Source organism: Sceloporus occidentalis, unplaced genomic scaffold, assembly GCF_023333645.1.
Source record: "Sceloporus occidentalis isolate IW3139 unplaced genomic scaffold, rSceOcc1.0.p SCAF_66, whole genome shotgun sequence".
Classification (NCBI taxonomy): domain Eukaryota; kingdom Metazoa; phylum Chordata; class Lepidosauria; order Squamata; family Phrynosomatidae; genus Sceloporus; species Sceloporus occidentalis.
The window spans coordinates 147,624-279,898 of NW_028317046.1; the positions used below are offsets into that span (position 1 = coordinate 147,624).

The 132,275-nt window shown below is 39.6% G+C and overlaps 1 protein-coding gene across 1 annotated transcript; it reads left to right on the forward strand.

Annotated features, from left to right (window-relative positions):
* The first annotated feature begins 6,133 nt into the window (after positions 1-6,133).
* On the forward strand, positions 6,134-117,677 carry LOC149286793 (pleckstrin homology domain-containing family G member 5-like). Its single transcript, XM_089493630.1, has 21 exons — positions 6,134-6,266; positions 12,668-12,744; positions 69,616-69,745; positions 74,883-74,985; positions 78,592-78,652; positions 85,431-85,522; positions 87,347-87,483; positions 91,015-91,178; positions 110,786-110,968; positions 112,444-112,617; positions 112,997-113,092; positions 113,217-113,267; positions 113,458-113,607; positions 113,879-113,989; positions 114,250-114,399; positions 114,507-114,644; positions 114,766-114,885; positions 115,359-115,491; positions 115,771-115,886; positions 116,359-116,507; positions 116,624-117,677. Exons 1-21 carry the CDS (start codon positions 6,134-6,136, stop codon positions 117,675-117,677), a joined length of 3,522 nt encoding a protein of 1,173 aa, XP_089349756.1.
* The last annotated feature ends 14,598 nt before the right edge of the window (positions 117,678-132,275 follow it).

A 132,275-nucleotide genomic window follows, 5' to 3' on the forward strand; every position in this document is an offset into this window, starting at 1 on the left:
TGAGCTGAGACGGCCTGGAGGTTATGGAGAACAATAGGAGACCCAGTAACCTGGTACTGGCTTTTATTATAACTCATTGAAAGAATACAAAGTAACAGAAATGATGTCTTTTAAGAAACATAATGTATCACTATAGCTGAGATCTGGAGAGGAATTTGATCCGGATATCTTGAGTATCCAATCATCTAGGTGGACACTTTGGATTGCAGAAGGGTAGATGATCACCTCCGCCACGTCTTGGTGTGGATCGCCTCCTAGTAGCTGATGCAAGATAGGTAAGTTTCTCATCAATGCTTTATCATTCTATGAAATCAGCAATAAATTATAAAAATCAAGTCTTTAAATGATTCACAGGCAGAGAAAATATCTGATCAGTCTACGGCGCTCTTTCTACAATAATTTTAGTGACAATTTTATTATTATTTTATTTCTTTTGCAGCAAATGTTCAGGTTTTGTTTTAAAATCTAATTCTAGCTTTACGGCAGACCCCATATACCCCCCTTATTGCAGCAAATTTCCACAAGGGTACCAGCGGTCCGTGTGCCTAAACATCCTCCTTTCTTCTGTTGTTTTAAATGATGCATACATGCGTATCCAATGTTAAACATTATTCTGTAACATTTGTTATCTGTCGTAATCTGAATCACATTTGCCCGGAAGGAAAATCTGTTACAACCAAATCTGACACTTGGATCCAGATTGATTGGATGTCTCTTCTGTTGGTCCTGTCCAAGAAAAATATAACCCTTTACGATTCAGCTTCCTTTATTATATAAATATCTATACATTTAATAAGATTATCTGTATATGTATGCCTGCAATGTGCCGGCCTTACTATGTTTCTATTTCGTATTCAGATGTTCAAATAGTTTCAAGCCAACTCTTCTTCCTCCCCATGATCAGAGACTTAGAGTCTCAAGATTAAGCGCTGTCTCCTTGAATCTCAAGGCAGGGGAGCAGTGTTTGGACTGCTAACTGGGGTTCGTCTCTAATAACTTTTTGGGGGAAATACATGTTAAAGGGACAGGTTAGGATCCCTGATGACATCACTATAGAAGAATGCAGATTAAAGTACTCTGCGTACAACCCTAACCCTCTGCGAATGCATTCTTCTTCTAAGCTAAAGCACTTACCTGACCCAAAAGAGACTGCCCTGCTGTAGCAGCTGCCCTGCTCCTCTATAGCCCGACTGTTCTATCGGCTTGAAGCAGCCAATCAGTGGCAGGAAAGTGTTCGCATTGAAATGAATGGCAGCACTTTCCGCACACGCTCCCAAGGGTCGGAACAGCATTCCCAGAGCCAGCGCTGGAGGCAAGTATAGCTAAGCGGATACACTGCAATACATTCAGCTTGGGGGAGGGGAACGCCTATGGGGGATCCTTCAGAAACCCCCGGTGCGCTTCCAAAATAGACCACACGGAATTTTTTTTATAGACATAATTACCCTTTTCGAGCGTTTTTCACAATAATAAAGATACCGCTGAATTCCCCTTATTACAAAGTAAGTATGTTATTATACACATACGACACGCAGGGAAAAGAAAACCCGACAGCCGCTCTTGTGCAAATAATTCATCTATCCCTGAAAAATGAGGAAAAATGAGGGTAAATGTGCGCAGGCTATTTTTCTCTAAAATATTCGCTGTTTATTATATGATATTTCTAAAGTTGTATTTGGATATAATAATTCAGCGAAGCGAGCAGACATTTGATCTCGAAGCCAAAGCCAGAATCTGTCTTCTCTCCTGTTTCTTAAGAAAAGAGAGCCGGGGGTTTCTTCTCCTCTGTAACGCCGCTGATAATATTCATTCTTGTCACGCAAATCTTCATAGTCTTGGCTGGCACAACAAGCTAGGAAGTCGTTTCTTTTCGCCAACTGGGATCTGATAATCCCATGAATTACTACCAGCTCGGCTGTTTAATTTTACTAATGCCAAGGGATGAGTAACATATTCCTGTATAGTTTCCCTTTTGAGTTCCAGAAGAATTAAAGGTGCATAATTTACTTTTACTGAGTGGGGGGTAGATAAGTGGAAGAGCCTCCTAGCAGAAGTGGTAGAGGTTAATACAGCAAGGGGATTTAAACATGCATGGGATAGACATATGGCTCCTGAATCTAAGACGAGATCAACGACTGAGTCCTTACAGCAGGAGGAATGAACAGACCAGACGGGCCGAATAAGGGCTAATCTCCCCTATTCTAGCTCGAATCTGCGGAATCTACCTGCACGCGTCTCTAGCCTAAGAGCCTGCAAGGTGTCTGGGTGATAATCCGGCTACTCGCTTCCTTCAGATCTTGTGTCATGTCTGATGTCAACAAATTGCTTCCTTTTATATGATGATGCAATGTTTCTGTGCTCGGTGATGTCAGCGAGGTAACACGGCCAGAAAACTCTATTCCAGATCAAACACTTGCAGACATCTGAGAGCTTCTTTCACGTTAGAGAACAATTGTTGCGACATTTTCGAAGTGTCAGCTAACGCTGTGAATCTTTTTCCCCCCTTTCATCTATGTTTCCGCACAATGTTATTACTGTGATAGATTCATCCTCCGCCGACCACAGAGCTTCATATTCAGGAAACATAGGAACCCTTTTTTTTTGCAGCGTCTGGTAATCTGCACATTTTCTTTCGTCTGCATTTACTTTTTGAATTGGTGATTTCCTGTGGGTTTTTCTCTTCTAAGACGCAACGCTGGACAGATTCGAGGGATTCAACGAACCAAACCAAAGTGTTACAGACTTTATGCAAGAATTCAGACAGCTGTTTGTGAACTGGCCGGTTCAATGAAGGGTATTGTTCATACGGTAAAGTGGTGCGGTTGTATACTAGTTTTTGTGGTTATGGGTGCGTTGGCTGGCCGGCATGTGATTCTTTAGCTGTTGATGGATTTTAAGTTTCGTGATAGATTGGGTCAGCCTTTAGCAGAATGAGGACATTGAGAGCTGTGGTCTTTGTAACCTCTAACATATCTGTCTCAGTAGAGCAATACATAAATGTTATTATTGGCCAGATTAAGGCATTTTGGGCTCTGGAGCAGTTAGACAAGAAAGGGCCCCTTTTGCTCCACCACCTGAGAGGTACTTACCACATCCACTTCTTGGCACCCAGACATCCTTCATGGCCGGTTCTTCGTGCTCCCTGATGTCATTTTCAGGCTTGTAGCTCCCTCACTGACACTGTGCACCGGAGATTGACGTCATTTTCGGGCTTGTAGCTCCCTCACTGACACTGTGCACCGGAGATTGACGTCATTTTCGGGTTTGTAGCTCCCTCACTGACACTGTGCACCGGAGATTGACGTCATTTTCGGGCTTGTAGCTCCCTCACTGACACTGTGCACCGGAGATTGACGTCATTTTCGGGCTTGTAGCTCCCTCACTGACACTGTGCACCGGAGATTGATGTCATTTTCAGGTCTGTAGCTCCCTCACTGACACTGTGCACTGGAGATTGATGTCATTCTCAGGGTTGTAGCTTCCTCACTGACACTGTGCACCGGGGATCGATGCAATTTTCAGGCTTGTAGCACCCTCACTGACACTGTACACCGGAGATTGACGTCATTTTCAGGCTTGTAGCTCCCTCGCTGACACTGTGCACCGGGAAGCGTTATCATTTGCATCAACGCCAATGCTGGGGTCCTGGAGCAATTGCTATATGTCCTTCACATGTGGCCTTGTTCCTCACCACTATTTTATTGATGTACTATAAATACATGATACACAGGAGTCCCAAAAATCTATAAATTGTTTAGTCGAGGTTATGAATTCCAAGTCTCGAGTTACCACAATACACTCAATACATTTGTAGGAAACCAATCCTGTTTTCTTAGACTCTATACCCCTTTATATATAGACTTATTATTATGTTATCTAAAGGAAAAATAACCATATTTCTATAGTCCAAAAAAAACAAAAAAATCCAAAAATGTATTAGAGATCTACATGCCCCCCCCCCTCACCTTTGGCCTAAGCTTAAATTTATCTGTGCTTTTTGGGGGGCTTAAACTTGGTTCTGGCTCAGCTTGTCCCCCGTATCTTCCATCTTATCCTCCTTTAATGACATTCCTAAAAACTCTTTCCAAAGCTCGACTTGGAGAGTTCTATTTTTATTTTTATCTTACATATTTCTCATTGTATTTAATGGAAAATAAATGGAAAATTTTCACTACGCTGACTAAACTATGCCCTTCTCACGCGCAGTCCAACATATCAGGCTACACCCTCGATAAAAGAAATTTAAAGTGTTTCACATTTTTTTTTGTGATTTATTTCCTAGACAAAAATAATAAGTGTGTCTGCTTTAATTCTGTTACATTCTTGCGGAACCAATGATAATTCAAACAAATCTCGCTGTAAAAGATATCAGCATTTTTTCCAACCTGCGGAAAATGATTGATTATATTTTTCTTTAAAAAAAAAAATTGTTCTTTTGTGCCAGGAATTGTTTCTCTAACGGACAATCGGAAAATGCAAAGACGTCTATATAAAGAGCGTCAAGACAGGTCTAGGAATTATTATGTGATTCTTCCATAAAACTCACCCCTGTCAGTTCTAATCATGAAACTTTTACTTACCAAGTCTTAGAAAAACACAGAATGGTTTGGGTTTGTTGGAACCCCATAGTTCGTAGTTCTCTGCCCGAAGAAGGACAACATTTCTTAAAAAAACATTTTATTTTTGTTAAACTGTGGTTGTGGCTCATTGCAGAAGCTTTCCGACTGTGCCTCTTGCTGACTTTCAGCTTTACCTTCTTAACTTTGGAGTCGCAAAGCGCTCTATTAACTGCTTGCTTAGGTGGCATGTCCCTAACTCATATATATTCTTGAAGGAAGCCATCTTTCATGTTCTTAGGTGGCGCATCCCTAACTCATCATATACGTTCCTGAAGGAAGCCATCGTTGATGTTCTTAGGTGGCGCATCCCTAACTCATCATATACATTCTTGAAGGAAGCCATCATTGATGTTTTTAGGTGGCATATCCCTATACATTCTTGAAGGAAGCCATCGTTGATGTTCTTAGGTGGTGCATCCCTAACTCATCATATACATTATGAAGGAAGCCATCTCTGATGTTTTTAGGTGGCGCGTCCCTAACTCATCATATACATTCCTGAAGGAAGCCATCGTTGATGTTCTTAGGTGGCATTTCTCTAACCCATCATATCCATTCTTGAAGGAAAAGTTTTTTGTTTAAAAAATATAATTTTTTCACCAAAAATTTGATTCATGTTACATTTCCATTTTTCAACTTTCGAATATCTCTCTCATGTGGCATACTCTGCTAAAAACTTGGACTAGATCTGATTTTTTTTGGGGGGGGGGGGTTAGGTTCTGCGAATGTTTCACTCAGCAGTCATTGAGGCACTTTCTCCTTTCATCAATTTTCTTTTCTCATTCTGTTTTCGGTCTGCCCTGAATCTCTATAGCATGATCTACTTTTTTTTTTAGCTATACTGAAAGAGTCCAACATGACCCTCGGGCTTCTCAGAGACCGGCCCTTGCCCTTGTACTTCAAGCCTGCACTTAATAAAACTGTGATTTCATTTAGAACATTCTAGATTTATATTAATTAGATTTACAGTATTCTGCATCTCTACCTCCATATTTAATGGCTTCCTTAAGGTAGGACAACTGCCTACTACTAGAGTATTTCTTTTCATTTCCCGTCTACATGGGACAAAGCTGCGTGGGAAATAATTATGCTTTGCTTGTTGATTATGCTAATCTTAAATGTCATATTTCTTCTGATGAATTTCATTGTAGCAAATGAAAAATAAAATTTTGAAACCGTCTGTAGGAGGCTAAAGAAAGGTCCTTTGTCTGGCCTAGCGCTGAATCCATTGGTCGATCTATGACGGTACCCAAGAGCCGTAGCAGGGTTCTGTCTCCTTCGCAAATGAATTCATTATATGTTAAGAATCCAGAGATTGTTTCTTTGAGAGGAAACACTGACCACCAGATTTTAACCCTCAAGGATCATACAACGAAAATGCTTCAACCAATTGTCTTGAAAAATGTTGAAAATCGGGCCGATATTTTTTTGAAGACCAAGTAAAACTCTCTCTACAACAGAGCATTTGATTTCGTTTTTTAACTTTGGGATTTTGTTGAGTATTTATCCTAAAAATGTTTCTGTATTGGAAGAAACGGGGAGCGTACGAGTTGGAAACAGTCCCGGCGTCTCTGACGGAAATGGGATACGGTGCTGTGGAGAGGTTCTCTTGGAGCTCGTCTCTGGATATCATTGAAGATCTTGCTGGTAGGTCACATGAAGTCCAAGACTGAAAGGGATTAAGAGTACATGGGGTGTTATTGAACAATGTAGAAATGCTTGGTATCATTAACTCACGGACATGTAGACATTTAACCATTGTCTAATCAGAATACAGACCTGACCTGGTCCCAGATATATATATATATATATATATACATGTATATTACAATCATACTTTATACGTATACTCTGAGCAGCCATTTTTACTTCCTGATCTCAGGATCTGCGTTGTTTCTCCCCGTTATATCTCTCTCCTGCCGTAAGGTTTCTGATTGTTGTTGCGCGTTATCAATTCACGCCTTATTGATGCACAAAAGTCTTCTTCTTACAATACCTGGCTAATCAATACTGATCCTCCCCAGACGTGTATGACCGTACGCCATTGTTTCTAAAGATAATTAAGCTTTGTGTTTATTGGCTGAAAAATTTAATTAAATAAGCAATCATATTTTTTTTTCCAATAGTAATTAATGCGATGGTTTAAACATGTATGGGATAGACATACGGCTCCTGAATCTGAGACGAGACCAACGACTGATTAAGGATTGAGTCTTTACAGCAGAAAAAATGTGCAGACTAGACGGGCCAAATGGGTCTAATTCTATGTTTTCTGGTAAAAGAAAAAAAAATATTTATTTCATCCTCCATGCGCCCTGTCGGGGTACGAAGCCCACCCTTGTTTTATGTAACCCTAAGTTTACAGAATGGAGGACCAAGGTTTGACTTGCTTAGATACCAGGATTGCTGAAGCACATTATTATACCGATCATCGGGAATAATTTGTATAAATGCTCCTTTAACTATATTCCACTCTCAGAAAGCAACCTTTCAGCAAAACTCTTTTAAAAAAAAAAATAAAAAAATTGCAGCAAGACATTTTTACAAATTTGGAATTTTACAGACATTTACAATTCGCTGTTTTGCGGACCATGGTAAAGTACCCCTCGTTGCGCTGCGATGCAACCAAATGATTTATGCTTTAGTAAATGTCCTTTTCTCACGTGCTGTTTTTCCTTCTGCCTCCAGACTATTTCATTGTCCTTCCTATTCTTAATCTAATGAAAGATTATCTTGTTTTTACTCGAAGTATTATTCGTAAAAGGGCAACAAAAATGATAATTTGTACAGTCTGGCCAATGAAATGTAGTTGCTGGGCTGTGAGCCCTCTTTGTCTCGTAACGTTTTACACTGGGGCATTGTCTGCTTTGTAGAACGACTGTAGGCAGAGAGACCCCCTCAATATGCACATAATTCAAAACCAAAAGAGATAATTTTACTTAGGCCTATTCATCATCGAATTCCATAACTTTAAGTCTCGAAGAGAGAGATCGAGGCAGCCACGGACACGTTTCCATTGGAACGTTTATATTTTTTTCGATACAATCACATAAACAATAAAAATCAAGCCGTCGATGGAAAAGCTTTGGTGGAACCAACGAGGTGCCTTGATGCTGCCTCAACAGATGCGACAAAACATTTGTCCACGAATGTGGCTTTAGAAACACACAATTTGATGGCAATTTGACCCTTTTGGCCCATCTAGTCTGTCTGTTTCTTGCTGTAAAGACTTTAATCAGTCCTTTGTATTGTCTTAGATTTAGGAGCCGTATGCCTGCCCCCTGCATGTTTAAATTCCCTTGCGGTATTAACCTCTACCACTTTTGCTGGGATGCTGTTCCACTTTTCTACCCCCCCCCCCTCCACTCAGCATAGTAAATTATGCACCTTTAGTTCCTCTGGAACCCAAAACTGGAGCTATAAATGAATCTCATGCATGTTTAAATTCACTCGTTGTCATACCTGGGAACTTTTGGGCTCTGGCTACCAAGAGCCTATCCTTGCAGGACGCCGCCAGGACTACCCGCTGTCAGTGTGCGTTCCCACTGATATCGTAAGACACCCCCCCATTTTAGGGGTGAAATGGGTGGGGGGTCAGGCGTGTCAGGACCCCTGTCTCGCAAACCAGAATATTCGGGTGTCGATCTGGAGAAGTGGTGCTTCTCCCGAAGTTTCCAGGTATGCTCCTTGTATTATTGATTACATATGTATTGGTCAGACCATTGTCTCCCTATACCATACATAGCCGAGTCAGTATGATTTCTTTAAAGTCACCTTACCGACTGCACCATGCATTATGCATACCTGGCTTAGGCCTTCTGACTTAAGAAACTCGCCAATAGTGGCCCTTCATGGTACATAACGAAGTTTATGAGTTACAACTGAAACTCTCCCACCGACTCCTACTTTAGTGAATAAACCCCATGTTGGTGTACCCAGGATTCCCAGTACTGCTTGAGTTTATGCCCTTAAAATAATGTCTTAGGTCATCTCCCTTATGCTCCTTGGTTTCCAATCCAACCAAGACTTCTGCCTCGATCACCGCGCCGCACATGTGCCTGTTGGATTATCTTTTAATATAAAGGAGAAAATCTTTGTCCGATCGCTTTCAAAGGCTTCTCCATCTCTGGGTATCAAGGGATTCTTCAAGAAATAAAGATTTGATTACCTTTGTTGAAGATCATAAATCCAGAATGGAGAGGTCTGGCGCTGCTAACCGTTGTACTTTGTAGCAGAACAAACTATTTTAAACAAAAGACTTTACAATATGAAATCTTAAGAAACGTTCTAAAGGAATAGAATTCGAAACAATATTACATCTCGTAATTCTCTTTTTTTGTAGCAAATTCCCTTCAGGATCTCAAATAGATTTTCTCTTTTTCTTCATCTTTTCTTTTTTTTTTTATCTGCGTAGCTCCGCATCACTAAAACATCAAAAGATTTATATGGGGATCTTTTTTCATCCCCAGCTCCCTGGGCAAACTCTGTTTGGAATAATTTTGAGATGAAAGCGAACTGGTAAATGAAATTCTTGGTAATTACAATTTCTTTTCTTATCCGGATTTTCTGTCGGGTTACAGGCTGGATGGAGAGGAGAAGTAACTTCAATAGAACTTAATGTTTTCAGCGTATGGTGCTAATTAAACACGGATCCGACACAAGATAACACCATCAATCACCGTTGGGATTTATACAGATGCAGGGTTAAGGAATTAAATCCTTCAGGAAGGTCTCAGCTGCTGCAAAAACATGGAGCACCAGACCTTTTATTTATTATTTATTGGTATCAGATTAAAAAGTATCTTTTCACAAATATTGTTTTATAATATAAGTTTTTTTTTATAATATATATTTTTTCTGGCAGCTGCTTATTAGCCATATGTACGAGTTCTCGCTCTGTTAACTGAGCCCCAATCTATTAGACAAACACCCCGACTCCTTATCATACTGTCTTATGGTAAACAATAGAAGGGCTCAGTCTTAATCACACAGCCTCTGACTAATGACGGTCTATGTAGGAACGGACTTCATTAGCATTACCATCAAGCATCAGCTCAGTGTGGTGTTTGAGCCGGGAAAGTCACTGAAAATATCACATATCTACTTATATTTTATTCTTTTCTAATACCAAAGTATGCAGCCCTCAGATTTTCAACTCACCAGCTTTATTATGAATTATGACCAAACCTGGGAACTCTCGGGGCTGACCCGGAGTCTCCTGCTCCAGCTCTGCTTCCCCAGGTCTCTGGGTCACATATTACTTTTCCATGCTTACTCCCCGCCCACCTTCCCTTCTACACAAGACACAGAGAGCCCCGCCCACATGACAGCTAACCACTCCCCCAAAAGAGGGAGATCTCCAAGTAGCCTGCGCTGAGAAAATCCCAGGTGTGACTATGGCTGGCCATGCCAAAAGCAGCTGAGCCGGTCCTGCATAGTGAATAGTCCAATCAGCAAGAGATCAATGATTTATCACGCATTACATACAATCAGGGGTAAAGTCAACGGGGTTTGCCCCTCGTAACACATAGTACTATAAGGCAAATTCAACTTTAATGCAAGCTCCTACCTCTGTATCAATCTTAATTGTCTGCGGGGGAGGGGTAATGCACAAGAGGCAGGTTTCCATTCCTACCCGATCCTGTAGATACCCATGAACTTGCCCCTATTACCCCACCACTGATCACTGCAACAAGAAAAGGCAACTTGGGCAATTTCAGTCTCCTTCTGGGCCCTCTCGCAGTAGAAGGATTAAAGCTGCTTTATATAAAAAAAATGGGTGATATATCTTTGTTTGATTTTTTAACGTTAACATAAATATCTCAGCTGATCTCTTTAGGATGTTATGTTCAACTTTACCCCATGAATTATTTCTGGCCCTTGTGTTTATGAAGATGGAATAACATACATTAATAATTCCGAGCATACCATAATAACTCACCGCATCTTGTGCGCAGCGTGATGTCATAATTAAAATACTTGTATCAAGCGGTCTGTTTCTCACGTGTCGGGAGTCAATTTATTGCTATTTAACGGTTAGAACTTGCCATTTCTGCTTTGATTTTAATCGTGAGTTTCCGTAAATTATTTTGGTCCAGAGTAAGCTTGAAGTAAATCATAGTATTGTTTCCGCTTACAATTTAGAGTGTTGGAGGTCCTTAAAGAAGCTGAGAAGCTATGTTGGCTTTTTTTTAATGTGTTATTTTTTTTTTTCCCACTGTCTATCAAAGTCGGTAGAAGAATTGTCTCTGAGCTCCAACACTTCAGCTCCATTTTTATTTGGGCACAGAGAGAGAGAGAGAGAGAGAGAGAGATAAACAGATTTGCACTTAGAGAATCTTGAGGCTTTACCGGGAATTCGCATGAGAAATGATTTCAGCTTCACCGTTTCTGTTTTCTCTTCCACTAAAACATTCTAAGCAAGAGGACAGAATAAGGAAAACCCTCTGCTAATCAATGGGTGAGTCAAATGAGCTTTTATTGAAGAATAAATCAATAAAATAAATAGCTGAGAATATAATGTAACAAAGACTGCGATCAGATCATTCAGAGCTGGAGGGATAAGGATCTTACTACATCTGAGCACAGATACCTTAACTAAAATATAATTTATTCACTTAGCTTAACCTCTTATTAAAGAATAGTTTTCCTTATAAAAATATAGGATTATTATAGTATGTCGGCAGCTCCTTGGCAAGTCTTACTTCCGTATTTGACTATGAATCTCTTAGTTTTACTAACTTGTAATATTACCGAAATATTATTCCTTAACATGAAAAATCACATTTATTATAAAGCACTGCACACCCATCACGGGGTTAATCTATAATACTATATATATATATATATATATATATATATATACTGATGTAAATATACTTTTATATTGAATTTTTGTGTTTTATTATTTGTAATAAATATATAAGTGTTATAATATATATAATATATAAGTTATCATATTATATACAAATATAACAATAATTATTATTATTATTATTATTATTATTATACCATCCTATTCCGAAGCGCTGTACAAGCACTGTATAAAATTTACTGAAAATGAGTTTGACATCTTTATGGTATTAAATAAGTTAAATGTATTAGATGGAAATTATAAATTAATAAACACAATCTCTTCCTCTATAGCTACAGAGCTTAGATTCAGCCTTGGTGCGTAGCCAAACATATAAGTGATTTGTGATTAAGACCAAAGAGGCTAGCATTTGAAGTTGTAATACTCTGCATGTCCCTTCATTTTTCATTTTTCTTTTAATGCTGATTTAACTTAACATCGTTATGTTCTGTACATGCTGTACCCTACTCGCCTTTCAATATTTGTACAGATTCAACGTATCCAAGTGTGTTCTTTCATTTTTAGGCATTTTTTCAGTATATAGAAGTTTCTTTTCAGACTTGCAGGATACAAAATATCAGGAAAGACATATTCTGTACAGTTTGGGGGAGAGAAGAGAGGTAATCGGAACATTTTAATAGTTAAAGGGATTTAACAAAGTACAGGACTGGTTTATTTCAAATGAGGAGAAATATTAGAGACCGTACCCCAAAACTAGAGGGTCCGCGACTTAAATGTAAATACGTTTTACTTCACTGAGAAGTGGAAAATAAATTGGATTTTAATACAGTGAGGGAATGTAAGCATGCATGGGATCGGCATACGGCTCCTGAATCAACGACTGATTAAGGTCTAAGTGTTTACAGCAGGACATAATGATACATGTGATATAATTGTCCACAGAGACTTTGGACAGAAATACCCTTTTCTGCAAAAAGTTCTGCATGGCAACAAGTGTTTTTTCCCATTTTCCCAATTTTATTTTCTAAAACATCGGCAAAAGACTTCTCCCACCAGTAATTCTGGGTTCCTTCGCCCTTCTAGGCATGGAGATCGACACACTTTCTCCAGTACCGGTCCAATCCTTTTTAATTATGTCATAATCAAGTAATCAGTATGGCGGCACAGATTCAAAAATGTACAACAGGCTTAAAAATGATAGAAAAGTCATAGGTTTTTCTTTGTCATTCATTAGATGAACAAGCTGTAACAGAAGAGAACGTTCTGGTCTGTGAAAGCTCAGCCTGCCTTGATAAAAGAAGAGCGACGAAGGTAACATATAATCTTAAATATTAATCCGATATATTTCAATATGTATCTCACTGTTAAATTGAGCATGTTGCTGTTTCTGTGTCTCTCCTATTGGTCCATCCCCATTCCGTGTCTGTCCCCATGAACATGTGTTGACCATGTGGTTGCATGGCTTTCGGGTTGAACATACGTTCTGTATCATATGCCACAGGTCAACATGTGGTCACATTTGTTTGGTAAATCCACAGTTTAAACTCCATGGGCCATAAGGTCATCGCTTGGTGGTACTGGTCAAGCATGTCCCTGTGATGTCTGATATTTCTCTCCTGGATTACTTTTTGGAGAACTGGTTTTCCAGATGACTCTTTATAATCGATCTGTAGGCCACAATATCCTCTTCTTATGACCACAAACCTGGTATTCCCACCATTTACCCTTCATCGGCTCGACATCGGCCCCAATCTCTTGGTACCACAAACACATCAAAGTGCTGTCATTCTTCTACATTGCTACTCTACACCAAATAATACTATAGGGTTCTAGAACCCTAAATTCATAACATTTATTCACAATTGAACTTCTATGCCTCTGAAGCCCAGAAGAACCAATGGTTGCCTTATGACATGATAATATCTTCTATGTAAGGATGCCAAAGCTAAATAATGTTGGAAGAGGAGTAATGTATGAGGGACGCTTGCCTGAAGTTTATCTATCAACTTCACTTACTGGTTATATATAATTCATACATGAATCTACCCTTACCCTCTTCTGCTGTGCATGAAGACTATTTAGTTTTCTGTCAACCAAACCATGACTTGTTTCCATTTTCAGATATTTGCTTTTGATGCTTTGTAGCCTACAAGTATAACCCATATTATTGTTTGGGATAAAAAAACCCAAACATGACTTTTGAGCCAGAGCTCAAGGACGTTAAATTTTCTATTTACTTCGGCATAGATAACTCTACATAAACCAGATGCAAAAATCAAGCAAACTGTTTATTTGCATGCGTTATCTCTACTGCCTGTATAGTCAAAATATAATGCACTTAGGCTTAAAGGGACTTTATCATGAAAATCTGGTATTATATCTTGTAATTCTGTACAACATGAAGCCAAAAACATTTTTATTTACAACGTTTTTATTATTTATCTATTTAAAAAGTGTTTTTAACCGCAAAACAATCATAGATTTTTTTTTCTCCAAGTTTCTCCTAGAGAGATACATATTATCTAAAACGCCCGTGTTGGGAAGAACGGGAAAGTGGACGATGAAAGGACAAGGAAGGGTTTTTTGGGGGGGGAAATGTTTACAGTTGAATGTAAACAAAAATGATCAAAATCTGGAGTGTCCAAAAGGCCTCTTCGTGGTTGGGGTTAAAAACAATCATTGTCTTCTCTGGCTAAAACTAAGACTCCAAGTATTGTCTTACTTTATAGAGTTTTTTTTCCACTTTAGTTTTCTGAAGTTTTCCACATTTCAAATTCAGGGTTCTTAATCTCTGTTTTTGCCTTAATCGCCAATCTCTCATTTCCATTCTTTTCACTACAGATTCCTTAAATTCCATCACCAACAACACTCCAACTCTATTTTTTTTTATTTTAGCTCAACTAAATTAATCTATAATCCCCATTTTTCTATATTATAACTCTCTTAACCTGCTGCTTCTCTTCTTCTCCAAAGCTCCTATAACCATAAACTCCTAAAATGCCCAACGGTCATGTCTGAGACCAAATCCGTACCACCCTATTCTTCATCTTCTCTGAAGCTTTTTGCAAATAAACCAACTGAAGAAGGAACCTCTGGGGTCCTCAAAGCATCTTTTTTCTACGTTGGGCCAATAAAACATATTGACTTTTGACTAAAGGAGCCATAAACAGAAAATTGAGCAATTGATGATTAAATAGTTTACTATGGTAGCATATGTTGTGAAATGAAACAGAAACGACTGTTAATTAGTTACCAACAACCTGAGATTGACCAGGACTTTCATGACTACCAGACCCTCCGGATATCTCCTGAAAGTCCCCATCCCCATGGCGCTGAGCGTGTACTCGGTAGGTGGATCATGGTATGGTGGAGGCCTCTGGGGAAGGCATATTGTCTTTGTAGCAGGTTCCTTGCAGTGTAAGTTTTATAATATATGTAAAGTGATGAACTTCGTCAGTAATATGTGACGAGCATTATTAAATACATCAGGAGTATATTTTGTGTATGATTTCCCTTCGAGGCGTAGACCACCTGTTTAAATCCAGGAGGTATTAGATGTGCTTAAATGGGTGTTGGGGTGGAAGGATGTCCTCTAAGCTGAATTTGTATGTTCCCAGGAAATTATTTCGTTAGAATAGGTGCGGAGTTCTACTAGATACCTCAGCTAAAAACACAATGTAAATTTGGAGACAGTGATAAGTTTGATGCAATTTTTGAGGTTGACCTCACATTTTTTACTATTTTAAACCCAGTTTAAAAGAGATTTCATGACCTACGGACAAATCAAAGCTAGATTATGAACATTCTCTGTTTTTCAGCCTGGTGAACATGGTGCGTCAGGGCTTCTTTGTTTAAAATAGAATTTTAGGTGTGGGTCAGGGAGCCCATATATGAGACATTGTGAAATAATGTATGTTAAGTATGCTGAGAACTGCCGCTACATATAGTGACTTTTATTTGCACTTTATGCTGACATGCACTGTCCGCTATGGACGCAGGTGTTTAGTTGAAGTTGATACTTTTTCTTTCAGCCAAAAGAAAGAGTAATACAAAGTCAAATAAGCATTCAAGACCTCAGAGGTCTCTTTCTCTGATCCAGTGATATACTCTAGTTGGCCTAGGCCCTTCTACCTTTAACAATTCAACTACTCAATGGGACAGTTAAAAGAGAGATAACTGATCCCCCCCCCCCCCCAGCCAGACCATTAATCCTATGGAGGGCTGTGCCGAGTCAGCATAGTCCTCTCTTCCTTCTATGCCACACTTCCTTTAAAAGTGGGCTACCGGGATATGATGTCAGAAGTAACGGGGTGTGACAGAGTTAATACGTCACTGCTCTGATGGAATCATTTAAGCAAAGAAAAATATTATCATTATTACATTCTATTTACAAACAAAAGTTAACAAAGTAAACAAAAAGAGGCTGCCTTGAAGATGGCAAGAATAGATTTCTTTAGAGGTTGGCCCTTCTGGAATGACATAATGTCCATATTATATTTTCAGTTCCATTGTGTTAATAGTACAGCTGCTGGCACCGACAGACCTTTCTTTTAACCCATTAAGTGCCGAAAGGGGCAAAGAAAAACTTTGTAGAACAACACGCAGCTGCCCTTTCTTACATACAAAGGGTTAACCCGAACCGAGTGTTGAGTAAGATTTAGACTTAATCTAATTTACCGTTATTGTAAAGCTTCGGGGATTTAGTCTTCGTTATCCTGTAAGGGATCATAGAGCTGTGTAGCATTTGGAATATGGAAGAGGATTCTTTACAACCCATGGGAATCTATACAGGACGAAACCTACATTTTAAAACAGATTGTTCAAAGGTAAGGGCTGAAAATGCAAATGTGTCCCGGAATTCGTATTTAATTACAAATTATTTTTCACAAACTCAAAATGCAAGAAAATGGGGCCTTCATGGATGCCTGAGGGTTATAAAAATGTTCCTCGCTCCTCTTGCATTTTGGAAGGGTTAAACACTATTTTTTAAGATAATATCTTAAAAATTGCTTTTTACAATAAAACGAGTGGGTTATTTCCATTGTAGCTAAATGGTGATTGGCGATTGGTTCATAACCAGATCTTATTCACGGCATTTCTAATTAAAATTAAATTGCTTGTAGGTTCTGCATTTATTTATTTTTTATGAGTTTTACAGAAATATTGGAGCTGAATTTTTGTTTTCCATGTTGGATGCATCCTACGTTTTCCCAAAATGACTTAGAAGTTTGTATTAACTCTTCGTGTAACAGAGAGATAAGTTAACAGAGAGAGAGGCATTTTCTGGCGTTCCAGTTTCTATTGACCACTATTATTCCGAATAAACTCATCTAACCAAGAGAAGGTGCGTTGCAGGGAGCCAAATGCAAAACAGCCTTTCTTTAGATAAAAGCATTGCAAACCCACTGACATCATAAGAGTTAAACGAATGACATCATAAGGATACATAAAATCTCTATTATGTTGGTTCGATTACCCTTGCTGTTAAGTGTATTTGGTGTTTGGTCTTAAACTCATAATTCGTTGGTCTGTATCGTAAAGGGCAACTTCTAGCAAAGTCTTTATAACAAGTATCACGTTAACCATACGTTTTCAAAAATATTTCTTTTTACAAACAATTCTGGTTTTTGCCCCATAATATAATATTTTCAGGCAGCTGCAAATCAGCCATTAGTATGAGTTCTCTCTCTGTTATCTGAGCCCCAGTCTACTAGACAAACACCCCGACTCCTTATCACTTCTGGCTAATGGATGTCTATATATGAACAGACTTCATTAGCATTGCCATAAAGCAACTCAGTGTAGTGTTTGTGTCACAGGACTGATAAAAATGGCAGCCTCCAGCTTGTAGCCACTATTTTCCAATACTGTGTCGTTACTGAGAGTTTTCACTCTCTGGTTACCATGATATCTGTCACGGGGAATGCTTTCAATGTTTTCAGTGTTTCACTCAGTTCTACTTTCTTTAAGCCACACTCAGGACCCCTGAAAATAAGAACACCCCTTGGTGTCCTGTGATAATATCCTTCCTTTAAAAGATACTACTGAGTACGAGAGAGCTAATTTATAGTTTACCTACAAATAATTCTTCAGTCAAGCCAAATTTTGCCTCATTCAATTTTTTACTGGGAACATTTGTTATGTGGCACAAAAGTATGCACTGATATGGTTGTTGCCATAGAAACTAAAAGGCCTTCTATAAGTTTTTTAAAAAATGTTTTTCTTTTATGTAATTAAAACTGTAAAGGAAAGAATAAAACGAATTATTTTGCGTAGCTCCATCAAGTTCAGCTCTGGTGTTGATCCAGAAGAAGGCAAAGAATCCTCATTGAAGGGATTCCCGATTGTGCCTCAAAAAAGAGGAAAAATTCTTTCTTGTCTCAAAGATAACTATGATTTCTCTCTGGATCAACCAACTATAAATAATCCTGCCTTTATAACCCGGGATATCCCTGCAAGGGCAGACTAAGGAGCTTTGGTCCTTGGAGCAACTACACGGGAAAGTCTTCTTCTCAACATTTCCTGCATTTCTTCTTTCTACCTCTTACAGGTTTTTTTTCCTTTTCTTCTATTCTTTTCTCCCACTTTGGCGATTTCTTTGCCCTATCTCTATTTTGCACCTCACTGATGGACATCTCTTACTCACATTTTTCTGCCTGACATTGAACAACTGTTGCTAAATTTATTCCCAATTACAATTATTCCCAAATCCTTTTGATTTAATAATCTCTACATTTCAGGTATAATGTACACATTAATTTCTTTTTATCAAGATGCATAACTTTGCATTTCTCAACGTTAAACCTCACCTGTCACTTGGTCGTCGAGTGTTTTAAAGTGACCAAATCTCTTTGCAAAGAAACAATGTCTAGTTCAGACTATTACCTTACCTCAGTGGACCTAGAATAGTTTTTAGTTTGATGGTAAACACATTAAGGATTTTTTTCATTATTTTAATATGTTTGTGTGTTTTCGGTGCAGTAACAGACTCAAACAGCGAGGCGCCACGTGAAGTGACCCATTCCCTACCCCAATATTTTCTTCCTTTGGTTTAAGTATCTGATTCAAGCACTGACGTTTACTGTGCGCAAATAACCAACCAAACCGCATCATTCAATGGCATTCACTAAAGGGCTCCAGTTGGACTGAAAATAAAACATATTCTAGTAATTCACGTAAGAACGTCTTTATTCAGTTTGAGGTTATTATCCGTTCAATACATAATTGTATAAGAGATCACCATCTGTGATGACGAAGTGCGAAGGATTCTGTATAGTACGTCCTCCTACCTTACATCTGTTCGGAACACTTTGAAGATGAGAATTATAATTGATTCGGTGTCACGGAAATAGCCATTTTGCATGAAAACCAAACTATTTTGCTAAATGCGATGAAACCACGGATTAGTCCATTAAGGAGCAAATGGTGAAGAGCCACGAGCCGCCAGCACTTACAGGGGCCAGAGGGAAGAGAGCGCTACAGACGGTGTTTGATTTTAACAGGTATTAAAAAGTTTTACCCATATAGCTCGATCAGCCAGAGCCCCACCATGTAATACACATTAGAAACCCATACTATGTTAGCTTCCATGCTTTACGTTCTCAGGATCTAAATAACTACTTCTGTCATGAAATGATGTCATGAATTATGAATTATTATTATTACTATTGTTATTATTTATTATCATTATTATTGTTTTATATAGCGCCATCATATTCCCCTTTTGTTACATTGTTACGCTGATTGTTCTCTATTGGATCACGCCACCTTGCTAAAGGTGAATGAGCAGAAGGTAGAGAACTTCAGAACCGGAAATTAATTAGATAATGCTAGTTCTGCTACATTCAGACAAATAGCTCAGGTTCCCTAAACTAAATATATCCATTGATTTAAAAAAAATAATAATAATAATAAAAAATAAATAAATATATATATATATTAAATAAATAACAAATGATTATAGGTAGTTTTAGTAAAATGATTTAGTTAAAATGATAGGTTCCCTTTAAATATTTCTGGAATAAAAACATAGAGCCCGCAGGGTTATGGAAGCCATCCTGACACATCCCGGGCTGCTGTTCAGCTGTGAATGACGGAGATTAGGCTTTGTTTAATTTCAGCTCATTTTCACTTCACGGTCTGCCGGGTTTGATTGGGTTCAACAGAAAGAAATGTTTATACAGTCAGTTTTAAATTAAACACGGAGGGAAAAAAATGGGCGCAAACATCCGAAACACGTTGCAGCTAAAAAGTTAGGGGCATATAGAAATTTAGGAAGATTCTAATGCATAGAAAAGGAAAAAAAACGGTTTTAAAGTGGCTTCAAGACTACTGATTATGGTTATAATGGTTATGGGGTGTAAAACCATAGAACGGAGAATTCTATAATGCCCCCAATATTTACTAAACACGAAAATTCCCATATAAAACCCAGATTTATTTTAAACACAGATTGTTTAAAAAATATATATATATATACCAATCAGCCATAACAGCATGACTGCCGACAGGTGAGGTGAAAACCACTGATAATCTTGTTATCATGGTACCTGTCAGTAAGTGCTATAGATTAGACAGCAAGTGAGCATTTCATCCTCAAAGTCGATGTTAGAAGCAGGAAAAATGGGCAGCGTAAGGATCTGAGCGACTGACGAGGACCAGATTGTGATGGTTAGACGATGGCATCTCCCAAACTGCAGCTCTTGTGGGGTTCCCGGTCTGCAGTGGTCGGTATCTATCACAAGGGGTCCAAGGAAGGAAACCCGGTGAACCAGCGACAGGGTCATGGGCGGCCAAGGCTCACTAATGAACGTGGGGGGGGGTGAAGGCCGGTCCGTGTGATCAAATCCAACAGACGAGCTTCTGGAGCTGAAATCGCTAAAAAAAAGTCAATGTTGGTTCTGATAGAAAGGTTTCAGAACACACAGAGCACCAAAGTTTGTTGTGTATGGGGGGTCAGGGTCCCCATGCTGCCCCCTGTCCACTGCCAAAAGCGTCTACAATGGGCAGGTGAGCTTAACAACTGAACTGCAGAACAATGGAGGAAGGTGGCCGGTCTGATGAATCACGTTTTCTTTTACACCACGTGAATGGCCGGGTGCGTCGCTTACCTGGAGAACACGCGGCACCCGGACGCATCCATGGGGGCCGCACCTCGCAACTTACAGGACTTAAAGGATCTGCTGATAACGTCTCGGTGCAGATACCACAGCACAACTTCAAAGGTTTAGTGGAGTCCATGCCTCCACTGGTCAGGGCTGTTTTGGGGGGCAAAAGGGGGACCTACACATTTTTTTTTTGCTAAACTGTTTATGGGAGGGTACTAAAAATATATCCGTATTTAAGCTAATTTCTCTTAATGAGATGAAGGACTTAAATCTTTGGTAGCAGCTTGTTCAATACCCTTCAATGCGTTGACGGGATTTTGATAAGTGTTGTTCTGGCAGCTTGGCTGAGAACTTGATTAGAATTTACTTTGTTAATTAATCCAATTTTTCTCTTTCTATTGACCTGTGAAGCAGAATGTTGTAGACGCCAGCTCTTAAGTACTACATGGTAGTCACAGTGTGTTTGGTCACCCAACACTTACCATTCAAAGGTGGAATGGGCATTTTTATTACACTGTCCGCCTTTAAAACAGTCTTAATCACTTCTAAGGGTCTAAAATCAACTGTTCTTATTTGTAATCAGTCCGTAAAGATGAACAGAATGTGTGTTTTTTGTTGTTGTTGCTACAGCTTGTGCTGATATTTAATTTAGTGATTAGCAACAGACTTCAATTGTTAGTTGTGGGCAAGACGACAATAAATGTTAAGTCTGCAATAGATTACAAGACTTTAAATAATTAAACGCTGGGGGTTATATGTGCAAACAGCGCTTCTGATGCAGAATGCGAAAAGCAGTCCTGTGTAATAAAATGTATAAGGCCAATACAAACTTCAAATAATTGGATCACATATAAATGTATGCGCGTCAAAAATAGGCAGAGTCACTTAGATGCAAACAAAGGTAAAACATTTAATACGAACAAAAAAATAGAAGAAGAATATAAAAAGTAGATAACAAAAATAATATAAAACAAGTCTTACAAAACCTTGGGGAGGAATTTAGTTCATGACATCTGTCCTATGCATTCCTGAGGATGGAGGCAGGGAGTGTTGGGACGAGAAGAGTCCGTGGATGGCAAGTACATCTCCCCTCTACCTCTCCTCCTATGCTTCTCCAAGGCCTTAACTTATATACACGGTTTGAATAATGATGTCAGTCTTGTCAGTCTATTGGTCTTCACCTAATTGGGTAAACATGCTCACTAAGATCTTTACACGTCGAAACCCTATTTTAGGTGGTGGCTGTACGTATACTGTAATGCCCTTTTAGAGTTACAACTATACCATGCATTAGCAAGCTTCTATCCTATCTATAGAATGCCTGTTCAGCAAATCCTTCATTCCATATTTTAAGGTCAAGGAAACCTTGAAGCCTATCATTGAAACATATTAATATATCTTAATAATCATTTATTTATGAACAATGATTACCTATCTTTGACTATTGCCTATACCAATAATTATATATGGTCCATTTCATATTACTAGGGTTAAAAGAGATGTTAAATGTGTTAGAATCTTTTACATCCTGTCACCCTATCAATCATATATTCCTGTTTATTGGGTCATTTAATTGGATGTAATTGATGAGACAGCTTTAGAGCCTCTCATATCATCACCTAATTTACAGTTAACTATTATGAGATACAATATGAGATATAAAAGACATGAAGAACCTACTAGGTGCAGCTTCCAATCTGAATACTAACTTATGCATGTTTTTTCAGTATAAAGTACCATTATAATCTCTCTAATTACATACATGCTTTTAATTTCTCCTTACACAATACATTAACAGCATATAACTAAATGTACTTGATATTTGTGTTAATATTTGTATTAGTTGTATATCAAAAATTTGGTTTTTATCAGATTTCATCGCACAATTTCTTTTTCTACAATAGACTGGCGATTCCACGTGAGTCCACTAGGTGGCAGTGTACAATGGACACATTTGGGACTGTTGTTAATTGTCTAACAAATATTTACAAGTTCCAATTATTACAAGGCATGTCAATAATACTCAAATACCCTGCAGGGCATGTGGTAGGTAAGTTCTTGCTACAAAGATGGTATGCTTCTCAAGAAGGATTGGGTTTTGAGATTTTTCTTGAACGTTGAGAGTTAGGGTGAATGCTGGAGCTCCGGTGGAAATGAGTCCCAGAGGTACGGGGCAGCATGAGTGAAGGCTTTTTATTGGGAAGAGGAGGAAAGCCTTACCCCACGGGAAGAATGTAAAGATCTAGTAAGGGGGTACTGTTACTACTCCTGAATGGAGGTACCTGGACATGTACTTTCACCCTGTTCCCACCTCCTATTAAGCAGAAGACCCAACATGTCCTTCAAGTCAACGAGCCGGCACTTGGGACTATGCTTATTCTATTTGTTAGGATAACAAGGTTATATGTATAACTTCTGTAAGCTCAACCCTGGAACATTGTTTAACTTCTTAACACTTGTCCTGCTACAATTACTGCCATACGTGCTTGTTATTCCGTGGAAGGGGCGAATAATTGCAGCTTGTACGTTATTTTGTTGGAAACATATTCAGCACGGTGTCTCTTTGGTTAGGTATTAAATGAAAATACATTTCCACATAAAAGTCAGCCTACAAATGCCGTTATTCGGCGGATAGGTATGCGCTCTTGTTCCAAGTATTATGTGTCCTTTTGCAAAGGGCTATTATTCTTTCTATAAATAGAATACGGTAATAATAAATATGGTTTCAATTTGCTTTGAACCATTTTTTTTAGCAGAACGAAAATCTTATTTATATGAAAAGTTATTTGACGTTTAAGGTAGGGTCTAATAATTAAACCAACTTCATTCGTGAGTTGAGGTCTATCGTTTAGGGCATTTACTAAACTGAATAGAAGGGAGGAAATGTTCTGGACGTGTCGGCTGAACCCAACAAGGCTTTCTCAACACTTTGGACCATGATACGTTTATACAGAGCTGCAGGGTTGGATGAAGACTTCATATCAAGTCCATGTGAAGTCAGAGGGAACCCAATGAAGCCGTTGGTACAAAATGAATCCGATGAGCTGTCTTTGGCAAGTTCCGGCTAACTTCAGCCATCGTGTCCCAATTTGACCTTTTTTTTTAGCTACTTAGCCTTAACGTTAGATGTTAGGACTGACTTATGGATTGGGGTGGCAGCTCCTTTGCTGCTTACTTACAGGTGCCATCGCCAGATGTTTGTAGGCTTCTAAGCAGCAAATGAACCCCTTAAGGACAATGGGTTGTCCTTAAACCCCATGCATTGGGAGCCCATACATATACGGGCTTTGTCATGAAAGGGTTAAGAGGTGAAAAGGAACTGACTTGGTTCTAGTCCTGCCTACCCAGACTCTACCCATTGTGGCTGATCTTGCCCCACACACAGGGGTATTAGTGGCCTTTATGCCATTCAGTCTTTAGATTTATGGTTTATCATACCCACTGCCTTAAATGATTGGGGTTGCGAAAATAAATCACGATGATAAGAACAATTATACCACTTCTAATAACTGCAATAAAGGTTAAATGCTGGGGGCCCCATAACCCACACTTTACTAATTTTATGGAATATGGCGAAAACTGAAATAGTTAAACTACATCTTCTTTTTTCCTATCAGTTCTGTGCACGGGATCATCCTTTTATGGAGATTTTTCCACCATTTTCGATACTTTTGCTTCCCTCTTCTTATCGTTCGGCAGACAGCTGGAATTCTCTTGTTTTCCTTGGGGAGGAAATGATAAGTTTCATAAACCAATTATTTGTACTTTTAATATCAAATTATATCTTGTTTATAATTTACAGAAAGAATAAGTCAACATTTCTTAGACTTTTTTTCTTTTGTCGTTAATTCAGCCTTGTTTAAAACAGCTAGGTAAAACTAGCAAGAAAAGAATGATTAAAGAAAACGTAATTCCAAGAGGGTTGTTTGAGTAAAAGGCTTTGGGAAAAATGACTTAAATATCTCCTAAATTATTATTATAAGGAATATATTATTATTATAGCCATAAAGTAACCGGTGTAGTGACATAAATGAAAATTCAATGAAGTGGGGTGGAACATTGTATTATTATTATTGTTATTATTTTTTATTATTATTATTGTATTATTATTATTATTGTTATTATTTTTTATTATTATTATTGTATTATTATTATTATTGTTATTATTATTTTATATTCAATGAAGTGGGGTGGAACATTGTATTATTATTATTATTGTTATTATTTTTTATTATTATTATTTTATTATTATTATTATTATTATTTTATATTCAATGAAGTGGGGGGAAACACTGTAAATGTATTATTATTATTTATTGTTTATATAGCACCATCATATTCCATAGCGCTAATACCCCCAGTTCCCTCTCAACAGTAAGGCGCGCGATTGCCCATCGATGCAGAAAGTGGAACGTCTCCGGTTAACATGCACCTCCATGCTCTCACGTTAATACATACACTGCTCTCACGTTAATTCATACACTGCTCTCACGTTAATTCATACACTGCTCTCACGTTAATTCATACACTGCTCTCACGTTAATACATACACTACTCTCACGTTAATTCATACACTGCTCTCACGTTAATACATACACTGCTCTCACGTTAATTCATACACTGCTCTCACGTTAATACATTCACTGCTCTCACGTTAATTCATACACTGCTCTCACGTTAATTCATACACTGCTCCCCCATTAATACATACACTGCTCTCACATTAATACATACACTGCTCTCACGTTAATACATACACTGCTCTCACGTTAATTCATACACTGCTCCCCCATTAATACATACACTGCTCTCACATTAATACATACACTGCTCTCACGTTAATACATACACTGCTCTCACGTTAATTCATACACTGCTCTCACATTAATTCATACACTGCTCTCACGTTAATTCATACACGGAGTGCCTTTAAATAAATCAGCACCGGTTAACGACTTTGAACCTTTGGAGACTCGCGTGCCGCAACATTAGGCAATAAAACTATAAATAATTCATGCGGTATTATACCAGGACGCAATGCATAGAGATTTCTCCAGTGTTCAAGGATATCTCTATAAAGAGACGGTTGCTTTAGAACTCCAACTCCATGACACTCAGCCAACATCATTGGGAACAATGCTTTACTTAGCTTCTTAGAACATCATGGGAGTTGCAGTTCTATCAGAGCTGGAGGATACTTGGTTGCCGCCGGGACATACAATATTGACGGGTAATGTCCCTCGGACTCCTTGCAAAACAGGGAAAAGGTCGAGAATAGAGAAGCGGTCAAAGAGCGACTATGTTACTGATAACTCGCTTGCTAGCCTTGGTGGTCAGAAGTAAACCCTGAGCCAATACATCAGTTGGCCAGCGGGCCAGGTACAAAATCTGCCTATGCGGCTTTTGAAAACATAAAACAAAACTTGACAATGTATGGTTGGGAGAACCAGTCAAACAGGCAGGAAAGAGTGGTTTGTGCCTTGATGCCCATCTAGTTTGCCCTAAAGACTCTTAATCAGTCCTTGGTTTTGTCTTAGACTGAGGATAGCCATTTGCCCATCCCATATAAACTATATGGCTCTTACTGTATTAGCATCTACCACTTCTGCTGGAAGGCTGTTCCACCTATCCACCACCCTCTCACTAAAGTAAAACTTATTTCTGGTAAAACCTGTAGTTTTAGACTATGTCCTAACATTTCTTATTCTTTGAAGCAAAATTGCCCCTTGCAGGTGTGGAATGAGTCGTCTTGTATTGCCAAGGAAGCCCAAAATTCATTGTGCGCTCCCCGCCATCTTTTTTTTTATTTGACTCTTCTACTGACCCTGTCACCAATGATTTAGATCCATTTCTCATCATTACCAGGTTGTCCCGCTTCTCTGCGACACAGGCCCCCTGCTGCCTTTAAGGGGTTCTCTATCATTTCTGCCCGTTTTTTAATATAATTTAACGCAGTATCTTCGGAAAAAAAACCGTCTAGCGCCAGGAATCCCGATGACATTTCATCCGCTTTGAAGTCGTGCGGCTTTTCTGTTTTCTTTAGTAGGAGCGCTCTCTGCTTGGCGCGTGTTTATCCAGCACCATTTACTGAACAGTAATATTGCTGTTGAGCCGCTGAATATTTTGCCGGCTCCGGCATACTTCTCGTTGTTGGCATTTACACCTCGATAGCTTCATTCCATCTGTCATTCCCTGATTCATAAAGCTGTGCCGGTTACCGGCTTGGCTGTCATCGCCGAGCACTTGCCATTACATTTCGCTGGACTGATTCCACTTTTATACTCGGCTGCATACGTAAGCACCCGTGTCCTAAAACCTTTCAGTGCAAGTGAACTGAGATACAAGGGGTTAATTTTCTATGATTAAAGCCATTCTACAATGTTCTGCTCCCATAGAATTTGGCCCATTTGGCCCTGGCCCATTTTTTTTATGTAGATCTTAATCAGTCTTAGATTCAGGATCCGTATGTCTATCCCATGCATGTCTAAATTCCCTCGCTGTATTAACCTCTACCACTTCTGCTGGGAGGTTGTTCCACTAATCAACCGCCTTCTCTGTAATGTAAAAGATCATGTTAAATCTAAGCCTTTGAGCTCCTAGTTTTAGATTGACATCTAGGTCTAACTCTCTCCTCCTTTGAAATCATTGTGTTCTATACTTTGTTGCACATACTGAAAGTACGAAGTCAAAGAGCAATGTTTTCTATTTCGCCGCCACACATTGAGACAGCCACAGACAGCAAAAGAGATTATGAGATTATCGGAAAACCAGACTTTCTTCTCTAAACAGTCTGTCTACTAAAGAATGACCCGGCTGCATTTTACGCACTTAACTGTTCTGAGTTCATCTATTTCATCACCTCTTGTGTAGAAATGTTATTTAGTGGAGGTAGAAAACTGATTTCATAGAGAAGAAATGGGGCAAGTTGTGAAAAGGATCATCCAACCAAAGTGGATCCAGAGCTTGGCCTTGGAAGGGGGACTCACATACCCAGACACTCACTCTAGCACACACGCACGCACACAGACACTCAACACACATACACACACTAATGTACTCAGACACTCACATTAACACACACATACATAGAGACACTAACACAGCCAGATATTCACACTAACATAACCAGACATTCACATTTACACAACTAGGCACTCACAGTGACACACATGCACACACCAACTCACACACTAACACACCCAGACACACACTAATATACCCAGACACACACTAACATATCCATACACGCTAACACGCCCAGACAAACACGCTGACATAACCAGAGACACACAAACCCAGGAAGGTCCAACCTCAGCGAGGCGGAGATTTCTCGAACGTCATCTCGCCAACTTAACTATGCATTCATTCCGGTCAGTTCAACCCTTCTTCCTGAACATAGTTCATAGTTAACTTGAAATGTTCAACACCCCAGTTAGTGAATTGCGTCCCTTCAGTGCGGATGACAAAGGCTGGTGGCTTCTCTTGCAGTACCAGCATTGAACAGCAGGTGGCAGCGCACAACGGTCATCTCATCAGATGTTTCCCATTTCTGTTCTTGCGAGTTTTCTCCATCAGCTGATGAGTTTACCACCAACAGCCCATGATTGTTTAATAAATCTGTGAATTACTAAAGATAGTATTGAGGGTAAAATTATACTTCAGGACACCCCCAAGAATTTGCCTTTCAGTACTGGTTGCCTGGTGGGCCTTTGGTAGCCAGATTTAAATATATAAACATACTGTATCCGACAGCTGGGATACATGAAGAAGGCTCCTCAGTCCCATCTATGTCTTTTAATACAACACAAGAAGACACAGACAGACAAAAGAACTTATCGGATAACGAGCTCTGGCGTTCTAAATCCTAAATTCTAAATCACAGACATGCTCTGCAAGCGAGGTCACGTTTAATCTTATGCCTAGTTTCAGCCTTCTTACTGGATATCATGTTTATGTTTTAAATTTTAATATTTTAAGGCTTTAAATATTAATATTATTATTAAACATGTGTATAGAGCAATACAGTGAGTCCAAGTACCTTCTTCTTAAAATAATAATAATAATAATAATAAATAATAAAATACTTAAAACAAGTCACAAATTGTATATCGTACGTACTTTGCAAACCAGGGCCGGACTGGGGAGGACTAAGCAGCCTGTTACAAACGACTTCTTCTATAAATAGTATATGAGAAGAAACCGGAATAAGTTTGGAACTCACATGCATTATGAAAAATTGCATCCAGTAAAATAAATAAAATGAATGAATCCCAAATTAGACATGACCAGCCTTTATTCTACGATGAATACTCCACTGGAAATGTGATTATTAAATATTATATGCTAATAAATTGCTGGGATGAAAAAAAACCCTTATAATATATTTCATCTGGATGTTTAAATACACCGGATAAACCGGATGCTCTGTGATGTGTCTTAGTTTGCAGTATAATAATATTACATAGCACTTCAAGCTCTGTGTATTTGCTGAATGGGGGAACTAAATGAAATGCAGCTAAGTAAATACTAAATGTGGCCCAGCATCCATTATTGTTAAGATAAATGCATGCCCTCTGAAAGAAATCTTTCCCGAGCCGTAATGAAAAGAGTCTGTATGTACAGACGAGAGGAGAGCGTTTACATATGACTAGGCAGATTTCATTTGGCTTTGCGTCAAAACAATTAGGAATGAACAGAAGAAGAGCGCATGTGAAAAACAATGATTCCTACCAGGGATGAAGAAACCAGCCACAGTAATTATGTCAGCTGTCTAAGTAATGTTAATAATACAGCGGGTGGACTTTTTGGGCTAATATTATAAACGATAGTGGTTTATATCATCGGTGGAATGAGGACCTCTAGTCTGGAAGGAAGAGGCTTGTGGCCCCAGAGGAAGAAGATTGGGTACCTGGGGTTCCTCTGTGGCTCTAACAGTACCATCACTAAGTTCACGGATGTTGTTTTAAAGCACGACACATCTGGCATTGATCAAGATGCTCTAGATGCAAGAATTGCTGTTGATTCCCTTTGCATAAAACCTTGGTGGATTTGTCAGATGGGCTTAGTAAGGTCCTTCATCAGTAGAAACTCTATCGGCCAACAATGGTAGCTGATCTTGGAGGAAACCAAGTCATTTGCCGAGCTGCTGCTCCATGGTGGTCATCAAGGACCCAACTTGTATGAACCCAGAGGAACGATGAGATCTGTGAGAAAGTTCTTACTCCAAGGTCAGAGCAAAGAAACCAAGTTGCACTTGGGTTGTCCTGAATTATAGAAAAAAACTCTAGGTCTCAGAGGGAAAAGGACCCCTTAAGATATGACTACCCAGCTGGGAAAAGTCATCCGCTATTTATTTAATGTCACAGTGTGCATGTGAAAGCTCTTGACTTAGCAAGCGGGGAATGATGTTTTCATATCAAATCTTACTGCACAGCCACAAAAGGCATCTGCTGGTCTCAAAGGTTTATCCACCGAATAGACTTGGAAAATGATAAAATGGACCATTAAAATATCACAGGCCATAAGGTGATTTATGTTTACTGAGAATATTATATCACTATAAAATGCCTTGGCTCCTTGCTGGTAAGAGCCATAAAAAGCATATTTCCAGAGACCAGGAAATTTTCCTAAAATAAACACCTGGCACTCTACACTTTCACATCTGGTCCTTGATACTTTTAAGAAAACCACAGTTTATAAACTTAAAAAGGAAATATACCCCTGAAGGAAAAATCCACTCTTAAATTGCCCCTACCATGAAGAACATGAACTGTATTCCTCTTTCCCAGTCCATTATCACAAGGTATGAACCTTCCTGCTTCTCAAGGTCAAAGCAAGTTTCAGTCTTCTGTTTCAAATTGCGTGTTGTTGTAAGCAGTGCGTTTTGAGTCTACACCAAAAGCCGAAGTTCAGACCCACAATGGCCATCTGGCACACCAGGTAAATCCCAATCCGATCCTGCCTAGGTTGGAATAAATACTGCGGCTATACTACTTCCATATGGAATATTACTTTGGCGCATTGTAAGAGAAAAGCCTCATGGTAACCTGGTCAATCAGAGAGAACCCTAAATAATGCTAATGAGAATAAGACTAGCCTTGCCTGCAGTGAGTCCTCCCTCAGAAGCCACTCAAGTTACTGTTACAAGGGAAACCAAACCACAATATCAGATCTAACCTACCCATTAATGTTGTCTACTCCCAAAATGCTGGTCAAACGTCTTCTGCACAAGGGTTCTGAACCCCCAAAGTTGTTGTCTCTCTAGGCACAATGAGCGAGGAGTTCTAGTCTAGGAGTGCCTAGACTATGAAAAAAAGTAAAATGCAACAAAAGCGAGCAAAAAAACTCAACCTATGCCTGTATAGGCACGTCTAAAAATAGTTGTCTGCATTGACAAGGTCCAGAGTCACCGATGCGCTGGAAGAATTCTAGGTGGAGGCATGCAGATAAGGACACAATGTATCACTTTTCGCTTCATAACTCACTTGACTCACGTAACAATAATATTGTAAAAGAAAAAAAAACACCAAAACTCGAAACAGTTGTGGCTTTGCAGAAAAAAAAGTAGGATTGCTGGAGGAACGTTTGCAGGACCAGACTGGGGATGATGAGGCATTCATGGCATTTTAAGGCCAGTAGCCGCCTGATGACATAAGTGCAGCCACACGCTATGTTTTTATTCTCACGTGGCGTGCAGCCAGGCATGGCCACGCACCGTGACACCCGATCTGGAGTGGCACATACCCTCCCCGTAGAATAGAAGCAATTATAATATAATAGATATTAATTAGCAGGTTGTGAAGTCTCTATGGTGGAGGAGCCTAAGTTCATGTCTGTTGCTTGGTTGTGGTTCTGTCTTTTGAGTCAGATCACATGTATATGAGAAGGTAACACTTGGCCCTATAGATGCTTGTGGCGTTCGGTGTGTTTGCCTGATTTGGAGTAAGGTGCACCTGTTCACTGTTGATACAATTGCTGGTAATTGGAACTAGACTTTTTATTTTTCTACACGGTTGGTTGTTGGGTAAGGAGTAAGGACAGAGAACATCCAGCCCTTCTGTTGGCCTTTGGCTGAGAAGAGAAGGAAGGTCTATACCTAGCTTTGAGGAAAGTGACCCGGTTGTCCACCATGTTGCCCTTGTTGACATCACAAACAATTTTGACAGATTGCACTTCTGTACCAGGACATGTTTTGCTGAAATTTGGGACTTCCCCAGGCATGGGCTCATGGTTAGATAAGTCAGCAACAATTGTAAATCGTCTTTGAGTCATATACAAAGTTTTTGGAACATTCATGGTCAAGAAGAAGTGATTATTAGCTGATATAGTAGTACTGTGCATTCTGAAGGTATATGAGATCACAGACGTCATTTCGCAAGGTAATCCCTAGGGGGGTCTCTGCAAAGTAAGAATGGCTGGATGGACTTCACATATACATGAAAGTGCTATAATAGGATAGACCAAATACCTCACCGCATTAAAGTACATTGTTGCCCTCGGTTACTGTTACAGAGGATCAACAACTGGGGAGAAGCATCACATGCGCAGATCAGTTTGGAACGGATTTGGAAGAGCCCGCTTTGTTGCTTACGGTAACTCCTCGAGAGAATATACAGTAGGAAAACAGAAAATTAATGTACTAATCCCGAAGATGCAGAGTGTCGTCTTGGAAACAGAGAGCAGGCATGGAAATTTTTTACATCAGTACAGTGACTGATATGAGAATTAACCCTTTGTAACCGCCTAGCACAAATCTCCTCTCTCTGCACTGTGTTCTGCCACATGGGGGGCAGTAGAAAATAATAAACTTCAGTGGAATGGATGGTTTTAGAGGACCTGGGGTGGTACCAGTGGTGGACGGCACAATGGCACCGGTCACTTAAATTTAATCCTAGTGGCCACCAAGTCCTCGAGGGGTCTTGATGATGTAATGGATAATCTCCTGACCAAATATGTGACCCCCAAAAATGGGTGAACAGCCAGGAATGGGCTGGGGATTAAAAAAAAAAGGCTAGTGGCCGATTCATCACATGCATGCCCAGTGGCCCATTTTTCTATCATTGGTGGAATGAGGACCTCTAGTCTGGAAGGAAGAGGCTTGTGGCTCCCAGAAGAAGAAGATTGATTGATCTTTTAGCGATTAATAGATTTGGAAATCAGAGAGCAACAGGCTATTTATTTTTACATACAGTATATTTTTACATATAACATAGGCTTTTACAGTGCCAGTAAATGACATCACCAGGTCACGTGTGATCTGCTCGATCTGCTCGATCTGTTTGGACAACAAAGTTCCTGCTTTGTTTTTATGATTTCATTGTGACTGCGCCATTTAACGGTGGAAATATCTCCCCAAAGTTACATGCGTACATTAACAACAAAACCAAATGTTTATAACGGAAACTATGATGTCATGATATTGTTACGCGCACAAACATATACCACGGTTCCTTTGGAATGTTTTGGGTCGGAGAAAAACACCTTCTAGATTGTAAGCTCCTTAGAGCAGTGAACTCCTTACCGGTCAAAATAGTTTCTTGATGCATTGCTTGTTATGTCCATTGTACAGCATTGCGCAACATGATGGCGCTAAATCAATAAATAATAATAATAATATTAATGCTACTTCCCCAGAAGGCTACCTACTTGGGCTACCACTGGCTTGTCTTTTCCAGACACAACAGGCTATCACACTATTGTAAAAATACACATTTTTTTTTCTTGTTTTTTTCGGACGAAAGGAGTTCCTTTACCTATTTAAAACATACTTATTTATTTCATTCCACGGTATATTTATCTGAAAGCACAAGCAGGCTCTTTCAAGTCTAGCAGACGACTGATCGCCGTGCTCATCTAGGCATTATTTAACCGGGTTTTATTGTCTACAATTAAAATCCTGTAAGTCCTGGCATGTCAGCGGGGCTTTGGTTTTCCTTTCATAACAATCATCCCACATGCAGGGAAGTATTTCAACACGCAGAGCCTCTCTGTTTGTCTAGTCATGCATTCTCACTTGTTTCGTACATTATTTTTTTCTTTTTTCCCCCCCCGTTTTTACACTCACGCATGTGTCTCACTAGGTGCGGCTAGGAGTGTGTACACCGGTGTCTCGTCCGTAGGAAAAGGGAACCTCGACTAATCCTTCGCTAGACAAAGCGTGTCCTGGGTAGTTTCTGTAAGGTGTGTGAGGAATCGGGAGCAGATCTGCGCCAGTGAGGGGTTAGAAAAGAGAGAGAAAGAAATGAGAAGAACAGAGAATCTGATAAACTAAAGATAGAGAAATATAGAACGTGATGTGAGTGGTGTCAGCGCTGAGAAAAGTATTGATAACAGAACTGGAATTTATATATATATATATTAAAAAAATCACAATAAAAAACATAAAAAAATAATAAATACGGCCGGTTATGTAAAAAAAATATGGGATTATTCTTGCAGTTTGGCAGTTTTGCATTACATTATTTAGGAGTAATCCCCGCACACATCTCCTTGTCACAGGATCCTTCATATAACTGCTGCCCGTAGGACTTGCCTTACAATTTCCAGGACATCTGTCCCTATTGAACAAGCTTATTTTCCCCCCATTTGGCACAACATATATTTATCACACTAAAAAAAACCCTCTATTTGGCACCTTTTTATTAAGAAATTGCTTGTTTTATTCTTTTCACACCTTTGAAGAAGCCACACGGCAAAACGCGTTGGGTTTTCTTTCACTGTACAAGAATAATCCCATTTGTTTTATACACAACTGCTTGTATTTATTACATTTTATTGTGAATTCATGTATTAAAAATGACAGTCTATTAAACTTTTCCTGTTATTTGTTGGCCTAATCTCATACAAACTTGGGGTTTTGGAGACTCTTGGGTCTCTCCTTAAGGAGAATTGAGCCATTGGCCTCCTTACACATCTGTGATATTATTATTATTTATTAGTAGTTTTATTGATTCAGTTCCATCCATATAGATTTCTGACATGGTCTGTTTTTAGTGGAGTCTGGTAACTGAAGTCTTTTACTGCGGGAGATGATTTGGCCTTTTGAACACCACCTGCCATTGAAGACTTCAGTGGTTCCTCTCTTGAGTGGGACAAAAAAATTGAGCCTTCCTTCTAGCATGGGCTATGGAGGGAATAAAGAGACTACATAGCCCCATGGAATGGGAATGGAATAGAATGTGGTTCCAAAGGAAGAAGATTGGGGGTCCACAGTGGGCTCACTTGTCACTTTGGAGCACTAGCACACAATGAATGGAAACACTACAAAAATAAAAAGAACAGTTCCGGACTCCTAAAGATAAAGAGATAAAGATCTCTTTATAGAGATCTTTTTCTCTTTAAAGAAATGCTATCAAGCTTTTCTTGGCTGTGCTAACCTTGGTCTCGTTTGTATTTTTTCAGCACAGAATGATGACCCGAATTATATACATTTTTTATTTTTTGAAGACCATTCCTTTAAAACGGAAAGAATTTATTTTAGTTTTGTAATCCCATATAGTTCATCCTTTGGTCTACCCAAAAGCTTCTATGGGGAGAGTAAATGATTCCTTCATGATTTTTTTTGGTGATTTTTGGCCACTAATATCCCTTAGTACATCAATGGCGAGACTTAGATGGCGTTAAACTAGGAACTGCTTTATAAGATGAGTTCAGCCTGTCTCAGACGATTATAGAATAATTAGGAGAAACTAAAAAGCAGCTAAACCCATCTCTAATCTAAGATCAGAAAAGCGGTGTTCGGCTCAGCTCTACAAATACGGAAACCCAATGTTTGTGTTTCTATTTTAAACTGATTTCGGTGAACAGTTCCGTAGTTTTGATACATCTCAACTCTCCAAAAAGCCGTAGCCGTTTCATGTTACCTGGGGTTGTGTAACAGGCTAAAGCTGTAATAATATTGTGTTTACGCTTAAACAAAAAAAACGTCTTTGAGCCGGGTTACCAGAGGCTACTTAACCGATCCGTGAATGCATTCGCTTGAGTCAAGGACAGGTCTGGAAACCAAATATAGTCTTAAATCTAACAAAATCTGTGAATGTTAAAAATGTGAAGGAAACTTGGCAAATTTCTATAACTGAACTGTTTTCATATGAGAAAAAAAAAACCTTCAACAGTTTCAGTCTGGCATTGTGAAACGGTATAGCAGAGCGATTTCAAGAATAACTTTTGGTTCTCGACCTGCAGCCCCCAAGGACTTGGAAGGAATCAGATTTCAAGATTTTTGTTATGTATCAGCACAGGTGGTCTTGTTTTCTCCATGGCTGAAATAGTTTTTTGTTTTTTTTTTACTTAAAATCCACCTTGTACCGGAGATATATTCTGGCCCAGGCCAACAAGGAGCAGGGCGGCAGGTCCAATGGGGGGTTTGAAGACCCTCTGCTGGAGGGAGCCTCAGGTTTCTACTCAATGAGCCAATGAAAAGTGAGATGAATAGCAGATCAGAAAATGTTATGGTTTCCGAAACCACCAAATATGCATGTATTAAATAAGTACATACAAGTAAGAACACATATGCGTGTAAATGCATGTACGTCCAGTCCATACGCTTCCAAATGGTTTACAAGAGAATATGGTAAATCCAGAGTCCTGGCAACGAAAGGTTAAATTAGGAACGTGCCGCTGCAGAGCAGAATGGGAACGTTAGCATTAAATATAATTCTGGCTCCGAGTCCTGTCTGGTTCTAAACAACATGGTTGTTTTATGCGGGGTTTTCATCATCTCATGAAAGAGCAGTTAAAAATACCTGGTAGAAAACTGAAAATTACAGTTTTAGAGCTAACATTAAATATAAAATGTATGCTATTTCCAAATCAATGCCTTGTCATTAAATGCTGCAAACTCAACCTTAAACATTTCCAGATGCTACACATGGGTGTAAACATGGATTCCATCCATGGAAGAGACTTCTGAGGTCCTGATGTGACTTTAAGATTTTGTATGTTGCCCCAAATGAAAAGTTTCAGGTTTTCCTTCCTATCTTCACCCTGAAGAAGAGACCTCTGAGGTCCCGAAAGCTTATGTCATTTTACATCTTTTCCTAGGATGGCACAAAGCAAAGGTACCAACACCAACTAACTATACATTAAAAGTGTAGAGATGTCTATTATGCACTACAAGCCCTTGGAATTACAATTTCTTTCACATCTGCCCCCAAAATGTCCTTGCCATCAAACACATCAAACACCCTTACACCTTTAGATATTTTTTCCCCCTTGAAGCCCAAGGTATCTCATGCTTCACCTTGATCAGTAATGGACGTGCCTATTTTTAATTATTATTATTTATTGTAATTATTTTATTATAATTATTAATTTAAAAAAAAAATTGACAAAACTTTTTTATTCACTCTGTTTAGATTCACTCTAGAGCACTAGTAGATTCCATAGCACTATTACAATAGAGGCGGGAGAAAAATAACAAATAACAATTACAATAATAATAAATTATTATTTATAATAACAATAAAAATAATAAAAACATTTACAAAATGTATAATAAAATATATACATTTAGGGCATAGTGGTATAGAGGGAGAAGAGAGTTTACAGTCTACCCAGTAGACATAATATCAGGGAGTAGCCAGGCTTCTGTGTCTTCTTGGATTTAGAAACATGATGCCCAAACAGGTGTTTACTGAAGCCACTGTTCACCTGGGGAGGGATGCACAAGGAAAGGCCCTGGAGGTTTAACTTCCAGCCATGAGAACAGAGTGGAAGGGGAGGGTGCAGGGGAGGATCAGGCAGAATGAGCACAGTACACACAGCCAGCCTGGAATATAATACAGAACAAAAGTAGCCAGGACTCCAGAGCTAGCACAGGATCAGCATTCTGCTGTGAATCATTCAGAAGCTCCAGGTCTGAGCCTTGAAGAGCCTTCCTCATCCCCAAACCACCAAGGATGCTCCTCCTCCTCCTCCCTGAGTCACATCACAGTGAAGGATCTGCCAGCAATCCCTGTGGATAAGTCAAGGGGAATTCAGCCCATTCACTTCTCTGTATGCTGATCCATCTGGGATTCCCACCAGACACAGAGTGCCCTCTCTCTCTCTCTGGAAAGAATTACCCTTAATGCCCCTCCAGTGTGGATGTATAAACAGCAAGACTACAGCTGGAGGGACTCACCCCACAGATAGCTGAGAAGCTTCACTCCATCTGTGTGAAAGGTGAGTGCGGGGAGTGCAGGGCTGATGTGCCTGGCATGGAGATTCCTCGCCTGCTGGCTGCATCAAGCCTTCTGGGTCAGGCGGAGTGGAGTTAACTTTCACAATGGCCGGGGAGTGATTAAAAATGCAACAATGTTGCATCTGCCCCTTGGCTTTCTTAATGATTGTTTCAAGTTTTTATTGTTTTTAATTGCTTTTGTTTTGGAAATAGAATGTTTTGTTACTAAAGGGGGTATAAGAAACAGAATCACACACAGAAGATTATATGTATGTGTGTATGTATGTATGTATGTATATATGTGTGTGTGTGTGTGTGTTTATATATATGTTTTATATATATGTTATGTTATGTTATATATATATATATATATATATATATATATATATATATATATATATATATATATAAATATACAGAGGAATTCAAAAGGGAAGCACTCACCTGAACTAGCAGTAATTATAAAGGGGTGCTGCTGAAGACCAATCATACACAATTCATAGAGAAACATATATATATATATATATATATATATATATATATATACACAGGTTGTACTACCATATACATAGAACAAGCAGGTCCCTAATTGACATGGTACTTATGCGTGAGGATGGAGGTGAGAGACCCCTGTAAGTTTTAATAGGGGTTTGTACAATAGCTATAGATATAATACATAGCAATACAATATATGATACAGATATGTACAATATATATATATATATATATATATATATATATCATTGCTGTGTCTCTGTGCCCTCTCCAATGACACAAGGACTCTTAATGCAGAGGAAATTATGAAGACACTTAGCATTTCTTTAATGCTATCGTATTTTATATTTTATTTTCTGCCCTGCGGATAGAGATAGTAAGCAGGGTTAAATATTTGCACACTGAAGGTGACTGCTGGATTTTGGCATAAGGTGACCAGGAATTGTACTGTTTTAGCTATCAGTTCTATGCCTTTCCGCTCCATTAAGCACTGAATTTGTTGTAATGGAGAATATTGTTGTGGAGTAGAGGGCCGTTCTTGTGTATGTGAGATGTTATTAGTTTTTCCCTATGATGATATGATGGTCATATGTCTATATATAATATACATACACATTATTATATAATATATAATATTATATGCATCCACAGAAATATAGCATGTATTCAAGTAATCTGTTATTCGAGAAACTTCAATGGAATATTAAGTTTAGAGTTAGAATTTTAATGTCATTTTATGATGAAAAACCATTATTATCAGAAGGAAAACACAGCTGAAACTTCCATTCAGTTCTATTGTCTGTGAATTTGGCTTTTTGTGACCTGGTGTGACTTTTCCGGGTCAGTAAAAGCTCCTTGGATAAAGATGGCAGTGTCAGATTATCCAGCCCGCTTCATATGTTTCTTTTCTATACATTTTTTAAAAAGCGTCACCTCCCACCGAGAGTTGAACATAATAATAAAAATGATAAATAGCTGCATTTGTGACACTGACAATAACCCTAGCGCCGTTCAGGCTCCATAAACTTCAAACCGAGTAAAAAGTAGCTGTGAAATGCACAGGGTTCCTAGCTTAGCCCACAGATTTGTCCCTCTTGTCCAGGAGCTCAGAATGTTTGCCGGGTAGGAAAAAACATTGAATTTGATGGCAGATAAGACCCATTCGCACCATCTTGTCTGCCCATTTATCTTGCTGTAAGGACCTTAATCAGTCGTTGGTCTCGTCTTAGATTCAGGAGCCGTATGCCTGTCCCATTCATGTTTAAATCCACTCACTGTTTTACCCTCTACCACTTCTGATGAGAGATTGTTCCATGTATCATCCTCTTGGTAAAGTAAAACGTTCCTTACATTACATATCAACATCTAGCCTTCTAGTGTTAGACTATGGTTCTTTGAAGAGTGTATGACAATATTCTAGGGCCTTAAAAGTCACAGTAATGTATATAGAAATAGATTTGTACATTAAATTAAGTAAATAAACAACACAATTCTTCAAGTTTCTTACTCAATTATATACATAATGTTATAACAAAATAATATTAATAATAGGATGCAAAGTAACAAAGCCACACTCCCTAAACAGAAATTTCCTTCGGGATGTGTGCTAAAATTATCATTTTCTTCTTTTTTGTAAAGTTGTTCACTGATAAATAGATGCTGTTTTAGTATAAATATGCTGGAAACCGACTTTTTTTGCTACAGGCAAATTTTCACGCCTCTAAAGCCGTAGGGCTTTAAAAAATATGGAACCATGTAACTAGGGAGCATGATTGGGCTTGTGAGCTCAGAGAATACCCTGTTTTGGGGCTATTACATAGATCTCGCTTTCTATCTTGATCAGTGGTGTTGAAAGGATAGTAAGTTTTATGATGATAAACCCATTAATCTATATATATATGGGTTGCAGAGAGAGATACTCAAGTTCTTCAACTACAACCTATGCCAGGCTGCCCGTAAAGTCCAGCAATATCCTCGCATGTTGGCAGCCTACCATGACTGTGCAGCGTTTCAACGAAGCAGACAGTGACTCATAATGAATAGCAATTAGGTTATTGAGGTCATCGATGACAACCATGCATATTCAACAAGGCGAATAATGAGTAACAAGATAAAGCAAGCAAAGTAAAATGCATTTATGCCCATATGGACATCTAAGTCATGTATATAAGGAGTCTAAGGACACATTGTATCTCACTTTTTGACTCCTTCTCATGGTTATGTGCGCTTTCTCTCATTTCCAGAATGCCTGCTGTTTTAGACAGAGCTCTGGGCCCAGCATCGAGTTGGAAATGCATGAGCCTGAGAGCCCCGTCTTCTGAAATCAATAAACCTCTTGCCATTTCTCACTTAAATTGCCTATAACAACTTGTCATTGACCTTGAGTACATACGTCATGTCAAAAGACTTGAAGCTCCAGTTGTTAGACTTTGGACCATCACCTAAACCCCTTTCAATTGACTTCTGGTACCCTGTCTCTGCATCACAGTTCCTTCTTAGATATTAATAATAGATTTACTGATACCCAAGGTCCTTGTGAGGGTTTGGTTTGGTTGATATTGTCCCCTGGTTGTACAGGAAGGAAAGAGATTAGAGGTTAGGTGGGGACAATGCTTTCCCGTATCCTACATTTAACAGCTTGACAAGCATCATTTTATGCAGTGCTGTCTACATAGATTACGATAACGTCGATAACCGATCTTCGATAACCATCGTCACCTCATATTACAAGATCTGCATAATCACTACTTTAAGTTTTCCATCATTTTCTCTGGAAGTTTAATGGTTCTGGAAGGGAAAAAAACACGCAGAACGAGCAAAAGAGAGGTGAGTTCAGGACAAAGGAAGTAATTAGCTAGCTCGGCCAAGAACAGACAAACCTAATAGATTTATGGAGAGTCCCATCTGGTGGGACCGGCGTATCAGACAAAGCCTGTCCACAAACCCTGATCTACACTTTGGACTTTATAGGGCATCAGTAAGGTGCAGCTGGTTCCCTTCAGGCACCATTGAAGGTGTACTGCTCTAAAAAGGGTCTAGAGTCTTCCGCAAACAGAAAAACATATAAATAGAAATAAATTTGGCGACAGCCAGAGGTGACTTTCAAAGATAAAAGGTACCGGGTCATCTCATCTTGGTCCAACATAGGATTACGTTCACAGCTCGCTCGCTGATGCGCGTGTCAATCTCTGGCTGGCTTGTAGGAAAAGACAAAGCGTAACTTCATACGTAATAACCCTGTGAACCGGTTATGAGCTGAATTAATGCCAGATATACTAAAAAATAAAAATATATAAAAGAGAAGAATCAAAAGATATTTAAAAGGGGAACTTCCACCACTTCTTTTTTAAAAATATTCTGCTGTTTTAAAAACTAGTTTTCAGATAACTTAATTACTTCAGGCATCTGAATATCAGTTTGTGTTCTTTTATCTGAGCCCCAATCTACTAGACAAACACCCTGACTCCTTATCATACTGCCTGTAGGGAAAAATAGAATGGCTCAGTCTTAATCACCCAGCCGGACACTGTCTAATGAAAGTCTCTCTCTCTCTCTCTCTCTCTCTCTCCCTCTCTCTCTGTATCTATCTATCTATCCATCTATATATCTCTCTCTCTCTCCCTCTCTCTCTGTATCTATCTATCTATCTATCTATCTATCCATCCATCTATCTATCTATCTATCTATCTATCTATCTATCTATCTATCTCTATCTATCTATCTATCTATCTATCTATCTATCTATCTATCTCTCTCTCTCTCTCTCTCTCTATCTATCTATCTATCTATCTATCTATCTATCTATCTATCTCTCTCTCTCTCTCTCTCTATCTATCTATCTATCTATCTATCTATCTATCTATCCATCCATCCATCCATCCATCTATCTATCTATCTATCTATCTATCTATCTATCTATCTATCTATCTCTATCTATCTATCTATCTATCTATCTATCTATCTCTCTCTCTCTCTCTCTCTCTCTCTCTCTCTCTATCTATCTATCTATCTATCTATCTATCTATCTATCTATCTATCTATCTATCCATCCATCCATCCATCCATCCATCCATCCATCCATCCATCCATCTATCTATCTATCTATCTATCTATCTATCTATCTATCTATCTATCTATCTATCTATCTTTCTATCACATCATCACAAAGCAAGACAACATAGCAATCATATAAAATACACAGTAACATGTATGTGTGTGTTCCTGTGAAATCACAGCATGAGGTTTGTTGATGAATGACTTATTATGATTATTTTCACTTAGATTGTATTAGACTTCAGGAAATAGCACTCCTGGGATTGGCTTTATAAACATACAGAGATTCAGTTAATGTAAAGCTGATAAAGTCAAGGAGGTGGATTTCTGCCAGTGTTCTTGCCAAGGCAATGTTTGTCTTATTAAAAAAAATAGAATGTATAACCTCATTTATCACATCTTTAAGCCAACGTAAAGGCAAAAGTTCATCTAAGAGCAACTGGGTCCAGCACTAAAATATATTATTTTTAGGATTTTTTATATTGTTATTTTATTATTTTTTGACATACAAATATAACATTTTTGGTTACGTTTTACATATTCCTTACATAAAAAAAACCCACGGGGTCTAAATCTAGCAGGTCCACTATCTGCTAAGCTGATTTATATACTTGGTTCAAACCAAGGTCATAAAGACACAAAGTATTGGTATAGTGTCACCCCTAGCCACACCTCATAAAACTTGGTGAATTATCCACCAAATGACATAAATGTGGCCGGACATTATGTTTTTATATTATGTTTTTATGGCAATGGATATCCAGGCTTTCGGTCAGTCCAGGCTTGCTCCCATTGAAATCATACGGAGTGCTTTCTGTGCATGCGTACAGTGATTTTATTAGATCTTCCAGCGCTCGAGGTAGTTATCAGTGAGTGTACCGTGAGTGTGCACTCATAGGCATATGTGTATGAATACCTCCATGCATTCGCAGAGGAATTATGGCAATGTTAGGCTCAGATCTGCTATCATATGCATTAAAGTGCATAGCATGTCCCTTTAAATGTCAGAGATAATGTTCATGAACGCTCATTAATTTAACTTCATGTTATGCAGGCCAACAGTCCTCCACTGGGTTGCTCTTGATAATGCATGATGAGTTGAAACCGTTTAACCCACTGTGACTCATGGTTTAGTGGATAAACTCCAAAGGTGTCAGAAAGGCTACAAAAGTGGTAACTGGTGCTTCCCAACTCATTCGCTAGGAGTAGGGACTTCCAACGGAGTCATTAAAACAAAAAATTTATGATTGTAAGCTTTTTAATCTCTCAAGTGTTGAAATGTTCCTCAGAGCTGCTAACCTGCCGAAGAGTTTCCAAATTACTAAACACGCATTAGGAAAATGTGAGAATTGCTGCAGAAAGCATCCAAACCCAAAGTTTGCAAAATCACTTTTTCCGAAGAACAATTTATGTAGGATTATAATGAGATAGAGGCACTCGAGCGCTTAAAGGGGGTTTTTATCCCAAATGTGTTTCTTGCACTGACTAGCATGTTAAGCAAAACCTTAGAAGATCCGTCACTTATTACTTCAGTCACTTTTTTTTTTATCACATAAAAAGCTGAGTGTAAGCGTGTGCGCCGGGCCCTCTCTACCGAATGTAGCGAAGGTTCGCCTTAGTCCGTCAGTTCTGGTTTTGTCAGACCCTTTCAATGTAAGAAGCACAGTGGAAATTGTGCTATATAAATAAAATAAAAAAATCATAATTTTCAAAACACAGAAGCATCTGTGGTTTCTATGGCAACAACCTATCAGTACTTGTTACATGATGAAAGAGTTAATTGTGGAAAGGCTTCTAGCATACAACAGTACTTGGAATTGTCCTTCTAATGCTTAATGAGGTTACAAAGGGTTAATTTCAGCAGAGTAGGTGGAACTGCACCTTTAAAAAATGTATTTTCATTCATAACATGGACACTGGTTGAGATAAGATGTGTGGCCGTACTTTTAGGAGACGTTGTGGCGTATTGGTAATGGAGTAAGGCATTTAGAAGAATAATGTATTTTATTTTACATAATTTAACCCCATTTCAATACACATTAACTCTTTCATACTCTTTCATACTTTTCATATTTTTGGACATAAGATCATACCTTGGAATTTTTATGGGTCAGGTAGCCTCTGTATTGTTGCAATGTGCTTGCCCGGAGGCAAAGTGTCCCTGGAATTTAGTTGTGATGTTCGCCGCTATGTATCATAAATTACACGGAGCCTTCCCGTGTGTTAATATGCCTGATCAATAACAACACCTCCTGAACACCTAACAGCGTGTGCGTCGATCCACGTATTTTCCAAGATATGTTTCCCTCGTTGTTTGGTTAGCAGCTTCACCTGCCAATGTTTTACATGGCCGAGGGACTTCTGTTGTTTTATGGTGAAATAACATATAATTACCGCTGTCTGTACAGACTTGTTGCAGCGCAATGCTTGGCACAATCACACTGCTGCACTTGAGGTATGCATTCAGATTTATGTGTACTTTCTAATGAAAACATCTAGAATAAGTCAGGAAAATATATTTAACCTCCATTTAGGATCTTGCTTAAGTTTATAACGATGGAAAATGCAGCCTCATCTTCCAAGTCCTTTGAACTACAGTTCCCATGATGCTCAGCCAACGTCCGCCATTGCTGTAGTCTGTAAAGAAGAGCTTGGTGGGCCCTGTGTAATGCATTTTCGAAATGACCTCTCTATGCCTTATGCATTATGGAGAGGGGGCACGGCTCTTTCTAAACGAGACACATGTCCGGGGGTGGCCCTCTATAATGCACAATGGACTTGGTGAACTGAAACTGCAACTCTCCTGCAACATTTACTGAGTACACTTTAATGAATTGAAATATCAATCCACCCAAGCTCACACTTTAGAGAATAAACACTGATAAGAAATAAAGAGACGAGGCATAGCACCTCATACAATAATTGGGGGGTTTTAACCCCGCCACTCTACTATTCATCTCTAGACTGTAAGATTGCATGCAAGGACCTCTTTGCCCGATGTATCAGAATGTCTTTGTCAACTCTAGTGTTGTCATATCCTTTGAGCAGGCCTTTGGCCGGATCCTACAGCGTCCAGCCAGTTGCTGCATATGGCCATCTGCAAGCTATATGACCATAAAAACGTAGCGTGTGGCCACCCATATCAGGCCGCTGGCCGCACTTACACCATCAGGTGGCTGCTGACCTTAAAGTGCCAGGGCCGCCTTGTCATCCCCAGTCTGGTCCTGCCTGAGAATGTAAGAAGCGCTGCTTCTAAAAATACAAAGCCGTTGTTCAAGTAAAAAACTTGTGCACTCAAAGTCCCACACATGAACATACACGGACAAAGCAGCATAAAATGTTTCTCCTGCGCTTTAGAAATTTTGGGTAGCAAAAGTAAATGTGAATAAACAAGCTACATCTGATTTGATTAATTTGCTTCTGCGAGACGGATTACTTTGTAGCAGATGCCAGCTGGTTCACAGCTTCCAGGTACAATGCGCTACGCAAGTTCATGAACCAGCTAAGCTACCTGCCAACAGCAATTTGGAGCTTTTAGGTCCCTTATGTGATGCCTTGAACTGATTCACGCTAACTGGGAAGATGTCAGAAAAGCTACTGACTGTAAATGCATTATGGTTATCAAATGAAATACAAGGTCTTTTTACTAAGTCTCCAGTTGATTGATGGAGGCAACTCAAATGACTTTAAACCACTCATTGAAGCCACCTCAAACAGCAGCTCATCCATTCAAGTCAGGTTATTGTAGAGTTGATTTGGGAGGTGTCAAGTGAAACAGTTAAAGTCTTCCGTTGAGTTCCCATTGTTCACAAGAGCATTATGGAATCCCGTTCTGACCTTCAAGTCTATATGATAAGGTATAAGTTGAATTGACTATCAAGTTTTCTTTGTGTACAGTTCTGGAGACCCTATCTCTAGCAGGATCCTGATGTACCGGAGACGGTTCAGAGGAGGGCGAGTTAAATGGTAAATGGCTTACTGGATAGAAAGGATCAGAAAAAACAGAGGATCTCAATATGTGCAGCTTGAAGGAGATTAGATGTGATAGAACATCGAAACCTCAAAAAGTGGCAGAGGTTAATACAGTGGGTAATTTAAATATGCATGGGTATAAATCTCGAATCTATGACAAAACCAAGAACTGATGAAGGTCTCAGTCTCTAGATTTGTAAATAGACCCCGACAACAGAAATGAACATGTTTTAGAGCAGGAAAGGTGGCTTTGCTAGTGACCGTCAATCCATTTTTAAGCAGGAGTAATATCAGATACAGAAGTGTAGCGTTTCAATAAGAAGCTATTGTCAATATTTGTGCAATGTGATACGTAATAAGGATGCAATCCTATATTATTAGGTCATAGATACCAAACTGTGGTTTATCCAGACCAGTGGGAGCCGGTGGGGGAGGAGGAAACCGAATTCTCTTATTTCTAAATAAAATAATTTCCATTTCTGGCTAAAAAGACCTTGTTGAGCATCAACATCATTTTTTTAGCACAATCCTCACTTTTATTAACGCTCAGAGGGGCTTTAGTGAGGTTTTCAACTTGAGACACATGATATGACCGCCAGGAAATCACAATGCTTATCGGACATCGGTCCAAACGCAATATTTTTTTTAGAAATACTTAAGGCTAAAAATGTTCACTTACTTTTGTACCAGTGTATTTTTGTTCATTTCAAGTGTATTTTTCTTGGGGCTGGTTTTGAATCCTCAATGTGTTGCATGGATGAGTGCCATACATGGAGAAGAGGCATTAAGGGGGTCAAGGAACCTGCAGTCTTGATCATCTAAAGAAAGAAGGAGTGCCGGCCAAAGCACACCCACAGAAATGTTCTTATATAACATCACGAAACAAAAAGAAACCAAGTTTAACTTAATTTTTCCAAAAAAAAATGTTATGTAAGTCCCACTGCACAGGGCTATGAAATAATTTTGGCCCTACTGATCTATGGAGGGCCGGAATGGCAATGTCGAGGAAACCCTGGCACTAGCCACTGTCTGCATGCTGCAACACCCAATCTGCCACTGGAGTGAGTGTGTGGTGTTCTCAGCCACTGGCCCACCATGCATTTGCCCGGTGTGCCAAATGGCCAGTCCAGGTCTGGATATATGCTAAGGTATATCAATAAATGACTTGCAAGAATACATTGTATGGGACAAACAATACACAGCGCAAAGGAGTGTATTAGATAATTACAGAAGAACGTGACGGCAGCTCACAGCTATTAGGTCCATCAAGCCTGGCCCTCTACTCTCTTAAAGCAAGACCTCAAACCTTACTTGGTCCTTCACCCTGTCTTATGTTCAGCGCAGCCTCAAAGAGCCGATAAACTCTTAACAATAACTTTGACATCTCTGATAGAAGCCATGGTTATTTTTTTCTTTTCCTATTGGAATTTTCAGAGTTGGAATTTGCCGAGATACATCTCATTTTGTATTGCTGACTGGCAGCTGATGGGCTTCTAGATGCATGCTGGTGACGGTCAGTCAATCAGCCGAGACCTAATTCTCTGCCTACTCTTCCTCTTAGATGAACAGCGTTCCCATTCCCAGTTGAGTGCTAAAACTTCCGATCTAAGAGGAAAGGTAGGGTGAGACTTGGGAACCCTCTAGTGTCTACAATAGATGCCAAATAAAACTGGGTGCAAATAAGCCAGTCCCTTGCATTTTGCATACCACATATGAAAGTGATCATTTTTGGGTGTAAAAACCTAAAATGTATTCCATACATCATATATACCTGCTGCTATTTGGTTCTTAGGTTCATGCATGTTTTAGCAATAGGTTGGCTTGTTATAATGAGCGCATGGAAGCAGATCCAACGGCAACAGAGTGGTTTGGTGATTCCAGTAAATCATGGCGCCTTATTCTTGTTACGTATCCATACGTTTGGGGTGCAAGTGGTAAAATAAAACACAGTTCCAGTGCCCGTTTGTGTCCACTGGGAGACATCTTCCGTTTTAGCAGGCTGCGTATGAGCCTCTAATAATAAAGTACCCCTGCACACTTGCGATTCTGTTTTTTTTTCATGAATATTTGATTTTAAGGCAGCGATATAAAACTATAACTATCACATATATTCCAACTGGGAAAGAATAACACAGGTAATTTTTTTCTAGACTCTGTAATAAAACAGTACATGTAAATAATGTTAACTTTACCAGCGTCCCCAGAGTGCGAGGGGTAAATGTTTAAACTTAATATCACCAAAAACAATGACATAGATAATAGATAATAATGTTCCAGCTTTAATAAATGGAATTATACTAAAAGCTGGGAATGTGCCAGTTCCTATTTAAAACAAGATTAGCAATGCAGTAAATGGTGAATAACGCATCACACAGACGGTTAACGCACACGCACACGCCTCTGGTCTCATCACATGTGCTTGTGTTGCACAATAGGACTCATCATGCTATAAAACAATGATTCAAATAGGGTCAGACTTATCCCTTTTCAGCTGTGATTTCCAAGGCAGCTGTATTTGCCGATGAATCAGCGATGACTGAAAAATGCTGTTGGCAGAAAGGGTTAAGATCTCCCCCAAAAATGTCAAACCAACTTCCGCATAACTATTGCGCCGTAGCATGGATGGCATTTCTGCTGCGTTGAACTACAACACCCATGATCCACAGCTGGCAAAGTATCATTAGGATTTGTAGTTTACAGCAGATGAATATTGGGGTACGGCAGGTCGGTTTTGGGGCTATGGCAAAGAATCCCGCCCCCCCATGACAACCTGGGATGGCTCCTTATTGCCCGCACATCTGGATATAATGTAACACTATGCAGGATTTCTATGGCTTTAAATTAAAAGTATTTTATTCAGGAGGAAAAGTACTTTTCATGGCTCCATCTGCCTGCCATGTGCGTGAATAAATACCTGCACACTTTGTCATTGAATATGTGATTTCGTACCGTACCGTTCTCTCACCTGTATCAGTGTTCCTGGTTAGATATGGGTCTGCATGCTTTTCAGATGACCTTCTAGGAGGGAGACGGAGAGGTTATATTCAGGGCTCGATAAGCAGAACCCAAATGAAAGGTGTTTACACATTGAGACAACCAGGTGATTCCAGGTCAGGACCGTCCATTAGGATGTTCTGTGACGCCAGGTCAGGATTGGAGTGGAGCCGTCACACAGTCCTAGGTAATGATGAGCCGAATCATAAACTTTAAAAAAGTTTCTTTTACCGAGTTCATTAAAATTAACAGAATCCACGGGCAGGCTTCTTATCAACACTTCTTCTAATGATCTCTACCTTAGAATAGAGAGGGAGGGAAAAAAAAAAAAAAGTAAAGCTGCTATAAAATTATAATGAAATGCTAAAATTGGAACGAAGAGCTGACCTGTTTCTCTCTTGTGGTTTGATGTAGCTTTTTGTGTCCTTGCCTGCATCCAGAAGTACGAGACCTTGTTATCTAGAAGGTGGGTCAGATTCAGCATATGCCTGTCCAAAGCTGGCCACCTCGAATTAGGTTTTAAATATGGCTACGGTTTTAAGCTTGTAATATTACGGCAACGCTCTCTACGTCTACGTCACGGCGTCTTGTATATTGGGAGTCAATATCTCTGTAAATAGTTTATCATGTGTCATTCTTTGTGTAAAATGTGTAGTGTTAAATGTATTCTTCATGGGGTTCCTGGGCAAGTGTCTGCTTGAGGGCCCCAGAACCCTCTCAAGGTACTCCAAGTATCACAGAAACTTCTCAGTAACCTTGTCCTTCCTCAGGGCCGGCCTCATCCTTTGAAGGTTTGTTGGGTTCTCCTTGTTGGAGTAAACCCAAAACGTAGGATCCATGCCTCTGGGTTGTTGCCCTTTTTTTGCTGTGTCGTGTCTTCTGTTTGACCCCATGTGGAGGTGTCAGCTAGAATTTAGAATAATGGCCCTAGAAGCATGGCAGGATTTAGAATAATAGCGTTCCCTGTAAAATATACAGTGTCTGTCACCCTCCCATTGTATATGTTTCCGTCGTTTAGTAAATTATACTGATTGAATGACCTTGACAGAAAATTGTTTTAGATGTGTGCCAAGGCTCGCTGCCGCCTTGCGCCGGGGACAGTCTAACCAGACATGTTTATACAGCTGCAGGCATTTGCCAAATTAATATACAGCAGCCCAATTCCGAGAGGGAACGGGCACATTTTTAACACCCTGTAGTTTGCACTCCAGCAGACCGATTTAGTTGAATGCATTTAAGAGTTTAACCCCTGCCTTCCTGCTATTGTTAGCAAAGGTTCCTCTCCATTCTTGCTCGGCCTCGCGTTACGTTTCAGATGCACTTTTAAACCTCTGCTTCCCGACTTAGCCTAGACAACAAAAAAAGGGGGGGAAAAATAGAAAATTTATGAGGATGCCTTTTCACATCCCTGAGCGGATTGAAGTGCTGTCATGGGAACAGAAAACAAGAGGAGACCTGAAATTATTCAGCGGGGGAGAGCACTTTTTTACTTTGTTTCATAGCTGGGTAGGAGGCTCTTGGTTTCCTTGTCCTCCAACAGCCGCTAAAAGCTCCTCCACCTGTGGTTGTCCATCGTATGTCATTACGGGAAATACTTCTCAATTCTGCCCCGAGACCCTCTTAGTTTAAGCTGTGGTTTCACTGTAGGGGGATTTGTAAAGCTGGAACCACGCAATAACGTCTAAGGCTGGTGACGACGGACACCACAGCCCTGTCCTCCCGTACTGATGGAATTCTCCGAGGATCACATGGAATCACGTGGGACGTTAAGGTTCTTTGATCTGTAGTGTGATTAAATGTATCTCTCCAAAGGGAAACGTACGGCAGTGAAATGGAAAGGCCCTGCCTTGTGTTTATTTAATGCTAGCTTTCATCTTTTAGAGGTAGGAAGCGCCATAAAAAAAGATTGATATTAGGTTCTCCGCCGAGTGACTCATTAGTTGAAGGAAATTGAGTACAATAAATAAAACACAGTACTTGGGACCCTGCCTAAATTGTCATAATAAATGACGACCGATTTGACATCAGACGGCCAGTTCTTGTTCTTTTTTTTTTTTAAAGCAGACATGGTTCAGGGGCTCTACCAGATTTAAAATTCCGTCCAAAATATCAAAGTTTCGGTTAAGTCAAAATGTGAATTAACACATAGAGCGTTCTGTAGCACTTAAGATGAAGCCGTACATCTAGGATACATATCGAGATATATTATTTGCATTTAGGAATGTATTATGATACATGCTTGAATTGTAGTTGTTGAGTAACTGGGATTCAGCTGTGTTGTCCTTAAAGATCTTCCAGAAAAGTAGACTATTCTCCTATTTCTTTGGTAATTCAGATATAAATCACCATTTTATTTTGCCAGAGGAATTTTGTTGGGAGTCGCTATATGGGGTCTTTATGGTGGACTGATAAAGGGTTGTGTTTTTAGAGTTCCAGGGTCATCATTGTGGTTTAAAAGTTCCAAGGTATGTTTTATTTCTCAAAAATAATTCTACAAAAACCATAGTCAGCCAAAAGATACAAACATAGAACCAGACCCATTCGGCCCGTCCAATCGTCCCTTTTTCCTGCTGTAAAGACTCGGACCTTAATCAGTCGTTGGTCTCATAGAATAAAATGAAACATATCATTGTAGCAGTTTATGTATTTTTTTTTTAGATCCAGGGCTGGATTTACCCCACGTGATACATACTGTTAGGTCATTTCCATCTCCTGGAGGTATACGGCGTCACCAAGATAAAATGTACCATGAAGCAGATCAAACATGTTGTTGCGGTTGCTTGTGGCTCTTTAAAATACCCAACCGCTGATTTCAGGGTCGTAAGTCTAGTCAAATCCAAAAATCTTGTAAAAATGTTAGCTTTTAGTTATGGCAACTGGTTGCTATGCACCCGAGGCACATTCCACAGTTACCTGTTCAGAGATGAGTCCTTGTGATGATCATCAATCTTTGGAGCGTCATAGATGGAAAGCAAAATTTAAAATACAGATATAATGTAACATCAAGGTAAACAGATGTCCTCTAAAGTTGAAAAGAACAATGGGAAACTCCATTCAACTTTAAGAAGTTACATGTAAAGGGAAATTAGAAACACGGAGAAAGTAAACCAGGTCCAAAAAGAACTTTCCAATATTCTTCTGATCAAAAATGAGTTCCAGAATCTTTAAACAGATCTTTGCCATCAATAAGATTCCCAGATTGCCTCCAACGAGGGCTTTGTTGGCCCTTGATACTTTAAAATGAATAAGGCAACAAGAGATTTGGATCTGGCTTAATTTAGCCGTAATGTAAAATAAAACAAAAGTAACAGATTCAGGAGATACTTGGACAGCGGATATTGAATGATGGGACTGAAGTCACTCTTCGGGCGTTGAGTGGTGGCTTGGAGTGGTTACTTTCGACTTGGAAACCTTGGACTTGTCTTCTGGACCGTTATTCTCACAGCACGTGGTGAAAATATACTCTTCAACCTTCTTCCTTGCAAGCAAGTAACTGTTTCAACAACTTTGAACTTAATAATGCTCGCTACAGTTGCAAGATGGAGCTTACTTTGTGTGTTTTCTTTTTTATTGCCATTGTCCATCATGGGAAGATTAATGACCATTTTGTTTGTAATTCTTTGTATGTTTTTTGGACTTTAACCACAATGGCAGATGCTGCTACCGACGGATTTCCTGTTTGCTTCTTTTTATTCTCCATGGAAACAAGCGTCCTTTTTAAAGATTCTATAAACTGCCTTATACTTGACAGCTGGGCATTGATGCGTGATAAATTCAATAATGGTATTTTATTATTATTTGAAAATGCCTTTTTTTGTGAGTAAAAGATATATAAAATTATAGCGATGCTGGAAATTATATATTATTATATATTTTATTAACATAGATGTTAAATTTGAAAAAGTCAGGGGTAAAAAAAAACCCAAAAAACCCAAAAGTTAGTATTCCCCCCAAAATGTCTCCAGTTTTGCCTAGAGGAATATTCCCAGAATATAAGTTAATTATGAATGCGTTGTCTACAGTTATAAAAACATTTTTTTTCATTTCTGAATGAAAGTTTTGTTACACAGAAAATGAAAGGGCAGATTTTGCTGAATAGCTTTTCCGGATCAATGAGTGAAAAACTAATTATGGCCATTTGAAAAGCTGTGGAATGCACTCTATATGTTCACATACATGTCTCGTTTTCATAGTTCACTTGACATAAGAGGATTGGAAATTAGTTGTTTTTTTTAAAAAAAATCCTCCTAAAATATGTCAGGCAAGAGTAATATGCAAAATTCTTCAATATACATATTCTTAACACTTTAAGCACCAAGTAGAAATATCTTAGCAAGAATCAGCAGAGCAATTATAATTTTTTTTTTTTAAAACCTATCAATTGTATTGTTTTGTTTTTTTAAAAATTGCTCCAAATTTTTGGTGACAGGTTTTATAACTTAAAATAGATGATTGCCGCAAGTGCCAAAGTCTTCATAAATTTCACAGTATATAGACCATTATGGCATACAAATTGCAAACACCATATGCTGGAGATGCCATCAGGGCTGGTTTTAGACCAAATAGCATTGGGGACAAGTAGCCCCTTTGTTGCCCCACATCAGTGCACTCCATTTCTTTTTAACTCTTAGATTGCCATTAAAGACATAGATCTGTTGCACATGTCCTCCACACATTATAGAGGCTTCTACAGTGCCTTCCAAACACTGGGGTTAGGATGAGTGTCGGCGCTCCCTGGTCCAGGCGGCTCTTCCTGACTCGCCCGATGCTTAGACCGGCTTCGGATCCCCTCTTTGAGCTCTGTCGATTATTCTCAATATTTTATATATCAAATTCAGGGTTTAACTACATGGTATAAAAGTTCTGATTTCCAGATGTGGTACGGGGCCGACAAAGTGCGTTGTTGTCCACAACTGTGAAATAACCGGTTTATTAGCAAACGCACTTTGTCAACATCTTAAAATCTTAGTCGGTACATAAAAAGCTTTTTAATAAACACATCGCAGAGCTGGCGCTTTTAAACAAACCGTCACAGAATAAGGCGAGGACTTGCTTACAATAAAAGGAAATGAATTGGCTAGGAGGTATTGTTTTGCTTAGCAGACATTTGCTTCCTAATTCCTGCTATGCGGGACACTGATATTTAGGAGAAGAAGAAAAAAACAGGCGCACATTGCCTCCCGAAGGAGTCACTTTTTAGATGGAGTATTTGGTTAAGCCCTGTATTAAAGTGACAGCGGGTAAGCGGCACGGTGGGGTTGTGAATGTTGGTAAAGATAAATGGTCATTTATAATTATATAATTATTCAACTAAATTCTTAGATTTCCCACTTTAGTGCTGTACAAAGATTTACTGAAAATAAATCCGCTTTATTTTTACAAATTAATTTCAGTGGAATAAACATAACACCAAGAATATAACAAAGTGTAATGCAAATAAAGAATTAAGAATGTGCTTTTATTTTGCTATATTAATATTGACTACAATGAGAAATTAAAGGGGCAGTGTCCCTTAAAACAACTAATCCATGTTTGTACTTAAAAGCATTTACAATGTTCCTTATAATATTTTGTTTTGCTAATGAGCACAAAAATTCGTCATCATCTCGCCCTTCCTATGAATGTTTATGCAGCAAAAAGTGACTATTCCATGTATTCTTCTGCACATTTGCATTGATTGCTATAAAATCTTACAAAAATGCATGTTTCTGTAAAAAAAATAAAATGTAATTTTTAATTGTGTAATTTGTAATGTTACCGTCATCCTACCTATGATTAACGTATTAGTTCTGGATAGAAGTTTGGCCATAGCTAGATGATTCATTTCCGCTAATATTATAGCAAAAGCTGGCTTTATCAGTAAATGGTAGTGCAAGACTGAGCATATACCATAGGGTTTCCTAAATAAACCCAACACTACCTAATAAAATAACGATTGTATTATACCCCGCCTAGTGGAAACAAATGCTTGGCTGTTAACTCGTGTTGAGCCGTTGGCAGTGTTATGTTTATACTGCAGTGTGTTTTATATGGTTTCACTTAGGAAAAACATTTATTGTCCGCTGAGAAAATACATTCTTTCCTCTCTTTATGTTGAGTCACGTGCAATTCTGTAAGTCCTCGTTCATGTAGTTTCTCAAATAGACCAAAATCAGTTGAGTAAGGAATCATTGTCACTGGTAATAGTCCCACGCATTTTAAAGGGACCCTTGGAGGTCTCAAACAGCTTCATCAAAAGAGAGAATGCACATTACAACACATTTGGGGTACTTCAATGTGCATTGTTTAAAAAAAAGCACTTACTTCAGGCAGAAGCTGCAGCTCCAGGGCTTCAGATTCCTGCCTCCTCCTCTGTGGTCCTACGTTACCTTGCTACTTGAACCGGAAGGGAGGAAAAAGCCCCACTGTTCAAATCAGTGGAAGTGCTTTCTTTATACGTGCATGGGGGGTCTTGCTTGCCACCCCAGCATGATGTTCGTGCTGAAGCTGACCTGTAGTAAGTATATCCCATGTCAGGAGATGTGTTTGAACATCTTCTACATAGAAAATAGTAATTGGGTGGGAAAAGGGGCAAATGGATATGGGGGATTCTGCAGAGCCCCCCATGCACAAATTCTCAATGTTTGATAAGGCATTTAATTTACACATAATGGGTTCTCTTCTTTGTTTTAAGGGGCCATTGACCTTACAACGTATCTTAAATTAGATACAAATAAACAATGACTTCTAACAATAATTCAACCTGAATTACAGAAAAAAGGCATTTTGTTGGCACCGTAAGATCTATTATTGTAGCTATTTTTGGAGAGGCAGAGAAAATGAATAGCCATATCATGTTCAGACAAATTTTATGGATTATAATCTTTAGAACAAAAGGATTTTATGGGCTTTTTAAAAAAAAAAAAAAACTGTACCAGGAATTATAAAAGAACATTGAATTCAAAATGTCATTACATCACGTCTATTATTCTTTTGTTCAAATGAAAATATATTTTTGGCTTTGTAATTGTTTTTCATATGATCTTTAAGTGTGGTTTTTTTTAAATAGCTTAAATGCTCTATTGCGTGTACCTAGGACTGGTGCTTAGAGTATATATGTGGGTTCTGCTAGTGGGTATAACTATGTACGCTTCGTGTCCAAGAGCCATAGGCATACCCGGGAGCAGGACTTATGCCCCAATCTCAGGGTGAAGGGGCAGATTCTCAGGACCACACATTCTGGACCCCACTCCTTCCTATTTTACACCGCAGTGATCATATATAAGACTCCCCGTTGTTGCTTTTGTATCTTTAAATAATGACAAGTTGAGGACCAGTGTAAGAATACATTTGGCGAGTCGCTACCATACGTGGGAACTGGTGGGCTCCGGCTCCCACGACCCGGAGCATTCAGGTGTTGAACCGGAGAAGCAACGCTTCTCTCCGGGTCAAGCCTGGAGAGTTCCCAGATATGGTCACTACATAGAGTCTTCATGGTGGACTATTAAAGGGTTAATATTACGAGTCTCAGGGTCCTCTCATTTAAAAAGTTCCCAGGTATAGCCATAGGACACCCAGTTTTGAGAACATTTGTAGTTTGTGTTCTTGACTCTGACCAAGTTGAGCAGAAGCCAAAGGTGTAACTAGGTCTCTTGACGGCCTTGGCCTGACCCCACATTCTCTTCTGAAAGCCACATTCTCTTCTGAAGGGGCACAGGGGCATTGCCACCCAGCGGCTCAAGTGTGCTCCTCGCCACGTGGCTGCCCTTCTTACCCCATGGCAGTTAAGGCCCAACTAAGTGATGGCTTCTAACGCAGTGGCGAAGTCAACATTTACTACACGGAGCCCATATCCATGACACCAAAACAAAAACTGCCAACTATCCCCTTAAACTTTTTACTAGAGTACATAACTTCCTGTATTTCAACGCGGCCATTATAGACTCCTAATAAAAAAAAAACACATCACCACATTGTATTGTAATTTACAGCATTCTGTAAATGCAGAATCTCCTTTTATATAACAGTAAATGGAATAGCATGGATTTCAAAATGGCAGGTGGTAGATCACCGCCGGGTTACCAAAGTAATGAACGCTTTTAAGTTCGGGATAGAAACCACCCGCCGCAGCACACATCCCTTATAATTAAGGGGCTGCAGACAAAAAAAAAAAAAACAAGTTGTAATTCATTTCTTTTCTTAGATGTAAAATTCCCTGTTCAGCAAAATATATTTTGATCGTTTACGAGGCATTATTCAGCTGCAATAAAAGCAAATTACTATCTACAACGAAAAGTTACTCACAGCTATGAACTAGCAGTATATAGTTAAACAGAAAATTAAATTACAGAAAAGTAAATTACTCACAAAAAGCTACAAATTGCGCAGCATTATATTTCTATTTATGTTTTTGTGGCATAGACATTTTCTTGATCTAGGCCTTTGTGGCCTGTTGATTTAATGTGGACTGGCATAAGTGATCGAAAGACGTAGGCCTCATAAAATGACCCTGTTAGATCAGCATGGAGCTAAATTGTTTAGTCTGGAAAAATTTATACTATTCTTATATTAGAAAAAACAGTGCTGTATACAGTAATAACCCCCCCCCCCAGTGCTGTATACAGTAATAACCCCCCCAGTGCTGTATTCAGTAATAACCACCCATTGTTGTATTCAGTAATAACCACCCATTGCTGTATACAGTAATATAACCCCCAGCGCTGTATACAGTAATAACTCCCCAGCGCTGTATACAGTAATAACCCCCAGCGCTGTATACAGTAATAACCCCCAGCGCTGTATACAGTAATAACCCCCAGCGCTGTATAGAGTAATAACCCCCAGTGCTGTATACAGTAATAACCCCCAGCGCTGTATAGAGTAATAACTCCCAGTGCTGTATACAGTAATATAACCCCCAGTGCTGTATACAGTAATAACCCTCAGTGCTGTATAGAGTAATAACTAGACTTGTGCATTCGTCTTCGGGCGAACATGAAAACGAGCACGAAGAGGCCGTTTTTTTGTTCGTTCCGAAGGAACGTAGAACAGAATACAGTGCCGGCAAACCGTAGGCGAAGACGAAGACTCACAATCACGAAGATTCGAAGATTCTTCGTGATCGTCTTCGTTTTTGCCGCGCAACCGCCAAAATTTCAAACAGGAGTGAGCTGATCCTCGTCTGTCCAATCAGCTCACTCTTGTGACGTAACGCTAAGGGTCTCGTCCAATGCCTGTGCTGCTGTTTTTTGAATTCTGAAGGCGCCTTTATAAGACCAGAGCTTGCCTGAGAGATCCATTCATTTTTCGCTGTGACTGCTTTGGCAACACTGCTGTGCTGCATCCGAGCGTTACAGAGAGAGATTGTTCTGTTCTGTGTGAGACTGGTAAGCCTTAGCCTGCCATTTCTCACTGTGTACTTCATCCTCACTTCAGTGCTACTTAATTAATATATTTAATAATAATAATTTGATTAATTTAATTTTTTTAAAATTAATTTGTCATCAACTTTAGTGTAAGTGCTGTTGAGTTGACAGTGCACCCAGTGCCTCAGTGGCACTGGGGTGCCCTTGCCCTGGGCTGGCACTAGTGCCTATTGCCTGTCCTGCTTAAATAAATTAAATAGAATTTATAAATTACAATTTAATAGAATCTATAATTTAATAGTTCATTATAATATTATATATATATATATATTTGTCAGTCATATATATATATACTATAGTATACTAGTGTAGAGTGTACTGTAGACATTCATCTACTAGTGTCTAATTTAAAATCAGTAATATTAATTAATATAATTAATAATTGAATTCATTATAAAATTATATATATATTTGTCAGTTATAGTTAGTAATAGTATACTAGTGTAGAGTGTACTGTAGACATTCAGAACATCTACTAGTGTCTAATCTAAAATCAGTAATATCAATAATTCTCTAATTCTTTCTTATCTTAATAGTTAATTAAATTAGCTATAAATAAAAGTAATAATATTAATTAATTACTACTAGCGTATAGTTCAGCTAATCTTATTAGTACTGGTGCTGCAGCTCTATAGTTTGTGCTTTGTTTTAGCAACAGTAAGAGACCAAGTCAATTTTTCTTAATTAATCTTTCATTTTATTTCATTTGTTTTGCTCACCTCAGTCCATCAGTGAAGTGAACTTGTTGGGCTAGTGAGTGCAGCCGCATAAGTGCTGTGTTTTTTTTTGATCAGCAAGCAGTGACGTTAACTGTTTTGCAAAGATTTTCTCATTTATTTTACATTTTATTTCAATTTTATTAAAAGTACCCTTAGTGTTTTGCTCACCTCAGTCCATCAGTGAAGTGAACTTGTTGGGCTAGTGAGTGCAGCAAGCAGTGAAGATAACTGTTTTGCTGTGACATTTTATTTTATTTCTAATTCTTTTCAAGAAAAATTGACTGTGACGAGCTGTACTAAGCAAAGCTTCAAGCTACTAGCTGTAGTACTAAAATAATTCTAATCTTCTTTAATCTTAATCTATAATATATTATAAATAATAATATTCTAATTCATAATCTATAATATAAGTAATTCTAATTCTAAATTCTAATTCATAATCTATATTCTTCTATCTATAATACATAATATATAAGTAAATTAGTTCTAATCTATTAATATTATATAACTTAATATTAATTAATAAATCATATACTGAATCTGATTTAACCTCACTTTAGCTTAGTGGGTTTGAGAGCGTCTGCCTAGAGGTAGACTTATAGTAAGGAAATATAGCTTTAGGCTAGCATAGTGGTAGGCTAAGCTCTTAGGCCCGTGTAAATTCAAATTAAAAATAAAATACTGCTAGTTATTAAATAGTTAATCTTGAGTTAATAATTTCAATAACTTTAGGATTTTGGCAGATTGCACACAGCACAGTGCAGTAGTGCATAGTTTTACTTTTTAAGCAGTAGCACTGAAGAGAACTTCCTCTAATTTTTTTGTCTTTAATTCGTTTTTCCTTTTTTTTATTTTTATTTTTTTATTTTTTTTTTTATAGTTTTTTAAACACTACACTACACTACACTACACTACACTACACACACAACACAAAATTTGAAATGGATCCTCCTTTTGGGACTAAGGAGGGACAAGCTCCATCTACCACCACCACCACCACCACCAGCACCACCACCAGCACCACCACCAGCTCTAAGATGCAGCCTTTGCGTCAGTCTAGTCGGCCAAGTAGGCCAAGCTCTCGCTTATCATTTGGGGAAGCATTGCTTGAAGGATCATCAAGTAAAGGAAAGGCACCAAAAGCAGGCAGTAGTAGTGCGGCTAGGCCCACAAGCTCTATGGTTTTTTACGGAAAGCCTAAAGCACCAGAAGCACGTTCAAAGTTAAAGGGTAGCACAAGTAGTACCAGCCCAGTGACTAAAAAGAAGTGCCTTTTGCCCCAAGCAGCATCTTCCCCATCCACCAGCAGCATGCAAGGTACCAAGCAGAGCCAAATTAGCAGCAAGACTCAGAGGGGTCCCAAACCAAAGCGATCTCATTCCTTTGTAGGGAAAACCACCACCACCACCACCCCCGCCTCTACCACCACTAGTGCTGCGCCTACTGTTCCCACTGGTACCGCCACGCCATGTCCTCCTAGTACCTCTAGCAAGCCACCAAGTCCTTACAAAATTTTTGTAAAGACAGTTAGAGAGAGGGCTACACATAGTGGAACTCCACCTAGCGAGGTAGCAGAGGAGCCTGAGACTGAGAGGCCAAGTGCAGAGTCTATTCTTCCTGCTCGCACTACTACTAGTCACGAGTCTCACGACGATATCAGTCTTAGCTCCAGCCTAGCAGGAATTCCATTCGATCTGGCTAATGAAGAGCTAGACTATGAGCCAGAGGAAGTAGAGGAGATGAGTGGTCAGGAATCAGATTCCTCAGGGAGCAGTGTCCAAATGACTAGTGCACAATTTTCCCCTGAGCCTCCACCTTCTCCGCTACGATCATCACCATCACCACCACCAGCAGCAGCAGCAAAACCTAGCAAATCTAAAGCAATTAGCAGTCCCACTATGGCCAGTACTGTTACCACCAGTCCCACCACCACTAGTTCTGCCTCTGTTCATCCACCCCGAGCAGTAAGAGCAGCACCCAAGGCACACTCCAAGGCTATGCGCGCCCCAATTTGGGAGCACTTTGAAAATGTTGAAGAAGGGCGCTATGGAAAGTGCAAACATTGTGGGAAGCTAATAAGCAGAGGGAAAGTGTCTGGCCATTTTACCAGTGCTAGCATGAAGCATCACCTCAGCACTCAACACAACGCTGTGCTATTGGGGAAAGATGCAGAGGTAAAACTTAGTGCAGGCAGCATAGCTGGTGGCCGTGGAAAAACCCCAACAGCTTCTTCTTCTGAGCCAATAGCAGCAGCAGCAGCAGCAGCAACTAGTGCTGGCAGCCAGAGACCAAGGCAGGTTGGAGCACTGCATGCCCAGCCCACCCTGGAAGAATTTGGGGCATTCCACTCCAAGAGAACGATGCCCAAACAGCAGGCCAATAAAGTAACGCGACTTATTGGTCAGTTCATTGCTGTTGGAGGGGCATCCTTCTCCATGATTGAAGGGGAGCCTTTCAAACAATTGATGGCGGCTGTGGCTCCACAATACACAGTTCCGTCACGTTCCACTTTCAGCAGGAACATTGTCCCCTCGCTGTATCGGTCCTGTGTTGCAGCAGTGAAAGAGGAGCTTTCCAAGGCTGCTGGTCAGTGTGTTCATTTCACTACAGATTTGTGGAGTGCACCTAGCGCCCAGCATGCCTTTCTTTCTTTGACAGCACACTGGTGGCAGCCCGGTGTGTCTAAGGAAGTTGCTGCAGCAGGCTACCGATCATTCCTTCTCCATGCAGAAGTGATGGATGAAAAGCACACTTCCCAAAATATTCTGCATGCGATTAGGAAAATGTTTAGCCTTTGGGTGGGAGCAGAGGCGGGCACCAATGTTGAAGTTGGTTTTGTGGTAACTGACGGAGGTGCCAATATGGTGAAAGCGCTGCGAGATGGTCATATTGTTGGTGTGCGCTGTGCAGCCCACATCATCCATCTTGTAGTGAAGGCAGCAATGTCAGAAGGAACTAATGTGGCAGCAGTAGTTCTGTCCCGCTGCAGAAAGATCGCTGGGCACTTTCACCATAGTGTTAAGGCTAGCCAACTTTTGAGGGAAGAGCAAGAGAGGTCAGGTCTTCCCGTACACTGCCTACGTCAGGATGTCAGTACACGGTGGAACTCCACGTTAGACATGCTAGAGAGGATTTTGGAGCAGCAGAGGGCAATCCATAATCTTGCCTCAGAGCACAATATTGGGATTACCTCTCCATTGAATAGGGAGGATTGGACAGTGATCGCCCAGCTAGTGGCAGTCCTTAAACCATTCAGGGATGCCACAGAAAATTTAAGCTCAAACACTGCCAGTCTGGCCCAGGTAATCCCAGTGTTCTCCCATCTAGGCAGCAAGATGGATGTGTTCCTTGGAAACCGTGAGGCTGTTCAAGGTGGCACTCTACATCCTGACGTAGCAGCCATAGTCAGGAAGCTGAAGGATCTGCTAAAAGTACACCTTCGCAAGCGAATGGAAGAGAGTCCCGAAATGATGCTAGCGTGCCTTTGTGATCCAAGAATTAAGGGAAAGCTAGCTTTGAAATTCAATGTTCTCAGTAGCTACCGGGAGCAATTGGTCAACAAGGTGCGTGACTGGCAGCGTAAAATGGGAATGCTGTCCGAGGAGGGTGAGGTGCAGGAGGAGGAAGAGATGATGTGGTCTGCTACCCCTAGCAGCAGCATCAGCAGCAGTGCCACAAGCAGCACAACACAGCTGAGTGGAGCAGCTGCGTTTTGGGAAGAGGCACTTGGCAGTATAGTTGGACCATCTGACAGAGCTAGCAGCAGAAAGGAGAGTAGTGCTGCTGAAATGGTCAAACTTTACCTCTGTGAAGTTCCTTCTGCTCCTAATGTTGATCCTCTTAGCTACTGGGATGAAAAGAAGAGTGTGTGGCCTGCACTCTCATGGGTTGCGCAGCAGCTTCTATCATGTCCGCCAACCACTGTTCAAAGTGAGCGCGTGTTTTCTATGACTGGAAACATACTGAGTCCACAGCGCTCACGCATGGCACCTCATCTGATGGAGCAGATTGCCTTTCTTAAATTCAATCTGCCCAAATTGGGTTACCCAGCTCTTAGCTTGGAAAGTTAAATTTTTTCTCTCTAATGTTTAAGGTAGTTTCTCCCCCTGGTTGCACTTGCTGCGGTGTGGCAATGCCTGCTACCTCCGCTGGTGTAGCCAATTTACGCTAGGGCCTAGTGTCTGAGCTCTGTAAGTCCGCTCCCAAACGCCTAGGACTGACAGTCTTTGGATGCTTTGCCCTGGGGTGAAACAGGTGAGTGGGTCGTCAATTGCCCACTCATTCACCTTTTTCCGTTTCCAACGCTGCTGCTGGTGGTGGTGCCAGTATCTTTTGCCAGTTCGCTTCCTGGCTGAAATCATGCCTCAGATGTCCCTAATGGAAAGGGTAGTTTCTCCCCCCTGGTTGCACTTGCTGCGGTGTGGCAACGCCTGCTACCTCCGCCGGTGTAGCTAGCTTATGCTAGGGCCTTGTGTCTGAGTTCTGTAGGTCTGCTCCCAAACGCCAAGGACTGACAGTGCTTGGATGCTTTGCCCTGGGGTGAAACAGGTGAGCGGGTCGTCAATTGCCCACTCATTCGCCTTTCCCAATTCTGCTGCTGCTGGTGGTGGTGCCAGTGTCTCTCTTCAATGCCAGTTCGCTTCCTGGCTAGTGTCATGCCTCGAATGTCCCTGATGGTAAGGGTAGTTTCTCCCCCCTGGTTGCACTTGTTGCGGTGTGGCAACGCCTGCTACCTCCGCCGGTGTAGCCAGCTTACGCTAGGGCCTTGTGTCTGAGTTCTGGAAGTCCGCTCCCAAACGCCAAGGACTGACAGTTTTTGGATGCTTTGCCCTGGGGTGAAACAGGTGAGTGGGTCGCCAATTGCCCACTCATTCGCCTTTCCCAATTCTGCTGCTGCTGCTGCTGGTGGTGGTGCCAGTGTCTCTTCGATGCCAGTTCGCTTCCTGGCTAGTGTCATGAATCAAATGTCCCTAATGGTAAGGGCAGTTTCTCCCCCCTGGCTGCCTCTGTCTGCGGTGTGGCAACGCCTGCTACCTCCGCCGGAGTGGCCAGCTTACGCTAGGGCCTTGTGTCTGAGCTCTGGAAGTCTGCTGCCAAACGTTTAAGACTGACAGTGTTTGGGTGCTTTGCCCTGGGGTGAAACAGGTGAGTGGGTCGCCAATTGCCCACTCATTCGCCTTTCCCATTTTTCAATGCTGCTGCTGGTGGTGGTGGTGGTGCCAGCATCTCTTCTCTGCCAGTTCGCTTCCTGGCTAGAGTCATGCCCAAAATGTCCCTAGTGGTAAGGGCAGTTTCTCCCCTCTGGCTGCGTCTGTTTGCGGTGTGGCAACGCCTGCTACCTCCGCCGGAGTGGCCAGCTTACGCTAGGGCCTTGTGTCTGAGCTCTGGAAGTCTGCTGCCAAACGTCTAAGACTGACAGTGTTTGGGTGCTTTGCCCTGGGGTGAAACAGGTGAGCGGGTCGCCAATTGCCCTCTCATTCGCCTTTCCAATTTTTCAATGCTGCTGGTGGTGGTGGTGGTGGTGGTGGTGCCAGCATCTCTTCTCTGCCAGTTCGCTTCCTGGCTAGAGTCATGCCCAAAATGTCCCTAATTGTAAGGGCAGTTTCTCCCCCCTGGCTGCCTCTGTCTGCGGTGTGGCAACGCCTGCTACCTCCGCCGGAGTGGCCAGCTTACGCTAGGGCCTTGTGTCTGAGCTCTGGAAGTCTGCTGCCAAACGTCTAAGACTGACAGTGTTTGGGTGCTTTGCCCTGGGGTGAAACAGGTGAGTGGGTCGCCAATTGCCCACTCATTCGCCTTTTCAATGCTGCTGCTGGTGGTGGTGCCAGCATCTCTTCTCTGCCAGTTCGCTTCCTGGCTAGTGTCATGCCTCAAATGTCCCTAATTGTAAGGGCAGTTTCTCCCCCCTGGCTGCCTCTGTCTGCGGTGTGGCAACGCCTGCTACCTCCGCCGGAGTGGCCAGCTTACGCTAGGGCCTTGTGTCTGAGCTCTGGAAGTCTGCTGCCAAACGTCTAAGACTGACAGTGTTTGGGTGCTTTGCCCTGGGGTGAAACAGGTGAGCGGGTCGCCAATTGCCCTCTCATTCGCCTTTCCAATTTTTCAATGCTGCTGGTGGTGGTGGTGGTGGTGGTGGTGCCAGCATCTCTTCTCTGCCAGTTCGCTTCCTGGCTAGAGTCATGCCCAAAATGTCCCTAATTGTAAGGGCAGTTTCTCCCCCCTGGCTGCCTCTGTCTGCGGTGTGGCAACGCCTGCTACCTCCGCCGGAGTGGCCAGCTTACGCTAGGGCCTTGTGTCTGAGCTCTGGAAGTCTGCTGCCAAACGTCTAAGACTGACAGTGTTTGGGTGCTTTGCCCTGGGGTGAAACAGGTGAGTGGGTCGCCAATTGCCCACTCATTCGCCTTTTCAATGCTGCTGCTGGTGGTGGTGCCAGCATCTCTTCTCTGCCAGTTCGCTTCCTGGCTAGTGTCATGCCTCAAATGTCCCTAATTGTAAGGGCAGTTTCTCCCCCCTGGCTGCCTCTGTCTGCGGTGTGGCAACGCCTGCTACCTCCGCCGGAGTGGCCAGCTTACGCTAGGGCCTTGTGTCTGAGCTCTGGAAGTCTGCTGCCAAACGTCTAAGACTGACAGTGTTTGGGTGCTTTGCCCTGGGGTGAAACAGGTGAGCGGGTCGCCAATTGCCCTCTCATTCGCCTTTCCAATTTTTCAATGCTGCTGGTGGTGGTGGTGGTGGTGGTGGTGCCAGCATCTCTTCTCTGCCAGTTCGCTTCCTGGCTAGAGTCATGCCCAAAATGTCCCTAATTGTAAGGGCAGTTTCTCCCCCCTGGCTGCCTCTGTCTGCGGTGTGGCAACGCCTGCTACCTCCGCCGGAGTGGCCAGCTTACGCTAGGGCCTTGTGTCTGAGCTCTGGAAGTCTGCTGCCAAACGTCTAAGACTGACAGTGTTTGGGTGCTTTGCCCTGGGGTGAAACAGGTGAGTGGGTCGCCAATTGCCCACTCATTCGCCTTTTCAATGCTGCTGCTGGTGGTGGTGCCAGCATCTCTTCTCTGCCAGTTCGCTTCCTGGCTAGTGTCATGCCTCAAATGTCCCTAATTGTAAGGGCAGTTTCTCCCCCCTGGCTGCCTCTGTCTGCGGTGTGGCAACGCCTGCTACCTCCGCCGGAGTGGCCAGCTTACGCTAGGGCCTTGTGTCTGAGCTCTGGAAGTCTGCTGCCAAACGTCTAAGACTGACAGTGTTTGGGTGCTTTGCCCTGGGGTGAAACAGGTGAGCGGGTCGCCAATTGCCCTCTCATTCGCCTTTCCAATTTTTCAATGCTGCTGGTGGTGGTGGTGGTGGTGGTGGTGCCAGCATCTCTTCTCTGCCAGTTCGCTTCCTGGCTAGAGTCATGCCCAAAATGTCCCTAATTGTAAGGGCAGTTTCTCCCCCCTGGCTGCCTCTGTCTGCGGTGTGGCAACGCCTGCTACCTCCGCCGGAGTGGCCAGCTTACGCTAGGGCCTTGTGTCTGAGCTCTGGAAGTCTGCTGCCAAACGTCTAAGACTGACAGTGTTTGGGTGCTTTGCCCTGGGGTGAAACAGGTGAGTGGGTCGCCAATTGCCCACTCATTCGCCTTTTCAATGCTGCTGCTGGTGGTGGTGCCAGCATCTCTTCTCTGCCAGTTCGCTTCCTGGCTAGTGTCATGCCTCAAATGTCCCTAATTGTAAGGGCAGTTTCTCCCCCCTGGCTGCCTCTGTCTGCGGTGTGGCAACGCCTGCTACCTCCGCCGGAGTGGCCAGCTTACGCTAGGGCCTTGTGTCTGAGCTCTGGAAGTCTGCTGCCAAACGTCTAAGACTGACAGTGTTTGGGTGCTTTGCCCTGGGGTGAAACAGGTGAGCGGGTCGCCAATTGCCCTCTCATTCGCCTTTCCAATTTTTCAATGCTGCTGGTGGTGGTGGTGGTGGTGGTGGTGCCAGCATCTCTTCTCTGCCAGTTCGCTTCCTGGCTAGAGTCATGCCCAAAATGTCCCTAATTGTAAGGGCAGTTTCTCCCCCCTGGCTGCCTCTGTCTGCGGTGTGGCAACGCCTGCTACCTCCGCCGGAGTGGCCAGCTTACGCTAGGGCCTTGTGTCTGAGCTCTGGAAGTCTGCTGCCAAACGTCTAAGACTGACAGTGTTTGGGTGCTTTGCCCTGGGGTGAAACAGGTGAGTGGGTCGCCAATTGCCCACTCATTCGCCTTTTCAATGCTGCTGCTGGTGGTGGTGCCAGCATCTCTTCTCTGCCAGTTCGCTTCCTGGCTAGAGTCATGCCCAAAATGTCCCTAATGGTAAGGGCAGTTTCTCCCCCCTGGCTGCCTCTGTTTGCGGTGTGGCAACGCCTGCTACCTCCGCCGGAGTGGCCAGCTTACGCTAGGGCCTTGTGTCTGAGCTCTGGAAGTCTGCTGCCAAACGTCTAAGACTGACAGTGTTTGGGTGCTTTGCCCTAGGGTGAAACAGGTGAGCGGGTCGCCAATTGCCCACTCATTTGCCTTTCCCATTTCCTTTTCCATTTCATTATTTTCCTTCTGATACACAACCAACCAAACATAACACACACAATAACACATATAACACATATAACACACAGTGACATCACACATAACACACATACACACACACTTACAATGCACAAAACACAAGGACCTTTTCCTTGTTATTTGCCCTGGCCTTCACTCACTAATAGCATTACATTAACACTATAACTCACACTTCACCCTATAACATTTTTCCATCCACATACCTGCCAACAGACCCAACTTTTTCAGGGACAGTCCTGCTTTTTTCCAGTCCTGTCCCATCTAATTTAGCTAAACTAGGTATGCAAAATGCAAATACACATAGGTAGTTATAGCTCGGTAGGTAACGCTACTATAAACATTTAATAAATATAATCAAGTACTAAATAATAAATCTAACTTTAAAATACATTTAAATAAACCCCTATTTTTTTTTAAAAAAAAACATTAAAATTAAATTATTATTATTTAGACATAATCCATCTTTAACCAAACCAGTGCACTGCTACTAATCTTAAACATAACCGTACATTAACCCTAAGCTATTTTTTAGTTCTTGTCCAACATTTTTCCATCAGCATACCTGCCAACACACCCAAGATTTTGGTGGACAGTCCTGCTATTTTCCAGTCCTGTCCAATAAGTAAGTTGGGTTGTTGCAAAGTATGCCATTGTAAATAGGTAGCAAATGTTAGGCATGTAAAGTGGTCCAAAATCAATTTAAAAATGTAAAATATTCCCTATTCTTTTATTAAACATCTATGGACAGTACACCTCGGTATGTGTGTGCAACTCTATTGGTCGTTTCGGCAGGGGGCTCGCCTGCCATCAACGAATGAAGTGCATTCTGCAGTTCTGCAATTCACTCGTTGATGCCAGACCAGCCCCCTGCCGAAACGACCAATAGAGCTGCACACACGTACCTTCACGGCAGCTGCTGCTGCTGTGATGTGTTATTAACCCCGTATTAACCCCTGCTAGGCAACCAGGAGGAAAACGAAGATTAAACGAGCACGAAGAATGTCCGCGAATATTCGCCCGAAGAGAAGACAGGAACGGGCGAATATTCGCGGAATACGAAGATTTTTTTTTCCCCGAAGACGAGCACGAAGACGAACACGAAGAGCCCCCTGGTGCCCAAGTCTAGTAATAACCCCCGGTGCTGTATACAGTAATAACCCCCAGCGCTGTATATGTAGGTTGGGATTGACAGAAATCTGCTTTTATCTAATTTTCTTCCAATAAACTCTCTTTATCTGCAGGCCTGGAGGCGGCCATTGTTGTCAGTCATGTGATATTTTGGGTGACTTTCCCGGCTCAAACACCACAACGAGCTGATGTTTTGTGTCAATGCCAATGAAGTCCGTTCCTCTACAGACATTCACTGGTCTATGTAGAAACAGACTTCATTAGCATAAGAGAGTCCAACTGTATGATTAAGACTGAGCCATTCTTTTGTTCCCCACAGGCAGCATGATAATGAGTCGGGGGGGTTTGTCTGGTAGATCAGTATCAGATAACAGAGCGAGAACTCATACAAATGGCTGATAGGCAGCTGCCAGAAAACATTATATCACTGGGCAAAAACTACAACTGTTTAAGAAAAAATAGAAAACTGCAAAAAATCTTTTTAAAACGTATTTTTAATCTGATGTCAGTAATAACAGCATTTGATGCGCGTTTCTCTTTGAAATACTGTACGTGCGACTGATAAGCAAATACCTGCCCTGTGCTCAATGTGTGTTTTCTGTGCCTTAGGTATGCCACCATGCAGACTGTCAGCTAATGAACCAAAAGAATCCTCTGAATTTGTGCGAGTCATGTGATATCGAGTTCCACAGCACCATGCACTTTGACAGACATATACGCTTTGACTTGCCCCCTCAAGGTAAGAACTTCTAACAACGTATGGATATACAGTACGCGTTAACGATTGCATTCCTTGCTAGTGGCCATTTTTTATTCCTTCATCTAAAAGATTGATCACAAAAATGTAATTTTTTTTTTTAATGACTTGTGCATGTTTCTAACTTAATTACAAAATGTGTTTTATTAAGCAGAGTAGGTGGGACAGCATCTTTAATCTAGCCGTAGTCATTAACAGACATCTTCTGCCTGCTACAGGGAAGGGGGCATGTGGATTATTTGTTGTCTCTTCCTACTTATTTTAATTCTTCGAGATATTCCGAAGTGCGGTACTGCAGAGAAATAAAAAAAAGTTTATTAATTCAATTTAATTTAAATTTAATTTTTACATTGAAACGCTCTGAAACAAAAGGCAAAAATATCTTAAAGTCATGTTTCAGCAAGACATATTTGATATCATCCATAATGTGAAAACCAGTTTTGGGCGCTTTTTATATACAAAATCAATTCAGTTCTTAGTGTCCCCTAAGTTTGTTCATAAAAGGACATTTGTTCCTTGACCACACCTAACATATAAATATAATGCCTCTCATAATCACTCCTCTGTTTACTTTCCAAGCGTATATATATTCTACACTGCGTGGGTACCTAATTATGCATTAATTCCATAAAACTGCTTTTATCTTTCAAATAAAATAAAAGGATGTGTTTTTTGTTTGAAATTGCGCTTGAGCGGGGAGACCGCTTTATGGGAGGAACATTCATTGTTGGAACTCCTATACACCTACTGATAATTTGTTCTCGTCTTGAAATTCTGCTATTCTGGACCATCATGGAAAGGAAAGATAAATATTTTCAATGTTAACACAACTAAGAATCGTCAAAACATATAGTACGCTGTGAACATGTCTGCATTTTAAGTGTAGGGTTGAAGGTACTGTGAGAACCGAGGAACGTAGGAACGTTAACAAGTCCTCTTGCTGGAGCCGTATAACTTCCTCTTCTTATTGTTACAAGAAGGGTGGCCTGTTGTCATTTTACAAATAGGGGAATTATGTGCTACTGGCCCAACCCAAAGATTAACATCCTGTCCCAAGGACCACCAATGAGTCATCATACCTAGGACCTCCCGGCCAAAGCTGGAGATTAGTCACAATGACAAATATGATCATGCTTACAAGATTTATGGGTTATCAAAGACCATGGAAGTTGTTGTTCCACCAACAACCTGTTGGCTACACTCACCATAGATCATAATTACAATTTCATAATCTTGCCGACCGTTCTAGGTGCTCAATGGGACTTCCACAATCACAAGACATCATGGAACCTTTAAGCTGGCCAACAACGAGTGTACTTGCCCAGAATCCCAACCTAACTTGGTGCTGATTTGACCCAAGTTGCATTCAAGTATCAGGGAACAAACCATTTGCTCTAACATAGCAGCTTGATACGTTTTTGAGATGCAACTGCACACAAAATAACAAAAGTCACAGGGATCTTAATTATTCTGGAATTTTACAATTACTTAACGCACGTAACCTGAATATATCTTACTTAGTGAATAATAGCACAGTCTAAAGAATATAACCTGGGAGATGCCTTCGGTTTACTTTTAATGGTATTTGGATTTGCCAAGAAAGGCCCTTTGATGTGTCCTCAGATCATGCAGGAGCTGTTTAACAGAAACATTAAAAAGTAAAACCTCTGGTCAAAATCTCATAAACATCTAAGCTTCATTAAATCGACACTGCTCAATGTCATTAAAGTATGACATTGCGGATGGAGGTAATATGGAATATACATTCATAACTGGAAACGTTCAACAACGTTCTTTGATCCAAGGATGGATCCAGAGTTGGTTCCTCCAACGTAGACCCATGGGGTCACCAAACACTACGTGGCTACTTACAACGTGGCGGCTTGCGTCAGGAATTCTACTATTGACAACTCATTGACCCGAGAGTAATTTAAAATTGTCTTATTGGCTCCCACCAACCCAAATTACCCTGGGGCTAATCCAAATATTATCCATTTAATCGTTCATCACAACATCCTATGTGGAAATAGCCGCAACCAAATGGTCCTTGTGATAAAAAATGTAACTTGTATGTCTCCGTAACTAACATCTAGCAGCCGGTGCTTTGTGTTTTTAGTAACATACAACATTTTGGGCGCTTTATCCTGTAACTATGGGCTGTGTGTTATTACTGCATCATATGATTTTTGCGGTGCTGATGTTGCATTACTGGTAAACTTCAAATAGCAATTATATGACTGGCTTCCCTTTTATAATGGGGCTTTTAGATTTTTTTCTGCAGTTGCTTTCCTGTCTGGTCAGTCTGTAATACTTTGTTTGCACACCCATTAAATTTACATTTTCTCTGGTTCTCTTGAAATTTGATACGGCGGCGTATAGCACAGAATAGCAGAAATGTTCCTGCCTTGCAGGGAGAGCTACCACGGGGCTGCCAAACGAACAGATGTAGGAAGACTTTTCTCTTTTCTTCCTTTATAAAATTATATCTAGTGTCTGTGTTCTACATTAGAACTCCTTGCAGTCCACGGGGTGACAGGTACAGCACCAAAAAAAAAATAATAATTCCATTGGGTCTTGTAATTTTTTTTTTAAATTAACAAAAATCTCTTTCTATTCTACCATTTTGTTTATTTTTAAGATATGCAAGAAATCCATAATCAGTGCATTTACTACATTCAAATATATTATTGTGTGCAAGTACTTCATAGAATTACTGGATCATGCATACTCACCCAGCCAAACATTTATGAATAGATATAATAAAGTTCTAGTCGCTAATAAATAAATGTGCAGCTCAAGAACAGATTGAACATTTTAATTGTTACTGATGACTCTAAGCCTATCCTCATGTACAACCCCCTAATGAAATGCTATCAATATGCAATTCACACATTCACTCATTGGATCGTATGTCGATTACACCTTCGCACAGTCTGTAAGAGTTTGACTGTTGATATACAAGCGCCCAGGATACCGACACTCTCCCCGAGACCCTCTAGTAGAGTAGAATGTCAGCCTTTTTACAGCACAAAAACCTCCTCTCTAATCAGCCTTTAAATCAGCGCAGACATATTGGAGGCATGGGGGAGTGTGTCCAAGCACGTCGATGGGTTCTGCTTTGGATGCCTTCAGGGCTTCAGAAGATCTCACAACTCCAAGCATAAGGCAGGTAATTAGTTGGTTCGAGGCAGCTGTTTTTGAGCAAAAAATAATGCCAGGTGTTAGACTGCGTGAGTCTTTTTCTAAAGTGATTTTACAGTCCAAGACGCATCTGCTTGGTTTTTCTTCAATATCAGTTTTTGATGGAGCCAAAGTATGGTGAGTAGCGTCTCCTTGAAAACTCTCATGAAAACTTACGCCAACCAATGTTCTGTCTAAGTAAGAAGGTGTATTTCATTTTACCCTGAGATTTAAGACCCGAGATAGGATGCTAAACCTCACGGAGAGTCAAAGAGACAGTGTTAATACCATTTTACCTACCGACCCCGTCTGGCCAGAAGTTAATTTTAGTGAATACCTGGATTGGAATCTGTCAGGCTTTGAGCGGCCAACGTGACTTTTTCTAAAATAACCCCAAGGCCATGAACTCTGTTGTTGTATTATCAGTGGAAATATTAGCTGGCACCGTCACAATCAAAACCATTTGCACATTGTGGAAAAGGATGTCAGATCTTAATGGAAAATATTTAAGGGTATTTTTCTATCCATTCTTGCAATGGGAATTTGGGATTTAGTATGGTTTGTGTGCTTTCCTGTCCAGACATTTTCTTTTATAGATATATAGCTCTAATTTTAGTGTTATTCATGGAGTTTTTGTTGTTTTTTTTTTTTAATAAAAAATACACTTTTGCCCTTTGAAACAGTATCACATAACCATGTGTTTGCCAAATGGATGAAGGAGATGAGTATGGTTTAAGGTGTTAATGGGGTATGGGTAACTCATTCCACATAATTTCTGCTGTTGTATGTTGATACATATTAATGATTTTTTAAGAAAAAAGACCTTATTATATGTTTCCCTGTAAAATGAAGAAAGTGCGCTGCGAATGGCTGATTCTCCTTGTTCAGTGACAATGGGCCAATTGAAAGACAACCAAGACACACAACTTTGGTACACTTTATAATGACATAAGATGAGTTGTGCTGCCAAGATGGGTTTTTATGTATGATTGGTAATAACGCCATATGTTTTGGTCCTCTCATGGTTTGGTGAACATGTTTCAGAGGTGATACTCAAGAGTGAATGAAAGATAACACAACATGTTATATGAATAGGATAGGGGACTTGCAATTAACGCATACTATATCCCAAATGTGCGCAAAAAGAAGGAACCCTATATCACATGTGGTGGGAATGTGAACAATTAGGAGATATTATTAAAACTCTTTTCGGAGCAATTAAGGAGACATTAAACCTTAATATTGCCCCATCACCTCAAATATTTTTATTTCATATCGGATTACATAAATTACAAAAAAAACAAAAAACATTAATAGTTCAATTAGTATTAGCCAGTAAACTGGTTATAGCTAGAAACTGGAAAAAAACAGGAAAAATATCTTGGGAAGAGATAAACGCACAAATACAATTCCAGAGTAAAATGGAAGAGGGTTACTACATGAGTAAAGACGAAATACTTAGAGATATGGAATCCATGGATAACCCATGCACAATCAAAAGAAAGACCCATTGAATAAGTCAATAACAAAGCTTAGTAACACAACAAATCTATTGATACCTGTCAATTAAAAATATAGTGGTATAATTGACGAAAGAATGGATGTATGGCATTTATTTTATTATTTAACTCGTTATAATATATATTTATCTGTTTAGAACTTAACTTATTAAGATAAAAGAAAGGGTATTATATTTAGATATTATATTTGATTGTTCGTTTTTATTGGTATGTGTTGCTGTTTATGTTAAGTATGATCGATTATAAACAACACTATGTAAAGATCAAGGTAGACAGCTAAAAAAAAAAAAAAATTGACTGTTATGTCTATATTTGTCTGTTTTTTGTATATTTTGTACTTTTTTGATTATAAATAATAAAAATAAAAAAAAGAAAAAAAAAAGAAAAGAAAGATAACACAACATGTTCATTTTTGATAGGTTCCATCCTGGCCCGCAACGTCTCCACAAGGTCATGTCCTCCACGCACTAGCCCTGCGTCCGACATTGAGGAAGACGATGACGAGTTAATGGACGGAAAAGGGTAAGCATAACTTAAGTAGAATTACTGAAATAAAAGGGTTGTGTAAGGATCACAACAGAGCGATAACACTGGAACTATCCTCACAGAGCAGTCTGGTCTGGAGCTCCAGTTATTCTGTCTACCGGTTTAATTACTCTTGTGGTTTTTTCCTTTTGGCATTCCTCGATGGCCAAGTTTCTATGTGAAAGACAGAGAAAGCGCTGTCTCAAACTGTTCAACAACAAACACCTGATCGCGATCCCAAATAGCGAACGCTAAGAGTGATCTGACCTGTGGCGAGCCACACGAAAAGTCTTTGGCTTGTGAATAATATCCCTTTAGTCAAAACATTGTAAAGCTAAAATTCTGCGCTTATTCGGGTTGCTCTTATTAATGCGCTGACAGATTGTGTTTAGCATTTGGTTTTAAGGTTTTACAAGACAACTGTGTTATTTTGTGTCATTTTTTTTTTAAGTTGCCTCTGTATGATGTATATGCTGCCATCGCTTTTGTCCATTTGCCTATGTTTTGTTGTTACAAAAATAGTTTAATTTCAAACAGAAAATTGTTCCCAGCCCTTTGATATCTGTTTTCTGCAATATATCAGTCTGTGACAGTTAAACGTTACATGCGCAGTCAATGTATACATTTCTAACGTTAAGTTTAAAACAAAGTTGAGTGGCCAGAAACGGCTCTCCAGACAAAATGAAACAAGAAAAAAAATACAAAAATGGTAAAATATTGTATTTTAAGGCATTGGGTAAAGGGGTTGCAGGTCGATCAAATATATAGCATATAGTTCTAGATTTTTTGTGTCCTTTTAGTGTTTTTTTTATACTTGGTTGATATGAAGTGGAAGGGCAGCTATTGGTTGTTTGTCTTTCGGGAAGATAACTAGTAAAAGGTAAACTAACAAATCTTTCATTCTTCCCTGGAGACCAATGCAGACATTATACAGATTCTGTAATTTTTTTATTTATTTTGCATTGTTCCACTTCCACTGAAAGAGTTAAATCCCCAATCACACTGTGGTTCAGACTGATGGTTTTCATTTTCCGGACAGGGTTCCCTTCTATGTCTAATGGTTACCCCATAAAATAAAAGTCTTGGCACGCTGAGAATGAAAGCTTTCACCAGCAAAATCCATCTAACTCGGCGGCTTTAGTTTACAAGGGCGGTCAGAGTTTGGGTGAATAAAACACAGAAGGTCGATTGCAATTTAGATGTCCACCTTCTCACCCATTCTCCCCGAATCATATTTTGTACAACTCAGTTCTATCATTCCTCTTTCTTTGAAATAAACGTCCCTCCTGTACTTTATTAAATCATTTTAAGGATTTAAATGTTTCTATCACATCCTCTCTCTTCTCTCATCCACTCCAGACATATTGCAATCCACGATAATTTCCTGATTATTTCATATCCTGAAAACCATTCACCGTTTTAGTTGCCCCCCTTTGACCTCTCTCCAGTGCAGTGTTGTGAATAAGTATTTGCCCCTTCCCGATTTCCTCGTTTTTAGCATATTTGTCACACTTAGTTGTTTCAGATCATCAAACCAATTTTAATATTAAACAGAGATAACTTGAATAAGCACAAAATGCAGGTAAATTATGATTTCATGAATAGAAGGAAAGAGGCCATCCAATCGTACCTGGCTCTATGCGAAAAAGTAATTCCCCCCTTAGTTATTACATCAACCTATTAACCAAATGTTATTCATTTTTGGGTTCAATATCACTAGACAGTTACCACCGGTCAGCTCCAACACCCACTCACCGAAAGGTCCAGGGGCTTTAGCAAGACCCCCATGCGCATGTGCGGAAAGAGGGTTTCCAAGAATGCGTATTTTACAACATACTTACAACATACTTTGATATGCAGTCTTATTTGAGCGTTCTGCCTGGGACACCAGGGTCCCTTTAAAACGGATTAATGGAATAGGCGATCTAATAGGTTTAAGTGTTTGATATAGTAATTTTACAGTAAAATGCTAGAGAAAATCCATCAAAAATTACGCAAACAAGTTCCAAATGTATCTAGATTCCTGGGAATATTTTTAAAGATGAAATAATAAAAAAGTGACATTTCAAAGGGTAGGGAGGGGGCCTTAGACAAAGCGTGTACATGCACGGGCTCAAAATGCATTGTTTTTAATGGATCCCATTGTGCTTAAGGGGTTAAGAAGCCCTATGTTGTTTTTGGATCCACAGAAATGTTTTGATGTCCTCAGCCTGTATTTTGACACATCTATTCTTTCCAACTTCCTTCTCTTGCCGACGCTCGGGGTGTTGGTAGATCCTGACCACAGCTAAATTCTCTGCCACTCCCCGGCTGCACAAGCAAAAGTACAAGGAGCGTCCCTTTTTAGACAGGTCCTGGGGGATAGAGATACCCGTTACAATAAGGCAAAGGAACGTACAAGGACAGGGAGTGTCTGCAAATCCAGCCGGTATGCAATGGTACTCCAGCCTCACTTGTTAAATCGTATATGAGGACCAGACTTTTGTGCTAGCATTCTGAGTCATTTTATTAGAAAGATGACCATATAATGGGGACACTCATAAAAATGTATCACAAAGAACAGCAAATATGTTTAATAGCCCCGATTCGGATGTCTTTGGCAGTTAAGCGTACACAATTCCCAAATGGGGCACTGTGCCTGCGCCTGTGCCAGAGAAAGGCAGGACATTGTGCAAGCAGGGCTTTCTTCCTGCTGTTGGGTGGCCATTGGTAAGCAAGTTAACAGTCATTGGGTATATTGTTTCCATAATTACCTTCAGTAAACTTGATAATCAACATTAAATGGATGATATTTGCATTGTTTTTGTCTTTTTTTTTTATAAAGAGCATAAAGCAATAAAAATGTGCAAACCAGTTAGGTCATCAGGACCTCTTTAAGTAGCCATGTCACATGAAGCAGCCTACTTAGTAGAATATAAAACCCCATATGTTCCCAATTTCAACATTTTATTTTTTATAGTAGTTTTATCTTTCCTGCAGAGAGTGCATACAATGTATCCTCTTAATACTCTACCGGCATTCTAAAAAGAAGCTATATATTCTTCTCACCTTCCATACCTCCAGATCATCGTCTTCTCCATGTGGCTTTTGCTATCAAATCATTCTATTCTTCTCCTTCTCTGCCAGTATGTCTTATGTGTGTTCAAGTTTTGGTTAATTGTATATATTTTTGATGTTTCTTGTTAATTTCGTATTCTCCTACCGGCCCTCTATAAATAAAACATAATAATATTCTGCCACCACCTCTTCTTAAACTACAAATCCTGTGATTCCCAGCCAACTTTGTGGCTAGCTGGGCATTATGGGAATGTATCCAAGACTTTAATCCCTGGATATTGCCCAATTGTGGTTTATGACTTGCTGGAAATGATGGTTTGGATTTTTTTCATGGACGAAGATTTCGAGCGAGTTCTTAGCAGAACCATTTGCAGGAAGGAGATTTCCTCCGTGAAATATGTCTGGTTTAGTCCTCACATCAATCTCCAGGGGTTCTCAATGTTCTCGCACAGAAAGCTTACATTGCGTGATTCAGGGATATTTACCGTTTGAGGTGTAATGTTAAGTACACGAAATAGTCATTTTTGCCATTTTTCTATACTGCAGGGACAAGAAAACTGCAGGACTGAAGTTAAGCAAGAAGAAAACCCGGAGAAGGCACACAGATGTAAGAAAAAACATGTTCTGTAATGATTAAAATGTCCATCTTTACGAGTACGTATTGTATGCATAAATCCAGAGGCTAACAGGCAGCTGGCCGGTGAAACGAAATGCAGAATAAGTATACAATCCAGATCCATAAATATTCATGTTATAACCCAAAACATCTCAGCGTTCACAAATAAGCATGATCCTTACATGACCATAACAGGGTGACCCTCTAAACTGGGGACTTGTTTTACAAGGCAATAGGGTCTTTGGCCAGCAGGAACGTCACAGCTGGTAATCCTCTGACCTCACCTGGACCTTCTGCATTTTAACACCCAGTGTCCACACGTCAGGGGCAGCCCCTTCAGGAATGTGTGCAATGTTTCAAAAATGTCCATAGCGCAAGCCAGCTGGGATTTTAATTTATGAATGTGGGTGGACAACACCTATTTATGCTCAATCTGTTATTCGCCCACTGGCACTAATAGGCTTGGATGACGCTTTGTTATATGGCTACATAGTAATCATCGTTGGACAAAAGACTTGTCCATCAATTCTAGGTGATCACAGAGCCATGTTGTTGCTTTTGATCCACTAATTATGCTTCAAACACATATCACATTTTTTGCTAACTTTTATAGCATTGTGTGTTCATCGTTGCTGGAAAGACATCCATTCAGTTGTGTTTTCTGGTCGGTCTAGGCTTAGGTCAAGTCCTAGGGATGGAAGCCCCTCTACTGTAAATCTGGGGGCAGCTTGTCCTATTGATGATCGTCAATAGAGATCATCCTTTAAGCCATTCTATTTGTACTGTGGGGGTTTGTGCCTTTTTGGCAAATCTTAGGTAATATCTTAAACCTGGCACTTCTGTGGGCAAGCGTCGGGACATCATGTTGTATCAGAGGTATAAAGGTAGGTCTAGGAGGACTGGTGCCCCCTGCTGGGGGTGCAGCCCTGTGCCTGGACCAGGGCAACACCAAACCTAAATACATCACTGTCTCCAGCCCTTTATTGAATATTCCTATTGTGTTTCATAGCACCAGCTTTGCAGGTAGAGAATACCATATGTTTACCGTTCTTCCCAAAAGGAACCCAATCCTCTGCTGAATTTTCTACATAAAGTCCCAAGGGATCATCTAGCGTTAGATATTCCTTTTGATTAACAGACTCGCAGAGGGATGGCTGTATTGGTCTTGGACATGTTTACAAACCGGTGTTTTTTTTTTTTTTTTATTTAATCAAATATTTAATCAAATATTTAATTCTAGTCCTCCAGGGCCGTAAACATGCCATAGGTTTTTGGAACGGAATTGGAATTCCTAATTTGAGCACAAGCATGTCAATTTAAATTCCATTAAAATCCTTGTTTTCAAGTATGGATACATATAATTCCTGGCCCGTGTGTAGCCCTCGAGGACTGGAGTCGTGCCCCTCCGATTTAATCTAAGAAATAAAAAAAATAAGCAGAAAATATTTGTCAGCCCAAAGAGAGCCAACCGTAAATTGTTTCTACAAAGATACAATAAGCAGGTTATTTGGTGCTGGTTATGGATCTGGGGGGAACCGTTTCATTGTTGCTGCAAGTTCTGCCCACCTGGGAAAAGCTCGTAGCACGAAAACAAGTAAAAGTGTTTTTAATGGAAGACACCAGTGAGCTGCGATTGATTAATGAGCTATTTATGGACAAGGTAGCATCTGTTTTCTCTACTACGGTAAGAAATGTAGCGATTGTGCAACTTTAGCCATCTTCGCTGAGCCGTGCTAGCAGCTGTGTTGGATCTATGGTGGGACTTTGGCCAGAATGTATCCCATGAGCTGCTGAGGTGCAAAGGCCGATCGACATAGCAGGGACAGTCCTTCAGGTGTCTCGCTGACCACTTTGGGGGTTAAGTGATTGAAATGTACTAAGTCATTTGAAGATGACCCGATTCAGAGTACAAGTCATCCCTTTTATCCCCATAACTCCCAACGTCTGCCCCGAACACCCCTGTCCTGCCAAGCTCTACCCTTGTCCCGAGAAGGGGGACAGAGATAGAGCTGAGCGAGGCAGTGCGATAAAGTAACAAATTGACCCCTTGCCATGTGTGTTACTTGTAAAAATCTACATACAATGTGTTAGAGAAGTAAGATGTAAGTATGTCTGAGGGACATTGTGTCATCAGACTTCCCTAAATAATGTTTCCCCGCTTGTTGTTTAAACACAGTCCAGTTTTTGAAGTTGAAGTTTCATTTCCATTAGCTTATGTTAATAGGTGACTCTTATGGAATATTTATACTACATGCTAATATTTGTCCCCAGTTTATCAAAGGAGGAGAAATGTCAGAACAAGAGGCCATAATCTAAAACTAGAGGGTCAAAAGCTTAGAGACGACATTAGGAATATTTAGTTTACTAAGAGGGTGGTAGATAAGTGGAACATCTTCCTAGTAGAAATGTGAGAGGCTAATGGATAGGCCTATGGCTCTTGAATCTAAGACAAGACCAGCACTGGTTAAGAGTCTTTAGATCAGAAAAATGGGCGACTAGATGAGCCAAATTGGTCTTCAAAATTCCGTGTTTCTATATATCTAAAGGGGGCATTTGACCCCATAGCTAATAAGGGGGTATCTGACCCCCAAGCTGCTGCTCCCCTATGCCTAGCCTAGGGGCTGTCCAGTAAATACCTGGGGGGGGTTCGCTTTAAGGCTCCTTAGGATTCTTCACTGGAATCTTCATCTCTCTGTGAATCCTGCAGGTTGTTTGGAGTTCTTCTTTACTTAGATCTGATGCGGTTTTCTACAAAACGAAGCAGCCTCTCTCAGCGCGAACCATATGTCTGGCAGGGAAACCGGAGCCCATGTCAAATTTAAACTGAGGGAAGAACTGTCTGGACAGGGATGTACGTAATGATAACCAGTAGCCACAGGATTATTTCCTTATGTGTATAATGAATGATTTATGATGAATTGTTAATGTACGCTGTGACTCAGTGCTTGGAACCAGACGATACAGTAGCTCGGAACCATTGTTCCAAATGCTCGTTCTCCGTCCATTAAAAACGATGTTGAAAAGAGTAACTTAACTATAATGTAATCTTTTGAGTGTCGGGGGTCAGTACACATTTTTTCCCCATTTTCATATATTTTTTTCTTCTATATTTACATTTAGGTGATTACCCAAGAAACAGCTTGCAATTCAGTAAAAATATATATATATATTTTTTAAAGGGACGCTTTAGTGTCCGCTCCAAAAAAAAAGAATGCTTATTAAAGTACAATAAATAAATAAATAAAATAAAGTACTTATGTTAGGAAGAAGCTGCAGCAGAACAACTCCTCCAATGTCTGCGGTCCAGCTGCACCGATGGGCCTTTTTGCCAGCCACGTATATCTCCCCTGTAGCTGGCACTCTAGAGGTTAAAGATACAGTCATTTTCGGCACATTAAATAGCATTAGAGGCAACGCCTAAGGTAAAGCAAGCTGCAGCAGACACCTCAGTGAACCCAAAATTGGCAAACGTCCATGAAAAAAAAAAGTGAGATCAGGAAGGGAAAGGGAGGACAGGATCCACACTGAAGTAGGGGAAACAGAACCGGAATGACTACACCAGCAAGGGATACATGGGCACATAGCAACTAAACAATAAACGGGGCCACCGAGAGTAACATCGGAGAGCCAGGAAGTCTGTGGCGAGAAGGTTAAAGGGGCAACATCGCTACTCGCTTTAATGCCATGATGAGTGCTCATAAAAATGACTTATTTGCAGTGTAATTAATGTCTGAATGTAAGAAATGGGCAAAAGTATGTATAATTAAAAAAATATATAAATTAATTAATAACACCGCCAGCTCATCCCATATTGTAAAAATTATGGAAAAGGCCAATTTTACTGAAACAAGAGTTTCCGCAATCAATTTTAGCTCATGCGTCATCACTTTTTGTCATTTGTCGCATGCACTGTGATGTCATAGGGTGGCTATTCGAACTTCTTGCGCTGCTTCCATAGATCCTGTGTTCCTATTGGGGGCTTTGTAAAAAAATACTCCTTTAGGGAGAACATTTACCAGACAGAAGTGTTGTGTATCGTCATACCTGGGAACTTTCTAAATGAGTCCACATATTAAATATTGAAATATTAATTCTTTAATAGCCCATCATAGATATTGTTTGCAGTGACTTGCCGATTGTGTTCACCAAATGACTCTAATGCCGGTCTAAGAAACTTGACTTGGCATTATTTAAAGACTTAATTGAGTCACCTGCATTCAAGCAGGAGTATCAACCGTAACCTATTGGTCACAGTAATGTAGAATAGGAAGGAGCCAGCTCCAGACTGTGTGACGCTGAGTATCTGCCCCATCACCCCGAGACCCTGAGAATGGGGCACAAACCCCGAGACTCAGTGCCAACCCCTGATTGTTCCCATGTACGTGTATCACTCTATCTACTAAAAGAAAGAAATAAAGATGGCTTAAGAATAAAAGGATGATTTTGTACATGTTTACAAAGCAAGTCCAAGAGCCTTCATGACAGCGATCTGTTCTTCTTTACATTATTTATATTTTTACAGCAGGCTGCTTTCTTCAGAATGTTCTCAAGAGGAAAAGCGCAAATGAATCTCTCCGAGGGCGACTGGCAAAGTGTTATGTGAATAAAAGCGCTGCTCCCAGTGCTCCAAACACACGGGAATAATAAAACATATAAGAAAAAAAACAGAGTAACATAGAATTTCCCGGCAGATCAGACCCGTTCCGCCACATCTAGTCTGCCTGTTTTTCCTCATTTAAAACCTCAAACCGTAATCAGTCCTTGCTGTCTTCTTAGATTAGCTTCTACCATGTCTGTTCCATTTATCTACTACCCTCTCAATAAATGAAAGTTACATCTAAACCTCAGACCCTCTAGCTTTCGATGATAGCCTCTTGTCCTTTCGAATAAACATCTCTCCTGTACGTTGCTAGAGAGCTGAAATGGACACTTATTATGCGTATTGTTGAGACCTGCTAGCACTCGCCATATTATAGAACTTCAATGGTCCTTGTCATGGTAGAACGTTCTGATGATTATTTAAACCGTGTTTAAGGTATCTTTATCATAGCTTCTTTTCAGTGGATGATTTGGGATGGAGACATACAATGGGCTGCTTGTGTTCAGCTGTTACAATGTCCGGGTCCATTCAATGCACGTCAGCGTCTGAAAGCTTTAATGGAGCCAGATCAGCGAGCGTTCTAGGTGGTCGCTTTGTGAATTGAATAGTTCCGGCATGATCTACGCTCTTTTCCATAATTGTTTTTTCTACTCCCCATAGTCCTGCGCCTTCAGTGCTTTGTGTTTCAATGATCTTCACTCCTTCCCATTATAATAATTGCTTTTAATTAGGAATACCTAATTGCTTTCTTATTTACATGGACCAAAGTTCTTAAACCACTAATGGCTTAACAATGGGCCACAATCAAGCCTGGAACACGTTGTGGTTTTGTTTCAAACACCTACCTATCACATGTATGAGTTACTTGTATAGTTTTCTTAATCACATTGGCCCTAGCCCACCGGTTCTTCACTTAGCATTAAAGGGATGGTGCCCCCCCCCCCCTCCACCGTGACGCATGCATTATATATGAAAGGCAACGTCACGAAACAAATGTTTTCTAAGGCAAACTTTACTAACATTACTCTTAAATCCCAATACCTCCCTGTGATGGATCTAACGTTTGGGGAAAAGCTTATGCTTACAGATATACAATATGCCCCCCAAAAAACATCCATGGCACAGGATCTATCCTTTCATGTTAGTCCGCATGCCGAAAGCCATCAAAAAGATTGAATCGGAACATTTTTTCTACTTGCGCCATTCATTAAACGATTCGTTTTCACCTGTGCTTTTCCCAGCTGTTGCCCTTGCTAGCGTAAATGGGTCTTTTTTATGCCATAGAAACGTAGAAGGCAGATAAGGACCATTGGTCCCATCTAGTCTGCACCGGGGGAATATCTCTGTAACCATGGTGGAAGTGACTTCATTTCGTATTCATCCATGGCGAGAGATGCCTTATTATACTTAGCTTTTGGTTAGCTAGCGATCATGATTGTACATCTATTTGGTTTACCTGGCCATGGCATGAGTGCCTTTATAATACTATAATAATAATAATAATTTCTCTCTTATGTGAAATTCTAATTAGCCAATGTAGGTTTTGGCCCTAACAAGGGGCCATCTTCTCCCCATGCCTCCAACAACGGCCCCTTGGAAGGTTTGAAATGTACCCTAATTGACATGCATAATAAGTAGGCTTTTTTATTTATTTTATTTATTTTATTTTGTGCTTTATTATTTCTTCTATTATCTGTTATTGAGGGTTTTCTGGCAGGTCATCCCTCGACCAGCAACACCTCGATGAATTGGTGATTATTTAAGCTTCGGTTCCCTCCCCAATTGGCTATTTTTTTTTTACCGTCTTATTTTACTCAACTTGCGGAGGTGAAAAGTATGTAAAATCTCACTAATGTTAACTATTATTTTTTTAAAAAAAAATAGCTTTTGAACCCATGACAGCTCTGAAGAGTTTTATGTTAAGAGATCCATTAAGGGCCTGGTTTCGGATGGAGCCGAAAATAAAAATCCTTTATCTAAAAAATATAATTTATATTAATATCTGAATAACACACATAAATTATTCATTTTTATTTAACATATTTGGCTGTGTTTTTTACATTGGGCAATAAGAGCTGAGAAACACAGCGTGTAACAGTTGTGTCATGTGTCCATCAAAGACGATATTAATAATGTTTTTCTCTTTTGTCTTAATGTCTTGTGCTGCAGGACCCAAGCAAAGAGTGCTTCACCTTAAAATTTGATTTAAACGTTGACATAGAAACTGAAATCGTTCCTGCAATGAAGAAAAAATCACTGGGGTAAATGCTTGATTTTTTTTTTCCTTTTTAGATACAAAAGTTTAAAAAGTAACGCAAGTCAATGTAATGTATTGGAGGACTATATAGCCACAGGACTGTAAAAGTTGTCCAGCTTGCAGACTGAATAACACATGTTCCTTTCATTACAATCTGCAATGTGGCACCTATATGGACAGGTTGGATCTTATAGACATCGACGTTGTATTCTTTTGACCACAATCACTGGAAACCGCATGTTCAAATCACATAGGGGAAAAATCTCCTAAAGGATGGCCAGAAGTGTTGACTCAAAGCTCCTACAGACATGGCAGACAGTTCCTTAGATAGAAATGTATTTGGAAATACTGGAGCCAAGGAATGTTGTCTCCAGAGCTAGATCAGTTTCCAATGGATTCAGCGACATAGAGCCTCCTTTCTAGTGAAGAAGTACCTGTTGCCTGGTTGTCATCTGGACAGAGAGTGAGATCTTCCCCTCTCTCATCACTCCATTCCTCTTCTCTTGAGAGGTCCTGACGGGAAGCTTAAGAATGTCACGGTACCTTGAATCGTGCGCCAGCGCACAGAAGTGTAAAGGGTTGGTCTGCGCTGGCAGAAAGACAGGCTTTTCCTGCAGTGAAGACACAACAACAACAGACATTTTACTTGATGTCTCATATTAAGCTCTGAGATGGAGAACATTCATTTAGAAAATGACCTTTTTGATTCCGTTGCTCGGTTTGTTTCTTTTTATTAGTTACGCTCATTAACATTAGACACCGATAGTTCGCTGCATAACTCATTTATTGAGCCCAAAAAGCTGACCTTTTAGCTCGGCATTCCAATGAAAGGCCAAAGAGATATTCTGTATTAAGTTTACAAAGGTGAATCTTCTGCAGGCATAACTGAACTTCAGATAACGTATCTCATGAAACAGAACGAAGAAGATTTTCTCTCTGGCTCAGAGGAGTATTGTTAGGGATTCATTGAAACACTCTGTACAAAGCACTGCTCCAAAACTCTGGATGAAGTGTCTTCTAGATCCTAAGGTTCCCACCAGGGGTAGGCAGCAACATTCTTTGACTAAATGCCCCACAAGCAACAATGACTTCCACGAACCTTGTCAGGGACAATGATGTCCAGGTACAGACACGTTGCCTACCCCTGGTTCCCATCCATATTTGAAGTGGCCATTTGGCTTATGTTTTCATTATATATGGTTTCATCATTTTAGCATAAAGCTGTATGCGGTGCACCATGTTCATGGCTACTGCTTGTTGCCCCAGAAATGTAAGACCTCTCAACGATACCCTTCAGGAAGCGTACTCATACGCTGATCTATACATCATGTCAAGGGTTGGTTTACTTCTTGAGACAGCAGAAATTATTTGATCATTTTCCAGCTGAGGCTCCAAAACACATGACTTCCTGGGCTTAGAGAAGGTTTGATTTGCATTGTCCAGAGAGACTTAACAAACATTTACATGTGTAGGATGCTATTAGAATCACATGTGGATTCCAGTTCAAATCTGTACATTACCTATAAATAAAAGCCACTTGTGGCTAACCTCCGACACGCCAGCTGGTGAAGACTACTAAATTTTCCATATTGTCCGGCCGCGCATTGGGGGAACGAGCTTCTCCACATCTGGATAGCCAGAAGGTCATTAATCTCCAGATCTTGGTTTTCTGCAAATTTATTTTACCTGGGCCAAAAAAATGCATAATCAAAATAGGTGTCACCAACTAGGCATTCTAACACCTTATTCAAAGACATCAATGTAAACCTAGCCCAATACCTAGGATTTGTCATTTATGTATTAATTCATTTACTTTGTTTCATTCAAGGGAAGTTTTGATACCGGCCTTTGAAAGAAAGGGAATAGAACTGAACAAAGTGGATATATTCCTGGATCAGTCCAACACACCTCTATCGCTCAACTTTGAAGCGTACAGATTTGGAGGGCATTATCTTAAAGTTAAAGGTAAGAGAACCCTACGGTGCTTCTCATCGTTGACCATTATGCCTTACAAACATCTGGAGCTGTGTTTACAATTGCATCGGTCATGAGAGTAGTGGAGTAATGGAGTTCTGAGACTCATGATGATGATGATGACGGCAAAAGGGACCTAGAAATTGTAAGCCATTCAATTGTAACCAGCCACCTCTGTTGAGTACAAACAATAATTAAAATAAATCATTTAATTTGACTCTTCTAATTGCCCGAGTAGTGTTTGATCACCCAAACGCAGCCATGGCCTAGGGGAATGTAAATACATTCCCTTCAGCAAACATCTCGCAGCCGCATAGTACTGGAAGAGGATTTACAGTAACTTATAAAGTAGGAGTTTGCTTTCATTACAACATCTCCATGTGTGAATTATCGGAAGGCATTCCAGGACTCGGTAAAGTCATTTGTACCCCAAAGCCCTTAGCAAATGCTTGGGAAACTCCAAGAGTAGGATGCACCTTCAGGAAACGGTAAACAGGATGCTCCATGAGGCTTCGGTTTGCAGTGAAACAGAAAGCAGGCAGCCTGCTTGTTCCCCATGCAGGCAGAAAAGTCTGTGTTCCGAGCGGCTACGATCCTCCACGGCTGCCTGTTACATGTCATTGACAGCACATAAAGGTAAATCACATTTGGTGCTAATATGTCGCTTATTTGTCGCTGTTAACACACGCTTATCCCTTTGCATGCAGAATGAACTAATCAGCGCATTTTTCTTTAACCTTTTCTGTATGAGATGGGGTTTCTCGATTTGTCGAACCCGTAAAACGGTCAGTCCCGTAAAAAAGGCAGGTAAAGGGCCAGTTAAATAGTTCATTTACGATCACGGTCTTCATAATGGTTAATTTCGTATAATGATCGAACTGTAATTCTTCATTTGGCTCCGACAATCAGCCAGATGCTGATGTACCTTAGCAGCCAGTTAAAACAGATAGATTTACTGAATACATTGAGAACAAATAAAAAAACAATAGAAAATAATCTGTTAAATAGATACACTTTACGAAAAGAATGGTGTTTGTAATGAAAGATTTGCTTGTAGACACCCGTTGGATTAAAATGCCCGCAAACCCCTTACAGTAACCTGGTTTGTAACCCTTTGTATTTTTGTCTGTTACCCGTCCTTGCTTTTTGTTTGGGTAACCCCAAATTGTTATATGATGCACTACTCTTTACTCATTGTACATCGCTGTGGAATATGCTGGTGCTATATAAATCAATAAATAATAATAACCCCATCTCCCTGTGCTTCTCCTGTGAATTTACTAATCCCAACTCGCTTTTTCTCATTATCCTTTTTCTCATTATCCTTTTTCTCAGTCTCTCGTTCTACACTTCTCTTACTGTGCCTCTCACCCTCTCTCTCTTGGCCTCTCTTTCTCCCCCCCCCTCGCTCTCCCCCATCCTGCTTTTCAGTCCTTAAATGTCCTTTGTTGACCTGCGCTCTGATATCTTCCCTTTCCTGATCTGGTTTTACCCCCAGTCTTTGATGTCATTGTTCCTGACAGTTTCTCTGTATGAAAACTCACAACGTGGGGAATTTTACTAAACTCGTAGAAACATAGAATGTACGAAGGGGAGAGCGGGCGAGCGGCTCAGCCTATTTAGTCGGTCCTTTCATCTACCTGCTGTAAAACCTCAAATCTTACAATGTCTTGTCTTTTGTTCGGGAGATCCTTACGTCTGCCCCATGCGGTCTTAGAGTCTATTTTCCCGGTAGGAGACTCATCTCATCCATCTATTATTCTTCATTTACTTAAATACCTTTCTCAATAAAGTAATGCCTTTTAGAATTTGCTTCATTGTTTCCTCTCTTACCATTTAAACTATTTAATGTACTATTATTTAAAGCTAAAACTTGGGGTTAGCGAACTTATTTCCACTTATTATTTCTTTTTGTTTTGTTTCCAGTTTCTTTCGATTTATTTTTTCTTTCTTTTTTTCTCCTTCTTCTCTCTTTTTTAGAAATCTGATCTCTAATCTACTAATGTCTTAGTGCAAAATAAAACCCAAAACATAGATATGCTCTACATCGTAAGCTTCCGAGAGGGACCCTCTTTTCCTAATATGTCGGGTCGTCTGAATCTGTCGGTCCTAGTTTGGTCAGACCCTTTGAATGTAGGGACTACAAGAAGCGCTACGGGAATTGTTGGCGCTATATAAATAATAATAATGAGATATTTAAATACTATTTCTGCGAGAGAGAATGTTTTACGAGCCGTCACAGTCTGATTAATGTGTGCTGAAGTGCAGATATTGCATAATCGGTATTTAATAAGCAGGTGGCATTGGCATGGCTGTTGGCATCTTGCTGGGAATATGTCTGTTCCCAATATGCTTCCGCGAATGCACGGGTAGCTTGATTTTATTAACAAGCTGCTTGTTAAATCTGTTTGTTTTTTTTTTTTTACCCATAATTCTCTACCGCTGATGCTTTAACCCTACTCATTCCACACGGATAGCTATGATTCCTCTTTTTTCATTCTTTATTTTGGTAAACCAAAAAATAACACATTTCGAGATGAATACGTTTGTAAAGGTTATAAAATGTGTCAGGTTATACAATCTTTATGTTAGTGGCCAAGATTTGAATTCCAGCTGTATTCCGATTGGTTAAAACTGCAGGAAGTTTTCATCTGAGCATTTCCTGAAGTATACAAAAGGGCTACTTTGCTACTTTACTAAAGTTAACTCATAGTGGTTGCTCGCAGTTCCTGCCCAGTGTTGACCTCCTTGGGTGCGTCTTCATTAAAACAAACTGGCGCTAACCTTCTGATTATTCAATATGTTTAGTAATACTGTTTATAACTTCAAGAGTTCTATGTACGCTACCATTCAAAAGTTTGGGGTCACTGACAAATGCCCTTGTTTTCCATTCTAACATAACTGCAAAAGAACTTGGATCAGCGAACAGCGGGCCTTTGTACGCCTTGGAAGAAATTCCATTAAAAAATCAGCCATTTCCAGCTAAAACAGTCATTTACAACGTCTGCGCTCGATTTCTGATCCATTTTAATGTTTTTTCCATGGGCAAAATTTGCAATTTTTTTTTTGTTTTGTTAAAAACAAGGATATTTCTCCATGACCCCAAACTTTTGAATGGTAGGTTATGTATTTTAACGAAAGCAAAATATTTTATTTTTTTACAGTAACACATTTCCACCACTAGAGGGAGCTGTATGAGCAACAAATATTAGAAAGGAGTCTGCCAGCAGGCAGATTATTTTGTGACTCTTACATTAATATCTGTATTCATCTGCTCCTTCAGTCAATTCTCAAACTTCTTTTGCAGAGAAAATGTATCAAATCAGGCAAATTTTGTAACCCTTTAAATGCCAGGGGTCTTTAAAACACAAATCAGTCTTTTCTTCATCCCCCTGATCTATAGTATATTAATAAATATCATTCAAAAACGGTCATATCTGGTTTATTTCATGTGTATATTAGATTACATTTGATATAAAGAATCTGGGTTTTAATGACTGATTTGTATTAACCGTTTCACAGCCAAACCAGGTGATGAGCTGAAGGTGGAGCAGGCAGTGAAAGATTTTAGATCTTTGAGTCTACCCATAATGAGGAACACAGGGGCCACATCAGCCTACATCTTCAACCCCGCGGCCGAGAGATCTGACCAGCCGCCGTTCAAAAAAGAAAACGCGGATATCCTGGTGAGTTAAAGAAAATCCAGTGACCCTGATGTCCTGATAGAACCGTGTAGTTAAATATTCCGTGTGTTCTTGCCTGATACACCTGGGCAGGTACAGGTAGACATGACCGCTTAGGATAATGAATGTTTGTCAGTGTGGCTTCATGCCATAGAGAAGATCAGGAAGCCAGGAGTAAATTGTTGTAAGGTAGATATAATCGATAAAATTGGCCCATCTTGTGTTCGTTTTTTGAATAACGTTTCATGTTTTTGAAAACTATATTCAAGATAGATTTATAAATAACCCAAGCTTTCTTGAATTCAGTTACTGTGTTTGCCTGCACTACTTCCACTGGAAGTCTGTTCCATGCATCCACTGCCTTTTCCATGAGTTAAAATGTTCTCGTTACCCCTCTGGATGGTGATTTCCAGTTAGCCAAATGAGAAACTCAGGCTAGAATCCCGCTGTCAACAGCCGCAAGCTTCATCTGATATTGCAGATCTCTTATCGTTATCGTTGGTTAATGTGTCTGCTGCTTGGGGTTATTGTGAAAATGAATAAGCAGGTGAAAGGGTTCTTGACGCACGAGGGAAACTCTTAGTTTATTACTGTTGGACCGCGCTCCTGTTGGATTAACGCTGAGGGCAATAAAGGGGCTTTAATCTCTTTCCAACCGCGTGGCTGCTCCAGTGCTATTCTCTTATGAATGTCAGTTGCATGTTTTTGGGTTGTTCAAATAGCACCCCCTACAGCCTGGAGCAATTAGGTCCTGTAGGTCTTGTAGATATATATTTGTAGATATATTATATTATATGTAGATATATTATTGTTATTGGTTCTCAAGGCTCTTCTAGTATTAACCCTTTAATAGTGCATCTCAACCATCATATGTAGTGACAAAGAAATGCCTCTAATAATGGTTGTTATGACAACCATAATGTATCAATCCAAAGAAAATCTTATTTAGGTCACCTGTATTCAAGCAAGCATTTATATTGTGATCTACCGCTTAGCACCACTTAGGATGCTTCGATATCCGCTCCAGACTGTCTCATCCTGAGAATCTGCCCCTCCAACCCGAGACTCTGAGAGTCCGGTGAAAACCCAGAGACTCGGGGTAACCCGTTCTCGAAGATGTCTGTGACTTCGTTCCCACGTGCTCCTTCTTCTGCACTTTCTCTTCAGCGTGACATCCATGATCTAAGACCAAAGTCCGTGTAGATTCTGAACTCGCAAAGTACGCACAGAAACTCATTTACTAATCCCTGTCGCCAATCTCGGCCGTGTTTAGTATCAGCGGAGCAAACACTTAAAGGGACATTAACACGGGATTTTTGTTTCGTTTGGCAATCGGTCACAGTGAAATCCTGCTGTTTACTTTAGAGAGATTATTATTATTATTTATTGTTTTATATAGCGCCACAGCGCTGTACAGATTTATCAGCTTTCCCTGTGTTTCTCAGCGGAAATATTTCTATGCCGATATGGGTAGATTTTTTTAAAAAGTCTATCATGTTCTCCCTTCGTGTTTCTGGAATACCTCTACTTCTCTACGATCATGCGGTATTTTTTTGTATTATTCTGTTGTCATGGTAACAGAAAAGTGTAACATTGGGAAAAAAAAGCTCATCCAACAACATTTTCAAATCTAAAGTCTTTTCCCATTATCTTATTAAGTAAAAATATTCCAAGGGGGATGCTTAGAAGAAATGATGACACGTCAGACGATCAAAGCTCAATTTGATTGGCTGCTAATGCCCTATGACATCATAACCTGGTACAAGCCAACAATCTGTTCCTTTGGTAGCAGCCCCGGCCCCCTTATTGTTTTAAAGTAGGTGTTGTCATCCTGAATGTGTTGTTGCTTTCATTTTCTTTAAAGTGTAGGAAATCTGTGTTTAATAAAAAATAAATACAGTGTAATGGGGAGGAATTATCCTCCGGATCCTCGTGGTCAAAGTTTTCAAACTGTCTGAAACTTCAGTCCGTGTAACATATGTTTAGAGGGAATCTGTGCTGAGTGTGAGCGCCGGCTGTCTGCTGACGGCGTAACTCTCATTACAGTAATTCTCAGCTGTCTCCAGCCGGGAAAACCAGAAGAAAACGTACACCATAATCTCAAGGGTGACTACCATACCTCCCAAATGACTCTGTTTATTAGGGACAGTCCCTCCGTGGGACACAAGTCCCTCTGTTCCTCTTTCCTACCCTGATATCTCTCGTGTATAGACAGAGATGTCTCCTAATTGACGTACAATACCCAGTACAAAAAAAAACAATTCTCTGATCATTAAAGGTGTTGGGAGCAATAATAATTATTCTAGTAGGTACTGGGTTAGGAGGAATGACCCCGGTATAAGGAGGATCTAGCATAGACAATTTATTTTCCATCCCAAAAAGTTATGATGTGAAGATCCATGATAGGAGGCAGCATCTCAGAAGGTTACTGAAGATAAGCAGGAGAAACGGATCGGAGGGTTAAGGACGTTGGGATAGGTCCTGACTCTCTGCTCTGAAACAGATTTAATGTAATTAGGCCTATAATATGTATTTTTTTTGCTGTACTCTGTACTTTTTATGTCTATAAAACACTTCAGGAAGGTTGTACCCGTCACGCTCGTCACAAAGAGCATAAAAGACAGCATTGCATACGGCGCGTGTTGGACTTCACCCTTCTCTACGATCATTCACGTTCAGACTCCATGGGGTTTATGTGAAGAGCCGGATATACGTTATACCGCAGAATAATATCACACGTTATATTATATATCCTGCTTTTTCCTTAGAATCAACAATGTATGGCGACCAAGACCAACTACATCTAGGGTGGCGGGTCCAGGGGGATGGCGGTCCTCCTACCTCAAAATCAAGGGGGGGAAGATAGACCTCTGGGGTGGAAAATCACAGACCTCAATCAATGCCATAGCTTGAATGACCAGCACAGTGGAGGTGTTTGGTTGAAGAGAATGAAAGTGACAGAAATCAGTTCTGTCCCAAAAAATGCAGGACAGTTGGGAGGTATGATACTGTGGTTGGTAACTCACACGATGCCGGAGCTATGATTTACGGTGGTGGATCTCTAGACAGAAATATATGGTCATCCAGTGGCGTTAGTGGGTTTCTATTCTAACAAGCAGAGGCTACGTGGAAAAAGTTCGAACCTTTCTAATTTCTCAAATTTAGAAAAAATAAAGTGAACGAATAAATAAGTGAAGGTAAATATAAATAAGGGAGATATTTGGATATAACATACAGGAGGGCATTAATGAGGGTGAATAGAGAGAGTTTTCTTGTATTTGTCCCTCCTTGGGAGAGCTCTGTGGACGTTCACACAAGTGGCCAAAAATATAAAGATTAAATCTCCATTTAGTTGATTTTTGGTAAAGTTTCCAATTATTTTTACCAAAAACTTTACTGATATTGTGAGTTCTGGATATACAGTCCTTGAAAAAAAACCCACAACTTTCTTTGCGTTGTTTTTGATTTAGTTTTCAAACATGACGACTTTGACGAATGGCCCCCTTTTGTTAGTGAAACCTTGTACCTAATCCCTAAATCTGGGTAAATTCCCGCATTATCATGCGTTTATTTGCGGAGCTGTCATTAAAAACTGCTTAAGGCAGCACCTACTGCTTGATCTGTTTACCAACATAAACGGTAAACAACTTAATATGTGTGCTGAGAATTAACCTCACCAGATCCCAAGGACCGGCATACGCAAGGCAGCCTTGATTTTAAATTTAAACATAGAAAAATAGAATTTGACGGAATTTGACTCATTCGGCCCGTCTAGTCTGCTCGTCTTCCCTGCTGTAAAGACCCAGACCTGAATCGATGTAGATACAATTAGAAGATCTTACAATAGAACCTTCAGGTTACAATCTAAAAAATAAATAAATTATTAAAATATGGGAATAACGCGATCAGAAATCGAGCAACGGACTAGGTAGCTCCTGACTCGCTAACGTACAGACTGAGCCGATGATTAATGGGAGGGGGCTGATAATGGGGTTATCTTTATTATACCCAACGGAATCACTTTAGATAGTAAGAAGAAGGCAATAATGAAGACTCTGGTAGTTATTAAGACACCATATCTTTCCCAAGGTTAGGAAGGCAGCATATGAAAATGTTCATTGAGGCAGGTTATCGCGATCTCTGTACCATAATGAAAGCGATCTACAATGGAGAGCATACAACCTTCTTTTCTATAATAAATCAGAACTGCAAAGATAAAAAAACCAGTTCTTCATTCCAGTAACGGACTGGGCATGACTAGGTGGCCCTGGCACTTTAAGGCCGACGGCCGCCAACTTACCTTAGTGCAGGCGACGGCGGTATATCAGCGGCTGCACGTCACATTCTTTTTCTCACGTTGCGGGATATGAGGGTCAGCACAATGCGCTTTTAAGCTCAGTAGCGTGCGGACGGACAGCTCCAGCCAGCGTCCGCACATCGCAGCGCCCGATCTGGCTCTGGAGCAGCAGGTCGGTAGAATATAGAGAGCCATTGGCCAGCAGCCCACCAAGTGTTTGCCCCGCATGCCGGATAGCCTTCCGAGCCCCCTTCATTCCATCAGTATTTCAGTTTGGGTCTGCAACGCTCAATACCAAATGTGCCAAATTTAGCAAAGAGTGTCATGGAACGGGAAATTCTTTTTATCACTTTAGGAGGACGCTTGTTGAGTTTTTTTATATATTTTGGTCCACTGCCGAATCTTCAGCTTGTCGGAAGCCGCCACCTTTTGATGCAATTCTTTTTCATGAAAAAACGAATAAATAATGCACAGATGTGTTCATAATTGCAGATGTTTAAGGTTATACGTATGAATACAATATTTGCCTTGGCAGGAGCATTTTAAATACTCCAAACTTGACATTATTCTGTGATACCGAGACAAATCCGCTGGCACCTCTCAGAAATGATGTCATCGATTAGGTGCGAATGGATTTAAGAATACACGTCTAAGGAAGTGGCGGTTTGGGATTGTTGTGCGTTGAAGGCATAATATTAACGTGGTTAACATATCAATCACATAATAATATATCTCATACATAATATTATTGGAAAACCACGACTGCGTACATAAGGGAATATCACAGGGGGGGGAAATGATGAAGTTAACCTGGTTAGTTAGGTCACCCAAGGGAGATTTTGGAATTATAAAAGTTTATATATATATTGGTGTATTCAATGAGTTGACAGCCAAGTTAAAAAGTTAACCCGCCGATTTAAAAAGTTGAGCTTGATGGACTTGTGTGGTTTTTTTTTCCCAACCTAAATTATGTTGCTACAACTCGGACAGAAACTTGAATATTATTTGACATTCTAGGTGCTGCCAAGTGGTCACAAACTCAAGTTATGGAACTTACTACCAAGTTTATGTGAGATGGGAGACGAGCTCAACTCAACTCACTAAGCCCAACTGTAAAGCAGTTGAGTTTGAAGTTATGTAGATGTTAGTGAATATGTGAACTCGTGGTCTAGCAGACTTACACGAGTTGGACTCACTAAATCAAAGTTGAAACAGCCATTAGAGAACTGAATGGAGCCAGCCAATATCCAAAGCAACTTTTATCTTATTCTAAACTTGCTCCCTGTTTATCAGTATCATAGCTTGTAGGAGAAACCTTCCCACCGTGGGCCTTAATTAACTTTTTTGACAATGATTTCCTGTCTTTTACGAGATTTCTGGCACGTTCCATATAGTTTCAAAAGCGATTTGAAACCAATCTCGTTCTAGTATGAGGAAGCGACTCCCTTTGTGTCTCTGTGGCCGGCATCCTTTTTTAATTATCATAATCTCTAATTAATCCTATCGTGGCCAAATGAATGCGTTAACTCACCTGCAACGGAGGTAAAATATTTAGTTGATTGGCCAACATAGAAAAATATGTAAAATTATATGTGTTTTGGGGCCCCCAAAGCCCCCCCCCAGCACTATTGCTTTATAAAAATGAACATGTTGGTGCATTACGTTTGCCCTTAAGAAGCAGGTTTAATTCATAATCAAGATGAAGGTCAAGTTTCTTTATGATTGTCCTAAATAACCTTGGTACAAACATAAACGCTGATAATGGAAAGTAGAAATATATTCTGTATAATAATCTTAATTTCCTCGTTTTAAGATCCCAGAGAAATGGGTTGTGTATTTAAAGTGGCTACAAAGTAGCAAGCACTGAATATAAAGTTTTCCTGTGACCTTTTTTTTTTTTCAAAATTAGGCATACTTCATACTTAAAAAAAAAAAAGTATAATCATTTAATCTACTGATTATCAGAAGGACCGTAATATTATTGAATAATCAGGTTAATCTGTTGATTATTCAGCAATTGTCGCATGGAAATAAGACATGTTTTCACTCGCTGGATATTATGATTTCCCTTCGTCTTCCCCCGTGCCGGTCATTGAAACAGATCTCAGTTTACAGGTTGACAGGAAGAAAAAAAAATCCCTGCGATCCTAAAACCATCAAGGAATGTTGTATTGGAATTTGGTATTAGAATTCCGATGGTGATTCCTCTGTTTTTGGAAGATCTGGTGGTGTTTATTCAGTTCCTGTTTTTAAAAGTGGCTATTTGTACATCTGTGTCTTTGTGTATCTAGTTTCACTCGAATACCCTTATCCTGGTGCCCCGATGTCACAAATTGAAAGTGCTGAAAAAGCCGGTCGTTTTTGAAGTTTAAAAAGTCTGGTCCCAGTTCATTGACTCTGTGTTTTTTGTCTTTTGTTTCATCTGATGGGGGCCAGGATCTCATGCATACAGTACTTTAACGTTTAAAGAAAACTATTCAAAAACATTAAATTAGAAAGGTATAGGAAATGGTTAAAGAGGTAGAAAGAAATAAAAAAAAAAAAAGTAACTGATGTTTTTGTGCCAAATACATAGAGAATGAGTAGAATGAGGGACTTTATCCCTTATGTGATCAGCTTTGTGATATTTAGGTAGGTAGCGACATACATGTTTCTTAAGCCTAGCACAGATCCTAAAATAACGTGGATTTTTATTTTCCTTTACCGTTATTACTTGGAAATCCTAACTTGCCAGAACGATGACTTCTATATCCCGGTATTCAGTTGTGGCTAATTGTAGATGGTTGTTCATGCTCTTCTTTCACAACATAAAATATGTTTTATACCTTTTCATTAATTATTACTATTATAATTCTTACATGCATTTTCCTTCACAACCTAAGATACATTGTATCTATAACAAATAACATACCGTTATGCAAAGCTTACAATCTACAGTTGCGTACTATAATAAACAAATGGGACATTTTTTATTTTTGTCTTTTAGCTTTTTTGTATTTTCTTGGCTATACAGATTGCAGTATACTTGTGACTATGTGGAATATTCTTTGCGTTGTCATCCGGTAACAAGTGAACACTACTAAGAAAAATGATTAAAGGGGTTGTGAGGGATTCCATCTTCACGCTGTGTTGGTTGGGAGGTTTAGACACTGGTTTTACGAAAGACTGTGAGTTCCAAACTCACTTAGACGTCTTTGATACAATCTGTAACCTACATTCTGTCTGAATTATGAAGGGAACTAAAGAGTTACAGCAGTGAGTCCATATTCCTAAAATTATTTCCTTTTCCCCCTTAAAAAAAGTAACCTTTATTCTCTGCACTTAGTTATCATATTCTACTTTGTAACACAAAATATGGAAAACATGAATGGAACGCAAGGCGAAACGACATCAATATGCACTGCCCAGGGTTTTTATATTTGCATATATCGTGTAGATTAAAAATAGAAGTGATCATTAAGCAAGTAAACAGATGTTATGTTGTTTCCATGGAGAAGGCAATCAGGAACCAAGCAGTTCAAAACTTTGCTCTCTGATGATTACAGACACCTCGTATATCTATCGTCAGGGGTTTCCTCGGCCACGGTATCAAAGGTGAATCGTGCACTTGAAGCCTTGCTTATACAGTAGTGTCGGGCGATCGCACGCACTGTGAGTAGCTAACCCAGAAAGATGGAATTTTTAATGGAATCTTTTTTTTCTGGACATACTTTGGTTTTTTTTACTCTATGTTGGTCCAAATGGCTAGTTAGCAACCTGGAATGGGACAAGAAAAATGTACTTTTTGTAATTAAAAAAATGAAGGGGTTTCGAGCTAAAACGTGGCATGTCCAAGAGGAGAAATCTTTCAGAGCTTATGGCGAGGGCCACCTGACTCGTCTTATTACATTGCTGACCTACCCAACGTCTGTTCTTGGGACAGAAATGGAAGTGATAGTAGCCACCGGTCTTGTAGCTGCACGAATCCAACTTTTTAACGCACAATCATCGGCAAAGAACAATGGCGAGGAGAACCTGCATGTCATTAAACCCAAAATGTCAAGTGACACCAACGAGCAAGTTTACCCAACTGAGAAGACAAAGGAAGACAAGGGTACTGAGGTATAAAATAGCAATCTTTTGTGTGTTCATTTAATAATTTCCATACAAACTACCGACAAACAGTCTGAGTTAATTCACTTTGGGCCCAGTAGGTTCGTCAATGTCACCTAATGCTCCATTAAGATCTTGACACCCACATGTTCATTTATCTCTGATATATTGGATGTTTATGAGTATGAGTGGAAACCCTGAAGGGCGAGTGAAGATTAAGTCTCTTGGGGGATGCTCACTCAGCAGGTTGCCCTGGTAGAAATAAGAATTGGTGTCAAACATCCAAAAGGTTCCTTTCATTTGTACCTTTACCGGAAATGGTCCTTCTTTTCAGTTGGAAGGCTGTTCTTTTACCCCGACTGGTTGGTCCATTGAATGAGAGGTGTGAACCACTGAAGTAATTACTCCGGCTATTAACTTAATACATATATTGTCTACGTTCTACACCTAATCGCATTAAATAAACATTATTTGTAAATCTCTCCAATCATCGGGTTCCATAACCTTTTGTCGGTAAAAGTGGCGGGAGTGGATAGATATATTAATATTATATTAATATCACTTTCACTGGGAGTATTTTGTGAAATGCTCACACGGTATGTAACGTTGCGCACCTCCCCGAAACACGTACTAACGTTCAAAAAGAACGCCGTGGTCTGTCCAGGAATGAATGTTATCTATTGAGACAACCGTCGCTTACGTTTTAACAAACTTTATTTCTGATGCACCTGTTGTGTATTTCCTCCAACGTCTACAAACAGTTGGGTGGAATAAATGTATGACATTATTTCACTGATATTATTATTATCTATGTTTAGAGGTCTTGCAGGCTTTTTATGAAATGCATATACCCAACTATCTCTTAAGTGACACTTTTTCTTTTGGACTAAATGTTATCCTCACAACTTTATGGGCCAAATGAGACTAATGGTTGAGACGCTGGTCTTTAAAGAAGAAGGTTGGCTCCAAGACACGTTCCCAATTACTGCGGAGCTAGGTGACAACTCTGTGCTACTTTTAACTTTCTTTTGTGTCCGAACCGTATGACACGAAGACTCAAAATCTGATAAGACCGAAAGCCACAGTGATACCAGCCGCTGGTCTCGTTTCTGATTAGAAAGATCCAATATTCTTATTTCTAATGAGGTGACAGAACCTTTTTCACATCCAAACCCATAAAAGACAGGCTTCAAAGCATGGGGATCTGTCCCATTACATTTTATACGCTAAGTAAACCCATAAAATGACGTTTACGGAAATGTCAAATATTTTATTTTGTAATAAAATGAAGTGTATGTTGTAGAAACCCACCTTTAGTGGAAGTTATTCCTCTGCTGTTAGAAAGCCCCCTCCTTTACACGGAAGCACTTGTGTTAAATGTCTAATGCAAGGGGGCATTAAAAGAATAGTTTTTTGATTATTTTAACGCAGAATTTTGAAAAACGTTTCTGTTTCCCCATAATAAAAAAAATTCTAACTATTTGAGAAAAAACTTTCCAGAGTCTTCTTGTTCCGGTGTGTGGATCCCAGATCCGCTCGCCTGTATCTTCTTCTTAGGTGTCACTATGTTTATACATAACAATGTATCAAAGGAATATTTCCAGCCGGCGGCCGAGGGCCGACCGCCGCACAGCAAACGGCTTTAAATCCTTCCATTAGGATTAACAATACATTCTGAGAGGTATATGTTCTTTTATCTTGCCCCTTTTATTGTTTAATCCGTAGTACCTGACACTGTCATTATAACCTCTTAGACGGCACTGAAAAGTATTCTAATCCTTTAACTGGCACGGATGTGAACTTCTTCTGCAAGTACCAACGGGCCATGTGTAATGCATAATTAAATCATAATTAAATCTCACAATAACTAGAATGGCCATCTCAAACACCGGCAACTCTTACGATGATGCAGCCTCATCATCCCCAGTCTGGTCTTGTTAACTATACATTATGGACAATTATGGACCCTCATAGTCCATTCGGTAAAAGTTCACCATGGTTGGTCTTTTATAATGCACAGTGAGCTCAATGAGTTGGAATGATGAACCCTTTGAGATCTTTAGGTCATTGCAATTAAATAGTAACCCTCTATAAAGGTTATAGTAGACTCGATATATGTCTGTACGTACAATTTGCAGCATATAAAAATATGTTAATCAAATATTAATAAAAGAATATTAGTATCAAACATTATATGAAGTTGGTTGTTAGGGTATCACCCTGTGGACTTTTTAGTGGTTCACTTAAAGGGACCCCCCAATCATCATATAAACTGTAATGCATATAATAGCTGAACGTCATCTTATATTTTACCCTTTTTGCATTAAAATTCACCAAGGGATTTCTCAGAATCCTCTCCATACATTAAGTCTGTTTCCTCGGCCCCTTGGTCGGCAGAGCGCATGCATGGATGCTGGATTGTGCTAGACAGTCCTTAATTAATACACATTTCCTGGTTCTTTGTCAGTAATATACCCAATAACATAAAATATTTGGCACGTCAGTAAAAAAAAAAGAATAATAGCATAATATTAATCATCATAATAATAACTAATAATCAAGCAACACCCCAAGTATCAAATCTCTTCTGCATCGTATGACATTACTTTATTATTGCAGAACATCTAATATGTTTAAAAAATCCCCAAGATGTTTTCTTTTCCGTGATACTCGTTAGAGTTAAATAAAAAATAACACACCTATCCATAAGGTGACATGTACAGAAAGGAACAACAAGGAAACACGGGAAGCAAAATAATATATAATCGTGTTAAAATGTAAGCTGCACTATAACGCTACCCAGCCCTTCATAATGAATCTTTAGTGTCCCTGCAAGCATTTAAATCATCCAGAGCCTTACGTTCACAAAAGCTTACTGACGTACAGTCGGAGACTCTGTCCGGGGCACTTAAAGGGACTTTACAGCCATCATATACACTTATTATTATTATTATTATTATTATTATTTTTATTATTATTTATAATAGTTGAGTGATCCCTTTAAATTATCGAGGTGCTTTTGCAAATGCATACGAATCCCCCCCCCCCACATGCCTTTGCCCCTTTTGCCTGGCTCCCAACAGCAGCTGCAGCAGCAGGGCTGCAACTTCTAGGTCGATTACATTTTTTTGTTTATTTTAAATGCATATTGAAGTACTCACAGTAAATAGCATTACTCACAAATAATCGCTGTAAATCTGATTCATCAAAATGTTTTTTTGGTTTTTTTTATCTTTTCATATATTTTTCTTTCAGTTTTATGTTTTCCAAGGAGATTTGAGAAATCTGATACAATTCCCCCCCCCCCCCCCCCGAGGGCTGAGAGTGACACCGTTTTTTTTGGCAATCCGTGTCTTTGTACAGGGAGCAGTTTTAATAACGAGCCATCTGGCATAATTAAAACTAGAAGCAATTGGTAGCCAGGGACAAATTTTTGGATTGCTAATTATCATCACATAAATGTGATTCATTTGTAAGTCTTGGCAGTGATATCCCTGCTTTTAAAGCATGATTATCTCACCTCATTGTAAGTATTTAAATGTCTTTGTGTGCAGATGAGAACAGTCTGCTTCACTGGAAAATAAAATATATATATATTTATCTTTAACATATTACATTTTATCATTAAATAATATTATATATATATCTTTAGCATATTAGTTTTTAACATATTTTAAAATATTATATATATATTTATCGTTAGCATGTTATTTTTAACATAAAATAATATATATTAAAAGGTATTTATTTTGTGTATTGTAATAATCACCCACCAACTGTGAACTGTATCATTTCATTTTAGTTAGTTTAAAATTTAGTTAATTTAAAGTTATTTATCCTAAACATTATTTACATTGTAAAGGTGCTGATATTGGGAGTACTATCAAAATAATAAACAATATTAATAAACAATGTAGCAGATTCATTATAGAAACAGAGCATTTGCCGGCAGATCAGACCCATTCGCTCCATCTAGTCTGCCCGTTTTTCCTGCTGTAAAGACTCAAACCCAACTCTTAGATTCAGGAGCCATATTATTATTATTTATTTTATTTATATAGCGTCATCATATTCCATAGCGGTGTACAATGGATAGACAGGACATAACAAGTAGTATGTAACATAACAATTTGACTTACAGAAACAACAGGTTAGAAGGGCCCTGCTCACAGGAGCTTACAATCTAAAGGGAGTTAGGATGTATTACACAATAGGTAAAAGTCATATGCCTCTACTGTGTCTGCTGGGAAGCTGTTCCACTTATCTACCACCCTCCTTTTTGGATCCAATGTGAGATAGTAGCATTATGACATGGCCCCTTTAAAATCATAAAATCATAGTACGCAATGTATAATCTATATCGGTCATTATTTTTTATATATATATATATATATATATATATATATATATATATATATATATTATTAGAAAACAAACATTTTCCTTTTCCCATTCTACTAATTGTCAGTACACAATAATGTGATTGGCCAACATGGGGTTAATAGGAGCTTCATGTTAAAGGGACCGTCACAGTTTACACAGAGCGTTGCTAAATGTTAGTTTAGTCTCCTCCAAGGCATTTGTTTGCCCTTTGTGTCAGCCTCCCAGCTGCTTTGTCTTTTTGGCTCCTGCTACAGACATCTGGAGCCCGCACTGTTTAGGAATCAACAGCATTGGAACAAGAGAGCGCAATGAATCAAATCGCCGCCATGGGCTCGCCCCCCCCCCCCGAAACGTAGACAGACACCTGTGTACCATGGGACAGATATGACTCTAATACGCAAAGGATGTATATAACATATATGTATATTATGTATGAACTATATATATATATATATATATATAAATGCAGAACATAGTTTTAAAAATGAGTTTTTAATAAATAATATAATCTGGCTTTTCTTTTCCTTTTATCGGGGGTGCTTGTTTATTCAGTAGCCCCTCTGTATAGGTGGTTGGATAAGGGTGTTTTAGACCTCTCTGTCTTTCTTACCGCCGTGTGTTCATTCAGTATTTAGATGTATGTGAGGTAGGCACATTACTATTCATCCTAATATTAGATTATTATTATCTATTGATTGATCCATATAGCACCATCATATTCTGCAGCACAGTACAATGAGTAAACAGAATACCAATAAGTAGTGCATGGCATAATGTTCAGCCCTGTCCATATATTCAGCGCCTACCCAGCCAATACCATTCAGAAACCCCTATCTGCGGCACAACTGTTGGAGATCGCGCCTGCTTCTGTGTTTTTTAGCTTCATCTCCAAGAAGCTACCACCTAACTGGGGTCATCTCCATCCACTTCGGTTCAAGCACCTCCAGTTGCCACTTAATTAATGCGAATCCGTTCACCGATTTTCCATGTCCTTTAGATGCAAATACTCAACCATTAAGAAAAAAAACCACAACGTTTATTGGGCGCTGGAAATTCCGTCTGCTGTGTTTTTGCTACGAATCGGCCTGGAGTTTGAAATTCAGCGATATACTGATAATAATGGAACTGAAAGAAAATAATTTTTGATGTCGGATAAAAACCTGGGGGTAGTGGTGTATTTACTGTCTGTGCTGCGTTAGGCATAACCCGGGGCTGCCCCCTCTGTGCCGCTGTCCTGGGTATCGGGATATGACGTAATAACCTAGTGCGGCAGAAGGACATCATGGAGTACTGTGCCGACCTATTGACTTGTATTATATATATATATATATATGTGTGTGTGTATAAATTTACATCCGTTACGTGGGCTCTACGACAGGGCGGTGATTATATTGCTATTTTAATCATTATATGATAAGTAAAGAAGTCTGCGGGGTCAGTCATTGACATAATGATCAAAAGATTATACGAAGACATATTAAAGACGTACAAACGAACCCAGATAAACGCCATTGAGTAAATCAGAGAATGGACAATGAGCGATCAACAGGGGTGTGAAAGGCTGACTCTGTAAAATGAAACGTGCATTATCTTTGTATAGCTACAGGAAGCTATTGATAAGACATCAATATAAAGGAAGAATGATTCATTTTATTTCCAGGTGAGAAGTGGGTATTGTATGAAATTGGCGCATTAACGATACACGCGCTGACGATTTTGTCCAATTCCTGGAGACATCCGCTGATCAGTAATCCACAAAAAAAAGCCACATTCTTCTGATGGAGGCTTGAGACCCCAGAAGAATATTATAGGAGTTTCTAAATCAAATCCATGAGTAAAATAAACTTGCCTGACGCTTTGCGAGGTATAATACACATAAATGATCGTGCCGCCTGTGCAAAGTCATGGATATGAAAGCTACCCTGTCGTTGTGTTGTTGACCGTATAGTAGCAGAAATGAAAGCCAATGTATGGACCGAGACTGAAAGACATTATATGCCAACTCCTGAAGCATATGGATCTTTCGATCAGGGATGTTGAACGACATCTATAGAGGACGGCAGCCGGGATTTCTTGTTCTAAGGACTACAGGCTTAATATACAGATCTTTTAAGTGATTATCACTAAAACCCTTCCAGATCACCAGCATGTCTGTGATTAAACACTGCTAGCGTTAAGCGTTGTAGGGATTTCCATTATTTCCCCACTGAATTGTTTATTCTCTAAAAGGAAACATAATTCATTTAAATCGTCACCCATTTAACTATGCATCATGCAGGGCCAGCTTTGCACTTCTTGCTGGACAAATCTGTCAGTGTTAAAACAGAAACATAGAATTTGACTGCAGATATGAACAATTTGCCCCTTTTAGTCTGCCTGTTTTTCCTGATATAAAGATTCAAAGTTGAATCAGTCCTTGATCTAGTCTAAAATTCAGGATAGTCAAATACTTATTCCATTCTTGTGTAAATTCCCTCACTGTTTAACCTCTACCACATCTGCTGAGAGGCTGTTCCACCTGCCTACCACCCACTCTGTAAAGTACAACTTCCTTTCATTGCATTATTATAAGTGTTGTCCCTTCATAATGAATACTTGAGTGAGGAAGCTTAATCCAACCTTCTACGATCTCTCCTGTCAACTCTTTCTTTGAATAAACAAAAGAGATATAGATTCAATCAAAATGGCACATGGCTAGCTGGATATCCCTGGATGGGCACAGATGGCTAAATAAAACCAAAATCCTGGTTGCTTTGTAGCCCTAGAGACCACGAGGTGGAGATTAACCTGAAACGGAACAATGGTGATCCATTTCAGAAGCCAAACCATCATCACAGACTTCAATACCTAAAGCCATGACTGTTGACTGGAGATGTCATGTAAAAAAAAAAAAATGGCGGCCCATGTCATCCAGACATCTGATGATTAGCCCAACATTCTGTAAAAAACAAAAAAGAATATTCATGGTTTTCCTTCTAAAAAGGCAACATTTCAGAGTGATTACCTGGGGTTCCATTAAATCTAGTAACATAATAGTGCGTACTTTGTCTGGACAGACGTACGTCGGATAGAATGAAGAGAAGTCTGCCGTAGGAGACAAATGCAGTTGGATTTCCATATGAACGAGATGTTTATTAAACCAAATGGAGAGGATGGATTGCTTTACAATCTGGAGCACTTAAATGCAAACTCGTGTCTGTTACATTTTACTTTCATTGTGTATTCTTTGATCTGTTGGCCATGTTAGTTTGGGACGCAGACTTGCATGTAAATGGTCTTCCTAACTAATTATTTAGCATAATGAATCAACAATGAATGGCTCCATAGACCCACTTTGCCAGTGTCTAGAAAAAGCCATACAGAGGCTTATTGTAAAAACTAGTTGGAGGTGTGAAATCTGGTACTTCTGCTGCATGGTATCAACCTGGTGTTTTGCTACAGTATCAAGGAAAAGTCTGACCAATCAAGGCAAATAAGTCTTTGATCTCTGCTCGGGTCTGAATTGATGGAATCTAGTGGGTGACAGGAGGGACATTAGTGTTAGGTGTCCAGCAACTCCCACCTCTCCTCATATATCTCCTCCCTTCACAAAAACCTTTCAGTATTCTGTGTACCTCTTGGCGAGGAGGTACTACAAATACATCTCAGAGGCCCAAAGGTCTTGCCTTATCCTGAAGACACGTGAAGACATATCCTTCATTGGAAATCTTTGACAAATATTTTATGGGAGCAACTGAAAGCCTACTGAAGAAACATTTAAGCATCAGAACTTATTCTGCGACTGGGTGGATGGTCACCACAAAAGCTACATTTTGGTTCCTCTGTTGGTGACATGAAGGAGAAGTCCATAGACTTCGAAAGAAACATGGGACGACTATCTGCATGGAGGAGTTGGGATCATCTTTCTGTAATAGACGAGGTCTTATTGACTTACTCGTCTGATTTAGAGGTATTTGATGGATCGTCTAAGGCTTATATATTTTATTAGTATTATTCTTCTTAAATTTGGCTCATTTGGAACCCTTTTATTTCTGCGCATTTGAAGAATTAGTGATATAACATCAGGAAAAAAATGACCACTTTTTTATGTTATATTTAAATATATTTAATTTATATAATTATATATAATTTATGTTTTTTTTCTTATGTTTTATGTTCTTTTGGATTTTTGTGCCTAGATACAACTAGGACTTGTCCTTTATCATGTTTGAGGGTTCATGATGATTACATAAAAAAAAAATATATATACTAAAGGGGAGAGAGGGACAAGCTATTGAACCTATAGTGATACAATACCTAGTTTAATACTTTGCTGTTATGCCATAAAAATTGATATATTATTATTATTATTATTATTATTATTAAGCCAAATAAATTATTTGGGGGGAAAAAAGTAATTATGTCCTTTTATGCTTATCCTTTAATGGTATTAAATATGAAATACAGCTCTTGTGAAAATTCTTTCAACCATCCCCTAAATACTTTATAAATAGGAATAATCTAAATTTGGTGTAATATTCCCTTAACCTTTTCAGTGCCATAGTCCACTCCCATGGCACCCTTTAGGTATATAAAATGCTTTTTTGGGGGTATTGAATAGGTTCTAACTCCTGTACATATGATATGTGTTTATTTGTATGCCAGCCCTCGCACAAGTAACTGTTTACTTTTTGGCTATTTTTAAGTAGGTGCTATAAATCTCAAATTACTCACTGTTTGTTTTAACACACAATGGCTGAAAAGTCTTGTTTGTGTTTATCATGTCTTTGTTACCCAGTCTGCAGGCAGTTTCTGATGGGGTTGTTCTAACATGCCCTGGAACCTCTGCTCCGTTATATATATATATATATATATATATATATATATATATATATATATATATACTTTCTATTCGGCGTTCCATAGTTAATAGAGTTAATAGCATCAGTTGCATCTTATATATGTGAAATATATGCATTTATATGAAATGTAAAAGAATTTTGGGTCGGTTTACATGCATGGGATAGACATATGGATCCTGAATCTAAGACGTGACCGACGACTGATTACGGTTTGAGTCTTCACAGCAGGAAAAACAGGCAGAATAGATAGGCCAAGTTGTTGAATCTGTCGGCATATTCTATATTTCTATGTTTAGCAACGGGTCTTCCTTGGGTACTGTTATTTGTTTAAAAAATGCCAAATGTTACTATTACTATTATTATTATTATTTATTTATATAGCACAAATATATTCTGCAGTGCTGTACAATGGGTAAACAGGACATAACAAGTAGCCCATCAAATAACGAGTCCAATTTACAGAAACGCTAGGTTTAGAAGAGCCCTGCTCGAAGGAGCTTACAATCGGGTTATTGAATATTCCGTAAATGATCCCTTTTTCAGTTTTTTTTCCCTTCCCAATACAACCAGTAAATATGTTTTATTGTTTTTGGCACATTTTATTATAAATAAAATGTTATTTATTACAGCCCGTGGCATTAAAGAGACGCAGAGCCACCTATAGGCTGAATTTGGTAGTGTCGGAATTTTAGACACATTTTAGAACCCCAGCTGTATCTCACTAAGCCCCTCCCACCTTATGCAAATATACACAGGCTGTTGTTAAAGGTACAGCGTGAGAGCACAAAAAGGAATGCCCTATTGCCATGCCAGCGGTATTAGCCACCCCAGCAATGTCATCTGTTTTACTGACTATTGACTTCTTACATTGGGATTGACACAAAGCACACAAGAGCTGCGTCCTCCTCTCAATCGATCACGAAATGGGATTTGATATTAATTGGCAGCTAACAGAGCAAGTTAAAAAGGCAGATCTACCTACAAGAGGAACCGGTGTATCTTTCGTCACACTATACCTTTAATTATTTTTTGGAGTTGTTTTAATGAAAAATTATGCTATTCATTCTATTATCGGAGCGATACCTTTTCAGGCAGAGGTACGTATTATTATATACATAAGATACAATTAAAGAATATATAATATATCATTTCTCTGCGATTTACTTTGAATTTTAGTTGTTCTTTTTTTCTTTATGCATCAGGGATGTAAATCGCTTAAATCGTTAAAAAATCTATGTATTAAATGTTTTTTATATTGCGTTTTGTTTTGTTATCTTGTATTATTTCAGTTTAGGTAGAATTTTGTACACCCACTTTGGGGCAAACGGTTACTTTGTTATTGCAGACGGGTAGGATGCAGACATGTACAAGGGCTTCAGGGTCGTTATTACGTATTTTTAATCAATAGAACATTATTATTGCTAGTTTTTTTTATTAAGCCCCTAAATTCTCTGTGGGAGGTGAGAGAGAGAAGGAAATTACTAATCCGGATAAAATAGAGAAAGGAGAAAAGAGTTCAAAAAAAGGGAATGGTGGTTTATTTTGAGTACATTTTGATTTTGGGAGACAATTATTGCCACGGTCTATTCTCAAAAAAATCACTAGATTTCAGCTCATTGTGCGTTCACCGGAGAATGATTATTTCAATGTAAGGAATGGTCCGAGTTACTTGTAAAGTCCGGTTAACAGCTGTGTCTGGGATTAGGCAGCTCCATAGACTTGTAAGTAGGGGATTTCTCTTCTGTTTAAGTGAAAGGCAGATTTTTCCATTATTTTTTTTTTAAAAAGTGGCCTTTTTGTGGTTTTGGGGAATTCATCTGAAATATTTGTCACATAATCTAGGATTCCAGTGTCATCTGCTTATTATATAATGATCTGCCCTTATTCCATATTTTGTGTCTCCTTCCCTTTCAATATGTTTTTTTTTTATAGAATTCATTATATCAGGGCATATATTTTATATATGTTATATATTTGTTTTTACATTTTTTGTTTAGGCTCCTGGAAGAAGGAGGAAAAATATGACTGAATTCCTTGGGGACGCCAATATCCCATCTCAAGACTCAGCCCAGAATTCCAGCTCTTCCTTACCCAACAACGGCTCGGATACCTGGAAAAATCGCGCCGCCAGCCGTTTCAGTGGGTTCTTTGGATCTAGTGTTACTGGACCGTTTGGAAGGGTAATTATTGATAATGCCAATTTTTGACATTATTGTGCATTGTCTTGTCAAGTTTTTACATCAAAATCAAAAGAAGTCAAAATCTAAAACTAGAGGGTCAAAGATTTAGATCTACTATAAGGAAGTTTTACTTTACTGAGAGGGTGGTAGATAAGTGGAACAACCTCCCAGCAGAAGTGGTAGAGGGTAATACAGCGAGGAGATTTAAACATGCATGGGATAGACATACGGCTACTGAATCTAAGACGAGACCAACGTCTGATTACAGCAGGAAAAACGTGAAGACTAGATGGATTTATGGGACTGATCTGCCGTCACATTCTATGTTTTTATATATATCAGTATTATTCCTCATGTATTTGGGATAATATATATAACTAGAATGCCATGGGCTATTTGCATTTAACTCGTTGACTGCCAAACATTGTTCAATGACGCTGATACTAAAAGCTACAAGCAGTTTTGAACAGGAGAAAGTTCTTTACAATGTGTGGATTTAATCCGTAGCGTCCACCTTTACATTCAGATGTAAATTAGTTCTATTTCATGTAATTGTTCTTTGTTTCACGCATTAGTCTACTTAGTGACACTTTTCAAGTGGTCTGGGAAAACATTTGTTTTTCTGTAAAGTTACTGGAAATAGTAGTTGTTAATGATGAATACCAATGATGGGAGTATAAAATCAAGGACCCCCCCCCCAAAAAAACCACGCGTTTTTAACTTATGATAATTATTAATTAAGAGACAAATTATGGCTCACTTAGTATATTGTTCCATATACAGCTGGTTCAATTATTACTAAATCCTCCCACCCTATTCAAAATATATTTATATATATATATATAAAACAACTCTTTATTCTCAATAATTGGCACTGCAATATTGGATCTTAAGGAGTTAATATTCCTAAAATCATACTCATGACCACAATTCGTATTTCCGCTATGACAAATAAGACAAGTTTTTATTTTGTGGAAGAAGCCCCGGACAGACAATTTCCAAGTTGAGATCTGGGATTAATGATTCAACGCTCGCAAAAGAACTGGAGCGGAGATTTCGAAATATTCTTTTGTTCCTTTCCAATCTGGCCGACCCCAGCTCCTTAGTATCATGTCACGGCGTCAGTGATTCTGAGACGGCAGCCTGGCCTCATTGTTGGAGGAGCATTCAATGATTCCACCCTCGCCTACTCTTACCAGCTGTTCCTTTAAATGCGACGGTCCCATGGGCTTTACCAAGTGTTTCGAGCACAAGATACAAGAAAACAAAGAGGGGGGATCTGCTGGTCCCTGGGTGTCACTTCTCCTCTGCTAATCACATTTGCTTCGCTGTGTCTCATTTACATGGAATTACCGCAGCTTCTAGATATTGAGTTAGAAATCCAGGCAGCGCTGGCTGATACTCGTATAAAGCAGCGTTAGTCTTCACAATCCAGGGAAATTTCGTGATAAAATATCCATATATGTCTTTTTTAGGAGATCGATAAAATGGAGCAATTGGAGAGCAAGCTTCATTCGTATAGTATGTTCGGGCTTCCTAAATTGCCACAGCAGCTTTGTTTTGATCAAGATTCGTGGGAGGAAGAAGAAGAAGATGATACTAACTTGAGTCTTGAAGATAGCTGGCAGGAGATCATTGAGGGTCCTGAGGTAAGATCTCTTAGGATGTAGAGAGTCATATAGAGATTATTATTTTTATCAGTATTCTTGTAGAAAGAGTCAATGTTTAATGAAATATCAAGTATTTTCTTTTCTTTCTTTCTTTCTTTATTTTTTTATTAAAATGTGCTGTTCCACCAAATCTGCTGAATTACATTTTTGATTGTCTGACGCAAAAGCAGGTAGCTGCCATGGAAACTCAATCTCAGCGTCTCAGTAATATTTATGTTATTAAGAGGAAATAATGACATTGTTTGTGGAGTGGAACGGTGCCCTTAATTCAGTTTAGTAAATCAGTAGTTAGGATTCTGGGGTATGGCAATACCAGGCAACCGAGGAATTGTAGAACAAATGCTCCTTTTTCCAACAGATGTTAACGCGACGGCAGTGCCACCAGCAGGAGGCCATCTGGGAACTGCTATACACAGAAGCCACGTATATCAAGAAGCTGAAAGTCATTACAGATGTAAGTTCTCTTTTTACTATGTATGTATATATGCACAGAAATATACGTATCTATATGCTGGGTATGCTGGATGCCACAATGAAGACAAACGGGGTAAAATACATTTCCACTTGTCTTTTCACAGCTTTTTCTTTGCTGCCTCCTGAACCTTCAAGATTCAGGGCTCTTATGCGAGGTAAGGAAATACTTTATAAATGCAATATTAAAAAAAAAAGGAATCATTTTCATATAGTTTTGCGAAGCAAGATGGAATGGGGCATCAGCATTACTTCCTTGATGCTGTTATTCACATGTAAGAAGGGGTTAATGTGTCCATGTATCATATAACAAATGAAGAATCCTGATTTGTATTTTTTGTTCCAAAGGTGGAGCCAGAGAAGCTCTTCAGCAATGTTCAAGAGATCATCCAACTCCACCGGTCCCTCTGGAGGAACGTCATGGCACCAGCACTAGAGAAGGCTAGAAAGACCAAGGGATTGTTCAACCCAACTGGTTTTGAGAAAGGATTCAAAATGGTAAGGAAGATATTATTCTTAAGACTTCTCTCAGATCAGATGGGTTCTGTCACTCACACACAAGTGGTGACTATGGTTTTAGAAGATCTCTAACGTAAGATGGCATGGAGAAACTAGGGATATAGCGAGAACTTATGTAGGGAGACTTGGTCTCATCCAACCTTGAGTAAATTAGTGCCCTATAGGGAGTAGACCTCCACATCAGAGCTTTACTGATTAGATTGTAAGTATAGTTGGGCAAATGCACTGACCTTTTTTTCTCCCCTTTCAGTTCGAATCACTTTTCAAGCCATACATCAGATATTGTATGGAGGAGGAAGGGTGCATGGAATATATGAGAAACTTGCATCGGGACAACGAGCTCTTTCGAGCTTACGTTACGGTAAGTTTTATTGTTTTTAGCGACACGTTTTTTTTTGCTTCAACCTATATGTGACATCCAATTGGACCACTTTATATAAGTATATAAGTATATTCAGGTTGCAAAGCCCCTTATTTTGAATATTAATACGTTGGTTTAGCTGTCATAAAGTCTACAAATTTTTAAATACTTAGTTAAAAAGACATTTTTAACTTTACCATCTGTTTTTTTTTAATGTTTTGGCAAATTTTTTACATTCTTGCTGATTTTGTCTTTTTTAGTGGTCTGAAAAACACAAGCAGTGCAATCGTTTGAAGCTGAGCGACATGTTGGTAAAACCACATCAACGCCTTACCAAATATCCTTTATTGCTCAAGTCAATCCTGAAGAAGACAGATGACCCTCAAATAAGAGAGTCCATCATTATCATGGTAAACATATCTTTATACGTATATAATATGTATATTTATGAGTATGAAGGATGATAGGGGTTGTAGAGGCTGAAATATTAGTAATAATGATAACTTTGTAATCACAGATAAACTCAGTGGAACGTTTCATCAATCACGTGAACTCACGCATGCGCCAAAGACAAGAGCAGCAGCGACTGGCAGCCATCATCAGCCGCATCGATTCCTACGAAGCCGTGGACAGCAGCAGCGACGAGGTGGACAAGGTAACAGCAAACATTTTTAAATTCTGTTGTAAATTTTGCTTGTTTTGTAGCACATACTCAGCTCATAAAACCAGTTTCTAATTTGGTTAACTCAGCGAACTTTGTTATTTTCCCTTGTTAGATTTTGAAGGAGTTCTGCCGGCTGGATTTAACGGCACCCATGCTTGAAACTTCTCCTGATTATACACGACAGCTTCATCACGAAGGATGTCTCAAGATGAAAGAAGGGAAGGACAGCAAGGTAATAATTACTCTTCTTTCCTCATCGGCCCCAACCAGAGGGGACATTAACCCCTTGATGACAAAGCCTCTACATGCACGGGCTCAAAATGCATTGTTTTCAATGGGTTTAGGGACTGCCCGTTGTCCTTAAGGGCCGTATTCATTGTGGAATCTGGGAGTTTTGTTTTTCACAATTTCACTCGATCACAAAATCGGGCTTCATTGATTTGTGGTCATTGGGATGGTGCACTAAAGAGTGATTTGATGTTAAATGTCAATTTAAATCGATTACCTTGACTATGCGTTATTCAGCGTCAATCTTCCTGCACGAGAAGACGGTCTTTTATGATCCATTGTTGCCTTACTGGAACTTACAGAACTTTATGATACAGAGACCATTTCTCATAAAGTCTTCATCGTTCGGACTTCCAAGTGCCACAAAAGGGAGAGAGAAATAACCACATATTAACCCCGTACCCTTTGTGCTTCCAGATGGATGTGTACTGTTTCCTTTTTACGGATCTTCTCCTCATTACAAAACCAGTGAAGAAAGCTGAAAGAACCAAAATTATTAGACAACCTTTGATGGTGGATAAAATTGTATTACGAGAGCTTAAAGACCCTGGTAAGTGGCAACATTTATGTCCATGCCTCCTATGACAATCAAACCAAGTCAATACAGTCCAGGTTCAACGTAAATCACATAATCAATAGATCACAAAACTACCTAGAAGCTGTTCCTCTTAATAATATATTTCCCGTCTCAAAGTTTTGTTAATTTGGACAGCACTCTGCACTACCAGCATGCATATACCAGGTTACTATTTGCTTTTACAATGTTCATAGACTAAGTTAACCATTTATTAACCCTTTATATATCTATATATTTATAATGACATCACAGGGTCATTCTTGTTGATCTACCTGAACGAATTCCGAAGTGCTGTAGCTGCCTATACCTTTCAAGCAAGCGGACAACCATCTTGTAGAGGATGGATTGAAGCACTTTGCAATGCGCAGGTAAATCCTTTTAAGTATTTAACATTGTTTTACAGTAAAAAGACGTCAATAGGTCAGAAAATTTAGTATGATGTTTCAGCCTGCTCATTAGGAACAGCCACAAATACATAAAATTTTATAGGACATGCATTTCCGCAACGGTGCTTATGTGTCCTTGGATCCACAGGACCATGGTTACTGTAGCTCTGTAGATCCTTGGATGTAGGTTTCTATCACCTACTTTATATAATTGTATAATATATAATATATATATATTATATATAATTTTCTTAAGAACAACACTAACAATGTTTGAACCACCTTTGTTCACCTGAGAAGGCCCCAGTAAACCACATTTGATGGAGGATGCTGATTACTGGTTGAGACCTCACAAAGATCACTGATCATGTACTCAACATGCCTTAATTTGTGTGGGTACCCATTAGATCAGAATTGATGATTAATCACTCTGTTTGTTGACATGGCATCCTAGAACCTTTTACAAAAATTGCGTCAAGAGCATGTAGAGAACCAGCAACAAGTGCCACATCTTCAGGAAGAAGAGGAAGATATGGAAAGCGGGACCTCGGCAGCCAGTTCCCCCACCATTCTGCGTAGAGGGAGTACGGAAACGCGACAGAGGTAATCTTTGAGTTATAAAGACGTCATTGTGTTTTTGCGTATCAATCATAAGCTTGGTAGTTACATGTAATCACTCTGTTTTCTATAATCATCTATGTTTTGTCTGAATTTTGCAGTCAGTCTGACAGCTCTACAGAAACTATTTCTGTCGTCGTCGTCGATGCCAGTGAAGACTTTTCTTCTCCTGAGACCGAACAGGGGCCGTTTGGTTCTCAATCAGATGAAACATCGATTAGCACTACAGCTTCATCCACTACACCAACAAGAGACATGTTTGAAAGCATGGAGACTTCTGAATCAAATTCAGCTATAGATTCAAATTACCTGAAACTGGAGCCAAATGCATGTAGATCTTCATCGATAGACAGCGCTTACGGGACACTCTCTCCAACGTCACTGGAAGAGTTTGTAGAACGCCAACAACAAGAAATGGCAGAAGAAGAGAGAGAATCTGTCAGTTCCCATCGTTCCTCTTCTCCAAAACTCCGTAGGCGAACACCTGTTCAGCTTCTTCCTTGTAGAACCAAAGTTTTGAAGTCCAAATCAGAAGCCAATATTCTTCATCTGATATCCACATGCCCTTCAAGTCATACTAATGAGGAATCTCCTCTTACTCAAAGCAAAAGCTTGTGCGAACTCTTTATGTCACCAAGATCAGACAGTTTTTTAAATATGGAAAGTGACGGCAATGAGATGGCTCGGTATGTTACGCATAGGACTAGCTTGGTGGAACCTTCACTAAACAAAGTTGACCAGCACATTGTGAAACCAAGACGTCAGTCTGACTGTTCAAGTAGGAAAGTGGTCAATTTAAGCAGCTGTAGTAGCAGTTCATCCGAACTTTCAGAATCAGAAGACATCATCTTTTCAAAAGACGCTGGTCCTGGAAAAGAGGAGGACAAACTACAGGATCCACTGACGGAACGTGAGCAAATTAACTCTTTCCAAGACTCTGAGAGTGATTCCGGCTCACAGCTGTATAGTGGCTCTTTTTCCGAACGGTATGCGGCTGAGGAGAACGAGCGAGAATTGGACATTAATAATGCTTCTGGTGCTGCGAGAAGAACAATGTCTGATCCTCAATCGTCACAGCACAGGAAGCTCACTTTGGCCCAACTGTACAAAATAAGAACCACTTTGCTCCTCAACTCCACATTGACAGCTTCGTAAGTATTTTATGCTATTGTGTAGTTTCAATTGTCTAACTATAAACTCTGAACACTTTTTATGGGTCAAATGTCCAGTTTTCTTCTTATTTGTGCTCCAGAGAAGTGGCGTTGAGCCTCTGGATGTTCTCAATCCTTTTGCATGCCATACATGGCTCCCACCTCCTTCATTTTCTTTATCATCCTCTATTATTATCATCTAACTACTTTCCCCTCAACCCTTCTCAACATCTTCTCCTACTTTTCCCTCGTCACATTTCCACCATTTTTTTTCTCTTCCCGTATAATTATTGTCTTCGCTTCATTCTTTTTCAAAACTCATCAGGCGAAATTTTTAAACGCTTGATGTTTTAATTTCTACATCTTCTCTAATATTTACTGTTTTCTTCTTAATTTCAGAGAGGTGTAGCTTTACAGAAAAAAAAATATCCTGTACATATTTCAAGGTAAATTTGCGTACCTTCGCGGGACATTTGATATTGAGGATGCCGAAATGAATATTGCTCCAAACAGACATTAAAGAGGACTACGCCTGAGAATCAAGAAGTAAAACGCGGGCGCGCGCGTATTTGTTCTTGCGTGCGCATGGCTAAAACTGGATTACTTCTCAGAAAATTTGGGGCAACGTTATGCATTTTTCCCAGAATCTCGGGGAAAAAAAAACAAGTTATCATATTTGCACTTTGAGAAACTAAGAGTGAACAAGCCAAAACACACCAAGAGGGTTTAGAATCTCAATAAACAGAAACGGTTTGAAACGCGTTCCTGCGACACGTTAACTAAAACAAGTCAATGAGAAGATGAAAAGCAATTGGACAAAATAAAAAAAAGTACATACTTTCCAATTTGGCAAAATCAGTAATCCCCACGTCAAACACATTTTTTTTTTTTTGCCTGGTTGTTTAAAAAATGCTAATAATTTCCTACTGGTTACGAAATACAGTTGATCTATACATTTGTAAAATTGTACAATCGCAATCGGGGATGACAGTTACTAAGAAACGTACGCGACGGGAAAGCGACGGTTCTGGAGTTTGGAAATGGAATTCACATGGTGCTGGCCTTTTAGAAAACTTGAGTATGAAGTTGACTTAAGGTTTAAGTGTCTAATAAATATGTAGAGATTGAAACGTGGGCACACCGAATCATTGTGCGAACCGATAACTGTTTTAATCATGTGGGACTTGGAGAACGTGTTCTTGTATAATAATAAGTAGCCTTTGTAGGGATATATATATATATATATATATCATATATCTTTAGCACCATATTTATAAAACATGTTCCATAGCTCTATGCAACGGAACATAAAGGAACAGTATTATAACGTGACGTGGTGCTTGCCAATTTTTGTAATTATTTTTAATGGAAAAACAAAGCTAAACCGGGTTTCTTTTAAAAAACTTTTTGTGAAGTTATTTAACACTGTAAGGGGCACTTTATTTTAATAAAAATTCGTGTGCAGAGCCACAAGTATTAATGACCTGCGCGTGAAAGTTTGCTAGATAACAATAATTCAGTGTATCTCTCTGTACGTCGACTGCACTTAGCCGTTTAAAGATATCCCACTTTCAATAACAATGTATCGTAGGTTGTCTTTTCATGGTTGATATTACGCAAATTAGTTTAAATTCACTCATTTTTTTTTGGCAGTCCTTTGGCAGGACTTTTTTTTTTTATTTATTATTTGTGCTTCCTGATGGTTATGTAGTTTCTGTTAAAAAAAAAATATTATTCAAAATTTGGAAATGTATCAAATATAAAAAATATATAATGTAATATAAAATTACAAAACCATCGCAAAGTTATTTCTCTGTCATATAATTTCATTCTGTAAATATGTTTTTTTTTCAATAAATTGGATATTTTCAGAAGTGCCGTTGAGCTGAAGAGTAATAAAAAAAAAAAAAAAAAGGAGGCAACTATGACAAATTTAAATGTTGGTGGAAAATGTACAGTTTAGATAATTAAACCATGACTCAATGACCACGGGTCATAGTTATAATATTTGTTTTTAATTACAATAAAAATAACTGTGGTTGATATTGTCTATTTTTATGTTTATAATCTATATTTAATATATGAGAAGCAACTATTTAGTATGGACTTGTTATTTTATACTGCAAGTCAAGGCAGTCTTCCTGACCTAGTACAGCGATAAATAATAGATATTTATTTATGTAAGTACAGTGAATTCATCCTAGTTTATAGTTTAGGAACAAGGGGAATCGTTGAATGCATGGTTATAGCCACTTTAAAGGCAGGTTTCTTGAGTTATACCCAATTTGAATTCACTAAGGCTGCTGTTGACAACGTAACAAGCAATGTCATGAAATACAGAAATGCAGTCAAATTTGGCATCCTTTCCTTCTGTTTGTAAATAGTATTTTTTTTTTTGGTATTCAGCAATAAAACCAATACTAAGCAATTAGTCTCAGAGAGACAATGGGGATTATTCAGTATACAATGAGTTGTGTATTGTACTAGGGCCAACTTGGCCTCTTGGGTTTGGCCCCTCTTAATGGATATTTAAAAAAGGTGGGATGAACCATGAGTTGAGATGGACTGAATAGAGTGAATTGAGCATATTGAATGGGTCTGGTACACGAGCTGCTGTGAATTTAATGTCCACGGGGGGTCAAGCCTCATATATGTAATCAAGACCTAAGCCTAAGCAACCAAGATGGTGGGAAGAGCAGCTTAGTTCTTTCTTGTGTTAGAGTTTGAATGTATGGGCATTTCTAATGTTTTTTAATAAATTTGCATGCGCAGGCCACGTAGAAACATGTCTTCTGATTGACTGGCAGGCCTCAGCCTCCCTCAAACACCACTTTAGTGCATGCGTGGGACTGTGGACAACCAAGCGGAGCTTCCATTGGACCACTGTTGAAGGTAAAGGAAGTTACTGGAAACTCGGAAAGTGCGATTAGTATAACGTTTTAGATGGCATACAGTATAATGCAGACACAAGCTGGCCAGCAGGGCCCTCTCTTACCTCATGGTTCGCTTAGTTGGGTTTGATACCCCATTTACTATGTAAAACATGTCCCATGTTGGTGAAACCATCATTTAAACTAAATAATACATGAAAATGCCAGAGGTACCACTTGAACACGGCAGAGGGCAATGAATCTTAGGTTCGGGAGCGACAGAGCAATGGACCAGTCAACTGACGCTCAAAAGTCTAAATCCTTAAGAGAGACACTTCTACAAAAGATACCTATAAGAGACAGACAGCTGGTTGTTTTAGAGACAGAATAATAACCCGACCGATCAATAGTCATTAAAGTCTGCGTTGTCATTTGATCTTGATTGCCCCAACTCAACAGCATTCACGTTTCTGTACGTGGTGGGTTATATTACAGGACAGCTCAGTGAGGTCTTTGCGTTCGATTGCTAAGAAATGACATTTTTCGAAAACCTTGGTAATTTTATACAAAGGCCAGCATCATGTCGGTATTTTTCCACATACTCCAACATATTCTGCTTTATTTTGTTCTCACTTCCTGTTTCCTGTTTGAGCCCCCCCACACACACAGCTTTCCCGGCGACAAATCATGCACACGGGGATTAAAAAAATCTCGCCAGCAATTGTTTTGTGTATAAATGTTTAATATTTATTACGTTTTTTTTCTTTTGTTTATTTTATAAGACTCGTGTACATTGTTCCTTTTGGAAAACGTTCACTGTACATTTACTTACATTTATTTTTTGTTTGGTTTTTTTTACACCTGCTGGTGAAATAATTGCAGTTATTTTATTTCGTTTTGCTCATGTACTTACTACATACTGCTACTTTAACACTAACAGAAACTATATGTAATATTGTACAATTTCCACCATTTTTTTCAAATTTAAAACATAATAAATAAAGAAATAATGAGCAAAAACATCTTTGTTTTGTTACTTTTTTTTTTTTACAGTTTTAAGGTTTCTGAGATAAACCAGCGTTTCGGTGATTCTGAAGGGTTTTCTGGTAGGTTTTACCTTACTCAGAGGGTGGTAGATAAATAGAACAGCCTCCCAGCAGAAGTGGTAGAGGCCAAACAAAAACACTACAGGCTTCTCCTTCGCAGCCTCCCATATTCATTTTATTCAGTTTAAAACAACAATGGGCGAGAGTAACATCCACAACATCCTGATGTAAGTTACATAAAAACTGTGACATAAAAATTTAGCTAAATTTGGGGTATAATTAGATTAAAAACAGAATCTTGAGAGTTTTTTAATTTTTATCTAATGAAGCATTCCTATAACAGCTGAAGTTCACATTTTTATATTCATCATTGCAAAATAAAAAACATGTTTAATTACTAAAGAAACCAAAACCTGTGAATTATCTGCAAATTATAAAATAGATTGTAAGCTTGCGGGGACAGACCCCTCTACACTCCATGTGCCAGTCACCCCCCCCTCCTCATTATAACAGCACTACGGAGTCTACTGGAGCTCTATAAATATGACGTAATGCATGATTTTCATTATTATTTAGTAATACAACTTCCGCATATATAAGTATTGTCCTCTTCTGCTGGGTGGCAGCGCGGCATGTGTTTTTCCAGCTGCTTACATGGCAGAATGACACAGTCTAGGAATTTGTCATTGTTGAAGAGCGCCAGGAGTCACGTTCTCCCACCCACTGCAGATGGTGATTGAGATCGTCTGACGGCTTTCACGCGTCTGTCGGTGAAGTGACAGCCGGCAAAAAGTGAAACTAGATTTCTTTGAAATGTAAATTTCCACTATTGCCGTTACCCATGTGTTTAAGGGAAAGCCTGTCTCTGTCACAGAGGGAAATCCCAACTAGAGTTCGTAAATGACAGATGTTATTACTCGCAGAAGTGCATTTTTTTTTATATTGTTTGTACACACGTAACAAAAAAAATAATTGATTTTAGTTCATTTTAAAGGCAACTCTACATTTTTAAATATCCCGTTTACGAAGGGCCGGACCGGACTGATGATGACAAGTCGGCTCTGGCACTTTAAGGCCGGTGGTTGCCAAGCTTTCTGGGTCTGGCTACGCAGAGCCCCCCGTGCTGGATGCGCGTAGGAGGGTCTGCTGGCGTCGGTGGGCGGTCCCATGGACGCCGTGGACAGTCCCCCTGACGTCAGTGGGCAGTTCTGCTGGCATCAGTGGGCGGTCCTTCTGACATGAGAATACACACATCATTATCGGGGGGAGGGGGAGTGGGGCGTGCGGTAACAACGCTCCCGTGACCTGGACATTCCCTGTACTGACACGGAGACCCGGAGAAGCAGCCCTTCATGGGGATGTTAAATAAAGATTTTTGTTTTAACTTTATTTAACATCCTCCGTGTTAAATAAAGTAAAAAAAAACTTTATTTAACATGGGGGCTTTTAAATAGTTACAAAAAAAATAAACGATGTTTTAATTTAATTCCCGGACGGCGCCCCTGTTGCCATGGCGCCCTGTGTGGCCGCACAGGTCGCACACCCCTAAGGCCGGCCCTGGTATCAGGTGTCTATGGAGTGATGTCCGGTAGCATTTGCCCAGTGGGCCAGATGGCCAGTCCAGGCCACATGAAGGGGCATTAACTTTTTGCCCCTCTTCCCCTTTTGTAGATCTTTGTAGATCCCATTTTGTTTCACGTTTGGTTCTTTCTAAAGCCTATTCCCCATTTCCAAACACCGATACGGTACTTACCTCTGACCTTCTCCTGACTTATAAGTGCCACTGTTAGACGGTTTTGGGTGTTAAGCTTGTGGCAACCGAGACATTATTTATAAGAATTTTTTTAAAAAAAATGATACAGATAGCCCTGGAGAAAGTGAAATAAATCAATTATAATTTTTGGAACTTCACACCAATACTATTCACCAATATAAATAATAATATCATAATACTGCCCTGTGGTAAACGACAGAATGGCTCAGTTTTAATCACCCAAGTCTGGCACTCTGACTCATAAAAGTCTACAGAAAAACAGACTTCATTAGCATTGCCATAAAGTATCACCTCAGTGTGGGATTCAAGTAGGCAAAGGCCTCAAAATATCACATGGAATTTAATAGAAAATGAAATAAAACATGAAATTACTGTATGCCGTTCTGTACTTTAAGACATATTTTTCCCTCTTTGTCAAATGTTATTCTCTTTCAAACGTTAGTCATCAGTGGGTGTTTCTGCATTTTATGTAAAACTTTATGGTATCCTCTGCTAACCTTTTTTTTTTAAAAAAAAAAAGCCGGCTTCATGAGTTTCTTTTAAATGTCAGAGGGTTGGGTGAAATATAAACCAAGTCACTGACGTTACCGTTTCCTTCCCCTATTACAGAGTTTTCATCGGCCACATAAAATTCTTTAGGTTTTTGTAAATTGTGTCAAATGGATCTATTTTTTCAGAAATGCTTTTATTTTATGTGGTTAAGAAACTGATTTGGTAAAGAAGCGCATTTCCCGTGTGTGTGGGTGGGGGGACGGGGGCATCACTGTATAGAATGATGTACCTTCGATGAGATGAGAAGGAACCCAACATTACACAACAGTGCGTTCCATACGCTTCAAACAGCATACATGTCTTCGGAATGCGACCAAATAGGATCTTTATTTTCAATGTTCATTGTTTTGGCTAAATTTAAGCTACAATGAGCATTATCTGCTTCCTTCTGCTGATCACGGTAAGCCATGACTTTTTTAATCTGTTTGGGAAAAATTTAAATTCACAAATATTTTTAGTTTTGGTATAATTTTATAGTTTCCGATAATTGCTTTACGAATGCCATCTAAATAATTGTGATTGTAATTGTGTAATGCTAAAACTTCACAACATACATATATATATATATATATATATATATATATATATATATATATATATATATACTGTACCATGCTTCTATTTCATGATTGTTTGCTAGCAGATATATTGAATTCACTACCATATGGGTTATTGTGACTTTCTGATTTTTCGGCCTCTGAACTCTTTGGAACCTGTGACGTTTATTGGAAGCTGGCCATGTTTAGTGGAAGCTTGCCAATTTCAGTGGAAGCTTGCCATGTTCAGTAGAACCCTGCCTTGTTTAGTGTTTAGAACTAAAGGTGCAAAGGTGCACTTGGTACGGATTCTCTCCTCCTGTGTCCAAGTTGGGTCCAAGGCGTCTTCAAATTTTATTTGGGATTTAGATATATAGTGATAGGAGTTGCTAGCATCAGCCTTACTATCCCAAGATGATGTTTTTCCTTTACGTTATTTAAGTAACCCCCACCTGGGTCTCAAATCTTGTGACTCACCAGCTAAAATGTCTCATTTGTTTCCAAAATATATTTGAACATTTTCAAATATTGCTTGTTTTATCCATAGCATTTCAGAATAAGCGCACCTAGGCTTTTTGAAGCTGTCCTGAATATGACTCAACTTTTGTGTGTATTTATTTCTGTGACATCATATTGTAAGTTATTTTGTTTGTGATATATTACTTTGTAGTTATTTTTTTATTTTGGGTTAGTTGGAGTTTTCTTTGTAATTTGTTTGGCAACCACTATATATATATATATATATATATATATATATATATATATAATTTATTGTGTTATATAGTGCCAACATATATGGCCTTGCTCATATATATATATATATATATATATATATAATTATTTAAAGAAGACACAAAGGTGGGAATATGTATTTGTCGTTCAGCCCCCTAAAAGTCTGCTTAACCCTTACAAAAACCGCCACGTCTGGTGGTGTAGAAACACTGATTTCTGAATACAGATATAGTCACTAATAAAAAGCCTGTGATGTACTGATTCCAGTGTGAATTTATCATTTTATTCTTTATAGGACTACTTGAATCATTTGATTTATTAGATTAATGTGTTAATCATGTGTTGAGAGCAGAGCACTTTCCAGAAGCAGTGTGTGTGAGTGTGTCTGTGTGTCTGTGTGTGTGAGTGCGCTGTTTGTTTGAAATGTGGGTTTCCTGTTTCACGTCAACCAGACTGATCTACTTTCAATATAACACCTTACTCAGCTTTTCCTGTTAGAGCCGCTTCCCTGAACTTCGTAACGTGCCGCTGCAGCAGATATAACAAAATATCAATCAGACTGTAGTGGGTGGAACAAGTGATTTCGTACAATAAGGCTCTACAACCAAGTTCCGAAATAGCTTTTTCTATATATTCCTTTCTATGATGTAATGGGTTGTAGGGTGCTGTAAATTACTTTATTGGCTGTTATGATGTAGTTGGTCTATGCATTTATCAGCAGGCCTAGTCTGGCCATCAGGTAAACTAGTTAAATGCCTTGTGAGCCAGTGGCCAAGGAGCCGAACACCTACCTTTACTGCCATCCAACAGCAGATTAGGTCCTTCACTGGCTGGATATGCGTTGAGAAATCCAATACACTTACCATATCACTGCAACTATACTCTGCTTTTTAATATTATATGTCCCTCTGAACATACAAGGCTAAAACTTAAAAGATCTGGCGAAGAGACCAGTGTTACATTGTATCGACTATTCAGAAATATACTAGTCTGGATATTTGTTTCTCTTGCAATTGGGGTTTATTTCTACTCAACCTCTAGGAACATGTTTGCCCCTTCGTCTCAGGGTGAATGGGCAGATTCTCAGGGTCACACAGTCTTCTACCCCGATTTTATGATAGCCAAGGATTCCCACTGGTGCTTTCTCATTGCTACATCCTAGTTGAAATCCCTGCATGACCACAGTTGACAATTGAGAATTTAATTATCGCCTGAAAAATCATGGCCCACAATTCTCTTTGCAAATAGCTTTGTATTGGGAGAAAAACACTAAAATATATAATTCATTAGCTTCTGCCTTGAATGTGTGAGTAGACCCAATCTAATCTCAATCACAGTTTAAAAATCAGAGAGGAGATAATCTTAAATGCAGATATTATCTTTTGTTGTTTCAGAACCCCATGAAATACCATAAACTTTGTACTCATCAAAATTTGGGTAAATATTGCTGGGTAAGCATTCTTTGGAAGCAGTTCTTACAATGCGTACTTTCAATGTATTTTCTTTCTCTTTGCTACAAAGTACTTTGCAAGGAGTCAAACGCAAGGTGGTGACCTCATAACTGAAGTTAGTTGATGTGGTCTCAACAGCCTGGCTTGACCCCAATTACCAAAGACTGGCTTGTGCACAGGTTTAGAGAGCTGAGCAGGGCTAGTGTCTGGCTCAGGTTGGCCAGTAACCTGCTTGACCACCTCTATTCTCATCCTGGGGCCTGAGTCACCTGTAATCCAAAAACTATCATGGTATGGAAGGAAACAGATCTATGTCAATGCAGGTTTTCCGGCCCCGATCAGCACCACATGCAAGAACACAGTGGGGGAAACAAGCAGCTTTGGGACCTACCTCTAGACGGGACCATTAATGGTCAAAAAATAATAAAAACCATAAAAAATATTAGCAATCTCTATCAAACAACCTTACAAAAACCTGAAATACTAGTTAAAATATATATACTTTTATTATTGGAATAAATGTACGGATTTTTTAACGTGTATTAATTTCTTTACAGGTCCTTTTTGCTAAAGCTATAACGAATGAACGAATGAACAAAGCATCAAATAAAATGAAGTTCCAATTGATGAAAACTGAAGTAAAAGAAGGGAAAAAAAGTTTTCGGATCAAACGATCTGATTTGAACAGCTGCTGGGGTAATGATAGCTTATTCTTTGATGAGAGTGTAAGCCTTTGCTGTAAAAAATGTCCCAAAGGTAAGTAAATCAATTAAAAATGTCCAATGTTATAATGATGGAAAATGTTTAATGACAATGGGCGGTCCCTAAACCCATTGAAAACAATGCATTTTGAGCCCGTACATGTACGGGCTTTGTCATTAAGGGGTTAAATATCATATTTATATTATGATCTGGGTCTATTAAAATAGTTAGATGATGGAAAATATTCAAATAAGTCCAAGTTAACCGTATGTTAATAAATTGGACAACTGTTTTGTTTTAGGGGAATACGTAAAATCCCCGTGTTCTGTCGAAGGACGGGACCCCGTATGTGAACCGTGTGGATCAGAAACATTCCTTGAATTTTCAAACTACAAGTCTAAATGTAAAGCCTGCAGCCATTGCGACACAGGTAATGTATACATACCGGGATTTACTCTTGCGCAAGCTGGTGTGGGTTGGAGGACATTGCTGTCTACGTTAGTATAGCTGGTATAACTAAGGATGTAAGAATCTTGTTTCTTGCCATGACATTAACACGTTGTGACGTGTCATGAAAATAATAATATCTTTATTTATTTATTTTTTATTTCAGTAACAGAGAACACAGAGATGAGATGTTCAGCCACTAGTAACACAAAGTGTACATGCAAGGAAGGAAGATACCGGGATTCAGCACACATCTGTATAACATGCAGGAAATGCGAGAACAGAGAAGTCATCAAAAACTGTGCGTATATGAACAAGCCTTCAGAAATGTTTATTATTACTATTAGTAGTAGTAGTAGTATTATTATTAACAAGCCTTCAGAAATGTTTATTATTACTATTAGTAGTAGTAGTAGTAGTATTATTAACAAGCCTTCAGAAATGTTTATTATTACTATTAGTAGTAGTAGTAGTAGTATTATTATTAACAAGCCTTCAGAAATGTTTATTATTACTACTAGTAGTAGTAGTATTATTATTAACAAGCCTTCAGAAATGTATCACGCTCATCCATATTATTATTATTATTATTATTATTATTATTATTATTAACAAGCATTCAAAAGTGTATCACGCTCATCCATATTATTATTATTATTATTATTAACAAGCATTCAGAAATGTATCAGGCTCCTCTATATTATTATTATTAGTAGTAGTAGTTGTAGTAGCATTATTATTAACACGCATTCAGAAATGTATTACACTCATCCATATTATTGTTATTATTATTATTATTATTATTATTAACAAGCCTTCAGGAATGTATCACGCTCATCCATATTATTATTATTATTATTATTATTATTTTTATTATTATATGTATTGTGTCATTATGTTAATTAACAAGATAAGTATTCTAAATAATAATAATAATAATAAAAATAATAATAATAATTGTATTGCTTGGAATTTTGAGACATTTTACAAGATTTCATCAGGCCAGAATGTGAGCCGTAGTTTTATTAATAACAAAACATAAACTACCCCTCTGATATAGTATTAGGGTGTAGGACAGGGGCGTCCAACCAGAGCCGGCCTTAGGTGTTCTGGCGCCCTGTGCGGACTACTCCTCTGGCGCCCCCCCATCCCAAAAAAAGAAAGGAATAAAAACTTGTAACAAAACCCCAATCACTATATACTACGCCAAACATTGATGTGGTCTAGGCCTACGACTTAATTGTCTGGCTTAGTAGTAGGGATGCACCGAAACGAATTCTGGACTGAAACCGAAAGTGCAGCATTTACCTGGCCAAAACCGAATATGACCCCCCCAACACCATAAAAAAATCTAACACTTTTATTTAAAGTAAGTAACACACCAAAATAGGACAAAACAATTAACTAATATTATATATATATATATATATATATATATATATATATATATATATATATATATATATAAGTCCAAAAATAGTTACCGGCACTCCAGGGACTTTCCAAATAACCACACAAACAACTTCGGTTTTCAAGTCTATACATATCATATATATATATGATTAACAGCAATCACATTCCTATCATGCCCAGGCATACCCAGATTCCAGGATTTACTCGCAGACTTGGCATGATAGGAGTATGATTGCCCTATCTACCCCTTCTCACTCTCTTCTGCAGTATCTACCCCTTCTCACTCCCTTCTCCCTATCTACCCCCTTTCCCCTGTCTCACTCCCTTCTCCCTATATACGCCCTCCTAACTATCTACCCTTTCCCTCTTTGAAGTTCACTTACCTTTCAGGAGTCCTGCGGTGGGGGTGCAAGGCCTCTGCCTCCCAGCTCTGCCACTGTATGGAACAGTATAGAGTGATGGGAGTTATGATGTACTTTTAGAGCATAATTAGATCATGAAAAAGACATTGGAAATGGTACAGCATAACACCCATCACTCTCACACGCATACCAATCCACACGCATACCAATCCACACGCATACCAATCCACACGTATACCAATCCACACATATATACCAATCCACACTTACCAATCCACACGTATATACCAATCCACACATACTAATCCACACATATATACCAATCCACACACATACCAATCCACACGTATACCAATCCAGACGTATACCAATCCACACGTATACCAATCCACACGTATACCAATCCACACGTATATATACCAATCCACACGTATATACCAATCCGCACGTATATACCAATCCACACGTATATACCAATCCACACATATATACCAATCCACACATATATACCAATCCACACATATATACACTAATCCACACATATATACACTAATCCACACACATACCAATCCACTCTCACTGAATGCTTTCCTACCTTTCCTCTTTTCTCCTTACAGCTCCTTTTCCTCCTCTTCGTTCTTCTTCTTCAGTTCTTCTGTCTTCTTCCGGGTCAGAGGGCACGGACAGCGGTGGGCGTGGCTTCAGTGCTGGGCGCCGGGATCTGACAACAAACCCCGGCGCACAGCAGCTGTTGGCGCGCGGATCACAAGGGAGCGGTATCGGAGGTCTTTAACAGACCTCCGGCTCCCTTGAGTGATGTTAAGCCGGCTTCAAGGGAGATCCTTGAACCGGCTTAAAATCACTCAAGGGAGCCGGAGGTCTGTTAAAGACCTCCGATACCGCTCCCTTGCGAGCCTGCTCCTCCAGCGGCGGACATTACTGTCCGTCTCTGGAGGGGTGCCGGGTGCCGCTCGCCCCCCCCCCCGCCGCTAGGTACGCTGCTGGCGGCAGCGGTACGCTACGGTGGCGGCGGCGCCCCCTGGAGTGTGGCGCCCTGTGCGGTCGCACAGGTCGCACACCCCAAAGGCCGGCCCTGCGTCCAACATGCGGCCCACGGGCCAGGGCAACCGATCTTACGCAGGCCGCACCTCGAGCCCTGCTACTTACCTGTGAGAGGGTCTTCTGTACTGCATATAGGAAGCGGAACCTAGCAGAGTTCATGTGACATCACATGACTCTGCTCCAGTCCTGCTTTCTCTGTGCAGTACCAGAGAACGCAGAGGGAGGCCGCGCCCTCTGCTGAAGTCTGTGAGCGGCATCGAGGAGCTGCAGTGCAGGTAAGGGGGTTGGGAGGGTGTTTGAATGAGTATGCGTGATTGAGGGAATGAATCTGTGAATGAATGAGTATGTGAAGGAATGAGTGTGTGTGTGTGTGTGATAGCATGGATGTGTAAGTGCTGGAACCTCGGCATGATGGGACTGTGATTGCTGTTAGCAATCACACTCCTATCATGCCAAGTCAGCCAGTACATGCTGAAACCTAGCTAGCTGCCCCCCTTGTGTATTGATGCTGCCAGAAGTATGGGGTCTGCACATCACTTACAGCCACCCTGTACCAGCATGTACTGGCTGACTTGGCATGATAGGAGTGTGATTGCTAACAGCAATCACAGTCCCATCATGCTTAGGTTCCAGCATTTACTGGTTGGATATGTAAGTGCTGGAACCTAGGCATGATGGGACTTTGATTGCTGTAAGCAATCACACTCCTATCATGCCAAGGCAGCCAGTACATGCTGAAACCTAGCTAGCTGCCCCCCTTGTGTATTGATGCTGCCAGCAGTATGGGGTCTACACATCACTTACAGCCACCCTGTACCAGCATGTGGCTGACTTGGCATGATAGGAGTGTGATTGCTAACAGCAATCACAGCAAGCACAGTCCCATCATGCCTAGGTACCAGCATTTACTGGTTGCCTGGGTATGATAGGCCTATCATGCCAAGTCATATTGCAAATTTTTTTGTCCAATTGTGGTGTGTTTCCTACTTTTATTAAAAGTGAGTTTTTATTATTATTTATATATTATATATTATTTTTTCGCACGTATACAATTCTGATGAAGTGGCCCACTGCAGAAAAAACTTGGACACCCCTGGTGTAGGATGTCCTACTGGTTTTCCTTGGATTTTTGCTGACATCTAGTGGTCTGAGAAAGCGGTTGATTTCCAGGCTCGGTTTTCTTCGGCTCAGTTTACTTGCTGAAACTATTTTTTAAGGTTTTAATCTCCAAACCATCTCTTCCAGTCTTTTATGACCAATACACCTCAAAAAAGTAGACTAAGAAGGACTATTATTCTCTGCAGTCTAACATTACCAATCCCAGTACTCGACACTAGTATCTCTAATGCTAAGAATAAAAGGAACGTTCTCAAAGGCAAGAGAGTAACATCAATGAAACACTCAAAAAGGTTTGTTAACTACATTTATAAATACAAATTATGATAAAACCATCCGAAAAGGAAGGTCGGCTGTCATTACCAAGCAGAAAGTAACAAAACCGTTCACTAGATGGAGAGGATCCGAGGTTTAAGAGAAATTTAAGGACATTTTACTTGCTTTAGAAATACATTTATACTCCTTGGATTAGATTAAGCGATTGCTCTAATAATTTGTAAAATACTTATTATGTCTGCTCAAAAGGCACGTTTGAAATG

Excerpts from the sequence above, each read along its gene's own strand:
- LOC149286793 (XM_089493630.1), top strand. The coding sequence starts at position 6,134 with ATGTTTCTGTATTGGAAGAAACGGGGAGCGTACGAGTTGGAAACAGTC. Across the intron at positions 114,400-114,506 it reads GAGAGTCCATCATTATCATG|ATAAACTCAGTGGAACGTTT; the intron begins GTAAACATATCT and ends TTGTAATCACAG. Across the intron at positions 115,887-116,358 it reads AAGCACTTTGCAATGCGCAG|AACCTTTTACAAAAATTGCG; the intron begins GTAAATCCTTTT and ends ATGGCATCCTAG.